The sequence below is a fragment of the Podarcis erhardii genome (assembly GCF_964252035.2).
Source record: "Podarcis erhardii genome assembly, chromosome: 3".
In the NCBI taxonomy this organism is placed as follows: Eukaryota; Metazoa; Chordata; class Lepidosauria; order Squamata; family Lacertidae; genus Podarcis; species Podarcis erhardii.
Window position 1 is genome coordinate 116,420,544 of NC_138507.1, and position 133,770 is coordinate 116,554,313.

Consider the following 133,770-nt stretch of genomic DNA (forward strand, 5'->3'; position numbering starts at 1 on the left):
GGCGCCTGGTCCTAAGTCATATAAGGTGTTAAAGGTAATAACCAGCATCTTCAATAGGGACTGAAAACTTATCAAAAGCCAGTACAGTGGTACCTCAAGTTACATACGCTTCAGGTTACAGACGCCGCTAACCCAGAAATAGTACCTCGGGTTAAGAACTTTGCTTCAGGATGAGAACAGAAATCGCGTGGCAGCAGCTGGAGGCCTCATTAGCTAAAGCGGTGCTTCAGGTTAAGAACAGTTTCAGGATAAGAACAGACCTCCGGAACGAATTAAGTACTTAACCTGAGGTACCACTGTACAGTTGAAATAGTATTGGTGTTATATGTTCTGAACAGTGTTAGAAACTGGGATAGAAAAGCTAGGAGCCAAATGGCTCTTGGGACCTGAGTTGTGAGTGCCAAAACAGAATGTCTAGTCATCATTTGGTGGGTTTGGCAACACTTTTTATTTATTATTTTGATAAGCATGAACTAATATGCAATTCACATAAGTGACACTCTACAGTGGAACCTCGGGTTACTGCGGGGGTCTGTTCCAGAGGCAGCACCACAACCCAAAACCAGCGCAAAAAAGCGTTGTGTTTGCGTGTGCACAGCGTGATTTAGCGCTTCTGCACATGCGCGAAACTGGAAGTAACCTGTTCCGGTACTTCCGTGTTGGCGCTAGTCACAAGCAGAGGGTGACGTAAGCCGGAGGCAACGTTACCCAAGGTTCCACTGTACTCTTTATTGTTAAACGCCTTAACATATTGTCTATTCTTAACATACACTGCAAGGCTTCAAAGCACATACATTTCAGTAATCCTTGAGTGTCAGCCAGGCACAAAAAATGGCACCCAGACTTTTTGAGGTGCTTACAAATGGAGAATCTTTAGGTGCAAAATAAGCATCGCACCCTGCTAATTTCAAACCCCGGTCCTGAAAAACTGGCCTCAGTCAATGAATTGAATTCTGCACCAGGTGAAATTTCATTTCCAATGAGTCTTCAAAGGCAGCTGCATGTAAATAGTTACAGTAATTTGCAAGCCAGCCTAAAACATAATAATTCCATGCTTGATCAACCACAGGTGACATATATGCTTGGAATCTTAATAGGAATTACTCTCAAGTAATTATGCATAGGATTGCAGCTTTCCTTACCACAGAAAACCATATGATAGGTTCTTCACAAATTTGTCCTACTGGGTACTACTATAATTACTTACTAGGTTAAGTCATATTCATGCATTCATGCATATTCATGCATTTGTACTTCAGAATCATTATTAGAAACTCATCAATATATAAGCTAGGTGCCAAATGGCTCTATAAACCAGAGTTAGAGTCGCCAAAATGAATGACTATAAATACAACTAAAGTTATATTTTTCAGTATGACTTGATGACTCTAGAAATTCATTCTGAATGTGCAGATAAAAGATAACGGATAGAATTCTACTGGTAGGGGTATTAGTGTGTAAAAGCAGAGCAGATCCAATGATCCCCAGGCATGCATCTCCAGATAGTGGAGACGTCAGATGCCAATCCTGGCACCCAGGCATCTTTACCTGGTCGCAAGTGGCTGATAGCCAGGTGTGAAATGCACCTGGCGAATTTTGAACGCTGTTCAGCATCAATTCCTAATTATCATTTATTAACAGTATTCAGTCATAGTTGCATGCTAGTGGTGGCTTTGAAAAGAAATGATTCTGCTTATGCAAGACAGGGCATCTGATTCTTGCTAATCCTTCCTACAGAATGCAGATTCCCATGCCCCTCAGGATTAGGGAGCCCGCTGGAATAGGATGTGGTACAGCACAGAGAGATGCACCTTGGAGTGGTGGCAACACTTCTGCTACTGCAAAGCCACTACCTGGGTAGAACCCAATGTGGATACATTGCAAAAAAAAATTCTTAATACATAATTGACACATAGGCACCTTTCATAAATTAAAAGCAAGCCTATTCTAAACTCAGAAATCTGTTCTTCTGTCCAAAAGTACTACATATACAGGCCCTATATATTACTATAGAAAGACTCATAAGAATTGGATTCTTTGGACTCCAGTAAGTTTCTAAGACTCCAATGGCGCCAGCTCCAGGCAGACTATCTCTATAGGGGCATCAGATAGTGTCTGACCTGTGGGAAGGAAGAAGAGAGCAGGGGAGGGAGCGAAGGCAACAACAGGGCCTGCTCAAGTGAAATGCAGTAGGCATTACTAATTTGAAACTGTGGCTCTAAAATCTCCACTCTATGTTATTACATCAGAAATTCAACGCACAAATCTGTTTCAGAGACAAAGCATAAACATCCAATATTAAGAGTTGCAGTCAGTTCATATACCTCCTCTGTGAAACATAAACATGCACATAGTATAGTCCTGATCTCAAATTTTCAGAGATATTTGGATATCGTTGCATCTCAAAAGAGCATTCCCACATGGTTCACAAGGAACAGCTATCCTAGGAACACAAGTTAACCAAGAATTTAATTCTAGATTAGAGTTCTGTATTAGCAGATTACTCATACTGAACCCAATGGAGGAAAGGGGATTAGGATAATATAAAAAAATGAACACTTATCACATGCTTAACTTTCATCAAAGGAGCAGCAGGACTATAGTCCATGTGATCTCTGAAGATAAGCCAATGCTGCATTAAGTTCTAAAGACTACATTATTTTATGTTCCACAAATCATTTCTAAGCATTACTCAAAGTAGCTGCTAATGGTCATGGTGACACACCCCCCCCCACTTCAGTTTTATAAACACACTCTAAACTTTAAATTCCAGCAAGATTTATCCAGAAGAAGGAAAACAAGGATGGAACCCAATAGTCTTTAGATTTAGATTTTAATGTCCTTTTTGCTTGGCACTCTGTAAAAGCAAGGTTGAGGAACCTTTTTTCTGTCAAGAGCAGCATTCTCCAAGGGGCAATCTATCAGGTGCCACATGGCAGCAGTGGGAATCGCCAGAGCCAAAATTTCCCTTTTCTGCCATAACTTTTCTCACCTTTCCACCCTCCTGGCCACTGGCATGAAATGAAGTCACAGTTCTAGGGGCCCAGATTGACCACCACACACACTGATAGCACTATATTAACATGCAGCAGCACTGCTTACAGTGCAGATGTAGAACCAGGGCCAACAGACAGCATGGCCAAATGGAGTAGGATTATGGAAGCTGCAGACCAAGAACAACTGGAGCGCCACAGGTACCCAATCCCTGGTTTAGACAAAGGGAGCCTCACACTTCCTCTTTGTAGAGTGCCTCAGTCCACCACAGAGTATAACTGTAGGAAGAAGAACTGCAGTTCCAGAATATCCCCACACAATTTCCCCGAACACAATATTCTAGTATTATATATTCCTGCCTGGCGTGCTCTGGTCCATGGGGTCACGAAGAGTTGGACACGACTAAACGACTAAACAGCAACAACATATTCCTGTTCAGAAACTTTTAACCCAATATTGTCAACAGTATAGATGGTACACTATACTCCGATAACTTATATCACAGCAGCTGACACCTTTTGCCTCATTCCTGCAGTGGAATAGTATTTTTGAGGCAAATTAGATGCATCAAAAAGTATAATTGTTTTCTATTGCATTATGTGGTCTCTATAACTAGTTGCACACAAAGCAGAAGAAAAGGAAAGGAAAGCTATGGCAGAAAATGCATGTTTCTCGGGGGAAACTTTCATCACAAGAAGGAGATAACTACCCCATCCTGTTTCTGGCCTTTCTATATTCTCTGCTATGGCAAGTGCCTCTCATTCTCTTACTTGGGCTAGAGACTATTTCCCAGCCAGCAGAAAGGAGCAAATTTTAGAATAGAGTGTTGTGGATAAGAGGAAAACTAGTCCCCTTGCTATGCAAATCCTTTTTATGTGATTCCTTCACCTTTGTCCAATGATGTTATTATTTTAACGTTCTCTTGAACGTTGTATTATTTCCTCCTTTTCCCAATTATTGCAACTTGGTATCTAAAACAGTTCATTTTAAATCTCTCACTCTCTCTTTCAAAACGGCATGTATCAAAATACACGTTTGTGTTTTCTGCTTAGTATACACAAATACTCTTTAACAATGTTCAGTGACATAGTGGAAGTTTAATTCAGTTCCCGAATCTCTCTCAAGGCTCAGCTCCAGTAGTTTTAGCAGAATGAAAAGCAATTCCAAATGCTCAGCAGGCAGGGCAGAGAACTGTTGGCAATCCCTGACTCACAAGTTTTAAACATGACCTCATTCATTACCAGTTTTCACTGGCTGCTTTCTTCCCTTTTGAAGTGAATGTAGACTTGGAATTTCCAGTTGTAATAGCTGTAATACTAAAATAAGTAAATAATGAAGAGTTTCTTGAATAAAACCATAAAAAGGGGAGCCTCCACCACACAATCTACAATGCACAACACTCAATGGGTAATATCTTCTCACAAGTGATGCAACTATTTTTAATTTGCTCCACCACATTTTGTAGGTTGCATGTGTTTGTAGGTTGTATGTGTTTGTAGGCTGCATATTAGGGAGTCAGCATCTGCCATTCTCTCTCTATTCCATTACTTGTGTGATTTTGGGGGGTTCTTGAGATACTGCAAATGAAACAAATGGACATCATGACTGTAATCTGGGTCCCTTTCATAGCATAAGTTAGTAAATTCGGTTCTCAGAATTGTCAGTTACAATTAGGCATGCACCAGATGCACGAAAGTGGGCACGAAAGTGAGTACGCATGCATGCATGCACAAGGGGGGAAGGCTGCATATACACTATACATTTAAAACATGACCCACTCCTACTCCAGGAATCCTGTGAACTGCAGTGGTTAAGGATGCTACTAATTGTAGCTTGTGATAAGTAAACCAGTTCCCAGGATTCTTTGGTGGGATGTGCTTTAAATGTATGATGTACACACAGTCAAATATTTATGATAAGATCACTTCATGCAAAGCAGTGCAGATACTGTACTTGAAAAGCCATGATTTTAGATTCATTGCATAATTAGCCTGCAGTCTTAACCCCACTTACCTTGGTGTAAGCCACTTTGGTTTCATGTCTGATTTTGAGTAGACATGGTTAGGCTTCATGAAAATACAAATGCAGTGCCATCATTCTTTTCTGAATTTCAAGTACTGCAATTACTTTTCTTCCCTCCACTTCTTTTCCTTAACCAGTGACGACTGTCTACAGAACATTAAACTACAGCTTTGCCTTAAGTATTGCAATCAGAATTCTTTCTAATTGTCTTAATGTTATTTTAGTGTGCTCAATATGGATACTCAAATCTTATGAAAATAAGTTTCTAAACTCAACAATCGAAAGCAGGCATAGGCAAACTTGGCCCTCTAGATGTTTTGGGACTACAATTCCCATCATCCCTGACCACCAGTCCTGTTAGCTAGGTATCATGGGAGTTGTAGTCCCAAAACATCTGGAGGGCCAAGTTTGCCTATGCCTGATCATTAACACCTGTGCAATAAATCTGAGGAGGACTCACTGACTGATAACTCCATAATCTACAGTCATTCCAGATTGATCTCAACACACCAGGGTTCTTTCTCTCCACCTCAAAGTTAAAGCCATACCAGTCCATACCAACAAACTATATAATAGAAACAAATACATAAACACAAGCGGGTAAAAGCAACCGCTGCCTGAAATCTTAACACAATCAGAGCAAGTCAGAAGTAAGTCACAGGCTTCACTGGGACTATGCAAGCACAGGGTACTAGTTTTGGATCAGAAATGGACATAGCAAATCCTCAGATAATAAGGGCTACAGAATGCACCACTGGCAAAACATTTAACTCTTCAATAACAAGATGCAATAATTACACATAAATAATTACATGTTAATAACCAAACCAGCTGGTAAAGCAGCCTTTAATTAGAAAGTTATTAAGTTCTGGTCAAGTTTATTTCTTTGATCTTTTGCTCTCCCAGGAGCTTATCCTCACAAAAACCCTATATTGCATTTATTAGCAGTCACCAACACCTTCCAAATACTGTACATGATTGAGAAATAAGTGTATATAAACATTTTCTCCATTTTCCTTCAGCCTGCACACACAGAAGATAATGTTCTCTGGACACCTTTTATAGGATCAGGAACTGTACAAGAATTTCCCCTCTTTTACATCAATTTCATTATTTACACATTCTAACATTTTAGGGAGATTTGCCTATCAACATCCACCATCTATCTATGGTACCCATGCTTTCTTTATTAGCAGTTCTTTACTCAGGTCATCCACAGCAATAAAAAGTTCCAAACAGCTTGCATAAACTTGAACAAGGAATCCATTTTAATCCAAACCTTACACATATTCACAAGGAACCAAGTCTCAGTTGCAAGGGATTTAGACAAAAGAATGCATATCAGACACATTCTACTTCAAAGATGACTGTTCAAATCCTTTACTAAGTATACAAAACAGGGATGTTTGTCTGCAACTAACATCCCAGCAAGGGATCAAGAAATTCTGGAAACAGGAGTCCAGGTGAGTTTGAGAGCTGCAACATAAAAAAAATAATAGTGCAGATATGCAGAAGATGGGAGGAGTTAGGTTTTTGAAAGGAAGAAAGAAAGAACTTTGAACACAATAAACTATTGCAGTAGTTTACTGGAGGAAGAGTGTAGTAAAAATTTACAACAGATACAAAAAGGCATTACGTTAAATGTTAATAGTGAACCAGAATATGACAGAACCAGAAGCAACAGTGCAAAACTCACTATATGGATGCAAAATAAAAAGGCACACCACTACTACCTCCTCCTTCATAGTCACCCCAACCCTTGACAGACCAAAAACAAAACACCCCAAGGGGTTACTCCCGGTTCAAGACCCCTTTTGTCGCTCGTCCCCGCTTAGGACCTCAGTACAGCGGGCGAGGCGGCGGGAGGAGAGCGGAGTATTTGCAACTAGAGCTTTACTCCTCCCTCCTCCGGCGCTCAGAGCACATCCGCGCAGCCAACTCGCAGCACAAGCCGGGCTCGCCTGCAGCCTCATCCCGACCACAGGCAAGCAGGAGAACTAGGCCTCTCGGCTGCAGGGCGAGAGGATGCCGGCAGAAAGGCCACGGGAAGAGCTCCAAGAGGGGCTTTTAAGTTGCTGCCGCCCCCCTTGCACCCTCCAACTGGGGCGCGGGGGTTGAGGAAATCCCCTCGCTCCCAATAAAAGCTCCGCATCCGTGTCCCTTCGCCCTCGTCTCGAGGGGAGGCATCGTGGGGTGGGAAGGGTAGAGAAGATAAAACCGTTCCCCATCTTCCTCCGCCCCCCGTCCCCCACCGGCCGCTTTCTCGGGCCGAGTCCCCGGGATTGGCAGCCCTGCGGCGGGCCCAGGAACCGGCCTTCCTCTTCCCACTCTGCACAACATGGCCAAGCCGGCCTCTCCTCCAAAACGAGGCCAAGTGGATTTATATATATATATATATATATAAAGGTGGTGGTGGTGAAATGGGAGGGCGACGCGGTGCCCGGTATCTCCCCCCCCTCCATACAGGGGAGGCTCGTGCAAAAGAAAAGAAAATGGGGGGTTGGGGGGGGGAATCGTCGGAGGATGAGAAGGGGTGGGGGTGGGGATAAATAAAGAAATAGATAGAAAACCGTCTTTTTCGCCCCCTTCCTCCTCCTCCTCCTCCGAAGCTCGGAGGCCTCTCCGACTTACTCTCGTTTAACACCTCCAGCAGCTCGGCGCAGCTCTCACACATTGTTCATTAACCAGCAGCAGCCGCCGCCGCCTCCTCCTCCCGACCATTGATCGATCCGCTCCCGGTCGCCGCTGATTGATTGATGGGCTGGCGGTGTTGGGGTGGGGGAGGTGTGGATTGAGAAGAGAGGGGGAGGGGCGGCTGTGACAGAAAAAGAGAGAGAGAGAGAGGGAAGGGGGGGGAAGAAGGGGGTGGGGAGAGGAGGAGGAGGAGGAACAACCGTGAAGGAGGAGGAGGAGATGTGTGTGTGTAAAGTGGGTGAGAATGGGGGGGGGAGAAACACAACAACTACGAGGTGGAAGGAGGGCGGGGGGGGCGGCGACTGCCCGATGCAAATGAGCCTGGCGGCGACGGAGAGGAGCGTGAGGGAAGGGGTGGGGGGAAAGGAGGAGGAGGAGGAGGAGGTGGAGGAAGAAGAAGAGGAGGTGGAGGAGGGACGGCGAGTCACTCACTGGCTCCCAAGGCCTCCACGCGCCGCCATTTTGCTGAGGGGGAAGGAGGAGGGCTGAGGGAGGGAGGGAGTGAAAGGGGGGGAGAGAAGAGGAGGGAAACCTACGCGCACGCGCGCACACGCACGCACGTTCGGCCCCGGCTCGGGCGTTTCCGGGCCAGGGCGGCGGGAGACGAAGTGTGAGGGGGGTGGTGGCGGCGGCGGCGGCGTCGCCGGCGAAGGAGGAGGCGGAGTTTCGAGTTCCCTCCCTCTCCCTCTGGGCGGGGCGAACAGCGCGCGCGCGGTTAAGGCACGGAAGTGGGTGGGGGGGGAATGGGGGAGTCGGGCAGGTTAAAATGGCGGCGCGGCGCAAGGCGGAAAAAGCGTCGTGACGTCGCCGTCGTCGTCCAGCCCTCCCGTTCCCTCGGAGGGAGTCGGTGCGCCTGCGCGCGCTCCTCGCGAAAACGGGCTCCCGCGCTCTCAGAGGCGGAGAGGCCGGGGCGGGAGGAAGAAGAGGACGACGACTATTATTGGGTGTCAAAGCCCTGCTCTGGAAAGAAATATAAACTCGAGAAATAAAAATGATACAGGGAATGGGGAAAATGGCGTACAAATAAAACAATATATATTGTGAGGGTATAAAATACACGTATATACAAAATATACACACACACACACACACACACACATATATATATATATATATATATATATATATATATATATATATATATATATATACACATACATATAGTGTCATACCACAAATTAGGACTTCTTTGCTATCAGGCTATGACGCCAGAATTCCCCCTTTCACCCCACTCTTAAATAAACAAGGCCACCTTTAGCTCCATGGCTTTGGCCAGTCCTGTCAAAAGCCCCGTTCAGCTCAGCAGCAGGGAGCTTACTCGTCAAAGTCATCCTTTGCATGCTTACTTCCGAGTAAGCATCGGAGGAGCCCTTGACTGGATGCAGTTAAAACTCCCGCCCCACCCTATACCCATGGTTCTCAGGGACGTTCACAGAACAAAATCAAAATAGAAAACCACAAAATGCACAATCAAAATAAAAACAGCAACCCAATAACATCCCCCCATGGTCAGAGATAATGGGAGTTGTAGTCCTCCAAAAGATCAGTAAAGTTCCCCTGGTGTTTATTACATATATATCCCACGTTTCTTCCAAAAGAACTTGAGGTGTCTTCTTTTCTTTTCTATGCCCCTTCCCTGCATGCTCCCCATTTTATCCTCAGAAAAACCCTGTGAGGTAAATTTATCCCTTGGCATTCAGGGCTAAACTTCACTATCAAAACTGGAAAATTCGTGTTGCAAATGGGCTGAGGGGTGCTTATCTCTTTCCCATTCATCAGTTTCTGACTTGCCATCACTTCCCCTCTCCCCCAAATACAAAAGTATTTCAGCTGAGCTGCAGGGATTTCGTTTTAATCTCAAATGCATTGCTTTGTCTTAATCCTTGCAGCAACCCTGTAAGGTTCAGTACAGGTTCAGGACATGGTGGGGAATTGTGAAGGATCGGGGCATGGGCACCGTTTGTTGTTTTAAACTATTTCTATGCCACTTTAATATTTTCAAATATCTCTAAGCAGGGTACAACAATTAATATATATATATATATTACCAAAAACACCTCACTAAAACTATTTATTATAATTTATTAAATATGTATACCGTCCTATAGTTACAGCGAGGTTTACATGTTAAAATCATGATATAAAAACACAGAATGCATAATCAAAAACAAGAACAATCCAGTAATCCCCCCACCCACATTTTAAATGGGTATTGAATGCCCAATAAACCATCAATACAAGTTAATAAAAAATGGCAGAGATGCAATAAGGCATTTTTTTATTATTCTGCTCTCTCCCCCCTGCCCCCAAACTAAAACAAAGCATTCTAACAAACAAAAAGACAAGGCCCAGCTTTAAAAATTAGGAAAAGCCTGAGAAAAAAGGTATGTCCTCAAAATACATTTGAAGCTGGTAACCAGTGGCAGAGGTCAGAGTGTTGCAGAGAACAGGGCCAAGGAAAGAAATTGGCCTTTTATGACACAATTTTCTATAATATGCAGTGCCACTAATAGGAGCTTCGCAGATGATCTGAGCGATTTCCCACAGCATATAGGAGCCCGCAGCCTTTCCGGTAATTAGGCCCCTAAGTTGTTCAGGCCATTGAATGTTACTAACAAGACCTGGAGCATTGCTTGGTGGCTAATAAGCAGCCAATGTAGTTCTCTCTGCACAGGTGTTCATATGTGCGCCTCTAGGTGTCCCATTTAACACCTCATTCACAGCATTTAGCACCAAACTGCAGCTCCAAACTACCCTTAAGGGAAGCCCCACATAAAGTGCATTACAGTACAGTCGTATCTTGGTTCTCGAATGCCTTGGTACTCAAACAACTTGGAACCCAAACACTGCAAAGCCGGAAGTGAGTGTTCTGGTTTGTGAACTTTTTTTGGAAGCCGAACATGCTCCTCTTTGAGTGTTATGCTTCCAGTTTGAGTTCCACACTTCTGTTTTCATGTTACACTGAGGTCTGTTTTTGCTATTTGTTTTGCATTTTCGTTTTTGCAGCTCATTTTGGTTTTGGTTTTGTGACTGTGTGGAACCCAGTTCAGCTACTGATTGATTGTGTGACTGTAGTACTTTTTTGTTTTTGTTTTTTTTGCTTTCATTTTATGGATCAATGGTCTTGTTAGATCAGGGGTCACCAACCTACGGCCCAGAGGCCGGATAAGGCCCAAGGGTCTCGTTTATCTGGGCCATGGCGACCACCACCACCCGCTCTTACTGTTGCGGCATTGCATGGTGACCCACTTCTGGGTCGGAGGAACACCGGAAATAGCTTGTGTGCATGCGCATGGGCCTCCTCCGCCCCGGATGTGCAATGCGTGCACAAACGCTATTTCCTGTGCACATCCTGGTCAGAGGAGGTCCATGCGCATGCACATAAGCTGTTTCCGGTGCTCCTCTGACCCCAAAGTGCGCTGGAAATAGCATGTGTGCGCGCGCTTCACCGCCCCCTGTGCGATCGTCATTCGAGACACCAGCCCAAGACAAGGAAAGCTTGGAGACCCCTGCGTTACATAGTAAAATTCATGTTAAATTGCTGCTTTAGGGGTTGTTTTAAAAAGTATGTAACAGATTAATCCATTTTGCATTACTTTCTATGGGAAAGCGCACCTCAGTTTTGGAATGCTTTGGTTTTGGAATGGACTTCCGGAACGGATTAAGTTTGAGAACCAAGGTACCACTGTAATCCAGTCATGAGATTACCAATGCATTAATCACAGTGTTCAGGTTATTCTAGGACCTCATTCACACGTAACAGGCTCGTTCTGCTCCGCTATAGAAACATAAAACTCTTATGTTGCTTCAGCAAGAACCAAACAGACCATCTTCTATAGTGGAAGCAGCTGCTTTCCAGTTATTTTTAGCCCTACCTGTACTGGGAAGTGCTTCTTTCTTTAAAGGGGCCCAACCTGCTCTTTTAGTCTCCTGTTGCAGCAGAGCTGGCGAGATTCTGAGTCAGATGATGGCAGCAACAGGGGTCCAGGCCCTACAGGCACACCTGGTGGAAGGACTTTTGGGGGCTGGCTCCTCATATTCTCCCTTTTCAGGTTCAAACACCCCACCCCCCAGGAAGAAGAGGAATCTAACTGCAGGGTCATGGCCAGCATAGCCTGCCCAAGTTGCTAAGCACTTATTGACATCACATCCAACAGGATGAAATGGTTTGGAGAAATTGAGAGGCTATGTAATGGGACGCGGGTGGCGCTGTGGTTTAAACCACAGAGCCTAGGACTTGCCGATCAGAAGGTTGGCGGTTCGAATCCCCGCAACGGGATGAGCTCCCGTTGCTCGGTCCCTGCTCCTGCCCACCTAGCAGTTCGAAAGTACGTCCAAGTGCAAGTAGATAAATAGGTACCGCTCCGGTGGGAAGGTAAACGGTGTTTCCGTGCGCTACTCTAGTTCGCCAGAAGTGGCTTAGTCATGCTGGCCACATGACCCGGAAGCTGTACGTCGGCTCCCTCGGCCAATAAAGCAAGATGAGCGCCGCAACCCCAGAGTTGGTCACGACTGGACCTAATGGTCTAGTGGGAACTCCTGCTGCGCTTGGAAGGCTTTGCAGATAGTTGCCTGAAGCCCCCGGAGCGCAGCCTTTGAAGCCTCCGCAGAGCAGGCACCCCGGTACTCTGCGGAGGCTTTGCGCAGCTAACCCCAAGCGAGAACAGCGAGACAGACCTCTGCGCAGCGCTCCATCTCCCTGTTCTGGCTTTGGATTTAGCCGCGAAGCCTGCATTTGCTTTATAGGACACACACACATTTCCCCTTAATTTTTGGAGGGGAAAAAGTGCGTCCTGTAGAGCGAAAAATATGGTAACTCACACTCAGTAAGACTCGCTAAGATCAAGACTTCAGTCTACAGATTTACTCAGAGCATGACTAATGCGCCAAATATTACCATCTTTTTGCTATAATATAGGTCTTTTTGTGACCGTAGTCGCTGGTATGGAAAACTAGCACCTAATTTGCACCAAAAAAGCACTGAATCCTTGTATGCAGATTCTGGTTGTCTTGCGGAGCAGCAACCACCACTCTTCCCATTTAACTCTGGAAGCAGAGCAGGATTGCACGGAATTGACTTGTCTTGACAGCAGTTGGAATGCTGCTAGAAAGGACCTTGATCCGTCATCTATGCTCTGGTAACCTCTAGGTTAGAATACCTAGTGTTAAAATGTCCAACTGCCTTTGAAGATGGTTCAGAAACTTCAGCTGGTATAGTATTCAGCAGCCATGTTGCTGACCAGGGCAAGATGGCTTGGGCATATTACACCAATCCTGGCCCAAATGCATTGGCTGCCAATTAAGTTTCCAGGCCCAATTCAAAGTGTGTGATGGCTTGGGATTCGGACTCGGATGCTGAACCTGAGGGATCCCAGCCTGCACAGGATTCACTGCCTCCAGAACCAGCTGAGCCGGGGCTGGGACTGTCAGCATCGCCCTTGAGCCAGTGCACCAACTGGACTCATGCACTTCAACCCCGACTGGGCTAGGCGAGCTGGGTAGCACTGCCAGCGACCACCTTTCTCACAGGGACAGGTTACCGGGTTACCGTGCTGTGGATTCACAGCTTAGAGCTGAGAGCACCGGGTTCAATTGCACAATAATACAGTCGTTGCGCAGCAGAGTTTTGCAGAGTCTTGCAGAGTATAAACCACTCGGAGAGCAGCTCTGTAGAATATCTTCCTTTTATTCTATAGCTACAACTATGATACAAAACTATATACAGAGCTAAAGGATCTAAGCATAAATCAATGCTACACTGAGAGTCTGCAGCTGCTCTTAGCAGCAACCTTATCTCTAGACACGATCTCTAACACTCTCTCTCTCCCGATGCGCGGACTGATTCACTCACTAAGTAGAAAGCAGAACAATGCTCCTCCTCTCTGTAGAATCAGCAGGCTCCTCAGGAGATTCTTGGATATGGGAGGGGTGAAATCTCCTCAGGGACATGAGCCTGAAGGGTCCTCACCTGTGCTGGATCCTCAGGTGCAGGAATCAGCTGAGTCTGCTCTGGCTGCTGAGGTGCAGCCTGCGGGTGCTCCACTCTCAGCCCCGTCAGAGGAAGCTGAGGTTGCCTCTGGGTCCGGTAACCCTCCAGCTTCTCCTGAGCTGCAGAGGCTCAGGGCAGAGAGGCGGAGGGAACTAAGTTCCCGCAGGAGGAGTGCTCGCCTCCAGGCCAGGAGAGGCGAGTCCCCAAAGGATCGGGGCCGCCCTATGACTCAGGGCAGATAAAAGTTGGCCAGCCCCAGTCCCAAGTTGCGGGAGCAGCATTGTTGGTTGCTAGTTCCTGCCTGAGCTCCTGACCTGCCCTGGCTCCCTACTTGCAAGCCTGTTCCCGACTTCACCCGACTCCCTGCCCTGCACCCAGCTTCAGCTTCTACGGACCGCCTCCACACTGCACCTTTAACCATGGACCGGACTTGGACCTCGCCTCTCGGGTAACCCATGGGACCAGCACAGTGTGCTAGTTTTGACCTCTGAAGCCTTAAATGGTTCAGGACTGCAATGCCTCAAGGACCACCTCTCCATAAACCACCCTGAACTCTGTGATCATCATCTGAGGCTCTTCTTTGTGTGTGTCTTCCATGAGATCTGTAGGGTGGTAGCATGAGAATGGGCCTTTTCTGTAGTGGCTCCCCGTTTGTGGAATGCTCTCCCCAGGGAGCCTCACCTGGTGCCTTTGCTACATATATTTAGGTGCCTGATATTCCTCTATAACCAGGCCTTTGACTTATTAAACTATCTATAGCCTTTTAAATTGTTTTCTTTTTCTGGGCTGGGGGGCAGGAATTGGTTCATATCACTAACCAGCCTGGAAAGGTCGTCAAGGTGGACTTCTGTCAGGAACTGCTGGAATCTGTCACTGCCCCTTGTGGTGAGACCCTGAACTGCTGGTGTCAGCCTTCTAAGACCGAGTGAAGTACAGGCGAACCACACGTTTAAGTGAAAATGCATGTATTTGAAATACCATTGAAAAAGTCTGCAAACACCCTGTGCCGTGGCCCCCCCCTTTTGTGCTATTTGTGGGTCACAAAAATGTGCTGCTACTATATTATTTGCCATAATGTATACAATGCCCAGTGTTTATGCAGATTCTCCACTACTCACACTTCCTACAGCATTCATTATTTGCTTCTCGTATTAATTTATTTGGTCCTCCACTGTGTCCACGCCTGCCATCTTAGGCATATGACGCAGGCTGATTTCAAATAGTATGCTGCGCAAAAAGTTTTTGTTGGAAATGGAAGTCGACTTAGCACTTTGGAACCTCAGTCTAGTTTTGGTATTTTATACCAAGCATTAAAAGCACTTGAATTTGATTTAAGTGTTATTTTGCTTTGATAGGTACTAAAATGAAGAATTTCCAACTAAAATTCTGAATGGATAATAAAGGCACAATACAACTTTATTTTGATATTCAAATTTTATATAAAAAGATTAACACTAATCATCTACCCTCATTTTCTTTAACAACGGCACATGAATGTTGCATTTTAAAAAAAGTAGTGAGACAGTCTCAGGACTGTAGGCAACATGGAAGCCACCCGTCCCAGGAAAACCAAGTCAAAGTTGGCATTTGATATACAGAAGAGAAATTCTGGAGAAATGTTAAGCAAAAGTAACATTGATACTGCCAAATGTTAATTTTTTTGTTTTTGGTCATATTATACACTGCTTGAGAAGAGCCACAAAAACTCGGGTTAAAGGGGAAAAAAGACAATGCTGGGCAGGCCATTTTGGGAGATGTGTTGAAAACCTACGTTTAAAGAACCAATTTGCAGAGCCACTTTCCTGCAGAGGAAGGTCCCACAGCCATTATGGGAGTCCCTGCCAGGTCTTGCAGGGTCCGTAACGGCATTCTTCTGCTACTCTAAATTCTACTTGAATTTTAAGGTGATCAGAGCGTTTAATCCAATAAAAGAATAAAGCCAAGGAAAGGAAAATAAATGTAAACCAAGTTTATTTTGCTTTTTAAGTAGTGTTCTTAAAGCACTACAGCATGGTAAACAATGTAATTAGTAGAAGTCATCTCAAAAGCCAGAATTCTTCTTTAATGAGCTTGTTAAAAAGATGCAGCCTAGTCTAACAGGATAAATATTTTAACCATTTCACTTCGAGTTAATGAAGGCTCACAAATGAGCAACACTCCTCATTGAGGAAAACAAAAAGCTGTTGTCGACAAAGCGACAGCACACACACAAAAACAAAAGAACTGTGTAAAAATAACTAACTGTACTGTGTTCCCATACTCTTTTTTTTTCCAAGTTGCTTTACAATGGGATGATATGCACATGATCTTGCTGCAAACTTGCCATACAACTTGCAAATACCAGTAAGCCTAGCCTTGCCACTCAGCCCAAAAGCTGCTCATGTCTGATGCAGCACTCACCATCCTATACCTAACAATTAATCTGATGGACTATACTCATTTACCCTTTTCTTCTAGACTGCAGGACAGGCTAGTAAGAAAGTGTTCCCTAATTGAAAAAAAAAAAATCTGTGTTCTAACTGGAAAATGTATAATTTTGCAATAGACTTTACAAGTTATATGTTTTGCCTCTTTTACCCTTAGCCACAAAATGGGCATGAAGTGTTTTTTTTATTTTTAAAATGCCTTAATTTCCAACTTCATGCAAATCTAAATAAAGATGACCAAAACAAAAAAGCTTAAACAATGGAAGGATATTTCACAGAAAATTTCTTATACAAAAACACATAAGAAAAAAGGGCCACTAGGTGACATCTTAAATTTACAAATTGGCATCATTTTGGTCAACAAATATCCAAGTCCTGTTTTCTTTTACAACAAAGCAGCTGTACAGAAAGAAAACAGTGCAACTGGTTATTTTTTAATCACACATTTCCTCAGGAATTTCATGTGGATTAAGGATGCCAGGGACAGACATCTGAAGTTTGTGTTTCTCCTCCTGAGCCTGTCGAAGAGCTGTCTCTCTTTCTTCCAGGAATAAGTCAGACGTGTCTTCACCTGCAAATTCCTGTGAGAATAAAGCAGATGAGAAAATCCATTATAATCCAAACATCCGGCAAATATCATTCAAAGCTAGAAAGGCAGAAGGTAGTTACAATGCAAAGTTGCAGAACTTGGATGGATATATATATATATATATATATATATATATATATATATATATATGAATGAATGAGAGATAATTTTATGCAATAATTTGTTTAAAAACCACATTCAAGAGTGCCCTTATTGGCATCTGCATGTTTGAAACAGATAGTGACTTCTCATGTTAGAAAGCAAATGCCCTTATATTTTTGGTCCTCCAACTCAATCACCCTCAAGTCTCCTGTTCCCTTAAGTGATTCCAACTACTCTCCCTTGCTTGTCCTTCATACGTGAAAGCAACATACTTCCATCCAAGTCTATATAGTGCTCCCTCTCTTTTATTACATGCTGTCAAAGCCTACCTCTTCCATGAAACCTTTGACTGAACCCTTTAGTTTTGTTTCAGTAAAGGGCTATGTTTTACATTTATTCTTCCCCCGTTTTTGCCCTTCTACCGTGTCAAAAAAATAAACCGGAAGCTTTTTAAGGCAAGTACTTGTCGTTTTGCTTAAGACTACTCCTTAAAGCTAAATCACGTGTTCTTTTCTTTAACTGAAGAGTAAGTAAAGAAAAGCACATAATAATCACAGGGCAATATCATACTAGGTGTATGGGCATTAGTCTCCCTGCAGGTTGGAATTAGAAACTAAAGTTACCCAGCACTTTAGAAGTTGGCTACCTTTAACAATATGACAAAATTCACAGCATCAATATAGCAAATACAGAGCTTTTGTTTTGTAGCAACTGACTTGGCATACCAATCAATGGAGCACGACAGAAACTAGCAATACATAGGTCTCAACAACAACAAAAAGCCCCATAGTTTAGTCTACTTGAAGTCCCATATGCATTCAGAGTAAGAAAGGAAATTCCAGACATACCTTTATCTGTACCAGGAAGTCCCTAAGGTGTTCCTTGAAAGCAGGAATATCCTGATTTAAACTGAAGAGTCCTGTTACAAACAGTTTAACCTGTGCACTGAAGTAATAAAAAAAGAGACACACAGAGAAGAGCAATTAAGACCACTAGTAGTTGCACTCAAGTTCTATTTAACCTTTTAATTCTAAACACACTTACTCTTGAAGATGAGGAAATGCAGATTTAAGGAGATTAGCAACATACTCCTGAATAAACATTTGGTTGCTCACTGGATTTCCAGGGTTTAGAGGAGTACTTATTTTTCCTTCTTCTACTAAGTTGAACATGTATGCAAGAATTGATGCATGCATCGTCAAACCTGGTGAAAGCACACAAAGGAGAGTAATATTTAGATTAGAATGTATACAGCAACTGAACTCACCGTAGCTCAAGCCATACAGGTCTTCCATCCCACTCCACAATTACTTACCAGCAGTGTGAGACGTGTCTGTTACAACAGAGAAAATGTGCTGAAGAATGTCACAGAAGTAAGTCTGGTAAAAACTCTGGGCAGCAGCTTCTTCTTGTGCAACATTTTGTAAAAGTGTATAAAGGATCTGAAGGCCTAGAAGAAAGTACACGAAGCTATTCAAAATTTTCGTGTCTGTAGAAGTTATGTATTCTAGAAACCAAGTGAAGTACATAAAGTATATGAGCTACACAGAAGCAAATAAGTTATTAGTCTGGGAATTCCACTATTTAAATTAAATAATCAGACTCATTACTACCACATTTAAAATGAATGGACACATTTGGAGTGTCCACTTCACCAAACCTGGACTCAATAGAATTCTCATAAATTCTTGAGGGAAGCTTAAATCAAGTTTCAAATCTGTTTAGGCAGGTATATAGAACAGCCTCTTTTCAGAAATAGGTAAGAACACCCCCCCAAAACTTGGCCCTCCAGATGTTTTGGGACTAAAACTCCCATCATCCCTAGCTAACAGGATCAGGGATGATGGGAATTGTACTCCCAAAAAATATCTGGAGGGCCGAGTTTGGGGGTGCCTGGGTAAGAATCTACATGCCCACATGTTCTAGGCAGAGGATAGTTCAGCACAATTAGCTGACTTACTGAAGCATAAGAGTTCAGAAAATTAGGATAAGTCACCTGTATCTGCAACGTTTCTCATTGTGTGCTTGAAAGCCCAAATGATAGAATCCAGTACTAGTTTGAACTGTGCAGGTGGGATGGCCAGGAATGCTGGGAAGCAATGGGAGTTTACTGCTTGTAGTAGCAAGAAAAAGTTTGTTCTGTGTTCAGGATATTCTTCAAAGTCCTAATGGCAGAGGAAGGAGAAAACAGAAAAAATAATAATAATGTAAGTTACACAATATAGGCTGACCAAAACAAATTTTTAGAACTTCACATTACTTTAAAAAGCACCCCAAAGTAAAATAATCTAGGGCAGCAGCTGCACAACAGCTGCCACAGTTGTTTAAGAGCCCAAACCTAATTTTGAAAGAAGTTTCAAAACAATTCAAATCATGGTTTTATTTCAAGTTTTCAGCACTAGTGCATACCTGAGACAGACCAAAACTTTAAACTATACTCTACAGCCTAGTTTAATATATACTTTTTAACAATGGTTAAAACAATTGTTTCCTTAAAGTTGCTTCCAGTGAATGACTGAATACAGCGAGAATTCAATAAGCCATGAAATGAATGGAGAACTGTCAGAACATTTTTTGCTCAGTTTAAAGTTCTGTTATGCTTATTCGGGCAAGATTTTCAGAGATAGGTACCCTACATAAGTCAGGCTTAAGTATTTTGCCTTTCTTTTTACGGAAAGGCAACCAGTAAGTTTTTTATAAGGTTCCTTCTTAAGATTTTCTTTCCACCTCCAAGAAGAATAGCTCTAACAGCCACTACATGGCAAGCCTCTTCATGAGCAGCAGCCTATAAATGCTTCACACATACATTTACAAGGAACACTACAATTTCAAACAGAGACAACTGAATGTGGTTCACAGCAGTGAAGAAACTCAAAGCATTCCTGTTTGTTGCAGGACTTTGTGAATTACCTTATTGATCATATTTAACGTGCATTCAAAGACAGCATCAAATATCTGAGGTATTTCAGCAGTAATGTGTCCTCCCAGCTTGTTTACTATGATAGCCATTGTACTAAGCACTTCAGGCTCTCTGGCAGCTGGAACATTCCTCTGGTAATCAATAAGAACTGCATCCAGCAAAGGCGGAACAAAGTTTTCAGCTACCTAAAGAGAGAGAGAAACAGTTGTACTGTAACACAAGGCCTACTATACGTTTGAGTGTGCATTTGCCGTTCATTGAGGTTGCTGACACTTGAGAAGTCCACTTACCATCTGAGGATCATTGGATCGGCTCACCCAGCCAGAAATTAGTTTTAAAGTTTCCCTTTTTACTGTTCTCATACTTCTGATCAGAGGTTGCTTCGTAACCATTTCTCCTGGAAGATTTTGAGGTCAGTTACAACCCAGGAATACATACTTTGTAAAGCAATCCAAAAATATTTTTACCCCCCCCATCTAAAACCAATAAAACAACGAAATATGGCAGATAAAATCCAAGGCAAAGCAAGCAGCTGTGAAAACCTTGTAAAAATCAATTTGAACTTTAAACAGCAATTTTCCAACAGAACAATTTCAAAATCCAGTATTAAGATCACAAGAACTTCATATAAGCTCCAAAAACTTTATAGAAACAAATGTCTTAAGCAGAGGCTGGACCATGTATTATTTAGTTGAGATTCTTGCATTGCGTGCGCGCGCGTGGGGGGGGGTTGGACTAGATGACCCTCAGGGTTCCTTCCAACTCTACAATTCTACCTCAGAGTAAAAGTTCTGACCCTTTTATTATAGGGGCTACTGGACAGCATATACCATCCTTGGTACAAATCCCATCTCCCTTCCCACTCCATCCTGTGAAGGCTTTCCTCAACACTGACTTTAACCATGGTTAATTTATTTTCAAACACAGAAACAAGAAAGAAAGAAAGAAAGAAAGAAAGAAAGAAGGAAGGAAGGAAGGAAGGAAGGAAAGAAAGACAGACAGACTAGTAGCAAGTTAAAAGTTTGTCTTAGCAATGGTTAAGGAATTGGTAAAGTTGCATATGCACCAACCCTGCATGGAAGTTTGTATGACCCTTAAAGAAACACCCCATCTTAACAATCAAAGCCAGCAAGCTGAAAAAGGAGCATCACTTTCAAAAAAACGTCCTGCCTTTAACACTTGCTTTTGTATTGCAATGCTTCCTCATGTGAAACCATGTTGATTCTTATATAGGCAATTTGATGTGTTGTAGTAAGTTCTGTGACCACACCATGCAAGGGTTCCCCTATCCCATCCATTCATTAAATTTAATCTTGTACTAACCACCCTTGGCTTTTCAAACAACATACACCATTCCATCACTTCATCCGTGTCTTTTACCCAAGCTACCGTATTTTTCGCTCTATTAGACGCACCTAGTTTTTAGGGGAGGAAAACCAAGAAATAAGAAAGCAACGCAAAGCCTCCTGAGCGAGGAGGGAGCGCTCCTCCCTCTTCGCTCAGGAGGCTTTGCGGGGCTATCCCTGAAGCCAGGAGAGTGCGCACCGATTCCTCTTGCCCTCCTGGCTTCAGCGAATGCAAGCCTCCTGGCTTTCCCCCCACCTCCCGCAAAAGACAGGGATAGCCGCGCGAAGCCTCCGCAGGGGAGCAGGATGACGGCTCCCCGCTGCCCTGCTAAGGCAGAAGCTAGAAGTTCTGGCTTTTTGGGTAGCCCGTGAAGCCTCTGCATACTCCAAATACTTATGTTAAAGCCAGTAATACTCACCGTTTGCCTGAATAGCTGCAGAAATGTTTTCACTGAGGCACTTGTACACATTCAGCATATCCAAGTAGATTCTGCCCAGCTGAATCACAAAGGGATGCCCAACAGCTTTACACGCCCGCACATTTGTTTTCAGAATGCTCCCCAATTGCTTAACAGTTTCAGAGTCCTTTAGGATATCAACGTTCTGTGGAAAAAAAGTAAACCTTGCATATATATATATATTTCCTGCTACTTGATTCGGTATTTTATTCTATCATTTTTTAGCTGTGTTGCATGTCACCTGGAACACTATGTTAAAACGAAATGTAATAATAGTAATAGTAATAAATTAATTCTCTTCCTCCTCCCTGGCCAGCATGAAAATAGTCTGCTGGTTTGGGGGCGGGGGGGAGAGACAGAGAGACAGAATTAATTCCTTCATTCCCAGCGCAGAAATGACAGACTGATGAAGCCATGCCTTTTCTATTAATTCATTAATTACATTTGGATACCACCCTATACCAGTAGATCCCAGGGTGGTTCTTCTATCAGCTGCATTTGTAACCTGCTCAAGTTTTTCTTTACTAGCCTGCATTTTGCTTACTAGGAGGGTGGTAGCAGCTTGTAAGTCTGGGGCGGGGCAGTGCTTAAGGCGGCTGCCTTTAGCCACATTAGCCGATGCCTCTCTCACACACATAGCAAATGTTCTCATATTTCGCACCACATCTCCATAGAATTCCACCAGAGTCTTGGAAGGCAGGTCAATCTCATTTCAGCACTGCCCACCAAAGGATGGGTCCAAATGATATGCATAAAGTTAGTAATGACATGCTTCATCAGCCTTCTGTGAACTGGAAAAAAATATATATACTCCTTTTGTCCACTATGATCTATGAAGGTTGCTACAATTTTGCTATGGCGAAGCAGAAACTGCAAGTTACAGAAGGCCGAACGGTAAAACTGAAAGTAAAATTAATGTGTTTTAGATCCATACATGGAATGAAGTAGTTTGTGTAACTTTACACAACTCGGGGCAATAAAAGCTTTGAAAATTGGGAGTAAATTATTTGAAGCACCACTGATTTGGGTGACCACTGCCATGGCAGCCATTTTGTAGCTGGTCAAACCATCAAGGCAGCCATTTTGTTGTGGCTCACATGACACGCTCACATATGCAAGTGTCTCCGTATGTTCAAAATAAAGGAAACCCAATAGAGAATATACTTACTTTTGTGGCCTGTTGAATTATGCTGTCCCATACTTGATTAGGAAGTAACATGTATTTCTCTATCAAATGCTCTTGTACTGTCTGGTCAGTCTGTGCTCCAATCATGTATCCAACTGCTTCGTAGAAAGTATGCACCTAGTTGAGGTATCAAATGTACCAAAACATATAGCTGAATATGCTAAAATATGGTAGGCCTATACATGCATTTCAGACTGGTATTTAAAACAGGTGCATTTATTTAAATTATCTGTTCAACGGTGAAGCTGCATATTCTTCTAAAACATGTGAATTATTATTGCTCAAAAATAAGTAGGGCCTTTTTAGAACCACATGAACTTAGGCTAACAGTGCACCAAGGACTCAGATTTCCCACTATGGAACAAAGACCACCTACTTTACTATGCAGAAAATTTGGCATTTATATAGCTATCTAGATGTGAATGCTATAGGACTATTTTGGGCAGAGGAGAACTTAACAACAAACCAGCCATTTGCAGCTTGCCACTGCTTTGTACCATGCACATGTATCCCAAAGCTCCAAAACCACTGTTTTAAGTCCAAAAGTGCTCTTCTGTGAGTGCAAGAGCTACTTCATATGCAAAACACTGACACAGAATTCATTCCAAGCTTTCTCCATACATCTTTCATTTTAAGTTAGGGGTGGAGAAACTATCAGCTCAAAGGCTGCACTTCTTTATAGGTCAAAACCTTATAGGGGCTACATTATCAGTGGGCAGAGGCAATATTGACAGACCAACAGCTGTCCACCCTCAGGCCCAAGGTTCTATATTCCTGTTTTTATAAAGTTGAGTGACATACCTGTTGTGGTTGAAGGTCACAAATGATTGTATTAATGTTGTTCAGGATCTCGTCAATGAATGGCATGACCTCTCCCACCTGGACTTGAACAAAGTGTCTGCGGCATTTCTGCGCTATTTTTATAAAAGTATCGCAAGCCATGTCTTGGACACCATCGTGGGTTTCTATAGCAGAGCAAGAGAAAAGTTGTGGATACCAAAAATTACTGGATACAACGTGCTGCTGTTTCTCAGGTTTCATCTTTCCACAGAAATCTTGCAAAAGTTGGCCTATTTCTCTTTTCTAAATTTAAGTAATATTTTCGTGTCTTCTATTGGGGCTTAAGGAAATGAAATTGGAATAGAGGTGCTACTCAGAATCTTGAGTCAAATGAACACATTACTGCTTCTCAAAGTCTTATAATGTTAAGGTAGTCTAGGATCAAAAGCAGTTAACTATTTCAAAATTTAGACTGCAAGAAATATTTGTTACTGTGAAAACAAAGTGAGAATTCCAGATAAATTACCATGCATAAATTCAAAGAGCTTGTTAACAACAGTCTTCAGAAATTTCCAGTGGGCTCTCAGAAACCTTGGATATTGCCCTACTATATACATTATATTGGATGCAATAATAGCTTTATTATCCTTCCCTCGCTTTTGCTCGCAAAGTCCCAGAAGGTCCTACAAAAAGAAAGAAAGAAAGAAAGAAAGAAAGAAAGAAAGAAAGAAGGAGTTGCACTGTTAGAAGTTAAATTTAAAAGCATTTTTTCTATTCACAGTTTGCAGCATCCAGAATATTTTATAGAACCTCTACAAAGTCCTCATTTTTCTTTTCAATAAATGCCTGCATTACCGTAGAGGCTTCTCCTTTTCTCAAATAGAAGGGAAGCACACTCTGGCCCCCACTAAGGGCTACTGGGATGTGTGTGTGTGTGTTTTGATGGGGTTCTTTTGCATTATTACAATCTATTGCAAGTTGCCTTGAGGATCTTCCATCAAAAGGTGTTGTACAAGTCTTAAAATAACTTCAGCATGTCTACATTTAAGTGTGTTGACTCCAAGACAATAATTGAGGCTGCATCAGCAACAGAAGCTGCATGTTACCTTTATGAAATCCCGCCTTCCTTGGAGTTAACTCTGGCCACTGGTAAGATTAGCATTCCCTAGAACCTTTGTTCAGATAAGGTAAAGGTAAAGGAACCCCTGCCTGTACGGGCCAGTCTTGACAGACTCTAGGGTTGTGCGCTCATCTCACTCTATAGGCCGGGAGCCAGCGCTGTCCGCAGACACTTCCGGGTCACGTGGCCAGCGTGACGAAGCTGCATCTGGCGAGCCAGCGCAGCACACGGAACGCTGTTTACCTTCCCGCTGGTAAGCGGTCCCTATTTATCTACTTCCACCCGGGGGTGCTTTCGAACTGCTAGGTTGACAGGCGCTGGGACCAAACAACGGGAGCGCACCCTGCCGCGGGGATTCGAACCGCCGACCATGCGATCGGCAAGTCCTAGGCGCTGAGGTTTTTGTTCAAATACTGCTTTTTAAAACAGACTATGTTGCACCTCTTTCTGGAAAATCTGGTTTGCTTCCCCCCAAGAGCTACTAACATTTCTCTATCCAGCTATATGCTATACATGGTGCTGACTCTGAAGATGGTTTAGAAACTTCAACTGCTGCAGAGTTCAGCGGCCATATTTGAGCACATTACACCAATCCTGGCCCGAATGCACAGGCTGCTAATTAGTTTCTGGTCCCAATTCAAACTGCCGGTTTTGACCTATAAAGCCCAAAATGGCTCAGGACCGAAGTACCTCAAGGACCACCTCTCCACATATGAACCAACCCAGACACCGAGATAATCATTTCAAGCCCTTCTCTGTGTGCCTCCTCCACAAGAGGTCCAGAGGATGGTAATATGAGAACGGGTCTTTTTTGCAGTAGCTACCCATTTGTGGAATACTTTCCCCAGTGAGGCTCACATGGCACATTTGTTACATATAGGTGCCAGGCAAAAACATTCTCTTTCTCCGAGGCCTTTGGATAATTAATTGATGGCCTTTTAAACTGTGTGGGGATGGGGGTGGCTGGGTCGTGATTTTGTTTGTTCTTATATTACATATTTTTGTTTTTTCATATTGTAAACTGCCCTGCGATGCTCAGATGAAGAGCAGTGTAGAAACGTAATAAATACCTTTATTACTGTCACAAGAAACCTCTTCTCATCTTCTTCATGCATTGCCCCACTGATTGAGCCTATGGCCCAACATAGAGTGTTTAGATTTTTCCATGACCATTCGGTACCGTTTACTTGATTGTGAAGTTTCTCTGTCATTATTCGCTCAGTATCTGCGTAATCCAAATGGGTAAGGTAAACTAGAAAAAGAAAAATTGGTCATATATGAAAATGAGCATTACATATTTTCAGGGTTTCAGAGTAACATCTATGCTTAAGAAATATACCATATTTTTCGCTCTATAAGACGCACGAGACCACAAGACGCACCTAGTTTTTGGAGGAGGAAAACAGAAAAAAAAAATAAAAAAAATTCTGAATCTCAGAAGCCAGAACAGCAAGAGGGATCGCTGTGCAGTGAAAGCAGCAATCCCTCTTGCTGTTCTGGCTTCTGGGATAGCTGCGCAGCCTGCATTCACTCCATAAGACGCACACACATTTCCCCTTACTTTTTAGGAGGGAAAAAGTGAGTCTTATAGAGCAAAAAAATACGGTAGTTAATATTTAAAGATAAAAGTGCTGTAGTGCTTGTATATTTACTTAATCACACACAGTTCATCCAAACATCACAATACTATACACTATTCAATACTATAAGTGGGTATAGGTTTAAAGTAAGTGTTCACATAATTATATTTCACTATACAGTGGTACCTCTGGTTAAGAACTTAATTTTTTCCGGAAGTCCGTTCTTAACCTGACGTACCACTTTAGCTAATGGGGCTTTCTGCTGCCGCCGCACCGCCAGAGCATGATTTCTGTTCTCATCCTGAAGCAAAGTTCTTACCCGAGGTACTATTTCTGGGTTAGTGGAGTCTGTAACCTGAAGCGTCTGTAACCCAAGGTACCACTGTACAGCCATGTTATTATACATAGTTAGGGTAACTAAAGGGTGCCCTGCAGTTCCCCTAAGGTTATGGGGCTCTCTGCCAAGTAAGGCATATTAAGCATGCATTAGCTAGATTTTTGTAAAAGCAATATAGGCCCTAGTTGGTCTCCTAGGCTTCTGTAGGCATTTGTGACCTAATTTACCAAGCACATGATGACCACCAAGACAGAGCTAACATCATAAAGACTTTATCTAATAAGGACTTCAGGCAGTACCTGAAATTAAATCATAGTTGACAGAAGCATGCAGAACAAATCTGCATTAAATCGTTTACAAAGAGCTACAAGACACATTTATGCCCCTGGGATGATCATGCAGTTGCAGGCAACTATTTTTTAACTTACCTAGTGTTTCTCTCATGTTTTTGTACAAATTGATAGAATCTGTGTCTTTCATGAATTCTCGGACAACTTCCCCCTGGTCATTTTCTACAACAAGCACTTCCTCTGGTTTTGCCATGCGGCTAACCATCAACAACCGCACCTATATTTGGGGGGACGGACGGACGGACAGGGAAACACACACAAATAAGTTTTTTCGTACCAGAATATTGCTAAATATCTTTACACTTATTTTTTTAACAAGCAGCAGGTGCACTCACCATGAGGCAGGCACACATTCCAATTAATGTCATCTGACTGCAGCAAGAAGGCTTCCTACCTTGTGACTTTATAAAGGATTGATATTGTTTTTATTTTAAGTGCCATGAACCATGAAAACCCGCCTAATATTTTTCACAATACTAGGGAAAACCCAGCTGGATGGATGGGGTATAAATAATAAATTATTATTATTGTTATGATAATTATTATTATAGTTCAGAGAAATAAGCCCAAACTTTACGAGCTGAAGCAGTAAACTCCTATGAAATAATTTTGGAACTACTTCTGAATAAATCAAGCCACCAGACATTCAGAAGAATGATTAGGCTCAACTATGACAGAGACTATAAGCCAGTTGGAAGATTCCTATTACCTTAGACAGAACAGGAAGATAAAGTTGTCTCCGGGGAGGAACATCAAAATGCTGGGTCCCCGAGAGTAATGGCGAAGCAGATGTTGAAAATGGGCTCTCTCTATATAGTTCAGCAGCCAGGTGATTCCAGTACTCCAGACAAATCTTAAAGATTTCTGTTTCTTCAACTTCAGATACCAGCAGCATGTAATGAAGGGCCTAAAGTAAATTTATGGTGATTACTTTATTGACATATGAAAGGGCTAAGCATATATAAAAACTGGCAACTTTAACATCTGATCGGTTTTTGGTGGAGCATCTCAAAAATGCTTTTGACTAAGTTCTCAGCCAAAAAAACACAAGTCCTCATCCTTGGAATGAATACAAAAGGGCAACTGGCATTGTGTCAGAACTAAGTACTGACAGCAGGAGAAGAGCTCTTACTATTGCGAGAAGCAAAGCTACAGGGAACCAGGCAGAGGGCCTTCTCAGTAGTGACGCCCGCCCTGTGGAACACCCTCCCATCAGATGTCAAAGAGATAAACAACTACCTGACATTCAGAAGACACCTTAAGGCAGCCCTGTTCAGGGAAGTTTTTAATGTATGACTTATTAGTGTATCTTTGGTCTTTGTGGAAGCCGCCCAGAGTGGCTGGGGAACCCCAGCCAGATGGGCGGGGTACAAATAAATTATTATTATTATTATTATTATTATTATTATTATTATTATTATTATTTCACAAGGTAAACAATTACTAGACTAGAAATGCTGGAGAACTCCCTTTGAGAACTGCACAGCCCAAACACAAATACTGGGACCAGGCCAACCGTGCAGCTGGCAAAGGAGCTCACATTTGAGTCACAAATTTACCCTGTCTACAAATCCAAGTTAAGTCTGCCATCATGCTTTACTCAGTTCTTGACCCAACTTACTTTTCAGTAAAGACAATGAGGTACAGAGGACACCAAAACAACAACACATACAAGTAAGAAGCAAGCAAACTGGGAAAACTTACTTCCATTAATGTCTCCCTTAGATTTAAACGTTTTTCTATAAGTTGACCATGCTCTTTCAGAAAGGTACAGAGAAACAAACTGAGATTCTGGATGAAATTCTGCTCATCGTCTTTTCCATTGGAGTATGCAAGTCGAATATTGGTGTTCAAAGGAAGCATCTAAGAGCAATAGAAATCAAAATTATAATCTGGTAGTCATGTAAATGCCAATGGTGTCATCAACTACACACACTTTGGACTGCTGCTCTAAATAGCTCCACTGAGATCAATGGGGTTTCACCCCATGTGGACGTTTCTGCACAACTTGGCATACGATCCACCAATAAGATTCATTAACTCCTCAAATGTTGCATACAAGGGGAAAAATACTGGGATTCCACAAGATTTACTTCCAATGAAATCTTGGTATCCAGCTGAAGAATTTGATAGGAACCAACTGCTTCAAAGAACTGCCACCCACTCTAATATAAGTTTGGGAGGAGGAGGAGAAATTACCTGTTTCAGCTGCATCATCGTCAAGGTAAAGAGTGTGACAAACTGTTCCTCATACTGACTTACACTGACACCAGCAATCTCTGTGAGGCACTTCAAGGAGACATTTCGGAACATAGGGACATTTAAAAACTGTAAAAGAAAAAATATGCATAGAAGTTACACCAGTGTGGTGTAGTGGTTAAGAGTGGTAGTCTCGTAATCTGGGGAACCGGGTTCGCGTCTCCGCTCCTCCACATGCAGCTGCTGGGTGACCGTGGGCTAGTCACACTTCTTTGAAGTCTCTCAGTCCCACTCACCTCACAGAGTGTTTGTTGTGGGGGAGGAAGGGAAAGGAGAATGTTAGCCGCTTTGAGACTCCTTAAAGGGAGTGAAAGGCGGGATATCAAATCCAAACTCTTCTTCTTCTTCTTCACTTATTAGCTACAATCAGCAAATTTTCCCTCTTAGTGGTTATTTAGGTAAAAGGTAAAGGTACCCTTGACCATTAGGGTCCAGGCGCGGACGACTCTGGAGTTGTGCGCTCATCTCGCTCTATAGGCCGAGGGAGCCGGAGTTTGTCCACAGACAGCTTCCGGGTCATGTGGCCAGCATGACTAAGCTGCTTCTAGCGAACCAGAGCAGTGCACAGAAACGCTGTTTACCTTCCTGCCAGAGTGGTACCTATTTATCTACTTGCACTTGACGTGCTTTCGAACTGGTGGGCAGGAGTTGGGACCGAACAACGGGAGCTCACCCCGTTGCAGGGATTCGAACCACCGACCTTCTGATCGGCAAGTCCTAGGCTCTGTGGTTTAGACCACAGTACCACCACATGGTTATTTAGTTTAGAGGAAATACTCACTTTGTATATTAGCGTGCTGATCAGCTTGGTCTCAAAAATATAGCCCAGTGGAATCCAGTTGAGGAATCGAAGCAAAGTTTCCAAAGTCGCATGAACAAGGGGAGCATTTTGAGAGTTTTCCTGTTAACAAAGCTACATATAAGCAAATCTGTCTTTATAATAATGTGACCATTTTACAAAGATTGTATTGCAATAAAGCTTACCATCACAAATTGACACAGCTGAAATATCTGTGAGAACTCATTGCACATACTAGAAGAAATAGAGAGAGAAAATCAGCAACTAACAACAACAACAACAATTTTATTATTTGTACTCTGCCAATCTGAATGGGTTGCCCCAGCCACTCTGGGCAGTTTCTAACAAATAAAAAAACATAATAAAACATTAGATTAAAAAGCAACGTTACAAGTTGCAATATAAAATGCCTCTACCATGTTTAATACGTCATACTACTGCAAAGACATTTGTTACTACTTTAGAGGTTTTGCAGGATAGCCCAAGCAAACACCAGCAGATTACAAAGTACCAATTCAAGCAAAGGCAAGAACCTGCAGATATGTGCAGTAAGCCTGCAACTTTCATGCAGTTAACTTGTGCATATTCAGCTTGCACACTTGGCAAATAGATAAATATCCAGGGGAAAACAGACTTTGGCAATCCCACCCACCACTGAACCCAATGCATTTTTGGACTATATACAATTTTGGCTTTAGGCACGATCCCCAGAACGTAACCCCCATGTAAGTTGTGGGCTTACTGTATTGCTTCTGAAGTCTATCTTTTAAGAGCAGAAGTTGCAAAACAGTTTTATTTCTACATCACAAACTTAGAGACATATAAGCTCTGTTTAGAGTTTAGGGAAAGAGACAGTTACAATATATTGCCTCCAAATACCTGCAAGGAAAGCTGGTGGATAAAACAGATGGGCAACAGCCCACTTAGGTACAGTATATGGGGGGGGGGGACACTACTTGCCTGTCCTTTAAGTGTTTGGCTTTTACTTGAGTTATTTGTCCACTGGAAAAGTCAAACACCTCTTCACTGAGCAGTTTTAAGATCACCATGTTGTTCTGACAAAGGCTCTCACTTGTCCTGCTGGCCCCAACTATGTCACTGATGAATGTTGGCCAATGTTTTGGCCATTCTTGTTTTAGTATCTGCAAAGCATGAGAACCCCATGTGGTATAAGATTAGTTTTCTTCTGATAAAACCTTCATAACTAGTATTTTTAGGTTGGAGACGAAACTTACCTGAACAAGAATCATGTTTAACTTCCCTATGTATACTTTCTCTTTCTAGAGGAAGCAAAGAAAAAAGAGTTAGGGCCTGATTTCACTTCATCAGAAAGGAGCCCACTTCCCAGTCCCCTAGAGAAATCTCACTTACTTCAACACATGATGGATCGGATGAAGTCTTGATAATTAAGCCAACAACGTATTTTTTGATACCTACAAAATATTTTTTAAAAGTTTGTAAACTATCAAACAACAAATCACTGATAAAACAGGATGTATCAAGGAATTATTAAAAGCCCCAAGTATACAGTGTCCCTGACTAAAGCTGCCTGAATACATTAAGCCAGGAATAGGCAAACTCGGCCCTGCAGATGTTTTGGGTCTACAACTCCCATCATCCCTAGCTAACAGGACCAGTGGTCAGGGAAGATGGTAGTTGTAGTCCCAAAACACCTGGAGGGCTGAGTTTGCCTATGCCTGCATTAAGCAGTAATGGGATAAGAGAGCAGATTATCCTATGGAGTGATAATTGATTAAATAACAGGAATAGGAATAACTAAACAATCATCCCACTTTAGAGAGCGAAGGAATGAAGCCCCTTCAAAGATCTGCATTAGGACTGATGCCTTTTCTTAAGTTCCTAAATTTTGTGGACTTAAGGGTTAAGCGAAGTAGCCTGGATGGTGGATTGCTTCAATTTTTTTATGATGATGAAACCCAATAGGACTCTTAAAAAGCCATATCCAAACAGAGAATGACAAACGCAGTTCAGTGTAAAGAGATACACATTGGCGCAAATATCCTAAATGTACACATACTGAAGGGGCCCAAACTCACAGCGACTAACGAAGAATGCTCTTGAGGTCATGGCGGATGGCACAATGAAATGTTGACCCAGTGTGTAGCAGCTGTGAAAAAGGTGAATTCTGTGCTAGGGACCATTAGGCAAAGGGAATTGGGGTGGGGAGAAGGTGCCAAAACTATAGACTACCACAGAGGTCAGCAACCTAAGACCCATGGGCTGGAAGCAGCCCATGAGGGTCACTTAACTGGCCCACGAGCCACCCCTGAACTGAGCCAGCCACTCGGCAAGTCCCTGCGTGCTGTGTTAAACGAGTGTAGCGTGGCGTGGGGACTCTCTTCTGTGGCTCCGGAAATCACGTCTGCGCATGCCCGCAGTGCTGGAAATTGCTTCTGCACAGATGCGATTTCTGGCATCATGCTACACCGGCCCGGCCCACGGAGGATCTCCGCGGGAGTGATCCGGCCCATGCCTGGTAAGCCTTGCCGACACCTGCACTAGGAATACTGCCCTGCTTCTCTCGTGCAATCCTAAGCCATGGTTTATTAAATAGTGGTTATTAAACCACCACTTAGCTTTATTTGTGAACCCTGCCCTTTGGCGAACAAGCCACAACTTGAACAGATGTAAAGTTCATTGGGTAAACTATGGTCAAACTGCTCTCATAAAATCAATTTAAGTTCCAGTGAAAGAAAATACTTTGGACTACAGTGGACGCTCGGGTTGCGAACATTATCCGTGTGGGATGCACGTTCGCAACCCACAGAGTTCACAACTCGTGTCTGCGCATGCGCGGGTTGCGATGTAGCGCTTCTGTGCATGCGTGAATGCCGAAACCCGGAAGTAACCTGGAACGCAACCTGAAGCGGCTGAAGGTATGACTAGTAATTTCTTCATCTGTCAACTTAATTTGGGAATGGGTATCTCAAGCATGTCACCATTCCCTTATAGAGAAAATTAACCCATGATCTGAGAGCAAGAAGGAATTTTTTTTTTTGCAATAGACAATTTTCATACTGTCTGGTAAGATTTTATTTCATATATTATGACAAAAGAACATGGCTATTGGCAGCCTGCAATACATGGAAACCTGAGAAGCCGCCCCCTCCCTCGATATACAGGTTGACGTCTTCTGATATACCTTGCATTCAGGGAGTGGGAGAAAGGGGTGATGGGAGGTGGGGAAACTATTCAGTTTATTAGTTTGACACCAATTTAACCATCCGTTTCCCATAAAGAATTCTGGGACTGCAGTTTAGCAAACTGTACCAAAGGATGGCTCCATGGAGTCTTCTGAATGGGCAGCAATGCAAGATACTATACCACGAAAAGCAACAGATCAATACACACAACACTTGACATTTCATGCAGTCAAGACAGCCTTGAGGATTTCCCTTTCAGCAGGTTCCCCTGACCTTTAGAAGAGGTGGGGGATCACCTTCTTCCATAACCCTACTACGTGCTTCTTTTCGCTGAATCTTACACAAGTTATTTAAAATTTGCAAAGAATGAAGAAAAAAAGCCAAGAGTTGTTAAAAAGGGAAAAGCTGTATACAAAGCTTTCTCCAGTCCTTCGCTGTTCCAACTACCACTTCTGATTTTTGGCATTACAAGCAAGTCTAAATAAGCCCATCCTTTCCTCACAGGGTGGGGCTTACTCAAAAGACTGTCACTATGGAGCAAAACCTTCCTCCGTTTGCAGAAATTCATACTTAAAATAACTAATAGTATTTATTTTCAGAGTGACAGCTGTCATGGCTTCTTTCTTCCAGCATACAATCCAAAATATTTTGCTCTTCTCTTTTGCACTCACTTGTATCCACTGCTGCTATTTCACTCATACAATAAATGTCTGTGCAACAAAACTCCCCCCCCCCCACAATTCTCTCCAGGCCTTTATGCACCCTCAAAATATGCTTCAGAGGGCTGCGGGACCATGGATACTACCCATATTCACTGTGAAGACTAGTGCAATGCAGTTAGTTCGTTTATAATGTCCTCTGTAATGGGAACATGTTTCACAGCCCCCACTTTCTTTTTTAATTTCTCGGTTATGCATTTTTCAATTCTGACCTGAAAAGGTTATTTGATGAGGATAGTTTGTTTTGATTTAAAGATAATACATACTGTTGTCGCCCCATTTAAAATTAACAATCTATCTTGGCATTAGGTAAAGGACTACAAGCAAAATACAACAAATACCACACTTGAACTAATCTTACTTCACTATAAACTCTGCGGTATCAAACCAGTAATTCATCTACTGTCTCCTTTTGCTGTTGGGAAGAGGAAAACATGGAGTGGACAAAGACCCGCAATTGGTTTTGATTGGTGGGCAAGCATTCCAATGTAGAAGCAAGTAAGCAGTAAGAGACTTGCATTGATACCATGCACCCAGTGTATGAAATACCCTCAGGCACCAGGTGCATTTTGCAACTTGGCATGGCTGAATTGCAACCAAGAGTTGTATGGTTGTGTAATAGGGCGACCAGTGATGTGAAGTGAGAATATTCTCCGGAGAATATTCTCCACAAACTGTTAATTCTGACGTAATAACCAGTTTTACAACCCACATTTTAAAAATCTAGTAAATAGTAAGACAAGCTGTGATATTGCCAGTGTAACTAATGAATAATGATGTTTTTTTATCCTGTTCCATTGCTGGGCATTATGTCATTCACCATTGGCAGTTCTGAAATGTGAGCTACAGAAAACTTTTTTGTCTTTAAAAAGCTATTCATTTAATTTGATGAACATTTGAATTCATATGTATTTCAACTATATGTAATAGCCTTTTTTCTATTTTGGTGTGACCTTATTCTTAGTAATTCTATACCCATGGCCATACAGTGCATTTTTAAATTTTTTTTTACAGAAAGTAGCTTTAATGCTTTATACACTTAAAGTACCTAGGCATATAGAATTATGTGTATCAGCATAATTCACTTTGCTGCAAACAGCCTTGATCCCAAGTATAATGGCGTTCATTTATCAAGAGATGAACAAATTCAAGATACCGAGTTCAGTGATCTCAAAATACCAGCAAGTGCACCAAATGATGCACAAGATATTTTGGCAGAGCTGGCAGCATATCGTGCTAAGGAAGTTTTTTTTAGCAAGTCATATGTATTGAAGTCGGTTGAAAAAGTGGATGCAGTGGTTTGGTGGAAGGGAACATGATTTGGTTCAAAGCTTAGCAGAGTGGCTGTGGACATTTTAAATATGCCACCAACGACAGCTGCAACAGAATGTAGCTTCAGTACTTATGAACTTATTCATTCAGCAAAAGACAGAGCAGGAAAGCTTACATATGTAGCTCATAACTTAAAACTCCTAGAAGAGAAGAAAGCACAGCTTCTAACAAGCTCATTGAATTTTACACAACCATCAACTTCGTTCTATGATCTCGCAGATGATCAGTGTGGAACTGAAAGCTCTGCTACCAGTGGAGACAAAGATGGTGACCTATCCTCTTAAGATGTTTGAAGAATCAATATAAATTTATAAACATTTGAAACTTGTTACTTAAAACCTATTTTTCACATACATTTCTTTCTTGTGACAATTTATCAGTAATAATTTAAATATGTTGTGTGTTGCCTTACTTATCTAAGCAGATAGTAATTTGCATTTCTGATGTTATGTAACTTGTCATTACTGATTATTTTTCTGGAAATTATAACATTTATTTTAAACTTTATATTGATTTTATTAGTGTTGCACTGAAAATACTGTACCATGTAGAGATGCTTATTAAAAGTTGATGGTAAATATACATTTAGTGGCAGGCTTAGTGATTAACCTGAGTCATTCAGACTGAATTTTCAATTTCAACTTTGGTGCAAAAAAATAATAATAAAAAATCAAAGAATGTGAAATCGCTGCATTGCCCCATTGTACAAAAGTATCTGTACAGTTTTTGGTTGCCATCTGAACAAGTTTACCCATGAAGAAACATGTATATTAACTAATTATATAATTTTCAATGCATTTAAATGAATATTCTATTTTAAAAGAAAATTCTCGAATATTCTCATTAATCAAGAATATTCTCCAAAAGATTATTCTCAAGAATTTAACATCACTAAGGGCAGCTGAGACTCAAGAGTAAAACTGCCACTGTGAGTCAAAACAGCACCCTGCGCAACTCAAGTAAAATTGTTGCCGCTGCTGCGCAAGTGAAAACGACATCCCGCTCAACTCCTAGGTAAAATGGAAAAAATCGTATTTTTTAAAAAGTATCTAGACATTCTGCTATAGGTTTAAGGCGCATTTTGGCAAATAGCTGATATATCTGAATTTCTAATACTGCTTGCACCATATGCAATGCCAACTGTTAACTGCCACAGCATGTCTGCATTTAATCATATATCCATAACCATGAGAACCAGAAACTAGCTATTTAAAGAATAAAAACATGTTTGCAGGATCCTGTGCCATTTTTTTAGATTCTGCCACATTTCACGTAAACATCAGCATGACTGCACACTTGTCAAACTATCATTCATGTTTATAGGGAGGCTGCAGTAATAAGGAACTAGAGATTTCAGGTATGAAAGCTGGACTTCAGCTGCCATTAGAATAGTTATCATAAGAAGCATAGTTGCTGCCTCGCAATTAGGTATGTTGCTCTTTGAGCAATGCAGGGGGACAAGCTCCTTTGCAAGCTATGTAACAAAAGGCCATTAGAATGTATTGTGCTAAGGAAGACCAATGTGCTTATGGCACTGAATTTAAAATAACTGTTGTGCATTCATAAACAGTTATCATAAAACAAGGGTTTGTGTGCTGTGTACTACAAATCTGAATTACAGTCATACCTCGGGTTACAGACACTTCAGGTTGCGCGTTTTAGGTTACGGATACGCCGAAACCCAGAAGTACTGGAATGGGTTACTTCCGGGTTTCAGTGCTCGCGTATGTGCAGAACCGCTAAACTGTGCTTTGCGCATGCGCAGAAGTGCCAAATTGCAACCTGCGCATGTGCAACGGGTTGCGAACGTGCTTCCCGCACAGATCACATTCGCAACCTGAGCGTCCACTGTATATAACCTATGGAGATGTTAACACCCAACCTGCACATTGCTGTTAATTAAAAAGCTCCTGTGAAACCTAAGCACCCACATAGATGGTCCCCCTGCTGTGTCTAAATGATTCACGTTCTAACCATTTCTCCAATCATCCTCCACTGGGGGTGGGTAATTCTGGTCTGCATCTCTAGATCATATATGAATGTGACTGAATGATTCAATCACTCCAGATGAGAACGGCTGAGGCGAAGGAGGGATGGCAGCTCCGGAGAAGTGGCACCGGTGGGGGGAGCTGGAAGAAGGGGCGAGGAGGGCAACTAGTCCTCCTCTCCCACCCACCCCAGCTGCTTTCTTGGTTTGCTGCTTGCCTCATTTGCCGAAGGGCTGGCGGCGGCGTGAAACGGGCATTCTCGCCTAGAGAAAGAGCTGTCGCTGCCATCGCTTATTGTGAAGCGGGCAGGCAGAGCGAGCTTGTCCGCTCCGCTCTCTGGTCCACAGGAGCACCAGGGCAGTGGCAGCAATGGGGGGAAGATTGTTATTATTATTATTACTACTATTTTCCCAATGGCCTGACTTGGAGGAAGAACAAGAGGAGAAAGGCTGGTGGGAAAGGAGAGAAAGAGAGGGAAGAGGATTTTTTTTTCCTTCCACCATCTAACTCCGCACGCTCAGCTTCCGGGGGCACAATACAATACTAATATTATTAATATTATTATTAATGATACTGGGATAAGTAAGCAAGCGAAGGTGGCCCGGCCCTCTACCCGAAACAAGGAGTGGTGGGGCGTGTGAAGGAGGCGAGTGGTGCCGCCCACACCTGCACTTTTTCTTCTTGTTGGAGCTGCCAGTTGTGGCGCAGGGCTGCATGGTGGCAGCAGTGCCATTGTCATCGGAAGCCAGCTTGACTGCCCAGACGGCGCTTCCGCTGAGGTAAACCAGGTGCGGCGTTTGATAGCCAGAGCCACTCGGCCTCTTCCTCCCGTCGCCATCGCCGGGAATCTCGGCTTAGCGGCGGGTTCTTCAATGGCCGGGCAGGTCGAATCTAGGACCCAGGAGGACCCCTGGTCTACATAGCCTACTTCATGATATCCAGTAGGCTCTATCCACAAAAGCTTTTTAGCAGATTTTATGACATTGTGTATTCTTGGACATTGCCAAGGTACAGTGGCGAATTTAGAGCTATGCAAGCACTGGGTGTTGAGCCTTCTCAAAGCAGGGAAGGTAAGTGAGGCATCAGACTTTGGGAAGGAGGTATGAGTCTCTGGTTGGTTGAGTTCACAATTCTGCTTTATTTTTAAAGAAGCTTTTTATTGTTATTAAGTTACATATTTTGTGCTTCCATTTTGTATTTTTATGTTGTAAACCACCCGGTGATCTTCGGATGAAGGGTGGCATATAAGTTTAATAAATAACAGTAATAATAACCGAGTTGGAAACACCTGTCTAGAAGTCAAGAGTGCATAGTAAGACTAAGCATGTGCTTGGTTTCTAGGCCCCATCGTTTGCTTGCAGGCCTAAGACTCAACTCTCATGCTCATCAATTCCTGATCTCTCACAATCCAGCCTTATTTATTTTTACATTTATATCCCATCTCCTCCCCCAAACAACTTTGGGAGGTATACAGGTTCTCCCCCTCTCCACAGTATTTTCAAAACAATCCTGTGAAGCGGGTGGTCCAAGGTCACCCAGTGAGCTTTATGGTCAAATGTGAATTTAGACCCTAAAACTCTTAATGACAGTACACTGAACTCTTAGAAGTACCTCTCCATTAGCATACAATCAGCATGTATGCAAACGCTGACACATGCACTGTTTTCACCACCACAAGGGGATGGGAGCTTACACACATCCTGCAGAAACGTGTGGTGCATCAGAATGTAACCCCTGCATAAATGGGGAGTTGTCTGTACACCCTTCCCCAATGTAAATTACAATTTTCTTTAAAGCATAACATAAAATCAGAAAAACACAAATACCATACATTAATCAAAGATGCAATAAAACAGCACCAAAACCTATCAGTACAAATTCATCAGTTGAATGAGTGGTATAGTAAATACTGCTATACTTGGTTCTGGATTCAGAAACTAGCCTAAAAATGGACTTGCTAGGTAGGTTTTGGCAAGTAATTTTTTTAGACACAATTCTTACTCATGAATTTGGAGTATTAGTGATCTCTTTCATTGAGACTTTTCTATTATGTATAGTGCTTTCTGTATGCAAAAGCTGTGGGCATAATCCAGTTGGTACGTCAGCACTAAAGAAAAGGCTGGGGATCAAGTGAATGTGTTTGCTAATGGAAGAAGCTGCAAGGCAAATATTTGCAAAGTACCCCTTCCTTCTGCAGTGTCAACATCCCCCCAAATATCAGCTCCAGAGCATAGGGGAGTCTTCCATAACAGGCTGGAAGATGGTTTAACCAACCAGGCTCCATCCATCAGCCAAAGCAGCAGCTGCGGGGGGACTACTTAAGATTACACAGTCCATTTAATTCCTATCTCAGCTCAAGAAGAAACTAAAGAGAGACTGTGATGTAATATTCATCCAATACTGAAAGACATTTAAAACAACTTGTCATTTACTGGTTTTAAAACCAGGTTAAAAAGCCACCCCAAAATTTCAAATAATGCACGCCAATTTGCAGCAACCACAATTTGCAGCAACCAGCCCTATTCTACACATTGACTCCACTCTGGTCTGCTTAATGTACAGCTGAAGCTCAGCTATTATGAATCATGACATCACATAAATCGATCATATACCAGCTTTCCAGTGTCAGTATCACATACTTTTATGTTGCCACTTCTGCCAGTCCCAGCTTCAATTAAAACAAGCAACAAGACCAAGTGCCAAAAGTTGACAGTGTGCAAGATTGCTAACTATGCTTAGCACTAGACAAGCAGTTCTTGGAATGGAACTGCAATCAGTTCCATTTAGCGCCACCTCTCATTCCTACAAGCTGCAAATACAGACCCTCTAGAATCATTCCAGCAAATACAAACTCCATCAGCACTCTTACAAGAGTGCACCCTCCCCATCCTTCACAAGGCAATTTAATTCTCCAATAGTTCCATTCTTCCTTGTATCTGAAGGAGGAATTACTGGCCCAACAAAATGTGTTCCATCTGGAAGCAGCTATGCATGGCTCAGAAGTGGCCCTTAGCTTGGATCTCTGTGTTGTCAAAACATGTAACCCCTTTTTATTAAGGTTTTTATACATCAGTACTTTTGTCAAGCATTGGAAATTCCCTTGCTAGTATGAAACAGCTGTCTAAACGTACTCTGCTTTGGTAAAAACAATGCTGTTTGCTCAAAACAGCAGTGCCAGGATTGGGGAGAAATCAACCAGCATTGTAATTCACTGGCCAAACACAGATGTTTTAAGTGTGGATAAGGAGCTTTATTGCCAATGAAATAAGCAGCTAAAAAATGGGGGGGGGGGGAGTGAGAGGAGGGTAGTTATATTGCATCAGGACAGTCATTTGAAGTTTAATCAGTGGCCATGTTTGGAAATCAGAACATGTTAAAATTTGCGTCTCCATTCATCCCAAAGTATTTTTAAAAATCTACATGACTTCATTATCACACACTGACACAAGGTCCAATACCTGATCTATCAGGCACTATCCCAGTGGAATGTCCAAAAACATACCATACGAGCATCAGTCAGTCTAAACTGTACAAAGAAGTCACTCATATCTACCTTCACACTGGGTTCTTGGAAGAATCTTCCATCTTGTTTTTATCACGTTTTCCAAGATCTGCAGGCCATAATACTGAAAATTGGAGAAGTGAAACATGTGAGTATGCTGGATGATTTAACAATAGCTTTCAGGATTCTCATTCAAGCTGACATCATTCACACTTAACATCTAAGATTAAGTCTGTTAAAAACAAGTCTATTCACCCATTTATTGAGCTTTTCCCATGCATTTTCCTTATTTTACCCTCTTATATTCTAAAGTCCTGCTGCTTTTGATCATGGTTACATTAGAAAGGGAAACAAAAAAAAAATGTTTTGCAAAGCCAAATGACTTATGTGTAAGGGGAAAAATGGCAGCCACATAAAAATGAATAGCCTAAATGACTGCTCACAAGTTCAAGCACACAACCAAGTTTAGCAACTTGGATGAGCATGGGCTTCCTGGCACTTGAGCTGTTAAGACCAGGGCTTAACATTACATCTACTAACACTTTCTGAAGGATGTATTTTCTGCACTTCACTGGCGTGTACTTAAGGAACAGCAAGACAGCTCATAGGTTGTTGTTGGTTTTTTTAAAAAAAGATACAGTAGTCTCTCCCCTATAGCAGCTATATCTACTGTTTAACTTTTGTGCTCAGTCAAAAGTTCACCATTTCTAGATACACTTCTAAAGTTGTTTTACCACCCAGATAAGCCTCCCAAAGGCATGGTTCAAATGGATACATTTATAGGAAATGAGAAAAGCTCTTCAACCCATTTTATTCCATTTATCTCAACGTAAATATGTCCAATAGACCTCTATGAAAAGTTGTATCAGACTAAGGTCATCATTAAAAGCAACAACACAGAGAAGAGGAGGAAAAGGGGTCAAAGAGATGCAGCTTTCCCTTTAATCAGAAACCAACACTGAGGAGACAGGAGGCAATACCTGAAAGGCAAATCTATGTTTTAACGTTGATGGCTGGTGAAGATTTGGCTGAGAATAAAAGTTCTTCAAGTCTGTTAGTGTCTATACAAAGTAGGGTAATTAGAATTTCAGCCAAAGGGATCATGTAAGCCTCATTTTAAATAAACAGCACAATGTAGACTGTCCCAAACTACATTGTACTCTCCAGTTGGTTGATGGTTGTTTACATTTTAACTTCCCACTCTCTTCTACGGTATTAGTATTTTATATATTTTAGAACGCCACATCTTCATAAAAGGAGTAAATTTAGTTATGTATCTGTGATATTTCTAGCCTAGTTAATGATATTCCATTTGTAGAAGCCGGTGAAACATTTCAATCTGAAGATGCAATTCAAGGAAGTTATATGCAAAAGGTGGGAAAGAACATCTGCAGCTGAATATTTGCTTGTTGTTTCTTTAGCAGGTCGCATTGCTGAAGTAAAGAGCTAAGTTTGTGAAACTGAATTGCAGGTTGCCTCCTCAGCAGTAGGAACTGGTGCCAGAGAAGCAAGCAAGCAAAGCTCTGGCAATGCTTGAGGTTCTCTTCTCCCCCCCACCCACCGATGCACATAACTTCTTTGTATTGTGGCCTAAATCTCAAGTGAACAAACATTTCTACTGAACAGTGATGGCATTCATGAAGCAGCTCTGAATAGGTTCCCAAGCTGTTCATCAGCAGTCAGTGCAGTGTATGCACCACATCTGCGCAATGGGGTCCCTCCCTATGGGCAAGATTTCACCTGTAATAACTCACTTTAAAGTTGCTCAGTGATACACAATCTGTGCAAATATCCCCCTTGTCTAATGCTCATCCCACTTCTTTCTGGGACTAATCTTGCTCAAAATATCTATCTTTAACATAGTGAGGATGCCCATCAGTGAAGCAAATGATCCTGAAATCCCTAAATCTGCCAACAAATGAGTTTCTAAATGCCACAAGTAGGTATGCCAAATGGAAGGCCAGAAAGGGTGTTACTATAGTTCAGAATTACCACATTCCCACCCTGCAGCAAGCCCTAGAGACGCTGAATGGCAGGTATACATTCCTCCATTCTGCCTAGTTCAGAAGGCTATTTGGTACAAGAGAGGAGATGACATAAGATTATGAGCATGTGAAATTTTGGCTAGTCTGTCAACACATTCACCAACAGTTTCAAGTGTAATTTTCCCTGTCTCATCTTCACGTTGAAGCATCTTCTTATTCTATTCCCACTTTACTAACAAAGCAATAGATTTAAGAATAATCACAATGAATATACAATGTATTTTACCAAATCACACCTAAACCAGCCCAACCCAGTATGGTCTAGTGGTTAGCAATGGCTCTCACAGGACACAAGCAAAGGGTCTTTCCAGGATCCTGTTAGCCGGAGATACCAGAGACTGACCTAGAACCTTATTTATGCAAAGCTCATACAATAATTCCTCCCCTAGCAAACTACTGGTAACCACACTAAGAACTACTTTACAGGCTACATGTAAACAGTGATAGATGCAGTGACTCTTGCATCTTTTTTTCTATGCTTCCATGTAACACGAGACATCTCTCTTCCATGAGTAGCATGCATGCACATGCACCAACACATGTGTGCATATAACATGCAATGCAGACCTAGTATAGAAGGGAGGGAAAATAATCAAGTTGCATTATGACCAGTTTGTTTTCTCTGCTTATTGTTATGCCAGCAGCCAACATTACAGCTATTTTTCTCTCTCCAAAATTAATAGGTGTTACATTCCTGTAGCAATTATCTTGCAAAAAGAAGTTCTCAGGACTACCTACAAAAATATGCGTACAAAACAATCCAAGGTTTTATATAGTTTTTTTCCCCTCCCATTTTTGTTATATTTATATTGTAAGCCTCAAAATTTTATTTATGTAGGCAAAAGATGGGACAGAAATTGTAGATTAAGGAAAATATTTTAATACAATGATCCCTGTGGCAGAAATTTTTAATGGGACACTTATTCTATGTACAAAACCCATACCCACCCCACCACCCAAGAAACCAAAACAAGGAAAAAATGCAATTGATGAACAGAATTCAGTTAAAGGGAATCAAAAGGGTAGACCTTGTGGAGGCCTGCCGTCAAAGCCTAGCTGTGTCAGTTGCACAGGAAGACACCCCTTTTCTTCCTATTACAAGCAATCAACATAATGGAACATTATGATTAATATCAGGTAGTGTTAACAGCTTTAAGAAAAAAAATGACTGCATAAAAGCCAAATGTCATAGTGCATAAATTTAGCACCAAATCATTTGCAATTTATGTAAATTGAAGAATTCTTTACCTGTTGCTTTCTTTCTGTTCCTCTAATCATCTCATTTTTCACAAGACAAATTTGAGTTTTAAAAAATACTGTTGATAAAATCAACTTTAACATTAGTAATGTCTGTGAGTATAAAAAGCAAAGTTTACCAGGCAAGCAAACAGGCAAACATGGTTACTTAAATTTAGTACTTTGAGGAAGTTCTTAACTTTGCCCTAAAATTTACAAAGCCTTTTTCTTCCCAAAAAAGTTAAGACTTTCCTAAGTGCCATCCAAATTCTGAAGGAACTAATCAGCATGGCTGTTTTCTATCTCAACACAAGTTATGGCAAATTTTGTGTGTTCAATGAATGTGGCCATGCACAAGTTTCTCCAACTATATGACAACCACTTTCACATGTTTGGCAACTCATATTTAAACCTTTAAAGTTTCTGAAGCAAAAACATAATTGCAGTAGGCTGAAGAATGTCTACTTTAGCCAGACTATCCTGATGGTATGGTTTTATTAACTGTACTGCAAGCAACTACAGATTGTATTCAACTGAAGTGTCTGGGGTGCCTAGCCTGCTTTAAACTGCGCAGGACAATACCAGTCTTTCAAAAAAATATTGAGGGATGTATTTTGCCCTCAGTTAAGTGCACATGGCTCTCATTAACAGAAATGAAAGCCAAACACATTATCTAAAGACATGATACGGCTATAAGATTTTATAACACTCAAATCTGTTCATAATTCAACAAGAGTTTTTATACAATTCCCAAGTGACTTATAATTTTTCAAGCCTTTTATAAGAAAAAGTAACTGACAACCTCATGGATCAGACTAAAGGATTGAAGAAGCAATAAAAAAGTTAAACAAATGCTAAATCTAAAAATTGAGATACCTTCCTCAAAGCCTGAGTGGAAGAAAGGTCAAGATCAATTGGATATCCTATACTTACTTTGGTGTTCATATTCTGAGAGAATTCCAAAATAGTATCAACTCTTGTCCATGCATCAGGGTGCTCCTTTAAGTGAGTCAAGACCTCCTGTGCCATCCTTTGCTAGAAAAGCGGACACAATGAGTTAACAGCTTTCAAAACAGCTTATGGCACATGGTTTTACAGCATTACTTCCCAAATTTTGGATAGCTGAGGCAAACTTTTTTCGGATTTAAAAATTAGATGCACACTTCTCAGTAGTGGCATCCACCCTGCGAAACACCCTCCCATCAGATGTCAAGGAGATATAAAAACTACAGTGGTACCTCAGGATGCAAACGGGATCCGTTCCGGAGCCCCGTTCGCATCCAGAAGCAAACGCAACTAGCGATGGCACGTCTGCGCGCGTCGCTTTTCACCGCTACTGCGCATGACGTCATTTTGAGCGCCTGCACATGCGGCGAAACTCAGAAGTAACACACTCTGTTACTTCCGGGTTGCCGCAGAGCGCAACTCGAATGTGCTCAACATGAAGCATATTCAACCCGAGGCATGACTGTACACAACTTTTAGAAGACATCTGAAGACACCCCTGTAGAGGAAAGTTTATGTTTAATATCTCGTATTTTTCTATTTTGTTGGAAGCCGCCCAAAGTGGCTGAGGGAACCCAGTGAGATGGGAGGGGTAATAAAATAATAATAATAATAATAATAATAATAATAATAATAATTCATTCCAGTACTAGAAATCACTTCACAACCCACATTTCTCTGCAGGCTAATCATTAACCAGGCTGTGCTTCTTAAATGAAAGGAGATATGCCCAAAGTAGCAACTCAAACAAACATCACCAGCAGCCTTCTCTGAACACAGGTACTGGGTTTTTTGCACCAGAAGTGAATACATAATCCAGTCATATGAGACAGATATTTAAAGCAAATGCCCTGTCCCCAACAGAGACTGACCAGGAGGTGGCAAGGCCAGAGCAGTAGGGCACACAGTAGGCAGCCTGCTCTGCAGATGGTACTTTGAGAGAACAAGAGGCTTCAATGATTACATTTCTTTCACGTGGGGCAATCACTGTGCTCTCACAGTACACTAGCACACCCTGGCACAGTGCTTGGGAATTACTGGTTAAGTAATTAAATGCACTTTTCATGGTGGGGAAATTTTAGGCAATTGTGTGTCTTTATCGAAAATTCTCTAGCTAGGATAGAATATTGATCTACAGTAAAGAATCTGCCAATGCCACTAAATATGCTTTTGAAAGTCCAAGCTATAATCTTTATTTCTACTCATTTCAAAACAGCTTTTCAGATACAAAAAGAAAAAAACATTTCATAGTTGTTTCTCAACCACTGATAGCAAATAAAAACTAACATTGACGGTACATTTTTATTTAACAGAGAACAAGCACACAAAAATTTACTCCAAACTAATGTAGGACTAAGGTCATCTGAATTTCAAGACATAAACTTTATGACACCTATGACAGGTAGATGACACAGTGGCACTTCTTGACAGTTGGAACAATCTCTGCTCTCCTCGCCAACCACACTATTTGCGTGTGTGTGTGTGTGTGTGTCTCCTAACCCCCAGAGCAGATTTGGGAGATATATGGGGCAGACAGGAGAGAAGAGGTTGGGGAAAATCCAGTTCTCCTAATGGGAGTCCTTGAGATGAGTTCCACTAGTACCCTGGATGACCTGAATTGGGACCACACACTTGCACAAACTTTTCCAACTGTATACGAATCACTACACTTTTGTTCAGAGATCCACTAGAAAGTAAGAAACACCCTAAAATTAGACTGGAACACAGACACTCAATTCTAGAAATCTGATCACTACTTTCCAAGGCATGATGCAACTATGCAAGACACCCTACAGCAAGCTGCTGTCAAAGATGCAAGGCATGGAACTTGAGAGAGTGTGTGTATTTGGGGTGGGGTGAAGGGGTATTGCAAACCACCAACTTGAATATCAACTTCAGAATCAGCTGCCAAGAACCATCTTAAGAGAAAAAGGTTCCTGGTGCTCTGAATCCCAATCTATTGTATACCTTTCAGTTGCTTGGTAGAACTACTCAGGGTCTGAAGTTCTAGTGTTTAATTCATACCTTCCCACTCACCATGGTGAATGCCTCAACTAGAGAGGAAAGCAAATACGGATTCAGGGAAATGCTTCTATAATGCACATCTTCCCCAGGCAAAAGATTGTGGAGCCTTCAAGCTTTAAGTGCTTGCCAATTTAAAACAGAACCCCTTTTATGCTCTTCTGCAATTCTGCTTCACTGATGCCACTAAATATGCTGCAACTCTGCCACAAGTCCAGGAGGGGAATTTGTATCTGGCCAAATCATTCTGACCTGCAAGTTTGCCATACTACATAAAAACTAGTCCAGCTGGACTATTCAGCTCAGTCCAACAACTTAGGCTGCAAACATGAGTAGTGGAGAAAAAGCAATGGATTAGACCTGGTACCCCCAAACTCGGCCTTCCAGCTGTTTTTGGGACTACAATTCCCATAATCCCTGACCACTGGTTCTGTTAGCTAGGGATGATGGGAGTTGTTGTCCCAAAACAGCTGGCGGGCCAAGTTTGGGGATGCCTGGATTAGACCATCCTTCAGATATTGTTGGACTACAACTCCCATCAGCCTGGACCGCTGGCTATGCTGACTAGGAATTATGGGAATTGAAGTCCAACATCTGGGAAGGCCACTGTTCAGAGATATGGAGGGATGAGGAACACCATGAGGTACCATAAGGGTACCTCAAACAGAGACCAGTGTGTTTATGGCTGCAGATTGGGGTATATACAGAAGGTCTGACAAGTTTCTGTCTAGGCAGCAGAATGGGATGCTCACTGCCCTATCAGAGGACTTGGACTGACTGCCCGGTCTGATTTCAGTGGCTCTTTTTAAGTTTGATGTCAAAATAGGTTTCTAAGCACTTTAGAAGTATAAAAGCAGATTACACAGAATTTATAATTCTGAACAGAATTTGGAAGAGATCACATAATAAACATTTAAACTACTTCAGAGACACAGACATACTATAGGCAAAGGAGACAGCAATTTGCCTTCCACTTAAAAGTCCTATGAATAAAAGGGACATAAAACTGGACCAGAACACTTCTCTCTAAAAAATTTAAAGAAACAAACAATAGTAAATTCAGTCATATTCCATCTTTCTGTTACTGGCATGAAAAACAAGACAAGAAGCCACCAAGGTATTTTTCAACGTAACTGTAGCATTCCTGCTGGCTTATTCTCTTTAGATGCAGCTTGACTGCTAGTCAAGTTTTACTAGCATATGAGAAGTCTTCAAGAGAACCAGCTATTTTTTCCTCTACAGATATGCTTTAGACATAATAAACTGCAGGTTTCTAGTTCTCAAACATATACTGTACCTGGGCTCCTTCTCCATGATACAGGCAGTTCACCACATTATCCAACAGATTTATATCCAATTTCTGGTTGAAATCCAGCAGCTGCCGTGCTGCATGGTCTGCTAACATTGTCATAATTGCTGGCATAGATTACTGCAAATTTAAAGAAAGAAATCAAGTTACAGAATTTACTTATGTTTAATATCATAGAAATTCAAAGTTCTTCCCAACTGCCTTTAAGACCACTTCAGCTCCCATCTTTTACTACTGGTAACATATTCAAATGTTGAAATTTTTCTTCAGTGTAAGCCTGCCATAACTGTCATACTAAATTTTGTAATACTACACATGAATAAACTTATGCCTGGTTAACTTCAAAATAAAATAATGCTAGTGCTTAAACCAGGAGTTAATGAGTCACAATGTGTTCATTACACCAAATGCTGAAGTATTTTACAAAAATGTGTGCATCTTTAAAATGTGGAAGAGTGGCATCTGATTCTGGTTCTCTTTGAGCCACAAATTAATAATGTAAAGTGTAAAAGAAATGGTCAAAAGAAACAAGAAATGCTAAAGCATTGTCAGATTTTTAAGGGGGGGGGGAGGCAGGGGAGAATGCTAACTTACTGACCCAAGAAGATCATTAACACATGAAATTATTTATGTTGAACAACTAAGTCTACCAGAACATATCACTGAGTGAACAGCAGTTAAAGGCAACAGAATTTGCTATTACCCCATAACAGTCTTCTCAACCTACCATCCAGAGAAGTAGACAGCAGGCATGCATAAAATTTGATCAAAGCTGAAAAAGTGGTGCTAATCCTGCTATACAGTAACATTAATATGGTGTCCCACTCAGAAACCTTAACATCACACTCTGGAAACTTTACCAAAAACACAGTGCACCCCTAAACATATCTACTCAGAAGTCAGCCGCATCAACGTTTACTGCCACATGACTGTAATAAGGACAGCCTAAATGTCCTAAAGGATTAAATTCTTACAGAAATACATATACAAGTTTTGACAGTGGGACTTACAGCACAAGTTCAGCATTAACCCGTTGAGCAGAATAAAATCATAGCTAAATAGTTAATGGACAAGAACTGTTGCTGAAGACAGCCTGGTAAACTGGAATAAATGGCAAACTAAGGCTACTCATCACACACTTAGAAAAAAAGTGCATTGAACTCATTGGGATTACCGTACATTTGCATTGGTCTGGGCTGCATTAACCATCATAACCATAATAGTGACAAGCAAAGAAACAAATTTGTTTTCTGAAGAACACACTATATTTAATTAGATATAAGCTCAGCAGTTATGGTTTACATCCACAATGCTATTGCTACTTACTACATAACAATTTAAGTGTTCAATTTCTCACAATATTACTATTAAGAACAAAAACTAAGGCTACCCCCCATATTTGGTAGTACTTTCCTTAAGTTCCCTAGCTCCAAGTATCAAATTACCACACCTCTTCTATGCTTGGCCACACACCCTTTATTGCTGCATCTACTGTTCCTGACTAGACAGTTACACACAACAGCTCAGAAACAGTTTTCATGCATCTTCCACCTCCAACTAAAACACACAAAACTGCATGTTAGGTCTTATAAGTCTTGCAAATGCAGAAAGACAAGAGCACTTTGCCACTTGTGATCTCTTTAGATCAGATAGGTCATTTTAAAGTACAGTAATGGGTGGGAAAGGCTAGAATGCATCAAGTGCACGTATATGAGAAGTTCAATAAACACATTAACGAATCTAGACTGAAAGTCACTGGAATGCAAAGAAGTTTAAGATATAGAATACTAGAAACGTCACATAATTTCTATCCAAATAAGCTATTATATTACGTGTGAACCCTATCTAACCATCTGCCCAAGGAATACCATTTGGAACACATGCTGTCAATAAAGAAAGGTTTTCAAAGGGCTAGCTTTTGCTGTATACCTATGCGATTTGTTCCATATCATTAACCTTACCTAGATTGTGAAAATTGGTTCCTCCCTTTGCACTCAATTCCTCCAAGTTCGTTAGCAACTTTACTGCCACTTTTTAAATGCACACTTTTGTTGAGTTTTATCAGAAAAACAACTACCACATTGAGAAAACAAATGGTCAGTTACAGAGCTCACAATATATCAATCCTGTTGACGTTCAAAGCAGTATTCATTGAGGTACTTACTGCCACTAACTGATTACAAAACAGCTATCAGACCAGCGTTACCGAAAGTAAGCTCTCCAAAGTTCTAAGTATGCCCACATCAGAAAGCCCGTACATTTTCAGGAAAGTTAAACCAATCTGCACACAACCAGAAACCTACAGGAGGCTCCAGAATACGAAACTTTGGACTGCAGTCTGCCCCTCCCCCTATAAATGCTTCGCTAACGTTTCCTCGAAACAAGGCATTAACTTCCGATTACAGAAAAACGTGAATTAGAGGAGGCTCGCTGAAACCAGTAATAGATACGTAACGTAAACAGATGCAGCACATGGGGTACATCCGAAGACGGCAGTTACACACCCACCCACTGGAAAGGCCTCGGCTGCCGCCCTTCGCCAAACAGCAGACACACTGCAGCACAGGCAACATTCACGCTGCTGCTACTACTACCGACACACAGCTAACGCTTACGATCTGCACTTAAAAGAACAACAACCCCAAACCGCCCGAAATATCTAACAAGGGTCACTAGCCCCGGGCACGCGAAGCTTTAAAGAGATTTTTGTTGCCTTTCCTCCCCGACAGCCGTAAAGAGCAGCTGGGCCACTGCAGCCCCTCCCTCCTCTATCCCTGCTTTCTATACAGGGCCCCCACGTGATCCAGACGGACGTTTCAATAGTGCTGCACAGTGAGAGAGGCACAAATATATTTCTGGAAACTTCCACTCCCAATAATTCAGATTATGCTCCTTAATTTCTCCACCCGCTCTCCACCCCCCCCATATACTTCCCCCACCGAAAGAAGGAGGCCCTACCTCTAATCTCCCGCCAGGCCGCCTCGCCCTCCTCCTACTCGCGTTGCGTTTTGCCCACCCAAGCTCCAGTTTCCCAATCCCACACTTGCTGCTTTGCTCCATCCTCCAGGGATGGCTTTGGCTTGCTGGGACCTTTCGGACTCGCCTTCCCCATCCAATTACTTCAAGGCCTTCGTTTCTCGTCCTTCCAACAGCTCCCACGCTTTATTTAGATCAAGGCAGGATCCAAACGAAGGCCAACCCCAAACAGAGGTTTCTCTTTCCATGGCTCGTGGCCTTGGTTTGCATACACACCCCCTTTCCTCCCCCCCTTTTCCATGAGGCTTCACAGCACACCTCTCCACGCTTAGCCATGCCCACATCTTACACCCCCTACCCCAAGGAAGAGTCCCCGGACTTTGTTTTCTAAAGCACATCCATCCTCCTCCCCATCACTGCTTTCTCCTAGGAAAACAATGAGTTCATCAACATAACGTTTAGGCCTTGAGATTAGCACGCAACATCACTTCCAGGGCTTCACACCGTTGCTATTTCCATGCTTTCCGCTTGTCCAAATGCTGCATCCTAAAATGCATGAAGTTCTCCCCCGCCCCGCCATAAAACTTCACCCCCCTGGGATTGTATCCACTCCCTACTTTCTTCTCCCTCCCCATCTTTCCCAATCCAATCTCCCACTGGTGTACCATCATGCACAAGTTTCACAGATGAACTCTCACTTACCTAATTGAGTATCACAGCTACTTCTCGTAGAGAGGGAGCGGAGAGCAACAATAAAAAAATAAAATAAAAAAAATCCAAGCAAAGCCAAGAAGTAGGAGGAGGAGGAGTGGGGTGAAAAGACCTGTCCAGCCTTTCTTCCTTTTCAACTCCCCCCCCTGCAAACAACACACACACACACACACTGGAGAAACAAAGCGTCTATTTTTACATGCGCCCCCGAAAAGTCTGCTTCTTCCAAGCCCACCCGCCCTCGGCCCCCAACAACCACAACAAAAGAAGCCCCACTGGACTTGCTACCAAAAAGAAGGGGGACGGGGGCAGAATGGGTGAATTACCAGGAAGGGAGGGGGGAGCCTGGGAAAGAAAACACACCCACCCAACGCACACACTCAAAAAGTCACTTTCTGCCTCCCAAATTCAGCAAAGTTGCTAGCACACCCACATGGAGGATCAGGGCTTTGCCACCCATTCAAACACATGCACACACCTCCAACACCCCCCCTTTCTGCTCCCCACCCCACGACAAAAAGAGAGGGGGGGGGAAAGAATAATACAAAAGGGGCAATAAGACAAGAGAGGGTTGCTTCGTCTAAGAAGAGGGGAAGGGGCAACTCCTGGGCCCTCTCTCTCTCTCCTCCCCCTTTTTCCTGCCTCTCCCGCCCTTTCCTCGAGATTCAGTTGTATGGGGACGCTATACTCTCTCACGCTCGCGTATATATACAGAGACACACGGCAAAACTATAAATATATATAGATAGATATATGTATGTATATATATTTCTCTCTCTCTCTCTGTTTTAAAAAAAAAGCGGTTCCAAGAAGCCTCCAGCGCAGGTAAGGCAGCCACGCTGCTTCGAAGGGAGATGGGCCAACCCCTTTGGTTGGGGCCTACAAGACAAACACAACGCCTCGTCCCCCGAAAACGAGGGGAGACGGGAGGCAGACGGTGGACCAAAGGGAGGTGTTTGCCTCAGCAAACCACCCCGTTATGAGGGTAAAAAAAGAGCCCCACACGGAATTATTATTCTTTTTTGGGGGTGGGGTGTCCTCAAGGAAACTCCAGTCAGCGTGGAGCGAGTCAGCCAAGTCCCCTCACGGAGGTCCGCTCATCCCCCCTTGGCTTAGCCCCCTCCCCGACCCCGAAACCCACCCACCCCTTCCTCAGCCGCTCCACTCCTGCGCTTAAGGAACCCCTCGCCCGCCTTTCACACGCACTCGCGGAAACACGCGCGCGCCCCCTTCTCCTCACGCAGCTCGCTCCTCAGCGCCCCCCCTCCTTCTCTCTCTCTCTCTCCACACACGCGGCAAAAGGCGGCAAAAGGGGACCAAGCGCGGCGGCGGCGGCGGCTTCTTCTGCCTCTCTCTTTTTTTTTTTACCCCCGCTCCCCCCTTTTTTTCTCTTTTCTCCCTTCTCCCCCTCTTTCGGCGGCGGCGGCGGCGCTTCTTCTCCTTCCGCTCGTCCCCCTCCTCCGCCTCCTCCTCCTCTAGTGCCACAGACTCGGAACCGGCTCAAACCGGTTCAGACTGGGAGATTCCATCTCGGTTTAGTTTTCAGCCCATGGCGCCTCGGAGCGCGCGGGAGGGGCGGGGCGGGGCGGGGCGTGTGCGCGGAGCCTCCGCCCCAAACCGCCTCGTCGCCCCATTGGCTCCGAGCGGGTGACGGAAGAGGAGTGGGGAGGGCAAGAGAGAGAGAAGAGGGAGAGTGGAAGAAAACCCAACGCCAGAGACACACAGGCACACACACACACACGCACGCAACACATTGCGCGGGACGCGGGCGGAAAAGGCAGCGCGGCGTCTCATTGGCTGGCCGGCACGCCCGTCTTTCTCCTCACTCCTTTCCCCCCCCCACACCCAAACCGCGCCCCGCCCTCCGCTTACTCATGGAGAGCGCGCGGGCTTTTCCGACAGGCCACGCCCCCTTTTTAAAAACTCTCCCGCAGAAGTTGGCTGGGAGGAAACGTGAAGAAAGGCCGTGTGGGTGGCGGTGACAGTGGCGGTGGAGGGGGGGCGTGGAAGGAGGGAAGGGGAGAGGGAGACACGGTGAGTGGGCGCGCGCAGCGTGGGCGGGACAAAGGAGCTCCTTGGGCCGCTTACATGATTGGACGCGGGGGGCTGTCTTTCTTGACACGTCAGCCCTTCCCGCCCACCTCCTCCTGCTCCGTGCCTTCAAATAGCCATTCTCGCGGGCTTAATATGCTTTTAGCCGCAGCAGCAGCAGCCGCCTTTTGATTGGGCGGCCGCTTCAAATGACGTCTCGCGCGCGCGCGCGCTTGAGGTAGGCCCTTGTACGGCTCGGCTCGCGGCGCCGCCGCCGCCGCCGCCGCAATTAGATCAATGAGCGCGAGGCGAGGCGGTTGAGGAGAAGGAGAGAGCGAGCTACAGCGCACGCGCACATCGCCTAACGGGCCGGCGGAAGGAAATGGCTGCCTAAAACAATAGGGATTTATAAAGGGGGGGGGGACGAGGGGCCGTCCGTTCCTGAGGGGGGAACCCTGTGGAGTTGTGAGGGGACAGCGGCTCTTATTTGTTGATTTACTTAGCCCTGGAGGTTCAGGGCTCCTCACGACCTACTCGCCCTCCCGCTCACAGGAAAAGGCGGCGTAATTTTTAGTTTTTATTCCCCGCCCTTCCTTCATGTTTCCCTGACCCCTGTGACAGCGAAAGGTCTTCTTCTTCTCCGTGGGGCGCCTCTACTTTTGCTGAGTTCATGCCGCTCTCTAGCTTCACCCGCTTTATATGAATCGTCACTTGCCCGTTTTCGTAACTATTTTTTTTTACTGGTTTTTACTCCGCTGTCGCTTTTCTTGTGTTGTTTCCAAGGGGCCTTTTGAGTGAAGGGTAAGAACTCGATCGTTTAGCGGGAGAGGGAGGTGATGGGGCCGCTTTTCTTCTTGCTTTTATTATGTATTTTGTGAATTTATTTTATCTTGTATTTTTAGGTTGTGAGCTGCCTTGATGGTTGGGGCGGACGGTATACTGTACAATTTTAATAATAATAATAATAATAATAATAATAATAATAATAGTGTGGCGGCGCCCGCACTTTGGAACTCCCTGCCTGTTGAGATCCAGTAGGCACCTTCACTGCACTTTTTTTTTTTTGCAGCTGCTAAAAACATACTTGTTTAGATAAGCCTACCCGCATGCTTAGAAAGTCGAGGTAATTTTAATCTATTTTATTATTTTAACTTCTGTATGCTTTAAAGTGTGGTTGTAAATTTTCCTTTACCTTTGAAGGTTTTTGTAGCGATCAAGAGGTGTAAAAATTTTATGAAATGATTAAATAAACAGATAAAATGAACTTATGTTCTGATTTAATTTTCACCGTCATCCTTACCATAACTTAGTGGTTAAGAAACTGAGCTAAGAGTTAAGAGTTTCCAAACTTTTCTGAGCCTTGAATTCACCCTCACCCCAACTGCAATATTATTGATTTTACCTTTCTGCATTGGTGTGAACGTTACAGCTAGGTAAGGCATTTGAACTTATTTGAACACTTGGCAATATACCCTTGGCAATATACTGTACTTATGTATGTTAACCAGTGCTTTTCTGGGGGGACGCAGGAGGATGCATACCCCTAAACATTTTTTGAATTAAGTTTGGCCTCATTGATGTGTGTCATTATTTCTTTGTTTCTGTGGTGGTTTATAGATAGTGGCAGAGTGGGGGGGCATTCAGCATCTATTAGGCGGAATGGGAAAATAGAATGTAGCCCTACATAGATCAGACGTTCTTAACCGTTTTTTGGGTCCAGGTCTCATTTGATGAAAGCTATGGACTCTTCCAGAAAAATGCACAGAAACACATACACACAACATTTTGCATACAGTTTATTGGGGAGGGGATTTCTTTTGTGCTCAGTTCACAGACCTCCTGAAGCCTGGTCGTGGACCACAGGTTTAAAAAGCTTGACATTAATGGGTCCTCAGAAAAAATAGAATTCTGGAGTTGGAAGTGACCATGAGGGTCATCTAGTCCAACCCTTTGCAATTCAGGAATATTTTAACCAACAAACTCATGGCTCTGAGCTATCCCTTGGTCTGTTCATCTGTTTTTTTAAACTGGCTAATAGTTACCTCTTAGCACCTTTAAGCCAGCCTCTTCACTTGGCTGGAAATGCTGTTAAATAAGAGGAACTTCTCTCACTTGTTCACCCTGTAATGAGTCTGTTTCTTTTTTCTTTTTCTTTTGCAGTGAATGGCCAGAGACTATGCTGTGTGCCCCCATGGCTTTGCTGCTACAGAGACAGAATGTTGAGAGTGTAAGCTAGGAACATAGGAAGTTGCCGTATAGTGAGTTGGGCCATTGATCGATCTAGCTCAGCATTGTCTGCTACAGTGGTACTTCGGGTTAAGTACTTACAGTGGTGCCTCGCAAGACGAAATTAATCCGTTCCGATCGTCTAGCGGTTTTTTGGTCTTGCGAAGCAAGACCATTGACGGATTAGCGCTATTAGCGGCTTAGCAGATCAGCTGATAAGCGGCTTAGCAGCTTAGAAGAAGGGGGGGGAAACCGCAGGAACTCGGAAGACATTTTCGTCTTGCGAAGCAAGCCCACAGGGAAATTCGTTTTGCGAAGCGCCTCCAAAACGGAAAACCTGGCGTGCTCTGGTTCATGGAGTCACGAAGAGTCGGACACGACTAAACAACAGCAACATTGCATCTCAGGAGTGGCGGCTGTGTATGTGGTGTTCAGGAAAATAGCTGAAAATGGGAAATACAGTGTGGACAGGATCTTAGCACAAAAGGATGGGTAGTTGTGGTGTGAGGGCCTATGTTCATACAGCACTGTATGAAGACCACAAATTACTTTTTCAACTTACATAATGACTAGAAATAAACTTTGCTTTTAATCGCAAGCAAGTATGGCTGGTTGTGTCCTTTTGGTTAATCCAGAATAATTATTTTTCTTTTATTATAGTTGTTCGTTCACAGTTGTAGATATAAGCGGAAATTAACACTACTACAGACAGACATTGCAACAGAAAAAAAGACAGCGTTGGCAATATTTTATTTCTGACTGATGGTGCGGATAGGGTAGGTAGGTGACTGAAAGTGTGTTGAGGAGCAAGAAGTTGTGTTAAGCTGTCTTAAGTACGTGCTGCACAATATCCTTAGTGCTGTCTAATAACTGTATAACTGTAGCAGTTGTCCGGCTTTTAACCAGCTAATACGTTATGTATTGCAAAATTTCTGTTAAGGTGGTTTGAATAGAGGAATGGGTTATCTTAAGTGTGTGAGAATTTGTAAGAAAAAAAATGGACCTAACTTCAAGTCCCGTTAGTATGTGGAGGATTAGGTCTGTGCATGTTAGTGTTAGCTAAGCTTGGTAAAGCTCACCAAGAAAGGCAGCTTTATTTCCTAGCTGTAGTGGAAAGCAAATCCATAAACACATTGGTATAGAATAATAGAATTGTGGAGTTGGAAGGGATCCTGGCAGGTCATTTAGTCCAGCCTCCTGCAATGCAGAAATCTCACTAGAGATCATACATAATAGATAGAGGCATACCCAGGGGCTGGTAAAATTGGCACCTGCTGGAGGCACAGATCCAAGATGGGTGTAAAAATGAGGCATTGGAGTCCTCTCATAAGACCCCACCCCACCCTGGCTCAGCACTCCAGGATCTGTTTGCCCTCAGAAGGAATCTGCCAGGGTCTCCGGCTGGAAAAGCTACAGCTGCTGCGGCAGAAGGTATGGAAAGGGGGCCTCAACAGGTTTCACCTATTAATCACACCTTTCAGGTCTAAGTTAGGTAGAGAGTAGCAATATTGTACTCTTAATGGAGGAATGCGCTTGTTTGAAAAGCTTCTGTGAGTAAGGTCTTGGCTACTGAATGCTTTTACAGAAATACCTAACATGCCTTGCATTATTTACACCTGCAACCTGACACTCGTGTTGTAGTAGCAGAAAAGCAGCGCCTGAGGGGCTAACACACATTTCAGGGAAATGTATGTAGTGTATGTAAAAGAAAAAACGGTCTTGTTTAAAAAAGGAAAGCTGCATTGAAAGGTGTGGGTGCTTATTCTTTTCTTGCTGCATCAGATTTTGGGATAGTATAAACTGATGGTTGCTTTGGGAAGAAGGGCTTGATATAAATTCAATAAATAATAGTTTTATTTATTGTTGCATTTATATCCCACCTCAAGATGGCGTGCTTTGTTCTCTTCCTCCCTATTTTATCCATGCAATAACCTTGTGAGGTAGGTTAGACTGAGAGGCTGACTAATCTAGAAGATGGTGTGTGTTTATTTCCCATGGACAAATTAGCAAAGCTCCAAACATTCTTGCAATAGAGAAAAAAGGGAGTATCGGAATTTGTTCATTAGAAGCAAAGGCCTTCAAACAACAATTAAGTAGTTCAAACTGGACAAAAAAAGCACAAATGTTCTCTCCATTAATGACAGGCTTCTTAAGCCATATGATCCAGCTAAAATGAAATCATTATTTAAGACAAGTTGCTATAAAAAGAAACACTGAAGAATTAAGACTTCTGACATAAAATAATCACAACATTAAAAAGCCTAGAAAACAAATGTTATTACCCTTGGACAAGATTGAAACTTTCCTTGTTAGGCCGAATTGCTGCTGTAAAGATGAATGTATTGCCAAAAATGCTGTTTTTATTTCAAACATTACAGATTGTCGACAAAACAGAGTGTTTTCGGAAGTGGCAGAGAGATATTTCCAAATTTGTCTGGCAGGGCAAAAAGCCCAGAATTAAGTTTAAGATATTAACTGATGCGAAAGAAAGAGGGGGCTTTGCCCTGCCGGACTTAAGGTTGTATTATGAATCAGCAGCCTTCTGCTGGTTAAAAGATTGGCTGCTTCTTGAGAATACTGATGTGTTAGATTTGGAAGGTTTTGACAATGCGTTTGGTTGGCATGCATATTTATGGTATGACAAGGTTAAGATTAACAGGAATTTCAAGAACCATATTGTCAGAAAAGCATTGTTTAATGTCTGGACAAAATATAAAGACTTATTGGAAAATAAAACTCCAAGGTGGCTCTCACCATTAGAAGCTAAGGCCCGAAAAAGACTCAATATGGAGGCCAAATGGCCGAAATATTGGGAAATATTAGAAAAAGATGGAGACAACTGGAAATTGCAGAGTCAGGAGAAAATGAAAGACAAAGTGCGAGATTGGTTACATTATGCTCAGATTAAAGAAGTTTTTAAGTTTGATAAAAAATTAGGATTCCAGGTGGAAAAATCGAAGTTAGAAACGGAACTGTTAGAGCCTAAGACTAAGGTACTCTCAAGAATGTATAACTTGCTGTTAAAATGGAACATACAAGATGAAACGGTTAAATCGGCTATGATAAAGTGGGCACAGGACATTGGGCATAATATTATGTTTGAGGACTGGGAAAAATTGTGGACTACTGGGCTGAATTTCACTGCATGTAATGCTCTGAAAGAAAATATAATGAAAATGATATATAGATGGTACATGACCCCAGTCAAACTTGCAAAAATATACCACTTGTCTGATAATAAGTGTTGGGAATGTAAGGAAAATGAAGGAACGTTTTTTCACCTTTGGTGGACATGCCCTAAAGTGAAGGCTTTCTGGGAAATGATATATAATGAGCTGAAAAAGGTATTTAAGTATACCTTCCTTAAGAAACCAGAGGCCTTCCTTTTGGGTATTGTCGGCCAAGGGGTATTAAAGAAGGATCGAACATTTTTTATGTATGCAACAACAGCAGCAAGGATACTCGTTGCCAAGCATTGGAAAACCCAAGATCTACCCACACTGGAGGAATGGCAGATGCAACTGATGGACTATATGGAATTGGCCGAGATGACGGGCAGAATCCGAGACCTGGGAGAGGAGACGGTGGAAGAAGATTGGAGAAAATTTAAGATATATCTGCAAAAGTATTGTAAATTGTATGAATGTTAAGCAGGATGTTAGATCAGAAACAGCTGGGCACCATGGAAATAGATGAAGTGAATTATGAAGATAAGTTAAATTTATGAAAAAAACCAAATTTTTAGATAACTATTGGGTTAATTTTAATGCGTTAAAGAGGAAATAAATACATCTAAAATTAAAGACATAACATTGTAAAAGTTGATGTTAAGGTGGGGATAATGGTGATAAATTGCTGGTTTAATTTTTATAAACTTGGAATGCAGGAGCGGGAGATGTGAGGAAGTCCAAAGAGGATTAGAAAATATGCTATGACACATGATGTTTTTGTATGTTCTATTCTGTTGTATTCAAAAAATTCTTAATAAAATTTTTATAAAAAAAACAAAACAAATGTTATTACCTGGCAGTAAAAAATAAATGTGAGACTAGGCTTTTAGTCCTTCAGTAAAATATAAAAAATTCTGAGTGTTTGTATAAAGGATTGTATAGTCCTGCTCTTGTTTGTCTTACATTACTTTTTTGCAGTTTTAGTTTGGCTTGTTCCAACGTCCCTTAAATTCTTTACAGTTCTCTCTGCTGCTTTGTTCCCTTGTTTATTTTTATTTTAAATATTTTTATATTGCTTTCCCTCCAGAAAAAAAAATCCATTCAACGCTTTGATGATTAAGAATACAAAGAAAAGTAATTGTTTTTCTTTTTCCATTTTCCTGTTTAAAAAGCGAACTCTAGAAAATATGTTGGGAGCATACTTCCTTGAGTTTATTTTTATTCTCTACAAAATATGGAAATTAGCCAGTTTGGTTCTTAAATTAGTCTTCCCGCATAATAGTACACAGCATCTGATGAAGAAAAAAATTGACAAAGGGTTGCTTGCATGCATTGGAAGAGTTCTGCTGCCTGTTATTAATTTAAGCTCAAAGCACCCAGCAAGAGGTGACATTCCTACAGCCCCATTCCTCACTCAACAATAGCAAGGCATGTGCTGTCTGGAGGGACTATCCCATTTTCCAAGGATTTTTAGTGCTTGGGAAATGTGCTTTGGCTGCAGCAGGAGACAAATGCTGAGAAAAGATGTAATAAGAGAGGAGAATAAATGGACATTCATTGTAGAATGAGCTGGTACTCTGGGATGGTTGTCTGTTACTGAAGTGTCCGCTAAGTAGCAGTGTATATAGAACTGCATAGCAAAGATTTTTAGTTCTATTATTCCTGACATACCCATGTAAGTAGGTGACCCATCTAGCTGGTAAGGTGTTGTTGGAATCTGCTTTCTTGTTGGGTTCTTTATTATATGTTTGACTTTTGTAACCTCTGTCTTTCTCTTATGACTCCTTAGCATTCTACTGTTGGGATAATTCACTCTGCTCATTGTTCAGACCATGTGGTGCCCCTCTCCAGATCCTTCCTGTCTCCTTTCCATCCAACCCAAACTCCTTGCCCTTCCTTTAAAACCTTTCTGTGGCCTCACTCCCTGCTCTCTAACCTTCCTGCCTTCCTTGTTACATCACTGCCCTTCACTAATCCAACTCTTCTTTTTTTTACCATTCCAAAGTTTCTTCCTCTCTCAGATGACTTAATCCATTTTTTAAAAAAAGTTTTTATTGAAAGATTTTCATGGATAAGAAAGGTACATGTAACGTCTCTTGTTTTCAGTTGACAGAGTCCTTTCTACAGATCAGTTACATCCGGTCTGAGACACTGCTGCCATAGGCATTGTGAGGTTGCTGACCCTTATATTTGTAACTCCTGTCCTGAGTAGCCATTTAGTGCCACCCATTCAGTATGAAGTGTGACTGAGTGCCTGCATACTAATAGAACAATAGCTCTGAAGAAAAAAAAACCCCATTATTTCCAGATGATGCATAAGCATGGCACAGCAGGAATATCCTGGAAAGAGACATTCCTTCATGTGCAGGTCTATGATGTCTGTCATGCACAGTTTTTCTTTTTCTTTTTAAAAGACCATAGGTTCTTTAATTAGCTGAAGGCTGGAAGAAGAGGAACATTTTTTTTCTGTTGCCAAAAGATATATAATGAAATTACACCCCCATCTCTGCTGTAAATAGTGATAAGACATGCAGCAACCATTTAAATCAGGCATTCATGAAACCTATTTGTCAGAGAATATCTCTTGAAAGTTATTTTTAAGTTGAATCAAAAAGTTCTAATCTATAAGCAGAAGGGAGTCTTCTGTGAGCAGAAATGTACCGGTATCTTTGGATCCAACACAAGATGTAACATTAAATTATGTAATCTATTTCTTACACAGTATTCTGAAAGCTAAGTATAAGATTCTTGGATCAGATTCACCACTACAGGAAGATGCTAATGGAGCAGGGAATCTATTGTCCATGTAAGACGCTTCATCATATTGTCCGTCATGAGAGACAGTTTTCCGTCTGGCTTCAGTTGAAGCAGCAGCTGGTATACCAAGAGTTGATGAAATTGTGATATTGTCAAAAATGTCACTGGTGCAGCCAGTTACAGAGTTATGCAGAACACTTGGAAACATCTCATCTGCAATACATTTGAAGTCTTCCATTATACTGTCTTCTCATAGCTGCCCCAAAGCAAAAGCGAGTGCTGGAACGACAGCTCTCGGGCTCACCCGGGCACGCACATTGATGCGTGAGGACTATGCACAGTTTCTAAGCTGGGATGGCCCTGCAAGTGCCGGCCGGACTCCAATTCCCCCAAGCCTCAGCTAGTACGGCCAATGGTCAAGTGGGATTTGTAGTCTGGTATTACCTCGAGGGTCAAAAATCAGCCAGCATTTTAAATACAGTTACAGATAGGTAGCCGTGTTGGTCTGCCATAGTCAAAACAAAACAAATTCCTTCCAGTAGCACCTTAAAGACCAACTAAGTCAGTTCTTGGTATGAGCTTTCGTGTGCATGTGTATCTGAAGAAGTGTGCATGCACACGAAAGCTCATACCAAGAACTGACTTAGTTGGTCTTTAAGGTGCTACTGGAAGGAATTTGTTTTGTTTCAGCATTTTAAAATTACCTTTTTAAAACACCTGGTTGATTAAGAGCACTTTTTAAATCATCTAAACACTGAAACCCTTTTCATCCTCTCCTCTTTGCTCCACCCCTAGTTGAGATTCGTAAGAAGCTTTTTGAGGAAGGGACTTATCGTGTCCTCCAATTTATTACACTTTATTATTCACAACATTTGTATATCACTTGATTATAATAAAACTTCAAATAGGTTTTCAAAAGCAAGGTTTTCAGTTAAAAGCAAGTACTGAACCACTTGAAAATAATTAACGTCAACAATACACTAAGTTGGTTTAAAACGCATGACATGTCTGGGTAAAGGTAAAGGGACCCCTGACCGTTAGGTCCAGTTGTGACCGACTCTGAGGTTGCGGCGCTCATCTCGCTTTATTGGCCGAGGGAGCCAGCGTACAGCTTCCGGGTCATGTGGCCAGCATGACTATGCCACTTCTGGCAAACCAGAGCAGCACATGGAAACGCCGTTTACCTTCCCCGCCAGAGCGGTACCTATTGATCTACTTGCACTTTGACATGCTTTCGAACTGCTAGGTTGGCAGGAGCAGGGGCCGAGCAACAGGAGCTCACCCCATGGCGGGGATTCGAATCGCCGACCTGATCGGCAAGTCCTAGGCTCTGTGGTTTAACCCACAGCGCCACCTGCGTCCCGGGTAGGCCTGCCTAAACAAAAATGCTTTCGGCAGACGCAGTCCAATAGTACTCTTAGCAAAATACTGCACAAATAGTGGGATCTTGAGACTTTTAGTTTCATAACAGTTTAAAATGGAATAGCAGGATAGAACCCGCAGAGATGGATATGATATGCCCTACAATGAAGTATATTCCAGTAGTATTGGATGCAACGGCTTGAGCTCATTTTGCCTGGTTCCAGAACGGGACAGTACATTAAAGCCTTTTTCATTTGTCACTTAGAGTTGTTCGACCCTTCACATTTTTCCTGCGCATAGAAAAATGCCTCTCAGCTTCTAACTTGTGTCTGTTTTAGCAGGAAGGGCTAGGAATGCTATAGACATTACTTTCCTACTTGAAGGGTGTGTCATGAAACACAACTCGCAGCGTGAACGAGGGTCATTGCACAGCAAGTGTTGCCACATGTATTCCATTTAATGGGTATTTTTTGGGAGGCGGCGGCAAACATATTTGATGTTCTGCTTCGCTGTGTGGCTGGGAAATGAAGCGGTAGTGCCTGTTGTGAAAATAACATTTATTTTGGATCCCTTAGGGTTGCAGACTCCATGTTTGCCCCATAATGCTAAGGAGTATGAAGGGAGGAAATTGCAGGGGAGTCTTAGTTTCTCCAGCAAGATTGTCATCTACAACTATTCAAAAGGGAGAATCACCAGGTGTGGGGACAGTTAAGCACTTCTTCACACTCAGTGATTCTTATCCCATAAACAAATTCTCATTTGCTCTCACTTTCGTTTTATCTCATCAAACACTTTGGAAACACATCTCATGGTTTCTGTTTTCCCAGCAGCCAACATGGTACCTGATACTTATAACATAAAAAAAAAATGATATGACATTACTTCATCTTGGCCAAGAATTGAGTATATGTTTGCAATTTACCAACAAGGTTTGGTGGGTGAATTTTCATGTTTTCCTCTTCCTGCCTCATCTCTTCCTTTCGTGTCTTGTCTTTTTATTTTCATTCTATGTCTATTTGGCAGAAGAGCAGGGTGGCAATCCTAAAGCATGGGTAGGCAAACTAGGGGCCGGATCTTGCCCAATCACCTTCTAAATCTGGCCTGCGGACATTCCAGGAATCAGTGTGTTTTTACATGAGTAGAATGTACCCTTTTATTTAAAATGCATCTCTGGGTTATTTGTGAGGCCTGCCTGGTGTTTTCACATGAGTAGAATGTGTGCTTTTACAGTGGTACCTCGGGTTATGTACTTAATTCGTTCTGGAGGTCTGTTCTTAACCTGAAACTGTTCTTAACCTGAAGCACCACTTTAGCTAATGGGGCCTCCCGCTGTGCCGCTGCCGCACAATTTCTGTTCTCATCCTGAAGCAAAGTTCTTAACCCGAGGTACTATTTCTGGGTTAGTGGAGCCTGTAACCTGAAGCGTATGTAACCCGAGGTACCACTGTATTTAAAATGCATCTCTGGGTTATTTATGGGGCATAGGAATTTGATCATTTTTTTCCCAAAATATAGTCCAGCCCCCCCACAAGGTCTGAGGGACAGTGGACCGGGCCCCTGCTGAAAAATTTTGCTGACCCCTGCTTTAAAGAACTATTTAGATCCCTCTTTGCTAATAAATACACTTAAGGTGACTTGCAGTATCATTTTAATGTGTTTTATTATGGGACTTAACTATCTCTGATAACTGCATTAAAGCAAGCAGCAGTGAGTTCAAAACGCAAAAAATAGCCACTTGAGCAGATAGTAACATGAGGCTGAGCAGCACCATTTCATATTTTTCAATTGCTGCCTCCATATTTTGTTGAATTTCAATAGCTTGGCACTTTTGCTAATATGAATACTTGTTCAGCTGAAGGGCTATTTGGTCCCCTCTGTCCATTGCAATAAGAGCAGCTTCAGAAGTGAAGAAGGCAACTATTGTTTTCCTGGTGGCCAAGGTGGGTCTTACGGGTTGCTTTTGATAAGTCTCAGCTTAAACCTCCTAATGCTACACGCCAGAGAGCATTGCTAAGACAGAATAACATGACAGGTGCTCATCTTTCATCCTGGGCCTGAACAGTCCTTATTTTATTGACTAATACTTTCCTGTGAAACATCTCAAGGGTGATTTAACAATCAAAACATATAAAAACAGTTTCAGACTCACCTACTTTCAGCAGCCAGAAACACCATAACCAGACACTGGAGAGACCGGTCAGGAGTAAGCATGGACCAATGGTACCAAATAGTATGGGAAACAGCCCTACTAGAAAAATTAACCAATAAACTGAAACTGACACGAGGACCAACAGAAGAAGATGCCTTTACCCCAGTATGGCTCCCCTTTATCACATATACAGCCCAACAAGATAATGACCATAATCCACCAAAAGCATACAAATCAGTATGGCTAATCTGATCCAAAACACCCACCCACCCCACTCACACACGAAAACAAAGATCACCACATCCAACCACAAATGAGCAGCCGCACCCTAGGCCAACCCCAACCTCTCTCACCACCAAAGGAACACAAGCGAACAGCACAAGCAACGCTGACACCAAACCCTACATACATTAAGCATAATAGAAACATTGCCACCTGACCCCACCCCCACCTATCTTCCCCCCTCCCCCCTTTCCCCTCCTCCCCCCTAATGTCTCAACAAATGAAACGGATTTGTAAAAATGTTACATGGAAGAAATACGAGGGACATTACACATACTTCTGTAAATCAAGAAAATCTTTAATAATAATAATAATAATAATAATAATAATAATAATAATAATAATGAACCTGTTAAGCAAATAAATAAATAAATAAATAAATAAAGTTTCAGTTCCAGTACAGATCCAGACTGGAATTGGAAGCCATTTAAAAGGCTTGCTAGAAAAGGAAAGTCTTCCATAGATGCCGCAAGGGTAGTAGAGATGGTGCCTGTCTGCTTGTCATAAAATTGCAGAGTTGGAAGCAGTGTTAGAAACTCAGATGTGTAAGCTAGGTGCCAAATGGCTCCTCAAACCAGGGTTATAGTCGCCAAAATGGAATGCCTGGTTGGCATTTTAGGGTCAGACGGCTCGAAAGTCGTATTTTTCAAGGAGACATTTTGGTTCCTGAAATTCATTCTGGTTTTTCAGATAAAATATATTGGGTAGAATTCTGTCGGATGTGTTGCTAGTGTGTGAAAATAGTCAAGATCCAAGGATCCCCAGGTATGCACCTCCATTTGATGGAGACATCAGGTGCTATCCTGGCACCTGGGCATCTTCACTTGGTTGCAAAATGTGCCTGGTGAATTTCAAACGCTGCTTAGAAGGGGCCGTGAGGGTCATCTGGTCCAACTCCCTGCAATACCAGATTTTTTTGCCCCACCACAACCCCGAGATTGAGTCTCTTGTCTACTGACTGAGCTGTCCCAATGGTCTGGGGCAACTTCTAAAGGGCAGGTTGCATCCCTGCAACTTACAGAATGGGGCTCTTGATAGGGTGGTATCTGCGAAAGGCTCTCTCGCTTATGGAGTATAGATTTTGGATGAGGCTACCTTTTATGATATCCCAGTCCCAGGCTGTATACACCAGGACCAGCACCTCGAACTTCTCCCTCTGGGAATGGGAATTGAAAACAGAGAAGGTTTAGAATTACTAAATCTGGAGAGCTAGTACGTTGTGTCTTGGGAACGTGAGATGGGAAGTCCCAAATTTCTGAGTCATTAATTGGCCTTGAGCAAGCCTCTCAATGTCAGCACTCTGCCTACATTAAACACTTAATTTTTGTTCCATGCACATTAGGTTGCCAGTTCTTTAAACTTGACCTTTCTGATTGTACCTCTATTGCAGGTTGGAGACTAGGGGGCAGTAGGACCATGGAAAAAGTATATACTTTCGTAGTGTTAGTCTGTGGAACTTGGGAAATTGGACCATTGGTTCTTCCTGCTCAGTATTGTCTACACTGATGGTAATAATAATAATAATAATAATAATAATAATAATAATAATAATAATTTATTTTATTAATTGAATCTATATACCGCCCTATACCCGGGAGTCTCAGGGTGGTTCACAGAATAAGTAGTATCTCCTCCATGCCTACCTGGAGATGCTGGGAATTGAACATGGGACCTTCTGCATGCAAGCATGTGCTCTCTGCCATTGAGCTAAAGCTCTTTGGGGAATGGGACTTTTCCTAAGAATGTGTAGGTGGAGCTTGGTTTCCATTCTGCTAGCTAGGTCCTCAAACAATGGGCATTACTCTGCGGACTACAGTAGACCTTGTGATGTTGACTCAGCAGCTCCATAATTTGAAGGTCATAATCTTGGCACAAGCTGGAAATCGGCAGAAACTTCTGATCACCACACCCAAGGAGGGTTTTTGTCTCGGTGAGTCCCAAGGGCTGATTCACACAATCTGTTTGAAATATGTCTCTTACTTGGCTTTTAGCCTTTTGTAGGGTTAGTTCATTTCAAAAAGGCAAGAGCATAGAATCATAGAACTCTAAGGGACAAGAAGGGTCATTTAGTCCAACCCCTTGTAATGCAGGAATCTTGCCCCATGTGAGACTCGAACCCACTACCCTGTGATTAAGAGTCCCATGCTCTACCAACTGAGCTATTCATGATAACAGATCTCACACATAATACCATATTTTTTGCTCTATAGGACCCACCGGACCATAGGAGGGGAGAACAGGGGAAAAAAATTCTCCCCCTCTCTGCTCAGCGCCCCTTCAGCGAAGCAGCAGGAGAAACGGAGCCCCTTTCATTTCTCCTCCCGCTTCGCTGAAGGGGTGCTGCGCAGAGAGGGAAACTGTGCAGCGCCTCTCCAGTGAAGCGAAGCCTGGAGAGCAAGAGGGATCGGTGTGCACCGACCCCTCTCGCTCTCCAGGCTTCAGGCGGCTATCCGCAAGCCTTCGGAACGCGGTGGGAACGCTTGCGCATGTGAACAAACTATTTCCGGTGTTCCTCCAACCTGGAAGTGGAAAGCCATGCAGCACAGCACTGGTAAGAGCGGGTGGCGGCGGGGGTCACCACAGGCCAGATAAACAAGTCCCTCGGGCCTTATCCGGCCCGCGGGGCCTTAGTTTGGAGACCTCTGAATTAGGCTTTGGCAAGGAGGACTCTAGGGTTCTGTCAGATCTCTTACGCCTCCTTCCCAAAGTTCAGCACCTTGCTTACCCTGCTTTGGGAAGGTGGCACAAGGGCTTGGGGTGTGTTTCAAATGTTGCCAAGGGCTGGGACTGGGCGTTGGACCACCCTGGTCTATACTGGCTGACAGGAGCTGTCCAGGTTTTCAGATGGGTCTCTCACAAACTTACTTGGAGTCACTGGGGATTGAACTTTCAACCTTCTGCATTCAGGTAAAGGTAAAGGACTCCTGGATGGTTAAATCCAGTCAAATTTGACTATGGGGTGCAGCACTCTTCTCCGCTTTCAGGCCGAGGGAAAGCCACTTCCGGGCCTGCCCCAGGAGGTGGGGTTGCGGGCTTCACGCCCACCCCACGTGAGCGGGGGCTGGCTCCAGCCCCGCGAGACTAGGGGATTCCCCGTCGGGCATGCCCCCCCTAGCCAGCCAATCAGCTGGATGGCTGGGGGGCGTGGCTTGCCCTATTTAGGGCCAGCACGGAGGGGGCTCGCCCTCTTTTCACTGGCTCGCCCCCACGTTTTCCCACCCTCCCTCCCTTTAAGTAGGATAGGCTTAGGCAGGCCTTTGACATTGCTATGGACTTCGGTCTGTCGCCGCAAGGGGCATGGTAGGAATTTTTCCCAATTGGCAACTTCGGGCCTTTTGGTTTTTCGCCTACCTCGTAGCAACTCGTCACAACTTCTCGGCATTGGCGGTAGGCATTGGTAAGAAGGGGTTAAGACGATGTGTGTGTGGGGAGGAACGCCATCACCTCCCCCCAGCGAGCGAAGGGTGGTCCGTTAAAGGACCCCGGGGGCGTGGCCCTGTCCGAAGCCTATGGAGGTGTGGGCCAAAGGCACGCCCCAGAGCGGTGACCCGGGGGAGCTCCTAGCAGACGTGCCTCGCGGGAGTCTCCCCCGATATAAGGTTAACCCTTCCCCGTGTCTCCAGCAAATGGGCTGGAGCCGGATAGCCGTTAGGACCAATGCCTATGCCAATGCCTCTCATTCCTGAATTCAATAAAGTTGTGGCCTAATTCGCCCAATTAACCTTACATACGTTGTCTTGTGTCTTTATTTATCCTGGTGGGGGCGGGAACTCGCCATGCAACTGGTGTTCATCCCCACAGATGGCTTTTCCAGGTCATGTGGCCAGCATTATGAAACCGCTTCTGGTGCAATGGGACACCATGACGGAAACCAGAGAGCACAGAAATGCAGTTTACCTTCCTACTGCAGCAGTACCTAATTATCTACTCGTGCTGGTATACTTTCAAACTTCTAGACTGACAGAAGCTGGGACAGAGCAACAGGAGCTCACTCCATCAGGCAGATTTGAATCGCCGACCTTCCAATCGGCCAGCCAAGAGGCTCACTGGTTTAGACCACAGCACCACCGCTCCCTCCAAAACCTACTGGATTTGAAGATAATCAAGGTGGCTTCTCGCACATAAAGAGCAGGAAGGAAGGAAGGGCAAGGGTCATTGGAAATGCTAGGAGATGTTTGTATGGTAGGCCTGGAGGTAGCCATGGGCAGAGGCATAACATGAGACGCTTGTAATGTTGCTTTACATGCCCTAAACTTGTTTAGTCTTCCAGCTGTACTCAGTCCCTCTCATATCTGCCCTCTCAAATGACCCTGAGATTCCTGCATTGCAGAGGGGTTGGACCAGATGACCCTCAGGAGCCCCTTCCAACTCTACAACTCGATGAACCTATGACCCCACCCATTCTCTCTCCTCATCCCTGGAGATCCATAGTGAGAGCGTCTGGTTTAAAGTCTGTTGCCTGGAGCTCACAAATCCTGCAGTTGTCCTCAGCCTGACTCCTCTGGAGATCTTGCTAACTACCCAGCCATACAAGTTTCTTATCTTAAACCCTCAGGGCTATTTTAGCAGCTGTTGTAATTTGTCAGCTCATAGGAAAGGTAGTTTCCCTAGCTACCTCCTCCTCCTCTGGCTTCTCATTAAAAGTTGCCAGGCCAGGCGTGAAATCCCTACACCCATGGCACATATTTTGAAAGATTTCCATTTTATGCATGCATGTTCTGATTTTGCATACTGCTGTATCCACAATTAACAGTTTAGGACAGCTGAAGCACGCAACTTAGGCAACCACGCGCTGGGAGTTGGCAGAGCAGAGCAGGTTAGCCCTACTTATCCCAGTTGCTATCTGGGATTTGGGAAGAAACTTTCATCCAGAAATGGGTGACTAAAGTAGTCAAGAGATTGGAACCCAGGGACTACCTGTTTTGGGGATCCAGTATACCTGAAGGAGCGTCTCCACCTCCATCATTCTGCCTGGACACTGAGGTCCAGTGCCGAGGGCCTTCTGGAGGTTCCCTCGCTGCAAGAAGCCAGGTTATAGGGAACCAGGCAGAGGGCCTTCTCGGTGGTGGCACCCGCCCTGTGGAACGCCCTCCCACCAGATGTCAAAGAGAAAAATAACTACCAAACTTTTAGAAGACATCTGAAGGCTGCCCTGTTTAGGGAAGCTTTTAATGTTCAATAGGTTATTGTATTTTAGTGTTTTGTTGGAAGCCACCCAGAGTGGCTGGGGAAACCCAGCCAGATGGGCGGGGTATAAATAAATAATTAATAAATAATAATAATAATAATAATAATAATAATAATAATTATTATTATTATTCCATTGGGGACGTCACAGGGCTGCAACTCCTATCATCATTGCTGTGTTGCAGATGGTTGGACTAGACCCCCAGGGTCCTTTCTACAGTTCTATGATTATCCTTGACCATTGGCAATGTTGTTTGGAGCTTATGGAAATTAAGAGTCCTAAAGCAGAGACATCACCTTGCCAACAAAGGTCCGTATAGTTAGAAGACTCCCTGGAAAAGACCCTGACGTTGGGAAAGATGGAGGGCACAAGGAGAAGGGGACGACAGAAGACGAGATGGTTGGACAGTGTTCTCGAAGCTACCAGCATGAGTTTGACCAAACTGCGGGAGGCAGTGGAAGACAGGAGTGCCTGGTGTGCTCTGGTTCAGGGGGTCACGAAGAGTCGGACACGACTAAACAACAACAACAACACATTTGGAGAGCCACAGGTTCCCCACCCGTTAACTGTTGTGTCTCAGAAACCCTTCAATCTCCATGCCAGGGATTGTCTTTCTCCCAGTATTTAGTGGGTTGAAATTTCGCTGACTTCCGTATAAATGCAAGAAGATAAATGAAATTGGCTGGTTTATCCAATAGGAGCAGGTGAGCAGGAGGCCAACTGTCATTAGCATAAACAGAAGTGATGTGTAGCCACATTTTCTTTTATTTTGAATATAGCACTAATCACAGTGTAGCTGGTAAACTGAGATAAGAGTTTATGCCACTTGCTGGCCCTTCTAGGAACTGCAGTTTCAAATCAAAACAAGTGCAAGCGCTGAGGCCGAAGGGAATGTTTTACAATACTATATCTGGCTTGAACAGGTTTAACCAGCATTCCTTGACCGCAAAGGATTCTGGGAACCGTAGTCTTATGATCAGAACATGTGATGTCTAATAGGGAGTTTGCACCTCATTCGCCAAGCTACAGTTTCCTGATTGTAACTGCACGTGTGTGTATGCAGATAAGACACATTATAAGTTAGACTAATGGGAAGCAAATATTATAAAAACAAGAAAGAGTCTTGTGGAAGTTAAAAGATGAACACAGTTTTTGTGGCATGAGCATTCGTAGGCACGGTCTTGTTTTATTCATCTCAGGTTTATTTACTTGTGACATTCTGTAATGTTTTATTATGTTTTTATATATGTTGGAAGCACCCAGAGTGGCTGGGGCAACCCAGTCAGATGGACGGGGTACAAATAATGGTTATAATAATTATTACTGTTACCTAGGTTATAGTACTGAATATGATAAATGGTTAAAGCTATGGAACATAGGAGTAAAATTTACCGCTTGTGTGACTGTGAAGGAAAATATATTAAAAATTTCCGTATGTATAGGTGGTATCTTACCCCAGCCAGGCTAGCAAAGATGTACAAAGGCCCTCCAGCTGTTTTGGGACTACAACTCCCATCATCCCTGACCACTGGTCCTGTTAGCTAGGGATGATGGGAGTTGTAGTCCCAAAACAGCTGGAGGGCCGTGTTTGCCTATGCCTGGGTTAGGCTGAGAGAACGGCTTTCATGGGGGTGGGGGGTGGGTGCGGTTTGCTGCCATACTTTGCTTACAAGCGTCTTAGAAGCAAATGTCTGGTTGCTGTGGAGAAGCAGGGGTCTGCACCAGAAGGTCCTGTGTTCAGATCCAGCAGGACTCTTAAGTTCCCAATAAATGAAGAACCTTTTCCTTATAGTAGTTAATTAGGGCTGTGCACATAATACATTTAAAGCACATTCCCACACCCCCAGATTCCTGGGAACTGTAGTTTGTTAAGGGTGCTGGGAATTGTAGCTCTGCAAGGAGTAAATTACAGATCCCAGGATTCTTTGCGCGAGAATGTGCTTTAAACATATGGTTTGTATACATCCTAGCTGTGTGTCGGTCCTCCGTCACATTTGCACTTTAATGGCCAGGGTGTAGGATGATGCCAAGCGTGGTGATCTTAGGCAAATCACTCGGCCTTAGCTGGGGATAGTAATATTTAACCCCCACAACCCCCTCTAAAAACTAGGTGCGTCTTGTGGTCTGGTACGTCCTATAGAGCGAAAAATACGGTATCTACAGTATCCCCCTGCTGGCCCAGGGTGAGAACTTCAGTACATAACAGCAACCTTATGCTTGTATAAAACTAGCAAAATAAACCTTTGAGCTCACAGAGCATCAAGCTTGCAGATTTCCTGTGCTTTGGGGGAAAGATATATAAAAATAAATGTATAAAGAAACAAACTCTAGATCTGAGGACCTGTCCTTTTTAAAAGTGCTACGAGTTGTTCGTTCTGTCCTTGAAAGGAATAGATCCTTCATTTGGGCAGCAACTTGGGAACTCCCTGCATATTGATATTTTCCAGGCACCTTCAAGGTACTGTTTTTGGCTCACTAAAACCCTTCTTTGCTTCAGCAAGCCTACTGAGACATTAAAATTTGACATGTATTTCAGCATGTCATCTTACTTTGTAATTATATTTTTTATAACTGCTGGTTTTTATTTTGAAAGGATCTAGGCCAACAGGATTTTATGGCTAATTTGAATGTATACTGTATTCGGTATTTTATAACAAAATAAAAAAATTCCTTCCAGTAGCACCTTAAAGACCAACTAAGTTAGTTCTTGGTATGAGCTTTCGTGTGCATGCACACTTCTTCAGATACCACTTCTGAAGAAGTGTACATGCGCACGAAAGCTCATACCAAGAACTAACTTAGTTGGTCTTTAAGGTGCTACTGGAAGGAATTTTTTTATTTTGTTTTGACTATGGCAGACCAACACGGCTACCTATCTGTAATCGGTATTTTATGTAAACCGCTTTGAGAATTTAATGGTGAAGTATATTAATCCCATTAAATATTTACCATATGACATTGTCATATGAAACATCTCAAAGAGATTTAACAGTAAAAACATCAACAACAAACATACATAAAAAAAATTCATATATCTATACATGGAGTCAGTTATATGGCTCTTTCCCTCTCTGGCCTTTGACACCTGAGATATATATCTACAGGACAAATCCTACTCATTGTTATTGTAAATTGTTTTAACGGATTATAATATTGCATTTTTGCATTGTTGTAACCTGCCCCAGGACACCGAACGGTAGGCAAGAAATGTGAAAAAATATTAAGTAGCAATAATAATAATAATTAATTGCAGTTTTGCTTGCTGATCAGCTTCCAGTTGCCGCTTTCTTTTATGTTTTCTACTTGTTTGTTAAACATGCTCTTTGCCTCATGCCCCCTTTCCTCCCTTTAATCCTTGGCACCTGCTTGCTATTTTGTTCACATTAAAACCTTCAATGCATCCTGCCTCGTGTGCCCACAAAAGGGTTGGTTTTTATTTTACTTTATTCATTCAGCCTCAATTATTTACAAGCCATCTGGTTGCCATAGTAGCAATTATGACTCCAGAGTGCCTTTGTCCGATAAGCCTTTGTTCCTTCCCTAAAACAGCACCTTCCCTCCTCTGGCCCAGTCCTGCTGCTATAATGAGGATAATGAAGGCGGGGAAGGAAAAAAAAAGGATTGCTTTCTAAGCTCAGTGTTGAAGATTACACTTGTTTGCCCATGCATCATCTGGAAATCTCCAGGAAGGATGCAGAAAACACAGGTGGTGCTGTGACCCAGAAGTCTCTTCTGATAGAAGTGGCACAACATGTTTCTGTAGTTTGACGTTCTTTTTCTTGTGCGCTCATGATGATATGTGCTCATGATGGGATCCCAGCAGTTACATGCAATCCCGTTCTAAACACTCTTTGCACCTGCGAAATATTTGGGGCAGACATACAGCTTCATTTCTGATCGGTGTATGCCTCATAGGAGCAGGGACAGAGCAACGGAAGCTCAACCCCTCACGGGGATTTGAACCGTCGACCTTCTGGTCAGAAAGTCCTAGGCTCTGTGGCCACCTGCATCCCTGTACGCACCATAGCCTCCAGCAAAATCCTGTAACTTTTTACAGTGCAAACACTGCTTTGTTTTATATTTCTGGGTATGGTGCAAGAGAATGGTTTCTGATGACAATAATGGTGTCCTTGGTAGTTACAGGTAGGTAGCCATGATGGTCTGCCATAGTCGAAAAAAATTAAAAAATTTCCTTCCAGTAGCATCTAAAAAGGTAAAGGGAACCCCTGACCATTAGGTCCAGTCGTGGCCTACTTGGGTTGCAGCTCTCATCTCGCTTTATTGGCCGAGGGAGCCGGCGTACGACTTCTGGGTCATGTGGCCAGCATGACTAAGCCGCTTCTGGCGAACCAGAGCAGTGCACGGAAACGCCGTTTACCTTCCCACTGGAGCGGTACCTATTTATCTACTTGCACTTTGACGTGCTTTCAAACTGCTAGGTTGACAGGAGCAGGGACCGAGCAACGGGAGCTCACCCCGTTGTGGGGATTCGAACTGCCGACCTTCTGATCGGCAAGTCCTAGGCTCTGTGATTTAACCCACAGCGCCACCTGCGTCCCAACTAAGTTTATTATTGGTATGAGCTTTCGTGTGCATGCACGTCCATCAAGCTCAGTACTGACTGACAGCTTCTCTTCAAGATTTCAAGCAGGAGTCCTCTCCCACCCTGGCCACTGGACCTACCAGGAGATGTTGGGCGCTAAACCTGGGATATTTTGTATGCAGAGCCAGTGCTCTTCCCCTAACTTCTAACCCTCCCTGGTTTCACCCATGCATTGCACACAATTGTAAAGGAAATGAATATAGCACATACGACGTGCAAACTCCTCATCTATGCGTTATGGGAATGTTATAAGAATTTTAAGGTGTTACATATATATAAAATAGATGTTCATAAATGTACCAAGCAAACACATTCAAATATGTAAACCACATGTCTGAAACCCACAGAAAAGTCCTGAAACCATTTTCTCTCTCCCAAAATGACCTCAGGTATTTCTCTGCAAGGTGGAAGGAAATGGGAAATCTCCCCATTGTCTCTGTGCTCGGAAATCCTGCCTTAAGGGCACATTTCAGGTATGAATAGGGTGAGCCTGTGACCTGTGACCTGGATTCAGGAATTAAGTAGTTATAATAACGAAAGACATCACCTTGCCAAAAAAGGTCTGTATAGTTAAAAGCTATGGTTTTCCCAGTAGTGATGTATGGAAGTGAGAACTGGACCATAAAGAAGGCTGATCGCCGAAGAATTGATGCTTTTGAATTATGGTGCTGGAGTAGACTCTTGAGAGTCCCATGGACTGCAAGAAGATCAAACCTCTCCATTCTGAAGGAAATTAGCCCTGAGTGCTCACTGGAAGGACAGATCCTGAAGCTGAGGCTCCAATACTATGGCCACCTCATGAGAAGAGGAAGACTCCCTGGAAAAGACCCTGATGTTGGTAAAGATGGAGGGCACAAGGAGAAGGGGACAAAAGAGATGGTTGGACAGTGTTCTCGAAGCTACCAGCATGAGTTTGACCAAACTGCGGGAGGCAGTGGAAGACAGGAGTGCCTGGCGTGTTCTGGTCCATGGGGTCACGAAGAGTCAGACATGACTAAATAACAAGAACAATAACAAAAGAGTGGCCAAAACTCAGATAATGCAATCAGGTAAATGGCAAGCAGGAGATAAACAACACATTCAGGATTCTGTTTTAGACTGCCCCCTGTGATGTATGTATGATTTATTGGGGGAGGTGGTCCTGGGATCTTCTTCTTCTGTGATGTATGTATGATGTTTCTGGGGGTGGTCTGGAGTTTGAAAGGTGGGCAATTAAAAAAGTCTATATAAGGGTGGGCACACCTTTGTTCTGGGTCCTCCTCTGTCCTCCTGCGTGTGAGGGGAGCACCCTGTTGCAACAGCTTTAATAAAGATCAGGCTTACTAGCTGCTTTGCTTCTCGATATTCTCTGGTTGGTCTCTGTTATTTTCTCCTACCAATAGAGAACCTACAAAAGGACTCTATCTGGGCTCTTGGGTACCCCATAAGGGAAAAGGAGCAGTTTTTTCTCATGACAGGCGCACACACACTCATTTAGGGAAGCTTTTCGATATATACGATATCTTTATTGTCATTGTCCCTTGCGGAACAATGAAACTGAAAAACTACATAAAACTACCACAAAACTACATAAAACTACCACAAAACTACATAAAACTACCACAAAACTACATAAAAAATTCAAAAACCCCTAAAAAACTCTAAAACCCCATTTTAAAATACACTATACTACAGAGACCCCTTATGCTGCGTTTAGAACCAGAATTGCATTAGCATAGAAAATGTTTTTCAGGTGGCGAGTCCTGGCCTTTATAACCCTATACCTTCTTCCAGAAGGCAGAAGCTGAAAGAGATAATTTCCGGGGTGTGCACTATCATGTGCTATCTCTGCCGCTTTCTTATGGCACCTGGCAGCATAGATTTGATCTAAGGTGGGAAGAGTGCACCCAATAATTCTCTCTGCAGTCTTAACAACCCTGGATAGCATTGTTTTCCCCCCTGGCCATGCAGCTCCCAAACCACACACACAGACCATAAGTTAATACACTCTCCACAGTACAATGGTAGAATGCCATCAACAGGTCCTTTGAGAGATTGTTTTTCCGGAGGATTCTCAGAAAATATAACCTCTGCTGTGCTCTCTTCACCAGGTCTTTGCTGTTCTCTCCCCAGGTTAGGTCGTCTCTCAACTCCATTCCCAGAAATCGAAACACTGAGACCTGTTCCACGCACTTCCCCTCAATAATAAGTGGCTGAATATTCAATTTACATTTCCTAAAGTCCACAATGATCTCTTTTGTTTTCTTTAAGTTAAGCAGTAAGTTGTTTTTCCTGCACCACTCCCCCAGCTGCTCAACTTCCTTCCTATAGGCCGTCTCCCCCTCTCCAGCCGTAATTAAACCAACCACTGTAGTATCACCTGCGAACTTAATGATCTTATTACTGGGGTATTTGGGGGCACAGTCAGCTGTATAGAGCGTGTATAAAAGCGGGCTCAACACGCACCCCTGGAGCGTCCCTGTACAGTGGTGCGCCGCAAGACGAACGCCTCGCAAGACGGAAAACCCGCTAGACAAAAGGGTTTTCCGTTTTGGAGGCGCTTCGCAAAACGAATTTCCCTATGGGCTTCCTTCGCAAGACGAAAGCCCATAGGGAAATCTCCGGGACAGCGGGGAAGCGCAGCGCGTCTTCCCCACTGTCCTCGGACCTCCTCCGAAGGCTGGCGGTGGGGCGGAGAGACCTCCTCCCGCCGCCAGCCTTCGGATGGCTGTCCTGAAGACTTGCGGTGGGAGGAGGGTTTTCCTTCCCACCGCCAACTTTCAGAATGCTGTTCTGAATGTTGGCGTGGGGAGGAAAAACCCTCCTCCCACCGCAAGCCCCGGGAACAGAGGAGAAGCGCTGCGCGCCTTCCCCTCTGTTCCCGTACCTGTCCTGAAGGCTTGCGGTGGGGAGAAATGCCCTTCTCCGCACCGCCAGCCTGGCAAGCGGTCTCCATAGGAACGCATTAATTGATTTTCAATGCATTCCTGTGGGAAACCGTGCTTTGCAAGACGAAAAACTCGCAAGAAGAAAAAACTTGCGAAACGAATTAATTTCGTCTTGCGAGGCACCACTGTATTCGTGATGAGATCCGCAGAGACGTGGGAACCCAACCTGACCCTTTGGGAACGGTTTGATAGAAAGTCTAATATCCACCTGCACAAACTTGGTGGAAGTCCCAGGTCTAATAGTTTGGGCACCAATCCATGCGGAAGAATAGTATTAAATGCAGAACTAAAGTCTACAAATAACAATCTCGCGTAGTTCCCTTGCTTCTCCAAATGAGTCAGGACAGCATGTAAAGCCATTGCCACAGCATCCTCCGTGGATCTCTTTGCCTTGTACGCCCACTGGTAAGGGTCAAGTCCCACTGGCAGACAAGATAAGATGCGCTTCCTCACCAGTTTTTCGAAACATTTCATTATAATAGGTGTCAGCACCACAGGGCGAAAATCATTCAGACTGTCTATCTTTGATGTTTTTGGCTTTTAATGTTTGATGCATTACTGTTTTTTAATATTTTGTTGGAAGCTGCCCAGAGTGGCTGGGGAAACCCAGCTAGATGGGTGAGATAATAATAATAATTATTATTATTATTATTATTATTATTATTATTATTATTATTATTGGTGGGAAGGGATGGGGATTTGAAAAGTGCATAAGAGTGACCATGTCTTCCCGTGACACGTTAGAAGTGCACAAGGTAGAAAATATGGCTAGTTTCTGTTCATTTCTCCCCCTTTTCATTGCTGCTGTTCTCTGCTGTGTCTCCCACCCCCATATCCAGTTTAGCTCCCCTGTCCCAGGAATGTGGAGGGCTGGTGTGGAATGCAAATAAACATTAAACGATGACACAACCCCTTGCCCTGCCCATAAAGGTCACAGCAGGTTCTGCCAGCAGACACGTGCTGCAAATGGCAGAGGAGTGGAAATTTACTGGGCTGAAAGAAGTGAGAGCACTTAAAAAAAAAAAGAAAAAAAAAGTGCACAGCAAACACGGATTGAAGCAAACATCATCAATTTGCAGAATTGCCCTTTGCAAAGCAGTGAAATCTTACAACCATCTCCCCCCAAGCTGGTGCCCTGTGGATGTCTTGGGACTACAACTCACACCAGCCGCAGCCAGCAGAAGCTGGGGAGGATGATCTTAAACCCCCTGCATGGCGAAGGTAAAGGAGAACAGCAGTCCTAAGCAAAACATGTGCTCCTCTTCTGTGGCGATCCCTCGTAGTCGAGTAAGATTGTCTTCCATGAACACGGTCTTAACAGCGTGTCCATAAGTGACTGTGGAGGCCAATTCTGGACCCACATGTCCTTCCACAGTGGGGACACTGGTTTCGGGGCAGGAGGGTTTGCCAAGCGTACCTTCCTCTTAGCACATTTCTCCCTTGCGTTCTGAGTTCGAGCGTCTTCAAAGCCCATGACACCTTTGGCTGTTCTCCCATTGGAGCGCTCACAGGCAAAAGTGTTTCCCAGTTGTCAGTGTTTATACTACATTTTTAAAGATTTGCCTTGACAGAGTCTTTGAACCTCTTTTGTTGACCACAAGCATTACGCTTTCATTTTTAAGTTCAGAATAGAGTTGCTTCTTTGGAAGACGATAACCAGGCATTTGAACAACAAGACCAGCCCAACGAAGATGTTGTTGAAGAATCATTGCTTCAACACTGGTGATCTTTGCTTCTTCCAGTACACTGGCATTAGTTTGCCTGTCTTCCCAAGTGCATAGCTGTCAAATTACAGATTTGAAAATAAGGGACCAGCAGCCTTGAAGATAAGGGACCTGCAGCCAAAATAAGGGACCTGCAGCCTCTCCTGTTCCAGGCACTCCAATCTTTTTGTCCTCCTGCAGTCTGGTCAAACTCATGTTGGTAGCTTCGAGAACACTGTCCAACCAACTTTGTAACCAGAGGTTCAACTGAATAGAATCTGAATCACATGCACCACAAGGCCTATGCAGCCTCAACTTAAGATGGCTCCCCGGCCTGGCTTTGCACTGCAAAGTTTGCAGCAGCACGTGCAACAAAATGGCGTCCAGCATTCAAAACCCCCCTCAGCTTGCATTAACTAGCCATACACAAGGCATGCAAGCTCCACCCCCCAGTCGTTCTTAGACTTCTTATTGGGTGAGCAACACAGCCAAGGAACACAGTTGGAGCCTCCCTCCTCCCTGGCCAGCAGGGAGGGAGGGAGAGGAGCTGCTTCCTTTGAAATTTAAGGGGCATCATTTAAGGGACATTTAAGGGACATCCATCAATAAGGGACAGCAGCGGGACATGGCGCTGGAATAAGGGACTGTCCCTTCAAATAAGGGACACTTGACAGCTATGCCCAAGTGATGTGTACAATTTTTCAGAGACACTGTTGATGGAATCTTTTGAGGAGTTGGAGATGGCGTTTATAAGTGGTCCACGTTTCACAAGCACATAGTAAGGTTGGTAGTATAATAGCTTTGTAAACGAGCATTTTGGTTTCCCTGCAAATGTCCCGGTCCTCAAACACTCTGCACTTCAATTGGGAGAAAGCTGCACTTGCGGAGTGCAGGTGATGTTGGACAAGCACAGGCCTAACCAGTGAGTGTCATGAAGCTCACTGGTTAACCTTGGGCCAGCCACTGCCTCTCAACCTCACCTTTCTCCCAGGTTTGTTGTGGCGATTAAATTGGGGTGGGAGCGGAACACCATGTTCGCAAAGTTGAGCTCCTTGGAGAAGGAGGTGGGATTTAAATGCAATAAATAAATAGACCCTCTCTACTCAGCAGTAGAAGGCTGATCGCCGAAGAATTGATGCTTTTGAATTATGATGCTGGAGGAGACTCTTGAGAGTCCCATGGACTGCAAGAAGAACAAACCTATCCATTCTTAAGGAAATTAGCCCTGAGTGCTCACTGGAAGGACAGACCGTGAAGCTGAGGCTCCAGTACTTTGGCCACCTCATGAGAAGAGAAGACTCCCTGGGAAAGACCCTGATGTTGGGAAAGATGGAGGGCACAAGGAGAAGGGGATGTCAGAGGACGAGATGGTTGGATAGTGTTCTCGAAGCTACCAGCATGAGTTTGACAAACTGTGGGAGGCAGTGGAAGACAGGAGTGCCTGGCGTGCTCTGGTCCATGGGGTCATGAAGAGTTGGACATGACTAAACGACTCAACAACAACAACTCAGCAGTAGACCGTACAGAGCTCAAACGGTGTGTGTGTGTGTGTGTGTGTGTTTGAGCCCCTGGTGTGTATTACATTTATACCCCAACTTTTCTCCAAGTAGCTCAAAATGGTGCACACTGTTCTTTTCTACCCCTCCATTTTATCCTCACAACAACAACCCTGCAAAGTCGGTTAGGCTGAGGTTCAGTGACTGGCGCGAGGTCACTCAGAGACCTTCATGGTCGATTGGGGATTAGAACTCTGGTCTCCCAGGTCCTAGTCCGATGTTCTAACCAGTATACCACACTAGGCAAGCTATGTTTTGTATTTGTGTGCATGAAGTTCGAGAGAGAAATACAGCAGCAGTGGTGGTTTTTATGAGTCAAGGGGGCAAGACAGTGGCTCGTTGGCTGTATAAACAACTGCTTCGAGGTTTTATATCTACGCACTTTGGACTTGGGGGCAAGGAAATGGACCCCTTCCAGCTTTGCACCAAGGTTCTTCACTTGACTGAATTTTAAAATATTAACCGCCCTTAATTTTTTCTTATATAAGGGTTGCATTGCAGTAGAGCTGGTGAATTTTCTGTAAAAAATAAAAATCTGTAAAACCAGCCTTTCCCCCCAAATGCCTTTCTGAGGTTCCTCAGGTCTTCCTTGGCAGATGGGGCTCCTCCATTTCAAGTGTGGGGTTCATATGAACCAATAAAGATTTGGTGATTTCCCTGCCTTTCATTAAAATCTTACAAGCAAGCTGCTACGAAATAAGCTCATTTAAATTCAGCTACAAGGCTACAAGTAACCAAGAATTATCCTGTGGGCTGAACAGGTGAGGAGGGTTTTGATAATAATAATAATAATAATAATAATAATAATAATAATAATAACAACTTATAATAATAATTTGCTTACAGTATACCTCGCCCATCTGGCTGGATAGATGCTACTGAGATTGCCAAGGAGCTAGAAATACTACCTGATGCTGTTCTAGACTGTATCAGCAGAAGTATCATGTCCAGCTCAAGGGAAATAATCGTACAGCACTATTCTGCCTTGGTCAGGCCACACCTGGAATACTGTGTCCAGTTCTGGGCACCACAATTTAAGAAGGATGTTGACAAGCTGCAACGTGTGCAGAGGAAGACAACCAAGATGATCAAGGGTCTGGAAACCAAGCCTTATGAGGAATGGTCAAAGGAGCTGGGTATGTTTAGCCTGGAAAAGAGGAAACTGAGAGGAGATGTGATAGCAGCCAATCAGGCTTCTTGAGGAAGTGAATCCACAACCTGATTGGCCTACAGGTGCAGCCCGGAATTAGCCAATCACTGGGAGCCATTGCGTAAATAATGTATATATAGCTAGACGTTTTGGGGAAAGTTTCATTCATTGCTACTACGAGCTGAATAAAGAGCATGAAATTCACACTCGACACCGAGTATCTTTCAGTTTCTGTGATTTGGACAGATCTGAGCCAGTGGGAATCTTGACCCTGGGTGGGTATGCACATGGGTGGTGTAGGAGTGATTTGGCACATTAAATCTGTTAGCCTCTGAGGTCCAGCACCATTCTTTACTGTTTGTTTCTTTGTTTGTTGTTATTGATGGCAGGAGTTACTTTCCTCCGCTAGGCTGGCTTTAGCTTGCAAAATAGTTTGTTATTCAAACAAGGCATTCTGGGAATTGTTAGCAAAAGATCTGGGTGAAGGGGCACACCGGCTCCGCTGTTTTAAGACAGAGCAGCTGTAAACAAATCGCTGTTGGTGACGGATCTCTTTACGTTCATTTTTCATGAACTGTCCTACTCCAGGCGGATATAAGCAAGTCTGGGTAAAGTGGCAGAGCACCAGTCCCTGGCATCTCCATTTTAGAGTTGGGAATGCTCCCCATCAGGGATGATGCCAGTCAGTGTGGGCAATATAGAGCTAGATGGACCAATGGCAGCTTCCTCTGTTAGACCCACTGATAAACTCCCAATTTCTTTTCTTTTTTAAAATAATTTTTTATTAATTTTAACATATAAATTATAGTACATACCACAAAATGTCACATCTTATACAATCTTTTTTGGACTTCCATCAGCACCTCTGATGATCCACCATTCTTATCACTTCTTCTGCATTTCTTAAATTCATATTGCCTTTAATTATCTTAACTAACCATCCTCCCCTTTATCCATTTTTGCAATAGTTCCAATAATTCACCTCACAAAACTTCTTGCAAACCTACAAACGTAGTCTGATCATCACAATTACTTTTCTTTCTTTTTTTAAAAAAAGATATTTATTAAAGTTTCCAATTTAATACAAGAAAAAAATAAGAAATGCACAAAAAAGTACAAAAAACAAAAAATGCACAAAAAATGCACAAAAAATGACAAAAATACAAAAATTCACAATTAAAACAAAACAAAACAAATATAATTCCCTTTACTTATTTCCATTACCTTATATCCCGGACCTCCTCTCACCTCCCCCTTTTGTATTCAAATTCAAATTCTTAATTCAGCAAATCCTTATTATAACTTAATATAACTTATTTTAGCTCATTACTCAACCTTTGCATTACAGCTGGTAACCACTTAATTTCTGTCCAACATCATTTTAACATTCATTAATTTTACAATATTTCTGTAAGTAGTCTTTAAATTTCCTCCAGTCCTCTTCCGCCGACTCTTTTCCCTGGTCTCGGATTCTGCTGGTCATTTCTGCCAGTCCCATATAATCGATCATCTTCATCTGCCATTCCTCCAGAGTGGGTAAATCTTGTGTCTTCCAGTATTTTGCGATGAGAATTCTTGCTGCAGTTGTCGGATACATAAAGAAAGTTCTATCCTTCTTTGACACCAATTGGCCAACCATGCCTAGGAGAAAGGCCTCTGGTTTTTTCAGGAAGGTATACTTAAATACCTTTTTCATTTCATTATAAATCATTTCCCAGAAAGCCTTAATCCTTGGGCACGTCCACCAAAGGTGAAAGAATGTACCTTCAGTCTCCTTACATTTCCAACATTTGTTATCGGGCAAATGATATATTTTTGCTAGCTTGACTGGGGTCATGTACCACAAATCACAATTACTTTTCAAATAGTCTGTAAATTTACACCAGTCTTCTGTGAATTTCTGGTCCCGCAGATTTCGAATCCTTCCTGTTAGTTTGTCTAGTTCTGCATAGTCCATTAATTTCATCCTCCATTCTTCTTTCGCCAGTAATTCTTCTTGCTTCCATTTTTGTGCCAATAATATTCTTGCTGCCGTCGTTGCATATGAAAACAGCTTAAGATCTTTTCTATTTATATTACTTCCTAGATAAACTCCCAATTTCTAATTGGTTTCGACAAACTAATGATGCAAGATCTTATCAGCAACTTTGCAACACTTTCACCTTTCTAATATGTATAAATTCAGCTTTGTGGGACAATTTTGTATTTTCAGTCTATCCAGTGCTTGATAGAGCCTGCTGGATGAGGCCAATGGCCTAACCAGTCCAGCATCCTGTTCTCACAGAGACCATGTGATGGCCTGGGATTCCGACTCAGAGGCTGAACCTGAGGAATCCCAGCCTGCACAGGATTCCCCGCCTCCAGAACCAGCTGGGGCATGAGCCCGAAGGGTCCTCACCTGTGCTGGATCCTCAGGTGCAGGCACCAGCTGAGTCTGCTCTGGCCCCTGAGGTGATGGAGGACCCATTGCCTGCAGGTGCTCCACTCTCAGCCCCGTCAGGGTGGCTGAACCCTTCAGTTCAGTTCAGTTCTGGCCTGTGAATAAACAAGAGCTGTTTGAAGAATCGCTGTGTCGTCTGATGTGTTCACCCACAACTTAACATTGACATCTACTGGGAGCGTTTTCCACAGGGCGGGTTGCCATATGTCAACAAGTTTTGTGTCCGGACTTTCACTTGTTGAAAGATGGCACCATTACTACCAAGAAGTCCTTAACTGCCCCCCTTGGTTCTCACTTTCAGTTCATGATATCCATGGTGCAGGTAACAATGAATGCAGAATATTTTACTGCACAAGTCATCAACAGTGACACGTGAGAAACAGTATAAAGTAGGATAATACCTGTTATTTCTCAAATGGTTTTGGAGTTCCTTTTGACTTTGTGGTTTCTGCGCTGTTTGGGAGAACCCATTTCTTTGTGTTTGTACATTTAGAAAACCTTTGGCTTGCATCCAAAATAGCGCCCATTATTCTATGAGAGGGAGAAAATGTGCTACAAATGTGCTTTAAAAGTACTGCGTTGGTGTGCAGCGTTAGTCGGTAGGTATGTAAAGGAGAAAATTGTAAGGTAGGGGTTGAATGAGCTGCAAAAACGACAGTTTGTGATGATTACAGTTAGGTACCTTTAATAATAGAATTGTAGAGTTGGAAGGGACCACAGTATTTTACAGTAGCAGATTATAGTGATGATTGCTGAGATTATTTTACTGATAATCTGTAATGGGCAGGGAACCATTTGGAAGAAATACTCATAGGTAGCACAAATATCCTGGCACTGCTAGGCACCACAAAGTTTGTTCTTCTTCCCTACACCACATATGTTAAATTAGTTTATAATTTTCAAAACCTTTGGGGTGTAGTGCTGCTGGACTGACAGACATCCCTGATTTACAGTGGTACCTCGGGTTACATACACTTCAGGTTACATACACTTCAGGTTACAGACTCCGCTAACCCAGAAATATTACCTCAGGCAAGAACTTTGCTTCAGGATGAGAACAGAAATCGTGCAGTGGCAGTGCAGCAGCAGCAGTAGGCCCCATTAGCTAAAGTGGTGCTTCAGGTTAAGAACAGTTTCAGGTTAAGAACAGACCTCCAGAACAAATTAAGTTCTTAACCCGAGGTACCACTGTATTTGTTTTTTGCCACTATAACACCCAGTAAACGTTGATACTTATTTTCTTTTTTGTAGGAACCTAGGACACTGAGTTGGGACATGGATGGCGCTGTGGTCTAAACCACTGAGTCTAGGGCTTGCCAATCAGAAGGTTGGCGGTTCGAATCCCCTCTACGGGGTGAGCTCCTGTTGCTCGGTCGCAGCTCCTGCCCACCTAGCAGTTTGAAAGCACGTCAAAGTGCTAGTAGATAAATAGGAACCGCTCCAGCGGGAAGGTAAACGGCGTTTCCGTGCACTGCTCTGGTTAGCCAGAAGCTGCTTAGTAATGCTGGCCACATGACCCGGAAAAACTGTCAGGGATATATTTACCTTTACCTTAGGACACTGAGTTATACCTAGTTAGACCAGTGGTCTATCTAACTCAACTAGGGTTGCCTTATTTCAAAAAGTGAAAATCTGGAAACGAAAGTCTTAGTTTTGCCCAAAGTTGTTGAGCTCTCTCTTTTTTTTTTTTGCAAAAAGTCTGAGCTATTTTGAAGGCAAGTCGCCTTGCAACATGAGTTGCCATATGTCTGGACACAACAGTATGGCAACTCTAACCTACACTGACTGGCAGCAGCTGTCTCAGGGTTCAGGCATTGGACACTCCCAGCCCTAGCTGGAGCTGCCAGAGATTGAACTGGGAACCTTCTGGATGTAAAGAGCCAGTGTGGTGCAGTGGTTAAGAGCCGTCGACTCGTAATCTGGTGAACCCGGTTCGCTTCCCCGCTCCTCCACATGCAGCTGCTGGGTGACCTTGGGCTAGTTACACTTGAATTCTCTCAGCCCCACTCACCTCACAGAGTGTTTGCTGTGGGGGAGGAAGGGAAAGGAGAATGTTAGCCGCTTTGAGACTCCTTCAGGTAGTGATAAAGCGGGATATCAAATCCAAACTCTTCTTCTTCTTCTTCTAAAGTGGAAGTCCTGCTCGTGACCCTTCCTGTTAGGATTCAGCAGCTTCTGAACTTGTTATGTACTAACCTTGGATCCTAGAACAATAGGCTAGTACAGGGGTCTGCAACCCGCGGCTCCGGAGCCGCATGTGGCTCTTTTACACCTTTGCCGTGGCTCCGGGGCGGATACTAGCGAGGGGAGGAGGCGCATTGTGTGCCCCGACACTCCCCACTGTGGCAGGCGCTGTACTGGCTGTGACATCACATGGGGGCGGTGCGTGCGTTAGTCACGCACCATCCCAACGTCACCTTCCCGCCCGCTGTCAGATCGGAGGGCAGCAGCGCGCATGCTTTAAATGTCGCAATGGTTTTGCGGCTCCCAGTTGTTTTTTCTTCGGAAACGGGTCCAAGTGGCTCTTTTTGTCTTAAAGGTTGCAGACCCCTGGGCTAGTAGGATCCTAGAATGCAACAACTGATTGGCTTGCAGGAGAAGACCAATCAGGCTCCAGGAGGGAAGCAGAATCAGCCAGTCAGACGGGAATCATTGTGTAAATAATGTATATAAAAGCCTGAGGTTTGGGGGGCAATTCAATCACTGTTTTACAAGCTGCAATAAAGAGCATGAAATCACTACAGGACTCCGAGTATATTTCAGAACTCCATGAAAACAGCTTGCGATGCGGGCCGGATTAAATGTCACCCACCCATGCCGCAGCGCATGCCTGGAGGAAACAGAATTTCAAGTGCAACTGTTCCTCGATTTCTAAGGAAATGCACATGCCCCGTGCATTCGCACTCAGGTTATGGAGCTGTGCCATGTGCCACTGTGAGATTTAATGTGAAACCCGAAGCCTCTGCTATGAAGCATATACAGCTTAGCTGGCCGCCTTTGCCCATTGAAGCCTCAGATCGGATTTCACCACTCTCTGGCGTGACCTTGGCCTTGCTCAGCTAAAGGCTTAAAATGCAAACCCTGGGCTTTGCTTTCGGGGCAATTGCTAAAAGGCAATTAACACCTTCAATTTCCCAGACCAAAACGGGTGTGCAAGTGGAATGCTGCCTTTTGAACTTCAAGCTAGTAGGTGATATTTGAGCAATCGGAGGAGACTTTCTGCAGTTGTCTAAGGCAGCCTGTGGCCGGAAAGGACCGCTTAGAGTTGTGAGCAAAACTGACCCTCAATTGGGGCTTACTTGGCTGAGGAGGCTCACATAAGAACATAAAAACAAGCTGGTGGATAAGGCCAAATGGTCATCAAGCTGTGATAAGAATTTTAAGGTCTTAGAGATATATTAAATGTTCATAAACATACCAACCAAGCACGTACATAGATCAGCACAGGAAGACTGACCTGAAACCATTTTTGGCTCCCAAACTGACCAAATGTTTTCTCTGCAAGGTCAAAGGAAAATGGAAAAGCTTCCCCATTGTCTTTTCCTTCACAAATCCTGTCTTAAGGGTATGTCTGTGTATGAATAGGGTGAGCCAGTGACTGTGGGAATGTTCTGGGGTGCAGGAGAGGATATATTGACTAATTATATCCTTATCCAACTTGTGCTAACAAGTTCCCAAAATATCAGCAGAGTTTATAGACATTCCCCTTTAAGTTCGCAACGGTAACGTCTGCACAGGTTTGCTAGAACCTCTATAATAATTACTCTGGTAATTTCCCCTTTTGTTCCCTCTTAAAATACAAGACACGACACAGTCTTTATAAAAGTATAAAAGAGTTTACTCACGTTCTGTTCACAATATGATCCCAGAAGGTAGGCAGGCTTAAAAAGGTTACATACACTTAGAAACTATCTTGTAGCAAGATAGTCCTTATCTCCTCTCTTGGCTGGGAGCCAAGAGAGCATCCTTAGATGTTTCCTCATCGAAGGAAAATGGCAGAGAGAGAGGCAAGAGGCAAGAGAGCAAGAGAGCAAGAGAGAGAATGGCTGCCTGCCCTATGCTTTTATCATTACCTGCACAGGTGAGGCCACACCCACCTCTGGTCACATGCGGAGGAAGTCCGTCCCCAGGAAGTTTACCTGCTTGCTGGACAGACATCCCTCCCCATGTTCTAACATGTACACTCTAGGAATGTTGTCATTGACTGCTCCTGTGTTTTACATCCCACAGTGACCTGGCTCAGAACTAAGTACAGTGGTACCTCGGGTTACATACGCTTCAGCTTACAGACTCTGCTAACCCAGAAATAGTACCTCGGGTTAAGAACTTTGCTTCAGGATGAGAACAGAAATCGTGTGGCGTTGGCGCGGCAGCAGCAGGAGGCCCCATTAGCTAAGGTGGTGCTTCACGTTAAGAACAGTTTCAGGTTAAGAAGGGACCTCTGGAACGAATTAAGAATGTAACCAGAGGTACCACTGATGTTATCATTACAAAAGACTGGCCAGGCTCCCCAGGGTATTCAATCAAGTAAGCAATAACAGGTAACCTGCCAGACAGGAGATAAACAACGACAGGAGATAAACAACGCACTCAGATTTCTGCTGTAGACCGCCCTTTCTGTGATGTAGGTATGATGTGTCTGAGGGGTGGTCTTGAGCTACACCCCTTCTGAGATGTATGTATGATGTTTCTGGGGGGGGGGTCTTGGACTCCAGGGTGGGCAATTTAAAATGTCTATATAAGGACGGGCACACCTTGGTTCTGGGTTCCTCCTTTCTTGCGTGTGAGGGGAGCACCCTGTTGCAACAGATCAATAAAGATCAGGCTTACTAGCTGCTTTGCTTCTCAATACAGTGGTACCTCGTGTTAAGATATTATTATTATTATTATTTACTTAATTTGTTCTGGAGGTCCGTTCTTAACTTGAAACTGTTCTTAACCTGAAGCACCACCTTAGCTAATGGGGCCTCCCGCTGCCGCCGCACCGCCACTGCACAATTTCTGTTCTCATCCTGAAGCAAAGCTCTTAACCCGAGGTAATATTTCTGGGTTAGCGGAGTCTGTAACCTGAAGCGTATGTAACCTGAGGTACCACTGTATTCTCTGGTTGGCCTCTGTTATTTTCTCCTACCAATAGGGAACCTACATAAGGACTCTATATGGGCTCTTGGATACCCCATAAGGGAAAAGGGCAGATTTTGTTTACAAGAAAGCCCAGCTTCCTGTTCTCACTGTGGCCAACCAGATGCTTGGGGGAAACCAGAAATCAGAACAGGAGCACAAGAGCCCCTCCCAGCAATTGGTTTTCAAAAGCACTGCTGCAAAGCCATCACAGCTAGGAGCCACTGATAGCCCTCTCCTCCAGGAATTTGTCTCATCCTCATTTAAAGCCGTCTATCACTGCCTCCTGCAGAAAGGAGTTCGGTAGTTTAACTATGGGCTGTGCGATGAAGTCCTGAAATCTTCCAGGAAGACGGTTCTTCTTTTGAAATCAGACTGGCACTTACAATCTTGATGTCTTGTCAGCCTGCTGTTTTTGTGTCCAGTCCCCCAACATTTTAGAGAACAACTGTGATTCACTGTCGGTAGTTTCTCCTGTATTTTATGATATTTTAAGGGTTTCATTGTGAGGTACCATGCTGTATTTTTTTTTTTAATGAGTCGGTGATTTATAAATACTATTATTAATAAAACAAAGACGTGAGGAGATATGAAATGTGTTTGTAGAATTTGTATTGCTAAAACAGAAAGGGGTCAAACCATCACAAGAGGTGTTGAAATTTTGGGAGGTTGGATAGTTGCAATGGAATGGTCTCTGTAGTGGGGTCCCCATTTTTATTCTTTGACAAAATAAATAAATAAATAAATAAATAAATAAATAACAAAGGCGATGGAGATAATATACCGCTTTCCCTTTCCCTTGATGTTAATCTAGATGATCACGTTCAAGGTGTTAATTTTAACTTTTAAACCCCTTAACAGCTTGGGACCAGTTTTCTTGTTGGATTGCCTAACCACAAGGACCACCTCTTTCCATACCTGGACATTGAGATCATCCTCTGAGGTCCTCCTTCGTGTGCCTACTCCTTGAGAGGTCCAGAGGGTGGCAACCTGAGAACAGGCCTTCTCTTCAGTGACTCCTTGTCTATTTCTGGGTTTTTGGCATTCGGGAGCCGAAACGTTCAGGACCCAAGGTTTGACTGTACACTCGAACTTAATGTCGAAGCTGAACATAACAGCATTAGGTCTTCATGCAGTGACTTGCTTTTCAAATATTTGCAGAATTCAGTAGGGTGTGTGTGTGTCTAAGTGGTTCCTTTCGAATTACATGTTATGACAGCTGATATGAAAGTAAGGATCCCGCCCAGGAGCTTCTCCTTGGAGATCTCGAAAGTAAATTTAGTTACAGAGAAGTAACAGTTGGTGCTAACAGATTATTAGAAGACCGAGGATGTAAAAGATATCGCCAGTTGGCGGAGGACCTGCAATTACTTCAGCTGGGTGTTCATGACTATGGGAGAAAAAGACTTTGAGAGCAATGCAATTAATGTGGCTTGTTTGGGGGCAACGGATGTTATTTGAAGCTGCCTGGGGTGGGGGAGAAGGCACGCATGGCAATTTGTTTATTTTATTGAACAAAGAAAGATTTGCTTGTTTTACATGGAATATTGAAATTATCAGTGAAAACAGTCTAAAATAATTAAGAGCATTTAAAATTAACAGCCAAAAAGGTTGAAATGCAAGTCGGTGGCTGGGTGGGCTTGCCTAAAGAAAAATGTTTTAGGCAAACACCAAGCAGAGTACAGGTGTCAATAGGCAGGGAGTTCCAAAGGGGCTGCCCCACAAAAACATCAATTTATTATAAGGGAGGAATGAGTATTATGTGGCACCTACAACATGGCCAGTTCCTCATATCAAAGACGTTGAGTGGCCATATATAGGTTGGTTAGTTAGTTAGTTAAAGGTAAAGGGACCCCTGAGCATTAGGTTCAGTCATGACCAACTCTGGGGCTGCAGTGCTCATCTCGCTTTACTGGCCGAGGGAGCTGGCGTACAGCTTCTGGGTCATGTGCCCAGCATGACTAAGCCACTTCTGGTGAACCAGAGCAGTGCACGGAAACACCATTTACCTTCCTGCCGGAACTGTACCTATTTATCTACTTGCACTTTGATGTGCTTTTGAACTGCCAGGTTGGCAGGAGCAGGGACCGACCAACTGGAGCTGACCCCATTGTGGGGATTTGAACCGGCAAGTCTGATCGGCAAGTCCTAGGCTTTGATCAGGGAGTTATGTTTCCTAAATCCAGATGTGTGGGAGTGGATTACACCCTAGTTTAAATGCTTCTGTGCTACTCTCGTAACAGTCCAGCAGATGGCAGCAGCCTGCCATAAAACTGTACTCAGATAAAGTGTTCTGACATCAGGGAAAGAACCTCGACTGTGCAACGTTTTGGGAGCTGTGAAGAAATCCCTTTGAGGTTTGTACAGGTGGAACGGCAAGCACTGCGTCCCCTTGCATCAGAGCATGCCAAGGACGGTGGATGCAGAAATGTTGTAACGCATAAGGCTGTGCAATCCACGAAATGACGCCTCTTGTCTATAACCGCCTCTCTATCGGGCGGAGGAAGGGGGGGGGTGCAGTGGGGGTGGGCTGCCCCAGGTGTCACCACTGAGGGGGGGTGACAAAATGCCAGGTGGCACTCACTGCAGGGCCTGAAGCGCGCCCAAGCCATGCGTCTCTCCTGGGAGTGACACGGTGACTAATAATAATAATAATAATAATAATAATAATTTATTATTTATACCCCGCCCATCTGGCTGGGCTTCCCCAGCCACTCTGGGCGGCTTCCAACAAAATATTAAAATACAGTGGTACCTTGGGTTACAGACGCTTCAGGTTATAGACTCCGCTAACCCAGTAATAGTGCTTCAGGTTAAGAACTTTGCTTCAGGATGAGAACAGAAATCGTGCTCCGGCGGTGCGGCAGCAGCGGGAGGCCCCTTTAGCTAAAGTGGTGCTTCAGGATAAGAACAGTTTCAGGTTAAGTACGGAACTCCGGAATGAATTAAGTATTTAACCCGAGGTACCACTGTACAGTAATGCATCAAACATTAAAAGCTTCCCTAAACAGGGCTGCCTTCAGATGTCTTGTAAAAGTCTGGTAGTTGTCGTTCTCTTTGACATCTGGTGGGAGGGCGTTCCACAGGGCGGATGCCACTACCAAGAAGGCCCTCTGCCTAGTTCCCTGTAACTTGGCTTCTCACAGTGAGGGAACCGCCAGATGGCCCTTGGCGCTGGACCTCAGTGTCCGGGAAGAAGACTTGGGCATGCGCAGCCTCTGTGCTTCCGCAAATGGTCCGCCCGCCGCCTCTCCCCCAGCTGTAGGGCGGCTGAGTGCGAGGAGGCTGGCAGACTCCTCGGAGGCCCCACGGAGCGTCCTGCCCTGGCTCGCCCCATCCCACGGGTGGCGCCACCCGTGGGCACAGGGCATGTGCGCCGCCCCAGGTGCCCAATCGTTTTGATCTGCCGCTGCTCTCTATAAGTAAAGCCAGATAAAACACGGCAGTTTTCAGCAGCTCTCCTACAGCTAGGGGGAAATGAGGCCAGAAATGTGGAACCAAGGAAGCAGTTCCACAACCAGCCTGCTTCTTAAAGAAACATCTGGGTACCTACAAACATAGAGAGATGCCTTCTACTCCCTCTGACCCTAGGACCCCTCATAAGGGAGCTATGCCTGGAGGAAGAACTGTGAGGGGAGAGACTCCATCAGGCAAGGCCTCCTTCCACTTGCCTTGCCCCCCCCCCCCCCCGCTGGCCCTGGGTCTCCTCATGAGGAAGCTGTGCCTGGAGGAAGAACTGTGAGGGGAGAGGCTCCATCTGGCAAGGCCTCCTTCCACCTGCCTTGCCTCACCCTCTAGTCTCTGCTTCTCAATTTGTATTGTATTATTTTATGTACTGTGGTTTGCCGTTGCTTTATTGATTATAGTTTAGAAATAATTTCTTGTAATGGTTGAGTGGGTTTCTGTTTAACTTTTATATGTTATTATTATTTAATACTATTCTAATGATTGTTGAATGTTACTTTTTTGATGTAAAAAGGTAAAGGGGCCCCTGACCATTAGGTCCAGGCGTGGCCGACTCTGGGGTTGCAGCGCTCATCTCGCTTTATTGGCCGAGGGAGCCGGCGTGCAGCTTCCGGGTCATGTGGCCAGCATGACTAAGCCGCTTTTGGAGAACCAGAGCAGGGCACAGAAACGCCATTTACCTTCCCACCAGAGCGGTACCTATTTATCTACTTGCACTTTGACGTACTTTCGAACTGCTAGTTTGGCAGGAGCAGGGACCGAGCAATGGGAGCTCACCCTGTTGTGGGGATTCGAACCGCCGACCTGATCGGCAAGCTCTAGGCTCTGTGGTTTGGTTGCCTCTTTTAAAGTTTTATTATCACATTTTTGTATTGCATGAGATTGTTATAAGATGTACATTTTTCTAGCGGGAAGGTAAACAGCGTTTCTGTGTGCTGTGCTGGTGCTGGCTCGCCAGAGCAGCTTCGTCACGCTGGCCACGTGACCCGGAAGTGTCTTCGGACAGCGCTGACTCCCGGCCTCTTAAGTGAGATGAGCGCACAACCCTAGAGTCGGACACGACTGGCCCGTACGGGCAGGGGTACCTTTACCTTTACCTTTATCTCTGGGTTATTTGTGGGGCATAGGAATTCGTTCATTTATTTTTTTTTCAAAATATAGTCCAGCCCACCACATGGTCTGAGGGACGGTGGATTGGCCCACAGCTGAAAAAGGTTGCTGACCCCTGATGTAAAGGTAAAGGGACCCTTGACCATTAGGTCCAGTCGTGGCCGACTCTGGGGTTGCAGCGCTCATCTCGCTTTATTGGCCGAGGGAGCCGGCGTACAGCTTCCAGGTCATGTGGCCAGCATGACTAAGCCACTTCTGGCGAACCAGAGCAGCGCACGGAAACACCGTTTACCTTCCCACCAGAGCAATACCTATTTATCTACTTGCCTTTTGATGTGCTTTCGAACTGCTAGCTTGGCAGGAGCAGGGACCGAGCAATGGGAGCTCACCCTGTTGCGGGGATTCGAACCGCCGACCTTCTGATCGGCAAGCCCTAGGCTCTGTGGTTTGGTTGCCTCTTTTAAAGTTTTATTATCACATTTTTGTATTGCATGAGATTGTTATAAGATGCACATTTTTTGTTTCTGCGGCTTGTAAAGCACCTTGAGTATTGTAAGATAGAAAGATGGTATACAAATTAAAAAATGATGATGATGATGGTTAGCACCAGTTCTCCAGGGTTTAAGACGGACGTAGCTGTCAACTTTTGGATTTGAAAATAAGGGATCAGCAGCCTCACCTGTCCTGGGGACAGTCTACGGGATATCTAACAATCCGGGATAGCAGCAGGAAGCAGCGGGAAATGGCTCTGGAATAAGAGAATTTCCTGCAAAAAAAGGGAAGGTTGACAGCTATGCAGATGGGGGACATTCCCAGACCTACCAGGAGAGGCATGTTGGTGCAAAAAAGTCAGACAGCTTTTGGAGGTTTTTTTTTGTGTTGCTTCAAAAACACTGAAGTGGTGAGCCATTGATGTATAGTGGTTAGAGCATTGGTTGCCAACCAGCGTGCCGTGGCACCCTGGGGAAACTTGAGGAACGTCAGAGGAACCCTGGATGGAGTGGTGAAGGCATCCTTCATTAACTTGCAGCCCGTATCTTCTTGCATTAGGTTTCTCTCTTTCTCTTTCTGAGGAACATTCAAGGGAGCTGGCAGCTTCGAACCCATCATCTTCCTTCCTTGAGTTCTCCTTCTCCTCTTCCTCCTCGCTACGTCCTAGTCAGGTCCCAGATTCCTAGCCTCACCCCTTGCCCTGCTCTCCATTTTTGGGACGCTTACATCACGGATCAGCGGGTGGCGCTGTGGGTTAAACCACAGAGCCTAGGGCTTGCCGATCAGAAGGTCGGCAGTTCGAATCCCCGCGACGGGGGTGAGCTCCCGTTGCTCGGTCCCTGCTCCTGCCAACCTAGCAGTTCGAAAGCACGTCAAAGTGCAAGTAGATAAATAGTATCTCCAGTGGGAAGGTAAACGGCGTTTCCGTGTGCTGCTCTGGTTCCCCAGAAGCAGTTTAGTCATGCTGGCCACATGACCCGGAAGCTGTATGCCAGCTCCCTCGGCCAGTAAAGCGAGATGTGCGCTGCAACCCCAGAGTCGGCCACGACTGGACCTAATGGTCAGGGGTCCCTTTACCTTTACATCAGGGGTCAGCAACCTTTTTCAGCTGTGGGCCGATCTACCGTCCCTCAGACCATGTGGTGGGCTGGACTATATTTTGAAAAATAAATAAATGAATGAATTCCTATGCCCCACAAATAACCCAGAGATAAAGGTAAAGGTAAAGGTAAAGGTACCCCTGCCCGTACGGGCCATTCATGTCCGACTCTAGGGTTGTGCGCTCATCTCACTTAAGAGGCCGGGAGCCAGCGCTGTCCGAAGACACTTCCGGGTCACGTGGCCAGCGTGATGAAGCTGCTCTGGTGAGCCAGCACCAGGGCAGCACACGGAAACGCCATTTACCTTCCCGCTATAAAGCGGTACCTATTTATCTACTTGCACTTAGGGGTGCTTTTGAACTGCTAGGTGGGCAGGAGCTGGGACCGAAAGATGGGAACTCACCCCGCCGCGGGAATTTGAACCGCCGACCATACTATCGGCAAGTCCTAGGCACTGAGGTTTAACCCACAGCGCCACCCGCGTCCCATTTTAAATGCATTTTAAATAAAAGGACACATTCTACTCATGTAAAAACACGCTGATTCCCAGACCATCCGTGGGCCGGATTGAGAAGGTGATTGGGCCGGATCCGGCCCATGGGCCTTAGGTTGCCTACTCCTGGCTTACATTCTGAACCCTGGAATTAGTGACTCCCACAGGGGAGATGCAGAAAGGATGTGGTTGGTCAAAGGAGCCATGGACTCAAAATTTGAAAACCACAGAGTTAAGAGTGTCAGACTAGGAGCTGGGAGACCAGGTTTGCAAATCCCCACTTGGTTATGAAGTGCACTTAGTGCCCCTGGGGACCAGTCACCACCTCTCAACCTAGCCTACCTCACAGGGTTGTTGTGGAGATTAAATGAAGAGGCAGAGAACTCTGTATACCACCTTGAGCTCCTTGGAGAGGAAATCAAATTAATTTGCTAAGCCTGTTTGATCAGATATGGATCAAAAATATGTTTTTTCTCTCTCTGTGTGTGTATGGTCACACTGTGATATTAAAGACCTTCTTAGATAACTTACAACTCTCTTAAAAGCTGCTGTCGTTCTCCAGGTTAGATTAGCATGCACTAAGAAAGTGCAAGGAAATTGTATTTTAAAAACTGCTGTTGTAAAGGATGTCAGATCGATTGGCAGCTTATATTTTGGCCTCAAGGTGGCAGCAAAGCCACAGGATTCTGGGAAAGACCAGGATTCAACCCCCCCCCCCCCGGAAAACGAATACAGTGGTACCTTGGTTTAAGAACAGTCTTGTTTAAGAATGATTCGGTTTACAATCTCTACAAAACCGGAAATAGTGTCCCGGTTTGAGAACTTTACCACTTTCTAAGAACGGAATCCGAACAGTGGAAGGGCACCAGCAGTGCGAGGTCTCATTAGGGAAAGTGCGCCTCAGTTTAAGAGCAGTTTCGGTTTAAGAACAAACTTCTGGAACGGATTAAGTTCATAAACCGAGGTACCACTGTAGTAGAATTACATAAGTGTTTAATTAGAAATATAGGAAGAAACTCCACTACACAACTCATCCTATTAAAATAAAACAGACAAAAAGAGTTGCGGATTGAAAAGATACCTTTGTTGGAATAAATGATAATTAAATGGGCTGGGAGATAACACGATAAGATTTCTGATAATTCAGACAGCAGATATTTCCATACAAAGATACACAAAGTTATTCCTATAACGTATCGATGAAACCTGGTCTTACTGGAAGTGAAAAAGCTGTTTCTTTTTGTATCTTCGAAGCAAGGTGTCTCTTCTGTTTGTGTGACAGGATGATGCTTACTTTGATATCGGTGCTGTCCCAGAATCCAATGGTTCCAGAGGATCACATGATGATACGTCTTCCGGGTAATTATTTATTTCTGCGTTCTTTCCTGAGAATGCAAATGCCTCTTTCTGGTAAACAAAAGAATAACGTTGGAATGTTACTGAAGGCACTCTGGCTTCAACACTCAGCGTGGATGCTAAAATTCGCACACATTTCTTTTGGGTTTGCCACTTTTGCAACCCGAAGTATACATTACTCGAGAGTAACGTAACCTGAGGGTCTACTGCATCTGTGGGAAGGGGTGTGTGTGCTATTGTCTTGTTGTTTTTGTTTAATTATTTACTGTGCTTTACCTTGTCTGTGCGGGTGGCGCTGTGGGTTAAACCACAGAGCCTAGGGCTTGCCGATCAGAAGGTTGGCGGTTCGAATCCCCGTAACGGGGTGAGCTCCCGTTGCTCGGTCCCTGCTCCTGCCAACCTAGCAGTTTGAAAGCACATAAAAGTGCAAGTAGATAAATAGGTACCACTCCGGTGGGAAGGTAAACGACGTTTCTGTGCACTGCTCTGGTTCGCCAGAAGTGGCTTAGTCATGCTGGCCACATGACCCGGAAGCTGTATGCCGGCTCCCTCGGCCAGTAAAGCGAGATGAGCGCCGCAACCCCAGAGTCGGACACGTCTGGACCTAATGGTCAGGGGTCCCTTTACCTTTACTTACCTTGTCTGTGAACCACCCTGAGGTCTTTGGATGAAAGGGCGGTATATAAATTTAAGAAAGAAAGAAATAAAATAAATAAAATCTGCACTGGAAGGAGAAAAAACAACACCCTATTTATCTCGGCATATACACACATTAACATGTTGTATATGTTCAGGTATTGACCACTGAGAGACTTGCAGAAGGTTGGGCTTGATGACCCTTTTCAACCTATGAATCTTTTGGAAACGTCATTGAACATATGAAGGAAAGACGTATGCAGGCTTCTCTGTTTACATCCTCCCGAATTTCCCTCTCACCTCTTGCAACAATGGTGTAATACCACATTGCACGTCCCTATGGATCTCCACGGGCGGCTACAACGGCCAGGAAAACACAGGCCTTTTTGCTGCTGACATTCAAGATCAGAGCTTGGAGCGGTGGCGGATCCTGTTTGAAAGGAAAGAGAGTCACAGGTTATTCCATTCACAGCAAGCTTGCCCCCCAAGTTGCAGTAAGTACGTGACTGTGCTTGGCCCATTATGTATGTGAGCTTGATGACAGCAGTCACGAAATTAAAAGACACCTGCTTCTTGGGAGAAAAGCAATGACAAACCTAGACAGCATCTTAAAAAGTAGAGACATCACCTTGCCAACAAAGGTCTGTATAGTTAAAGCTATGGTTTCCCCAGTAGTGATGTATGGAAGTGAGAGCTGGACCATAAAGAAGGCTGATTGCCGAAGAATGAATGCTTTTGAATTATGGTGCTGGAGGAGACCCTTGAGAGTCCCACGGACTGCAAGAAGATCAAACCTGTCCATTCTGAAGGAATTTAGCTCTGAGTGCTCCCTGGAAGGACAGATCGTGAAGCTGAGGCTCCAGTACTTTGGCCACCTCAAGAGAAGAGAAGACTCCCTGGAAAAGACCCTGATGCTGGGAAAGATGGAGGGCACAAGGAGAAGGGGACGACAGAGGATGAGATGGTGGGACAGTGTTCTCGAAGCTACAAACATGAGCCTGACCAAATTGCAGGAGGCAGTGGAAGACAGGAGTGCCTGGCATGCTGTGGTCTGTTGGGTCACGAAGAGTCGGACATGACTAAACGACTAAACAACAACCACATAGCACCGTAACATTCCTAGTTTTCTCCAAACAATCCAGGCCAACACAAACACACACACAGCTGCTGACCCCGCTTCCCTCAATAAACCTGAGAGATAAATAGGTACCGCTCCGGCGGGAAGGTAAACGGCATTTCCGTGCGCAGCTCCGGTTCGCCAGAAGCGACTTAATCATGCTGGCCACGTGACCCGGAAGCTGTACACCGGCTCCCTCGGCCAATAAAGCGAGATGAGCGCAGCAGCACCAGAGTCGGTCACGACTGGACCTAATGGTCAGGGATCCCTTTACCTTGAGGTTTATTGACCAGCTCAGTTTATCCCTTACCTGGAGAAGGCAGCACCATAATCAAGAGGGCAGCAAGAAGGAAATGAAGGAGCTTCATGATCTTAAAGTAGGTTGGTTGTGGAAAACACCCCCAGCAGGGTTGAAACAGAGCAAGACAAAAACAACAACAGTGGTACTGCTCCTGTTGGTAGTGTTACGCTGAATCCTTTTTCTAAAATGACACCTTTTCTGTACTCAGTCCAGAGGTGCAAGGGATAGCCAGTCCTTGGGGATTGTGACACGCTTGTCTGTTGAAAGCATGTGGGATGCAAACTGAAACTATGGCAGTGTGGTCAGCTCAACGTATTATTGCATTTGTTACATAGGGAACTGGAGGATTTCAAAGGCAGGTTGTTCCCCCTCTGAGCTCAGAAGAGGCAAGAGGAAAACCGCATAGGTCCGTGGCAACATGCCTGAGGGAGAGCGGTTGGCAAGCTCCAGGAGAGTAACAAAAATAAAATAAAATGAAGGACGTCTCTTGCACGGACTGTTAAAATGAAGCACGTCTCTTGCATGGACTGGAGCTTCCATTTCCAGTCACTTGGCACCAACTACTCCCTTCTAGGAATGGCTGAATCTGTCAATTCGTTGTTGTTGTTGTTGTTGTTGTTGTTGTTGTTGTTGTTATACTGCCAATCAAAAGATCTCAGGGCAGTTCACAGATTAAAATACAAGATAAAACACAGTAAACAGTTAAACCAAAACAACAAAACAATATCTCTCCCCCACTTTGCCAGTCTAAAGTTTGGCTTTCCACATCAATTCAGGGAGATGTCACTTTTGCTGGTAGCTGCTCCTTTAGAAATTGCCAGTGCTTTTTTTCTGGGAGGGGGGGTGCAGGGGTATGCATACTCCTAAACATTTTGTGAATCTAAGTTTGGCCTCATTGAGGGGCAGAAGTTCAATATGAGTAGTAGTAGAAGAAGAAGAAGAGTTTGGATTTGATATCCCGCCTTCCACTCCCTTTAAGGAGTCTCAAAGCAGCTAACATTCTCCTTTCCCTTCGTCCCCCACAACAAACACTCTGTGAGGTGAGTGAGGCTGAGAGACTTCAGAAAAGTGTGACTGGCCCAAGGTCACCCAGCAGCTGCATATGGAGGAGCGGAGACGCGAACCCGGTTCCCCAGATTACGAGTCCACCGCTCTTAACCACTATACCACACTGGCTCTGGAGTAGGGAAATGAGAGTACCTCTAAACATTTTTTTAAGAAATAAACACTGGGAATTGCTAAATATTAGTGTTCTGCAACAGGCTTGTCAATAGGCTCATGGTGGTCTGTTACTCTGGCTGAGAAAATAACCTGCCAGGTCAGGGTGGCCAGAGTCAAGATGAGTCTTTTATCCTTCTACAACACCTGACATATGTGGGGTGTGGAACACAGAGCAGTCAAATACAACATTCCTAGAGTGGACATGTTTAGACATGAAGAGGGATGTTTGTCCAGCCACTAGATAAACTTCCTGTTTCCTTCCTGTGCTGGGACAAACTTTCTTTACATGTGACCAGAGGCGGGCGTGACCTTACCTGTGCAGAGACATCACGTTGCGGAGAAAGGTCCATATAGTTAAAGCTATGGTTTTCCCAGTAGTGATGTATGGAAGTGAGAGCTGGACCATAAAGAAGGCCGATTGCCGAAGAATGAATGCTTTTGAATTATGGTGCTGGAGGAGACCCTTGAGAGTCCCATGGACTGCAAGAAGATCAAACCTGTCCATTCTGAAGGAAATCAGCCCTGAGTGCTCACTGGAAGGACAGATCCTGAAGCTGAGGCTCCAATACTCTGGCCACCTCATGAGAAGAGAAGACTCCCTGGAAAAGACCCTGATGTTGGGAAAGATGGAGGGCACAAGGAGAAGGGGACGAGAGAGGACGAGATAGTTGGACAGTGTTCTCGAAGCTCCCAGCATGAGTTTGACCAAACTGCGGGAGGCAGTGGAAGACAGGAGTGCCTGGCGTGCTCTGGTCCATGGGGTTACGAAGAGTCGGACACGACTAAATGACTGAACAACAACATGCTTTTTTCCAAGAAGGGACAGCCTGGCTGTTATTTTTGTTTATTGTACTTTAAATTCTGTTCATTACATGTGAAAAAGCAATAAAATGCTGTAAATAAAATCCTGCCAAGTTCTTCCTAAACGTGCTGTCCTTTTTGCAGTTATCCTAATATCCACCAGATGGCAATGTCCTGCTTTTCAAGGGAAGCACATTCCTCATGTGAGACCTGGTCAGTGAACTGGCTGGTTTATGCCTGTGAAATTAACCTGGATGCATTCCCTTTTAGATCTGCGTTGGTATGTAGACATGCTGCATTGAGAGATGAAGTTACGACCGCCAGGGTCTTCCTTTCAAGGTCTTAGGTAAAGGTAAAGGGACCCCTGACCATTAGGTCCAGTCGTGACCGACTCTGGAGTTGTGGCGCTCATCTCGCTTTATTGGCCGAGGGAGCTGGTGTACAGCTTCCGGGTCATGTGGCCAGCATGACTAAGCCACTTCTGGTGAACCAGAGCAGCGCACGGAAACACCGTTTACCTTCCCACCAGAGCGGTACCTATTTATCTACTTGCACTTTGACGTGCTTTCAAACTGCTAGGTTGGCAGGAGCAGGGACCGAACAACGGGAGCTCACCCCGTTACGGGGATTCGAACCGCTGACCTTCCGATCGAGAAGTCCTAGGCTCTGTGGTTTAACCCACAGCGCCAGATCTAACAACACTCTTCTCCTGGGGTTCTCTGGCATTGAAATTTTAGGGGAAAGCTGCAGCAAGTTAAGAGATAAATGAATTTCCTGCTGTTTCACAGCTTCATTTCACAGATATGGCATTTTTTTTGTTGCATCTCTATCTGTTCCCTTCCCTGGCTTACAATCCTTAGCTCTCTCTCACCAGCCGAACTCCCTTCCTACAAACCTGGCTTCGCAGTTCCCTGAGCTCAGTGCTACTACTTCAAATCTTGTAATAAATATTTTTTTATTTATACCCCGCCCTTCCCGGTTCAGAAAACCAGACTCAGGGTGGCTAACAACAAATTTAAAACACTTAATTGTAATACAACATAGAAACAGCATAAAATATAGTATAAAGGAATGAATAACAATAAAATTCAAAGTTCAAAAATCAATTTGGGGGAAATCCATCCAATAAGCATTAGATAGTCACCAGGGCTAGCTGGCTGAATTAGTCCTACTTGGGCTAGTGAGGAGGATAGGGGAAAATTAGCTGTGGGGTATAAGAGCGGATGATCTTCATAAAAGGGGAGGGGGAGGGAAGAGAAGGGAAATAAAAGATCAGGCTGGATTCAAATTAAAGGCCAGGCGGAATAGCTCTGTCTTACAGGCCTGGTGGAAGGAGGTTAAATCCTGAAGGGCCCTAGTCTCATGGGACAGAGCATTCCACCAGGTTGGAGCCATCACTGAGAAGGCCCTGGCCCTGGTGGAGGAGAGTCTGACTTCCTTAGGGCCCGGGACCTCTAAACTATTGTTATTCATGGACCTTAAGGTCCTCTGCGGGGCATACCAGGAGAGGTGGTCCCATAAATACGAGGGCAGAAGTGCAGTACAATTTAGACAGGTGGGCTATATTATACCAATCAGCTTCATTGGACTGGTCATGTTGTTCAGATGCCTGATTATCGTCTTCCAAAGCAACTACTCTCTTCCCAACTTAAAAATGGAAAGCGTAATGCTGGTGGTCAACAAAAGAGGTTCAAAGACTCTCTCAAGGCAAATTTTTAAAAATGTAGTATAAACACCGACAACTGGGAAACACTGCCTGAGAGCGCTCCAATTGGGGAACAGCCTTTACCAAAGGTGTTGTGGGCTTTGAAGACGCTCAAACTCAGGACGCAAGGGAGAAATGAGCTAAGAGGAAGGCACGCTTGGCAAATCCACACCATGATCAACTCCCACCCGGAAACCAATTCCCCACTGTGAAAGGATGCGTAGATCCAGAATTGGCCTCCACAGACACATACAGATTCACTGTTATTGTGGCTATTGGATGGAGCCCGGCACACTTCCCTTGCGCCCCACTGGGCTCCCTTGGATAGCTCTCCGTCAGCTTCCTGTAGCAGAGTCGTTGCAGCGGTAGAAAACTGTTGCAGTGTGTGTAATAAATCAGACTGCACGCAAGCGTTCTTGCTTATCTCTTAACAGTCTTTAATCGTGTAGAAAAACATTATAAATCAACCCGGCGAGAGAGCGCACATCTTGCTGCCTCGCCGCAAAAGCGAAAGAAAAAAAGAAGAACACAGAGAAAACACTCCTCTCTGCAAACATGCCACGCCTCAGAATGTGAGACGTCACTCAGAACTGTTTAACCCTGTAAGTTCTGATTCTCCTCACAGTTATTACCATGTTTATGGAAGACAATCTTACTTGACTGCGAGTGATCGCCAAGGAAGAAAGAAGAATTACACCAATCATGGCTGGATTGCACTGGCTGACAGTTAGATTTTGGACCCAATTCAAAGTGCTGGTTTTGACCTATAAAGCCTTGGATGGCTCAGCACTGCAATACCTCAAGGATCACCTCTCTCCATATGAACCCACCTGAACCCTGAGATCATTATCTGAGGCTCTTCTTTGTGTGCCTCTTCCACAAGAGGTCTGGAAGTTGGCAACATGAGAATGGGCCTTTTTTGTGGTGGCTCCCTCTTTGTGGAATGCTCTCCCCAAGGAGGCTCGCTTGGCACCATCATGACCTATCTCTAGGCGACAGGTGGAAACGTTCCCCTATAACCAGGCCTTTGGCCTTTAACTACCTGTGCCCTTTTAGAAGTGGGTGGGATGTTTTTAATGTATTTCTTTTTCCTCTTGGTTTCAATGTGGGCTCTTTGTTTGTAAGTTGCTTTGGGTTGCTCTGGGCAAGATAATGTAACTAGCAAATTTAATAAACCAGCCAGCCAGCCAGCCAGCCAGCCAGCCAGCCAACCAACCATAGTAACATAAATCACAAAAAATATGTTGCAGTGTGGAGGGCTGTGTTGGAAGTGCACCATCAGGGATCATTCAGTTTGTAAGTTAAGAGTTAATTCTGCTAGTATTAAAGTCAACTAGCCAAAAGGAAGAAAGGAGGTGTTGCTTAGCCGTCAGGCAGAGTGGCATGATCTTCCCCAAAGATTGGGGGAGTTTTTCCTCATTATAATTGGCTGTATGTCTCCCTGCTATGTACAAGGCCTGAAATAATAAAGATGAAACCTTTCTGTCCCTTTCTCCTCAAATTAAGTAATGCTTTTGTTCAGTTTCTTTAGTAAAGTGTTATCAGGGCTCTTGACTCCACCTCTGTTATTTAAATGACTTTGTTAACAGCCTTCTGTTCAGGATTCCAGGAACTCCATTCCATTCCCCCTACCTTGGTTTTCCATCCTCCACAACCCCATGTTGGGAGAAAGGCAGGATGCAAAACCATTTAAAGGAAAGAAGAAGCAAACCAAACCAAATGTGATTTCTATGCAACCTTATTTTATTGAAAGTGAGAAGCAATCTCCTTTTGGATCTGCAAAATGCTGCAGAGGAGGAATGTCAGAGCTTGATGAAGGCCCATGAAGACTGATGTTGAAGAAGGAGCATCTGGTGTCAATGGCGAGTTATGGCGATGCAGCTTCTCAGTTTCCAAACCCTCAGCTGGGCATTCAGCCCAAAAACCTGTGTTTAGATAGGATAACAAGAACAGCGACAACAATACGACCATTTGAACATCTTCCCAGAAAAAGAACGAAGTCAGATTAAGAAAGCCGAAGGGGGAATTGCTCCATCACTGAAAGCTGAGCTCAGTTGGTTACAGCATGCTGCTGACAAGACCAAGGTCACAGGCTCAACATAGGACAGCTGTATATTCCTGCACTGCAGAGGGTCAGACTAGATGAGTCCCTTCAAACTCTGCAGTTCTATGATTGACCATGTAAAAGGCAGCACCCATGGCATTGTGGGAGAAATGTCCCTTGCAGGTGCAATATGGAGGAGGCTCACACAAAGTCCCCAATTGCTCAGACTTCATTCAGCAATGCATTACCAGACAGAGTCCCAATGAGTCTGAGAGAGCATTTTTATTATGCGCACTATGAAGGACAAAAATGTCAGCTTAGCGTTTCCATCGTTTCCCCAACCACCTTCTGGCACCCTATTGAGATGAGACGATCTGTCGGGACAACCTCCTCAGACCCATGGAAACATCTAGAGAGATTTATTGGAATAGAGCCTTTAATATGCACGATCAACTTGTTCTAAGTAATGGCTGTAATGCAGGGGTGTCCAAATTTTTTTCAAAGAGGGCCTGATTTGAGGAAGTGAACTTGCCTGAGGGCCGACCGAAGTGATTGACCTTTTTAGGATTGAAGTTGTTGAACTTTTGGGGGGATTTCCAGGAAATAAACTGCCACAGGAGCTGGATTTGTGGCAAGACCACCTGGAAGAATTTTACCCTTATGATTTCTATATAATCATATATCCATATATAACCATATATCCTAATGATGATTTTTATATATCCATGTATCCAAATGATTTTTGAATCGCTAAAGCTTCAGCAGAGCTAAATGCTTAGATCTTTAAAAAATCCAAAGTTGCCCTCTGATTTAGTTCTCCCTCACTGCCTTGATATTGTACTTGAAGGAAATAATAAATCTGATGTGTTGGCATTTTCCTCCCCCAGACAGCTCCTCAGCGGCTGAGTTAGGGAACAGGAAAAAATAGCCAGCCACAATGTTCTAAGTCGGTAGCAGATGGTAAAGGAGGGTTATTCAAGTGTCAACGGTTAAATAGGTTTCTTTTCCTTTTTATTGCTGTAAATTAGGATAAAGGACAAGTTGACGTACCATCTGAGGAGAAGCAGAAGCATTATTTACATGGTCAGGGGAAAAGCTTGTGCACGCTCATTGGTTTGATTTTTTGCTGCAATATACGATTATGTCATATTTAGGCTGTTTGTACTCAGGTATAAAACCCCACCGCACAAGGGTTTTGGTGCCCAGGCTCTGGAAACGATTCCACTGGGTCGTTATTGCTCAGCAATAAACATAGCCTTCTTTTTCTCCACTGCTGCGTCTGTCAATTCTTGGACACAATTTGAGTGGGCCACAGGTATCCCCTATATTTTTGCAACAGATTAAACCAACCAGCAGGACAAATTAGGCCCCTGGGTAGGACTTTGGCCATGCTTGCTCTAATGCTAAATTGCTGTTATACTTTCGTCCCAAGGAATGACAGACCAGCTGCTATTGTTATTTTAAATTATGTTAATTATGTGTGGAAATGCAATAAAATATATTCTTAGAAAAAGAAAGGAAAGAATTTGCCTGGATGAGGAGCTGGTACTATGCCACCATTTTGCTTTCAAACTCTTCCTATTATGGAACCAGGACAACTGCAGTGGGCACCTAAACCTCTCTTTTAAAAGCCTCGCATGGAATCTGTCCTGGTTGAGCTTAAATGCCAAGCTCTAAGGACGCCACCCTGGCAGAATTTTCTTTCTTACCATTTACAGCATCTGCTGCCATTCTTGCATATTCCGATTTGTCTCATTGGACGGCGGCAATAGCTATAATTGCAGTGGCCTCCATTAAGTGTGCATCTAAGGTTTTCATCAGGCACATTGGCGAGACCTACAGAAATGGAAAGAGGCGACATGGTAGAAATTCACCAAGAGAGAGAAAAGTTTTTCTCCGTCTCTCATAACATAAGAACTCACAAACTTCCTTTCTTCTTCTTCTTTTCTTTCTTTATTTAAACATAGTCCATAACAACTCAACAACAAACAAACAAACCCACCACCATTGACAATTTAATTATCAAAATTAAACTCCTATCCCCTTACACAAAGAAAACATAACATGAAAATAAAAGACTTCCTTTATCCTGTAAATGGCCTCCTTATTTACTTCTTGTATACTGTTTCTTTTATATGTGATTATTACAATTTCTCCTAATTATGACTTAAAAAACCTCAAAGTTTCCTGTGGAAATTAATCGAAACAAGTCCAGGTGTATACTTGGGGGCACTGTTTGATAAAGTATTCTCTGCCTTTCCCCCATTATTTTTGAAATTCTTGTCTAGGCCTTCCAATGATGCTGAAGGTTGGAATGTCCTGCTGTATAGTCACAGGGCTGTGACGAGTAGAAATTTCCCCATTCGCTTTTATTGAAAGAAAGTTCATACCCTCCAACATTTCTCCGACGAAAATAGGGACGTCCTATTCCATAATGAAAGTAATAATAATTTTATTATTCATACCCTGTCCATCTGACTGGCTTGCCCTAGCCACTCTGGGCGGCTTCCAACATATATGTAAACAGAATAAAACATTAAACATCGAAAAACTTCCCTATACAGGGCTGCCTCCAGATGTCTTCTAAAGGTTGTATAATTACATATCTCCTTGGCTCAGGGGTTGCATAACTCCATACCCTCCAACACTTCTCCAATGGAAATAGGGACATCCTAAGGAAAAGCGGGACATTTTGGGATCAAATCAGAAACCATGAAGGTTTCTGTAAATCCAGAACTGTTTCTGGAAAACAGAGACACTTGGAGGGTCTGAAAATTTTGGTGCATTAGCCTTTCAAGGCTACCCTGGACAACCTGAAACTTGCTAGTTGAGGTTGTGTTGCCATGGCCTTGCTACACCTAGATAAATATCTCCTATGACTGACAGTTGGAGTCCGGGTTTTATGGGCTGTCCGGGCAGAACCCACAGAGTGTTGGTGTATTGAACCCAATATTTCCCCAATGATTTAGCATGACTGCTTTTAGCCTCTCAATCATCTAGGGGGCTCATCCGGCATTTCACACTACTAGACTCCAACTGTCAGTCAAAGAAGAAATTCATTTAAGCACTGCAAGGCCAGAGTGATACAACCTCAATACCTCGCAGCTAGACTGGTGACTGGGAGCGACTGCCGAAAACACAAAACACCGGTCTTGAAAGACCTACATTAGCTCCCAGTACGTTTCCAAGCACAATTCAAAGTGTTGGTGCCGACCTTTAAAGCCCTAAACGGCCTCAGCCCAGTATACCTGAAGGAGCGTCTCCACCCCCATCATTCTGCCCCGACACTGAGGTCCAGCTCCGAGGGTCTTCTGGCAGTTCCCTCACTGTGAGAAGCCAAGTTACAGGGAACCAGGCAGAGGGCCTTTTTGGTAGTGGCGCCTGCCCTGTGGAACGCCCTCCCATCAGATGTCAAAGAAATTACGGTAACAACTATTTGACGTTTAGAAGTCATCTGAAGGCAGCCCTGTTTAGGGAAGTTTTTAATGACTGATGTTTTAATGTATTTTCAATCTTTGTTGGAAACTGCCCAGAGTGGTTGGGGAAACCCGGCCAGATGGGTGGGGTGGGAATGAATGAATGAATGAATGAATGAATAAATCAATCAATCATATCTTCTACTAGCTTAATCAAAAATATGTGCATTAGGAGAAAATGGCATTAAAGCGCTGTGGAATTTTCATGAGGACATTAAAAAAAAAAATCAATTTGCAAAGCTGATACGAAAAATTGAACTAAAGATTGGTGGGGAAAATGAGAAACTGAAATTGACCAATTTGTCCGTCCCTAATGGTCAGGGATGATGAGCACTGGAGTCTAGCAGGAGTTGGATATCCACATGTTCCCCATGATCTCTGCTTTAGAGTTTGCATTTAAGTTTTCTAGCTGTTGCACAGGTCCACTTATTCCTTACCTGGAGAAGCCAGAGCTAAGGTCAAGAGGGCAGAGAAGATGAGATGGAGGAGTTTCATGACGCCCCAGAAGGTTGACTCCTTCTGTGTGAGAAACCAGCACGGCTGCAGTGGAGGAGAGTGACAACAATGGTGGGGACACTCAGAGTCCTTCCAAAGGTCTGCATTTATAAGCCTCCGGGGAAATTGTGAAAGCCTGGGCAATCAGTTAACAGAAGATGGCAGGAAGGGTTTTGAAAGCCTAACCATGCTCTCTCTTAGCTTAGAAGGGGCTTGCAGGAAACCTTGAACGATCTTGGAGACTCAAAGGAAGAGGTGTTGCCAAATTTACCAGGCAAGGAAACCAGAGGCACCTCAAGGCTGTCAGTATTCTTGCAGGATGCGTTCAAACCCTGCTGCCCAGAATTCGACACAGTATTCCAGGTGCATAGCAACTCATCTCTGGTAGGTCTCGCCTCCATGAAGCAGTTGCTGAGACTGAAGGTCCTCAACTCCCCACAGCTGCCTAAGTCCTCTACTCTCCAGGGTTTTTTCCAAGCAACCAGAGACTGTGCCTGTACATCGCCAACCTCTCCTTCACCCTTTTCATGCCTCTTCTGGTTCTGGGAGACAATTGGGGAGGAGAGAGAGTTACCCTGGCTCTTCACCAGCTTCTTGGTCTCCCTCCTCTCCTACTTTAGCTTCTGCCTCTGATTCTCTCACACAGACGTTTCAGCTTCTGTCACTTCCCACTCTGCTCCCTCTTCTCCCTCTGACCACTCTGACCATCGTTGCCCCATCACCAATTCCCTGGGCTCTGAGCCTTCTTCCCTTGGGGGTCCCCCAGTTAGTTCCTCCCACCATGCCTCTGCTTCCAACTAGGCCATGACATCTGCATTATAAAAAAGCCATCATGATAATTGTGCTTTGCCTTTGCTTCAGCATTTAAGCATTGCAACTCAAACTCACTCCACTAGGTGCTCCCCTTTCCTTGTAAAATGCCCATCTCCTTCCAGAATGAAGGGAATTTAAATAGGGGAGGGAAAACATTTGTTTTAAGTCTTCACAGTGGGTGACAAGCTGAAAAGAATCCCAAATCAATGGAGACTGAGTCCTATCGGTACCCATGAAGCCCACATGGAGTCTTAGATCTGTTGCAGATTTATTTTTTTGTTCCTGGAAAGCACTTCTTGAGAAACTGGTTTCATTCTGAACATAATGGCTCTGCATTACCTCATGGTGTGGCCATTGGAAAACAGAGGGAAAGAGTTTTGGAAATGGGTGTGTATATTCAAACCTGCCCAAGGGTGTTGTTGTTGTTTAGTCGTTTAGTTGTGTCCGACTCTTCATGAACCTCAAGGTAAAGGGACCCCTGACCATTAGGTCCAGTCGTGACCAACTCTGGCGCTGCTGCGCTCATCTCGCTTTATTGGCCGAGGGAGCCGGTGTACAGCATGATTAAGTCGCTTCTGGCGAACTGGAGCTGCGCACGGAAATGCCGCTTACCTTCCCGCCGGAGCGGTACCTATTTATCTCTCAGGTTTATTGAGGGAAGCGGGGTCAGCAGCTGTGTGTGTGTTTGTGTTGGCCTGGATTGTTTGGAGAAAACTAGGAATGTTACGGTGCTATGTTGTTGTTGTTTAGTCGTTTAGTCGTGTCCGACTCTTCGTGACCCCACAGACCACAGCATGCCAGGCACTCCTGTCTTCCACTGCCTCCCGCAGTTTGGTCAAACTCATGCTGGTAGCTTCGAGAACACTGTCCAACCATCTCGTCCTCTGTCCTCCCCTTCTCCTTGTGCCCTCCATCTTTCCCAACATCAGGGTCTTTCCCAGGGAGCCTTCTCTTCTCTTGAGGTGGCCAAAGTACTGGAGCCTCAGCTTCACGATCTGTCCTTCCAGTGAGCACTCAGAGCTGATTTCCTTAAGAATGGAGAGGTTTGATCTTCTTGCAGTCCATGGGACTCTCAAGAGTCTCCTCCAGCACCATAATTCAAAAGCATCAATTCTTCGATGATCAGCCTTCTTTATGGTCCAGCTCTCACTTCCATACATCAGTACTGGGAAAACCATGGCTTTAACTATACGGACCTTTGTTGGCAAGGTGATGTCTCTGCTTTTTAAGACGCTGTCTATGTTTGCCATCGCCTTTCTCCCAAGGAGCAGGCGTCTTTTAATTTCGTGACTGCTGTCACGATATGCAGTAATCATGGAGCCCAAGAAAGTAAAATCTCTCACTGCCGCCATTTCTTCCCCTTCTATTTGCCAGGAGGTGATGGGCCCAGTGGCCATGATCTTCGTTTTTTTGATGTTGAGCTTCAGACCATATTTTGCGCTCTCCTCTTTCACCCTCATTAAAAGGCCCAAGGGTGTTAGGGTTAGGCAAATGCCAATTTCACATTCTTTGGTGGATGAATTTGCAGGAGGGCCCTGGGACCTCCCCTGTGAACTGGCAACCAATCAGAGACTGGATCGTCTGCTTGCCGCGAGATTGGCCAATGGCCGCAGGGCTTTCAGGGCGGTCCCCTGGGCACGGGACCAACTGCCCAATGGAGTTCCGGGCTTGCTTGGACATTCGGCCTCTTTGAGGTAAGCTTAGATCATGGTTGGAGGGGAGGTTGTAGCCTCTGCCTGCCACTCTTTGGGTAATGGTATCCTGCTCAAAGGATCCGGAAGGAGTGACTCCTGTCTGACGCCCAGATGGGGGCTAGGGCCAGACCACTCCTCCAACGGGAACCCCTTAGGGGACACCCTGATTTTATGTAGGTCATAGGGCATACCTTCCGGTTGGCTTTACCCTTAGTGTCACTGCCAGCAGATGGGCTGGAATGACATAGTAAAGGCAAAGGGATCCCTGACCATGAGGTCCAGTTGTGGCCGACTCTGGGGTTGCGGCGCTCATCTCGCTTTATTGGCTGAGGGAGCTGGCGTACAGCTTCTGGGTCATGCGGCCAGCATGACTAAGCCGCTTCTGGTGAACCAGAGCAGTGCACGGAAACACTGTTTACCTTCCCACCAGAGTGGTACCTATTTATCTACTTGTACTTTGACATGCTTTCGAACTGCTAGGTTGGCAGGAGCAGGGACCGAGCAACGGGAGCTCACTCCATCGCAGGGATTCGAACCACTGACCTTCTGATCGGCAAGTCCTAGGCACTGTGGTTTAACCCACAGCGCCACCTGCGTCCCTGGAATGACATACACGGCTGCTTATCCCAATCCCTGTGGCCAAACCTTCACATATGTAACAATAAAGTCGTTATTTGATCCCATAAAACCAATATTCTGTGTCCTGTATAGTTATTGAAGCCTTAGGGAATGGGGGTGGTCACGGGGCCTTGACACAAAATCACCACTTGCTGCACAGAGGAAAAGGTGTGGGGCAGTCTAATCAAGGGAAGGGTTTTCAAATGCGCATCAAGTAACCACACTTGAGGTTGTTGTGACCGGGAATTAAGGTAAAAAGATAAGGGCAAGGGACCCCTGGATGGTTATGTCCAGTCAAAGGCGACTATGGGGTGTGGCTATCATCTTGCTTTTAGGCCGAGGGAGCCGGTGTTTGTCCACAGACAGATTTCCGGGTCATGTGGCCAGCAGGACTAAACTGCTTCTGGCTCTACGGGACACTGTGACGGAAGCCACAGCACATGGAAATGCCGTTTACCGTCCCGCTGCAGCAGTACCTATTTATCTACTTGAACTGGTGTGCTTTCAAACTGCTACGTTGGCAGGAGCTGGGACAGAGCAACGGGAGCTCACCCCATCGTGGGGATTCGAACCACCCACTTTCTGATCAGCAAGCCCATGAGCTATGATTCTAGACTGAGAAAAATGGCACCTTTGTGCTCCAAAGGGGTTAATGAATATGCCACCTGCTTGTTTGTGGGGCCATGAAAGAAAGTGATCCCATCAAATGATAACTTCACATGTGCCAGAACGTTGCATTTTTATGGTTTTAACTGTTGGGAAGAATTACGGCTAAAACTGGATGGTTGGGTGGAGTGGAAGAGAGGGCAGGGGAAATACCTCCACTCTGATCAGAGTTGAACTGAGTTGGCATCTATCTGTCTTGGAAGACAATGGAGGAGTGTGCCTTTGTGAGTGAGGTCAGGCTGTTGGACAGTTGCAGCACCTGTTGTGGCTGTGGAGACTGATGCAGGAGAGACATGTTTTGTTGCAGCTGGGGCAGATGAAGGCATCCAGTTGTGCAGCTGCAGGTGCACCACGGCATTTCTCCTCTCTGCGCTGGAACCCCCTGGGATCTTGGTACCGCTTGGCAGAGGTTGGGGTTGGTTGGCCACTTTTGTAACAGTATTACTGATGAGCATTCCCAATGTGTCAGTTTAGGTGGGGTGGGAAGAGAGAGCATTCTGTACCTTAAGCAAGAGCTTTGCTACATGCATCCGTTGGAAGGTGTTGAAACCTTGGAGTGACACAACCATACCATTGTGTTTCAGTACCCTGAGGTAGAAAACTCCAATCCATGCTTGGAAAACAAAGAACGGGTTTTGAAACTGCAGAGACCAGAGTTGAGTAAATGCAAAGAGGCAAACCACGGAGAGACCTGGTCTGAATAAAGACATTGGATTCTTATCTCATACATGATAAAGCTTATCATCTTATACATGATAAAGCTAATTTTGGCCATCTCACCCCTTGCTTTTTCCTGTAAGACCAATTGCAGTCAATAACAGTTGTCAGCTGGTTTACCACACCTATCAGTCAATCACTCATTCCCACCACCCTTCTGAGTAATACCCCTCCCCACCTTCCCACTATTTAGAAGGGTCTGGTGACTTCTGTTTCAGTGTATCTGAAGAAGTGTGCATGCACACGAAAGCTCATACCAAGAACAAACTTAGCTGGCCTCTAAGATGTTACTGGAACGATTTTTTTTTTAATTGTTTGGTCTGAAGAGGTTAAGGGAATAATAATAATAATAATAATAATAATAATAATAATAATAATAATAATAATTTCATTATTTGTAGCCTGTCCATCTGACTGCAAAAGTGCAGGTACATTTAAATGTATGCAACTCTGTTCTCTGCAGCGTCAAAGCCTCTTCTTTGTTTTCTTAAGCATGGACTTTCCCATTTTGGGCCTTACTGAAAAGTAAGGTTTGCTCTGTCGTTCTGAGCTTAAGTACAGAAAGTACAGTACACACACACACTGCTTCATTTTAGGGAACTTTTGACACTTGTCATGGCAGAAGGGGCAAGCTCAAAACAGATGGAAATCCAGACAATAAGGGCTGTGAGAGAAGGGCTATAGCTTAGTAGTGGAGCACCGGCACTATAGGCAGAATCTACCAGGTTCAGTCCCCAGCATCTCCAGTTAGGGCTGGGAGAGTACCCTGTTTGAAACCCTGGAGAGCTGTTGCCAGTCAGTGCAGGCAATATTGAACTAGATGGACCAATGGTCCGATGGAAAATGGTCTCACTTGCTATAACACACCTTCCAGTGTCCCTGTGTGAGAAATGTGCTAAGCAGGGTTTGCTTTCTTTAGTTCAGAGGTCAAGGTTTGGAAGAAAGAGCTTGTTCCACCCAGCAACTCCTGCAAGCGACCCACCTTTGACTTATGGGAGAGAAGAGTTGCGATGGGCAGGAAATATTATAAATAATAAATTATTCTCATTCTTATTATATAATAATAATTTATTATTTATATCCCGCCCATCTGGCTGAGTTTCCCAGCCACTCTGGGCGGCTCCCAATCAAGTATTAAAAACAATACAGCGTTAAATATTAAAAACTTCCCTGAACAGGGCTGCCTTCAGATGTCTTTTAAAGATAGGATAGCTACTTATTTACTTCACATCTGAAGGGAGGGTGTTCCACAGGGTGGGCACCACTACCAAGAAGGCCCTCTGTCTGGTTCCCTGTAACCTCACTTCTCACAATGAGGGAACCGCCAGAAGGCCCTCGGCGCTGGATCGCAGTGTCCAGAATGAACGATGGGGGTGGAGACGCTCCTTCAGGTATACAGGGCCGAGGCCGTTTAGGGCTTTGAAGGTCAGCACCAACACTTTGAATTGTGATTGGAAACGTGCTGGGAGTTTGGCAAGGCTGTGTTTTCCTGGTACTATTTGGCTTTGTCCCCAAAGTGCCATGGAAAAGATGAAAGCTCCATAGCTGGAAAGTAATTGAGATCATATAATAATGAGTTCTGCTTCTTCTATGTTTTGGAAAAATATATGCTCTAAAACAGTACATATCTGCACATCAGGCAGAACAACATAAAAAGTAACTGCCAAGCTCCTCCATCTAACCCTTTAGAGAATATGGACACACATAGCACACATAGCCACTAGAGGTCCTGCCTTCTCTGTCAAAAATCTCTCTGCAGAGTTTGTTGCTAATTTTGCAATACATGCAGCACTCTGTTTTCGGAATGCGGAAGCACCCGTAAGGAAGGCTATGTGCACTTTGTGCTTAAAGACATCAGATTGATTTCTGCATTGAGACAATTTAGGCTCTCTCCTCTACATTGAAGCTGTCCCAGAAACTCCAGAGGGTGCAGAATGCTGCAGCGAGGCTCCTCACGGGGTCTCTGCCATGGGAGCATTTTCACCCCGTGCTTTTCAAGCTGCACTGGCTCCCGGTGGAGTACAGGGTCAGATTTAAGGTGCTGCTTTTGACCTTTAAAGCCCTTCACGGCCTAGGACCCTCGTACCTACGGGACCGCCTCTCCTGCTATGCCCCACGGAGAGCCTCAAGGTCCATAAATAACAACACCCTAGTGGTCCTGGGCCCTAAGGAAGTTAGATTGGCTTCAACCAGAGCCAGGGCCTTTTCAACACTGGCTCCGGCCTGGTGGAACGCTCTGCCTCATGAGACCAGGGCCCTGCAGGATCTGATTTCTTTCCGCAGGGCCTGTAAGACAGAGTTGTTCCGCCTGGCCTTTGGCTTGGAGCCAGTTTGATTCCCTCCCTCCCTCTCTCCCCCCCTTTTTTCCTTTTTCTTTTCCTTCTCCTCCTGCGATGAGGCTACATTTTAATATTTTAATGTTCCATTATTTTAATGTTGTATTTTATTTTTGTTTTTAAGTTTGTAATCATTCATCTTGTTTTTATTATTGCTTGTAAGCCGCTCTGAGCCCGGCCTCAGCTGGGGAGGGCGGGGTATAAATAAAAAAATATTATTTTATTATTATTATTACATAAATCATGCCTATTATGGGCAAACATTCAGTGCAACTATTGCATAGTTATGGCTGGCTTTTGTTAGAGGAGTCAATTAGACGTGGCACTGAAGCCTTGCTCTTGGGCAACTTTCAGTGGGTGTTGCCCACACACTTTCAACTATAACTTTGGGATAGCTTAGCATTAGGGTACACATCCTGGGCTGATGAAAATTATATTTACAATTAAAATACAATTCAGATACTGAGAAATATTCTGACAGAATAAAACAACCTCTCGAGGGAGTATCTCACCAGTACTTTCACTACCCGCAGCATAAAGTAGTCTTTAAAAGAAAAAATCAAATCACCCCAAATGCTAAAATAAGTTTTTATTGGAGGAAAGAAAGCAGGATGCGAGGAATCCATCGATGTGTGCCCGGGTAATGCCTAGGAGTTTTCAGCAGATGTCTTCTTCTTTTCTGGATTCAGTTCAGAAACCCATTGCGTAACAGCAATCTTATTATTTATACCTCGCCCATCTGGCTGGGTTGCCCCAGCACAAATAAAAACATAATAAAACATCAAACGTTAAAAACTTCCCAATAGAGGCTGCTTTTGTTTTTGAAGCGAGAGAGAATATATCCATTTTAAAATTTAATTCATATCCTGTGTCTTCCTCTCTGGGTGGATGGAGGGCGCAGTGAAGAGGATAATAGGGACCCCAGACACACCAAGAATTTAAAGCACTGTGATGCCACTTCAAACAGTCATGGCTTTCTCCAGAGCATTCTGGAAGCTGTAGTTTCTTCAGGGTGGTGGGAATAGCTAGATGTCTCCTATTCTTCCCCACGGAGCTATGGTTCCCGGAATGGCTTAACAACCAATCCCTGTCCCCAGGGAGCTCTGGGAATTGCAACTCAGTGAGGGGAAGAGGGGTCCCCGAACACCTCTCGGCTCCCTCAACAAACTACAGCTCCCAGAATTATTTGGGGGAAGCCATGACTGTTTCAAATGGTATCCTAGTTCTTTGGATGGATGGCATGAATGTGGCCTTGGGGGGAAAAGGGACATGATTAAATTACAATCTCTTCTGAAATTATCCTTTGGGGAAGGAGGAACTCGAGGATCTGCTTGCATAAAGAGGCTTCCAGGTTGAATCTCCACCATCTCCAGGTAGAGGGCTGGGAATTTCCCCAGCCTGATACTTTGGGGAGCTGCTGCCAGCCAGTGTGGACAATATTGAGCTAATGGCTCAGTGGCCTGGCTTGTTATAAGGCAGCTTCCTAGCTACCTGTGTAAGGAATGTGCTAAGCAGGATTTGCTTTTGCTGGTTTAGGGATAGAGGGTTTGGATGAAACAGGCATGAGTCGGAGGTAGCATAGTTTGGCAAGCCTGTGTTTTCTGGTGCAGTGGTACCACGGGTTACAGACCCTTCAGGTTACAGAAACTTCAGGTTACAGACTCTGCCAACCCAGAAATAGTACCTCAGGTTATGAACTTTGCTTCAGGATGAGAACAGAAATCGTGCTCCAGCGGTGTGGCAACAGTGGGAGGCCCCATTAGCTAAAGTGGTACCTCAGGTTAAGAACAGTTTCAGGTTAAGAGCAGACCTCCAGAACGAATTAAGTTCTTAACCCGAGGTACCACTGTACTGTCTAGCCTTGCCCTCAAAGTGCTGTGGAAAGATGAATGCTTGTTCTCGGCTGAAACAACTTTCAGTGGGTGTTGCCCACTTGCTTTAAGGCATATATTCAGGCTAGGATTTCAAAAAGGGGCAGAAAAGGCTGGATTTCTCGGAAAGCTGAATTTTGCTCTCAACGCTGCATTTTAAATAGTGGCAGTCGCACTGTGAATTTTCCCATATCAAAGCCCATCTGGATTCTCATGTCGTGTATACAGAGAAATATAAAGGAAAAAGAACACAGTTTAGTCAAACGGATAGAATTTTCTTACAGTTCTCTTACTCAGTGCTTGCAGCAAAGATTACTGCTGTCGCTACATGTTCCAATCTTCTTTGCATTACTAGGGCATTCTGCGTAGAAGCACATTCCACCATTGGTGTGGCAGATTTTCTTTGTAGTAATTTGCTCGAGAGGTTCTGTCCAGAACAGTAAATGCTTGAAAAAATGGCCTAAGCTTAACAAGAGGCAGGATAGCCTAGTGTGTGATCTGATTCTTGCTTGTTTAAGAAGTTTGTTTACCAATTACAGAATTCTTAGTTAATCATCTTCCTTTTATAGATAAATTTGTCAACTGAGTTTAAATAAATTTGCACGTTCCCCAAACCCCAGTACATAAATGTCCTTTACTAATTGGACAGCGTCTGAAGGACTTAGAGCAACAGAACAATCTGGCCATTATAAAGAAATTCTGTCCTTGGTATGCCTCCCTCCCCCCCTTCTCAGTTTGATTCCTTGGCACCATATCTGTATAAATTAACTATCCCAAAATACAGACGTGCCTTCTTCACACTGGCCAGATTGGATGTGATGCCCTCTGCCGTACTTGAGGGCAGATACCAAAAGATTCCAACTGAGAAACGACTCTGGCCCCGTGGAGATGGCAATCTGGAAACAGTGGCTCATGTTCTCCTGTCCTGTCCCCTTTTATAAAGATCTGAGGAATGAGATCATCACCCCACCCTTACTTACCATTCCAGGCCGCCCTTCTGAGGCCACATTGTTCTTTCTTTTATCAGATCAAAATGATCAGACAACAGAAAAGGTTGCTAGGTTTATCGAGGGTGCAATGAGATTAAGGGCCACTATCTGAACGATAATCTTGGCCATTTGATTGCCATTTTTACCAATTGCTGTCCTTTTTATTTGTATATATTTTATTTGTATATGTTGCTTGTTTTATGTTGCTATGGCCATTGGCTAATGCAAATAAAGTTTATGTATCTATCTATTTCACCGATAAATGCATTTTTATGGACACTAGATTCCAGTATATCCATTTTTTGTATGTGTTTCTCAGCTGGAAAACTGCAATGCAAAATTCAGAGCAGTGTGAATTTCAAAGGATGGCTGTGTTTTGTTCCACACATTGTTCTGATGAGTGCATATTAGGCAGTTTCACCCCTAAATGAGAACAGAATCCCCCCTACTCCCCCTTGCAACTGAGGAGATGCCAAATAAGCCACTTCATGAGATATGTGCAGATTAGCTTCCTTTCTGTAGGCTGCAAGTCTGAGCTGTCCTTGGCAAAGAAGAGAAGCGTCTTTGCTAGAACAGCCTGTACATATCCCTCCCCCCCCCGTTCATGCGGCCAAAAAGTTATTTATGTTCTGGAGTTCATAGGGACTAGGTGGGCGAAGCAGTCATTTTTACAAAAGGTAACACCTGTTTGTTTTTCAGAGATAGGAAACTTCATTCTCCCTTTATAGAAATCAGCACACACCACTGGTTCACTGCATTGCTTTTATTAGAAGAGGAAAATGCAAGATTTCTGTTAGACAAGAAGGTGTTGTTCCCTTTTGGGAAGGTTGACTAGCTGACAAGCTCAAATGCAGAAGGCCTCTGGGAGTGGCCATGAAGAAAGAGCCCGTGTCACAGGAAAATTGCTTCAGGATTCAGAAACGTCCGAATCTTCTCCTGGGTGGATAATTGATGCCTACCCTAAGGGAACAGGTAAACAGGGTGAAGATATTCTGAGAGGTTAGGATTCCCCCGCTCCCCGCAATATGATAGGATGCTGCTGGTAAAAGGGAGGGAGCCAGCTTACCAAAAGCAGCAGTAGATCTGGGATGGATCTTGAGGGCATGGTCCCCACAACTTTTCCTCCCTGTAACACTCCTTCAGATTTCTGCATACTCCATCTGCACATTTTTGACTCCTGGCCTGGTTTAACCCTGGGGGTGTTTGAAGAAACAAGAGGAACATTGTGATTAAGGGCAGACCTTCCCAGTCTGAAACACTATTCCAATATTTTGTCATGGAATCATAGAGCAGTAGAGTTGAAAGGGGAGACCCAAGGCTCATCTGGTCCATCTAGTTCAGCCTGGAAACCAGGCCTAATAATAATAATAATAATAATAATAATAATAATAATAATAAATTATTATTTGTACCTTGCCCATCTGGCTGGGTTTCCCCAGCCACTCTGGGTGGCTTCCAACAAAGATTAAAAATACATTAGAATGTCACACATTAAAAACTTCCCTGAGCAGGGCTGCCTTCAGATGTCTTCTAAATGTTAGATAGTTGTTTATCTCTTTGACATCTGATGGGGGTGGGCATTCCACAGGGTGGGTACCACTACTAAGAAGGCCCTCTGCCTGGTTCCCTGTAGCTTTGCTTCTTGCAATGAGGGAACTTCCAGAAGGTCCTCGGTGCTGGACCTCAGTGCCTGGGCAGAACGATGGGGGTGGAGATGCTCCTTCAGGTATACTGCGCCGAGGCCGTTATATGAGGAAGAGTTGAGGGAGTTGGGTATGTTTAGCCTGGAGAAGATAAGTCTGAGAAGCAATATGCTGTCCAAATCTCTAAAGGGCTGTCCCATGGGAAATGGAGCAAGCTTGCGTTCTCCTGCCCTGGGTGGTAGGACTCCAACCAACGGCTTCAAGTTACAAGAAAGGAAATTCTGGCTGAGCATTAGGAAGAACTTTCTGATGGTAAGAGCTGTTCCGCAGTGGAACAGACTCCCTCAAAATGTGGTGGACTCCCCTTCAGTGAAGGTTTCTAAACTGAGGTTGGGTGGCCATCTATCAGAGATTCTTTAGCTGTGGCTTCAGCATTGCTGTGGGCTGGACTTAGATGACTCTTGCGGCTCCTTTCCAACTCTATGAATATATTCATCGAACTATGCAATTTAAATAGCAAAGAATTCCCCCCACCCCACAGGGCTGATATTTCTTCCTCTCCCACCTGTAGGCTGAAGGTGGGTGGTCCCCAAATATCTTACCTGGCAATAGAAGGATGATAACAAAAGACAGAAGGAAGGTGGTCTTCATGGCTGAATCTCAGAGCTTCCGGAGCCTCAGTGTTTCCAGAAAATGGGGAAGAGAGGGAATGACGAAGGAGGAGTATTGTGGGAGAACGTCAGGTGGCTTTTGCGTATTCTCTGCTGGGAACAGAGCATCAAAATCTGAGCATGTGTGTGTGTGTGGGGGGGGGGGCTGCAACAAAATGTTCCCACTCCTTAAGAAGAGTATTGTTCAGGGCTTCATCCAGGCTAGAACAAGAGAGTTACAGTGTTGCTCAGGCCTTGCTCTTTATGGCGTTTCAGCAATTGGTGTGGGTTGTGTGTGTGTGCAGTGCTGGATTTACGTATAAACTTAACAAGCAATAGCTTAGGGCCCCACTCTCTTGGGGGACCCCAAAAAATTTAAAGGGAAAAAACCTGGATGTACATTTCCAAAATATAAAATAAAAAACAAATAAAATAAATCCTACATAAGCAAAAGTGCTTTGTGTTGTGTAGGCTCCTATGATGTAAATAATGGGACCTGCCTATTCACCTGCTCTCTAAAATATCACTGATTTGCTCATTTCTATATATAAGGGGCCTACATTCTGCATGGACTGGTAGCATGGCCACATGTACAAATGGCTTTAGATACCTATTAGGTCCATAAATGACCATATAGCATATATTTGACAGAAAAAACAGCAACAATTTGTTGTTGACAAAGGACAGCTGGACATATATAGGGCCCCATTACCTTCAGTAGCTTTGGGCCTCATCCAACCTAAATCTGGCGGTGGGTGGGTGGGTGGGTGGAGAAAGAAAGAGGTCAGTTACAATGGACTCTTCCCTCCCCAATCCACTGAGTTTTTATTTTGTTGCAATAGAGGGCTCAGGTTTGGGACTGGCTTCTAGGAGGGTGGTGGTTGTGGCTCTGGAGAATGGGAAATTTGGGGAGAGTGGAGAGGGGAAGCTGTGTACTGTCTAGTGTTTTAAGCCTTAGGGAACGGGGGCAGTCACGGAGCCTTGACACACAATCACTACTTGCTGCACGGAGGAAAAGGCGTGGGGCAGTCTAATCCAGGGGAGGGTTTTCAAATGTGCATCGAGTAACGACACTTGTGGATTTCGTGATCTGGAATTAAGGTAAAAAGATAAAGGTAAGGGACCCCTGGATGGTTAAGTCCAGTCAAAGGTGACTATGGGGTGTGGCTCTCATCTTGCTTTTAGGCTGAAGTAGGCGGTGTTTGCCCACAGACAGATTTCCGGGTCATGTGGTCAGCAGGACTAAACTGCTTCTGGTGCAATGGAACACCGTGACAGAAGCCAGAGCGCATGAAAATGCCATTTACTGTCCCGCTGCAGCAGTACCTATTTATCTACTTGAACTGGTGTCATTTCGAACTGCTAGGATGGCAGGAGCTGGGACAGAGCAACCTGAGCTCACCCAGTCACGGGGATTCGAACCACCCACGAGTCTAAGTGGTTTAGACCACAGCATGTTGAGAACAAGTATGAAGATTCTGGACTGAGAAAAATGGCACCTAATGAATATGCCACCTGCTTGTTTGTGGGGCCCTGAAAGAAAGTGATCTCACTGAATGATAACTTCACATGTGCCAGAACGTTGCATTTTTATGGTTTTAACTGTTGGAAGAATTACGGCTAAAACTGGATGGTTGGGTGGAGTGGAAGAGAGGGCAGGGGAAATACCTCCACTCAGTTGAACTGAGTTGGCATCTATCTGTCTCGGAAGACAATGGAGGAGTGTGCCTTTGTGAGTGAGGTCAGGCTGATGGATAGTTGCAGCACCTGCTGTGGTTGTGGAGACTGATGCAGAAGAGACATGTTTTGTTGCAGCTGGGGCAGATGAAGGTGTCTAGTTGTGCAGCACCACGGCTTTTCTCCTCTTTGCACTGGAACCCCCTGGGATCTTCTACCGCTTAGCAGAGGTTTGGGGGCTGGTGGGTGTGGTGTTCGTACAGAGCCCCTGGTTGTTTCACAGACTATTGACCCACACACCACTACAGTGGTACCTCGGGTTAAGTACTTAATTCATTCCGGAGGTCCGCTCTTAACCTGAAACTATTCTTAACCTGAAGCACTGCTTTAGCTAATGGGGCCTCCCACTGCTGCTTCACCGCCAGCACGTGATTTCTCTTCTCACCCTGAAGCAAAGTTCTTAACCCGAGGTACTATTCCTGGGTTACCGGAGTGTGTAACCTGAAGCATATGTAACCTGAAGCGTCTGTAACCCAAGGTACCACTGTAATCCGCTGCCACCAGCCAGGTTCTCCCCGGTAAAACACTTAGTCTCAGTCGGGTTCTCAAGTTAACAATGAAGATTGTAGTTTATTGCAAGCACAAATAAACTTTAAATGCATTTGAAATGTTGTTACCCTTTCTCCTCTTAGTGTTATTTTATCCTCTCTCTAACTCACTCTTAACTCCTCTATCTCCCCTCACACAAGAACCAACTGCACTAACTGTCTCTCTATTCCCAACTGTCTTCCAACTGCTTTCCCAACTGTCTAAACCTCCGACTAAGCCTTTTTAAAAACAGGTAGGCTCCGCCTCTGGCCTTTTCTATTGGTCTACCTATTAACCCTCTCTCTCCCCCTTTGTAACCGTACAATGGTACCTCGGGTTAAGAACTTAATTCGTTCTGGAGGTCCGTTCTTAATCTGAAACTGTTCTTAACCTGAGGTACCACTTTAGCTAATGGGGCCTCCCGCTGCTGCTGCACTGCCACCGCGCAATTTCTGTTCTCATCCTGAAGCAAAGTTCTTAACCCGAGGTACTATTTCTAGGTTAGTGGAGTCTGTAACCTGAAGCGTATGTAACCCGAGGTACCACTGTATTGCTGATGAGCTGAGCCTTCCCAATGTGTCAGTCTAGGTGGGGTGGGAAGAGAGAGCATTCTGTACCTTAAGCAAGAGCTTTGCTACATGCATCCGTTGGAAGGTGTTGAAACCTTGGAGTGACAACTATACCATTGTGTTTCAGTACCCTGAGGTAGAAAACTCCAGTCCATGCTTGGAAAACAAAGAACGGGTTTTGAAACTGCAGAGACCAGAGTTGAGTACATGCAGGCCTGTCCTTTAGCAGAAATCTGTCTAACGAATTTTAGAAAGTCGGTTTTTTCAGTGAAATAAGAAACAATCATGAACCCCTGAAATAGTATTTTGTAAGGCAAAAGCATATGCAATCATTCGGGCTGCCATAGCTGGGTTTTGTCCTTTGAAAACGGTGTCCGGGTGGAAGCAAGGGGTGAGAAGGTGAGAAGGTGACCCCTTGCTTTTTCCTGTTAGACCTATTGCAGTCGTTAAGAGTCGTCAACAGGCTCATCGCAGCTATCTGCCAATCACCCATTCCCACCACCCTTCTGAGTAATACCCCTCCCCACCTTCTCACTATATAGAAAGGTCCGGTGACTTCTGTTTCAGTGTATCTGAAGAAGTGTGCATGCACACGAAAGCTCATACCTAGAACTAACTCAGTTGGTCTTTAAGGTGCTACTGGAAGGAATTTTTTTATTTTATTTTGTTTAGAGAATATGGACACACATAGCACACATAGCCACTAGAGGTCCTGCCTTCTCTGTCAAAAATCTCTCTGCAGAGTTTGTTGCTAATTTTGCAATACATGCAGTTACTCAGCACTCTGTTTTTGGAATGCGGAAGCACCCGTAAGGAAGGCTCTGTGAACTTTGCGCTTGAAGATATCGGATGGGACTGCATTGAGACTATCTAGGTTTTCTCCCCTACATAAATCATGCCTACTATGGGCAAACGTTCAGTGGAATTATTGCATAGTTCTGGCTAGCTTTTGTTAGATAGAGGAGTCTGTTAGACGTGGGTATGAAGCCTTGCTCTTGGGCAAAGATACTCTGGTTTCTCTTCAGATCGTATAAATCTTTCGCCTTTTACTGCAACTTTCAGTGGGTGTTGCCCACATGTTCTCAACTATATCTTCGGGATTGCTTAGGGTTAGTGTACACATCCTGGGCTGACAAAAATTATATTTACAATTAGAGTACAATTCAGATAATGAGAAATATTGTAACAGAATAAAACAATCTGCGAGGGAGTATCTCACCAGTACTTTGACTATTGTTTAATTGGCCCGCAGCATAAAGTCGTATATATATATTTTTTAAAATCAAATCACCCCAAATGGTAAAATAAGATTTTACTGAAGGAAAGGAAGCAGGATGCGAGGAATCCATTGATGTGCGCCCGGGTAATGCCTAGGAATTTTCAGCAGATGTCTTCTTCTTTTCTGGACGCAGTTCAGAAATCCATTGTAACCTTCAGAAATAACAGCAATCTTATTATTTACACCCCACCCATCTGGCTGGGTTGCTCCAGCACAAATAAAAACATAATAAAACATCAAACATTAAAAACTTCCCAGTAGAGGCTGCCTTCACAAAGAGAACCAAGAGATGCTCTCAACTTCTTTGTTTTCGAAGCGAGAGAGAATATATCCATTTTTAAATTTAATTTATGTTACGAGAATTACAAAGTCTAAGATATAAAATAAATGTTCATAAATGTACCAGGCAAACACATACATAAATATATAAACCACATGCCTGTGAAACAGTGCAAGAAAACAGTCCTAAAGGCATTTTGACTCTTTCAGTGACCTCAAATATTCCTCTGCAGTTTGGATGGAAATGGGAAAAGCATCTTCATTGCATCTGTGCTTATAAATCCTTCCTTAAAGGGACATTTGGGTATGAATAGGGTGAGCCCGTGACCTGGACTCGGGAACTACCGTATTTTTCGCTCTATAAGACACACCAGACCACAAGACACACCTAGTTTTTGGAGGAGGAAAACAAGAAAAAAAATTATTCTGAATCTCAGAAGCCAGAACAGCAAGAGGGATCGCTGCGCAGTGAAAGCAGCAATCCCTCTTGCTGTTCTGGCTTCTGGGATAGCTGCACAGTCCGCATTCGCTCCATAAGATGCACACACATTTCCCCTTAATTTTTAGGAGGGAAAAAGTGAGTCTTATAGTGCAAAAAATACGATAAGTATTTATCACCACAAAAGGATGGCCAGGCTGCCCAGGTAAACCCATTAACAAGTTTCCTGCCAGACAGCATTCTGCTATAGACTGCCCCTTCTGTGATGTGTGTATGATGTATTGCGGGTGGTGGTGGTCTAGAGCTACAGGGTGAGCAATTTCAAAAGTCTATATAAGAGCTTGCACACCATGGTTCTGGGTTCTTCCTCGTTCCTGCGTGGGGTGTCTGTGAGAGCACCCTGTTGCAACAGTTTAATAAAGATCAGGTCCACTAGCTGTCTTGCTTCTCAATAGTCTCAGGTTGGCCTCTGTTATTTTCTCCTACCAATAGAGAACTTACATAAGGACTCTATATGAGCTCTTGGGTACCCCATAAGGGAAAAGGAACAGCTTTTGCTTGTAACAATTTATATCCTGTGTCTTCCTCTATGGGTGGATGGAGGGCGCAGTGAAGAGGATAACAGGGACCCCAGACACACCAAGAATTTAAAGCACTATGATGCTATTTCAAACAGTCATGGCTTTCCCCAGAGCATTCTGGGAGCTGTAGTTTCTTCAGGGTGCTGGGAATAGCTAGATGTCTCCTATTCTTCCCCACGGAGCTATGGTTCCTGGAATGGCTTAACAACCAATCCCTGTCCCCAGGGAGCTCTGGGAATTGCAACTCAGTGAGGGGAAGAGGGCTCCCCGAACACCTCTCGGCTCCCTCAACAAACTACAGCTCCCAGAATTATTTGGGGGAAGCCATGACTGTTTCAAATGGTATCCTAGTTCTTTGAATGGATGGCATAAATGTGGCCTTGGGGGGGGGGGAAAGGGGCATGTATTAAATTACAATCTCTTCTGAAATTATCCTTTGGGGAAGGAGGAACTAGAGGATCTGCTTGCATAAAGAGGCTTCCAGGTTGAATCTCCACCATCTCCAGGTAGAAGTCTGGGAATTTCCCTAGCCTGATGCCTTGGGGAGCTGCTGCCAGCCAGTGTGGACAATATTGAGCTAATGGCTCAGTGGCCTGGCTTGTTATAAGGCAGCTTCCTAGCTAGCTGTGTAAGGATTGTGCTAAGTAGGGTTTGCTTTCGCTGGTTTAGGGATAAAGGGTTTGGATGAAACAGGCGTGAGTCAGAGGAAGCATAGTTTGGCAGGCCTGTGTTTTCTGGTACTGTCTAGCCTTGCCCCCAAAGTGCTATGGAAAGATGAATGCTCATAGTTACAAGGTAACTGAGATAATATAATAGTGAGTTCTGCTTGCTTTTTCTTTTTTAAAAATAAAATGCTCTAAATTTTACATAACTGCACATCAGGCAGAACAACAGAAAAAGCAACTGCCAAACCCCTCCATCTAACCCTTTAGAGAATATGGGCACACATAGCACACATAGCCACTAGAGGACCTGCCTTCTCTGTCAAAAATCTCTCTGCAGAGTTTGTGCTAATTTTGCAATACATGCAGTGACTCATTGTTTTCGGAATGCAGAATTACCCATAAGAAAGGCTTTGTTCAGTTTGTGCTTAAAGACATTGGATAGATTTCTGCATCGAGACAATCTAGGTTCTCTTCCCTACATAAATCATGCGTACTATGGGCAAACATCCATTGCAATTATTGCATCGTTTGCCTGGCTTTTGTTAGAAGAGTAAATTAGACGTGACACTGAAGCCTTGTTCTTGGGCATAGCAACTTTCAGTGGCTGTTGCCCACATGCTCTCAACTATATCTTCATGGGAGGAAAAGGCTGAATTTCTCAGAAAACTGGATTTTGCTCCCAACGCTCAGAAAAACACACAGCAGACAGCTACTAGAGGTCCTGCCTTCTCTGTCAAAAATCTCTCTGCAGAGTTTCTGCTAATTTTGCAACATGTACAGTTACTTGGCACTCATTTTTTTGCCACGTGGAAGAACCCGTAAGGAAGGCTCTGTGCACTTTGTGCTTGAAGACATCTGATGGATTTTTGAATGGATTATCTCCCCTGAATAAATAGTGCTGACTGAGGAAACGTTCAATGCAATTATTGCATAGTTCTGCCTGGCTTTTTTTTTAGAGGATTCCATTAGACGTGGCACTGAAGCCTTGTTCTCGGCCGAAACAACTTTCGGTGGGTGTTGCCCACTTGCTTTCAAGCATATCTTTAGGTTAGGACTTCAAAAAGGGGCAGAAAAGGCCGAATTTCTCAGAAAGCTGCATTTTGCTCCCAACACTGCATTCTAAATAGTGGCAGACACGCTGTGAATTTTCCCGTATCAAAGCCCACCTGGATTCTTGGTTAGATGAGTGTTACTCTCATGTCATATATACATAGAAAAATAAAGGAAAAAGAACACAGTTTAGCCAAATGGGTAGAATTTTCTTACAGTTCTCTTACTCAATGTTTGCAGCAAAGATAGAGAGGGTCGATGCATGTTCCAATGACCGTTGCATTATTACGGCATTCCATGTAACCGCACCGTCCACCATTTTTTTGGCAGATTTCCTTTGTAGTAATTTTCTCGAGAAGGGCTGTCAAAAACAATAGATGTTTGAAAAACAGCATAAGCTTAATGAGAGGCAGGATAACCTAGTGGTTGAGCTGATTCTTCCTTTCTTTAAAAAAAGATTGTTCACTAATTACAGAATTCTTAGTTAATCTTCTTCCTTTTACAGATAAATTTGTCAACTGAGTTTCAATAAATTTGCACATTCCCCAAACCCCAGTACATAGATATCCTTTTTGAAGATATTGAAGAATACATAAAATACCTTTGAGTCCTATAAGAAATGCTCCCACTCATTGCTTAGAAGAACAAAACATGGGCAGCTTTGATCCCACAGCACAGACTAAAAATAACCTCAAGAGAAAAATGAGTCGGGCAGGAAGGGCTTATAAGAACATCCAGTTTCACTGATTAAATCTGACTTCATTCATTAAAGCTGGCTTCCTTCCACATATTCACCATCTTAAGACTGTGATCCTAAACACTTTTGCAAAGGAATCAGTTCCTCTGAACACTATAGAATGTTCTTAAAGAAACATGATTTATTATATTATTTTAACTTCACAATGTTTCTTTAGCTCTTGTTTGTAACAAATCTAGCCCCCCAGATTGGCTGGGAGAACTCTTCCAAGGAGAGCTTGGAAGCTGACCAGAGCCTCTTCGGTGAGAAGGTCCATGATGCTTTTACAAAAGGAGCTTGCATTTCTGTAGCAACTACTTACAGAGAAAGCAGTCAAAAATGGACTGTGCAGCAGCAGCAGCTGACAGCAGATCACCGCCTCTCTGCCTAGCCTACCTTTAAACTTTAGCATCACATGGTTCCATATTGATTAAAAAGGCACAGTTCTATAATGCAACAGGCAATCATGTGTTAACAGAGCATTAATATCCAGGATAGAAACACTAGCATTATAATCAGGAAAACTAACATAATATTACAAACGTCTGAATGAACCCCTGGCATAAACATTTGAATATGCAATGCTGCAGAATGCAGCTATTTCTACAAAGTGATTTTCCACAGTACAGTGGTACCTCAGGTTACATGCGCTTCAGGTTACAGACTCTGCTAACTCAGAAATAGTGCTTCAGCTTAAGTATTTTGCTTCAGGATGAGAACAGAAATCATGCTCGACGGTGCGGCAGCAGCAGGAGGCCCCATTAGCTAAAGCGGTGCTTCAGGTTAAGAACAGTTTCAGGTTAAGAACGGACCTCCCGAACGAATTAAGTACTAAACCACTGTACAATGAATTTTCGTATGTTATGTCCACCAATACATGTACAATTTAGCCCAGTATATTCATTCTTGTACACATGACTTGCATTGCTGGAGAATTGCATTTCAAAATTCAGAGGAGTTTGCATTTTGAAGGACGGCTGTGTTTTGATTAGTGTATTGTTTTAGAAAGAGAGAAGTATGTAGATTCACCTTCCAATGCAAAGGGGAATGAGTTCCTCCCACCTCCGTATTGAAAGAGAATGCTTACATTTTGGGACTGCCCTCCCCACACCTGACCCCTCCATAGATTTTGGGACATAGGAAGGTGTCTTATTCCAAATCACACTGTTTGTCCACATTCTCTCTGATACGGGCTAAGGTTTGAGTCTTTCTACATCATTTACGGGTGGCGCTGTGGTTTAGGGCATGCTGATCTCAAGGTCAGCAGTTCAAATCCCTGCAACAGGGTGATCTCCCGTTGCTCGGTCCCTGCTCCTGCCAACCTAGCAGTTCAAAAGCACGTCAAGTGCAAGTAGATAGATAGGTACCACTCCTGTGGGAAGGTGAAATGGCGTTTCTGTGTCTGCTCTGGTTCGCCAGAAGTGGCTTAGTCATGCTGGCCCCATGACCCGTAAAACTGTCTATGGACAAACGCCGGCTCCCTCGGCCAGTAAAGTGAGGTGAGCGCCACAACCCCAGAGGAATCCGTGACTGGACTTAACTGTCAGGGGTCCCTTTACCTTTACCTTTTGCATCATTTACTATCCTATTCTTTTAGCACAGAAGCAAGAGGCTTCTATGATCGTATGTGTGAGGAGAAAATTAGTTGCCCTTTCACCCTTCCCATCTCCTGAAACTCCTAAGGAAGAAGACTACAAGGCTCCCATTCAAAGGGGGCTGCAACCCAGGATAGAAACATGACTCCCAGGGATTGAGAATGAACCACAAACATTTCTTGCAGGACCTGCTTGCATGATCCTAAATCTTACCTGCTTCCTCCAAAAGGGAGAAGACGAGCAAAGCATAAATCAGAAAGAAGATCTTCATGGCTACTTGGATTTGTCTAAGACTCTTTCCACTCAATGGTAATGCAGAGATGGAATGGGAAAGTGCTTCTTCCTTATTTATAAGAGGTGATGCTCAGTGCTTGAGGGACCTAGATGGAATATGAGCTTGTGAGGCAATTGTGTGTGAAATGGGTACTCCTAGGAATAAGATGTGCATCATGGAAAAAAGCCACTAAACATGGATTATAGCATTGAGGGGGGGGAAAGTTCTCTGGGACAAGATGTCCTCGTAGATATCTAGCAGTCAAAAATATATTTGGTGACGGAATAGATCTTCCTGTTCCTTCCGCGGAGCGCCAAGCCTCCTTAAATCCATTAGTTTGGATTCAGGCTGAATTTGACAATCTGTATCTGAAGGTCTACATTCAGAGCATAACCTGGTCAATTCTCCTAGGACTAGGATATGCAATGTGATACCCTCTAAATGCTGTAGGATCTCAACTCCAATTAGACCCCTGAAATCCTGGCCAATTGGCAGGGTTGATGGGAGTTAGAATCATAGAATCATAGAATCATAGAGTTGGAAGAGACCACAAGGGCCATCGAGTCCAACCCCCTGCCAAGCAGGAAACACCATCAGAGCACTCCTGACATATGGTTGTCAAGCCTCTGCTTAAAGACCTCCAAAGAAGGAGACTCCACCACACTCCTTGGCAGCAAATTCCACTGTCGAACAGCTCTTACTGTCAGGAAGTTCTTCCTAATGTTTAGGTGGAATCTTTTTTCTTGTAGTTTGGAACCATTGCTCCGTGTCCGCTTCTCTGGAGCAGCAGAAAACAACCTTTCTCCCTCCTCTATGTGACATCCTTTTATATATTTGAACATGGCTATCATATCACCCCTTAACCTCCTCTTCTCCAGGCTAAACATGCCCAGCTCCCTTAGCCATTCCTCATAAGGCATCGTTTCCAGGCCTTTGACCATTTTGGTTGCCCTCCTCTGGACACATTCCAGTTTGTCAGTGCCCTTCTTGAACTGTGGTGCCCAGAACTGGACACAGTACTCCAGGTGAGGTCTGACCAGAGCAGAATACAGTGGCAGAGTTGTAGTCCAACAGTTTCTACCACATTTTCTACTCCTGCTCAAGGTGTTTGTGAACGAGTTTATGAAGCAGAGCAGCAGAACTACCATGAAAACTGAAATCTTGAAGAAGAAATGTAGTTCTCAGCATTTTAGTGTGAAATTCTCCTAATACACTCTTTTTGCCTGATGCATAGATTTTTGCAAAGCAATTTCCTCTAATATAATACATATTGGCACGTGATTTTCACTGGTAAATGCATTTTTATGCACACTAGATTGCAGTACAAGTGGTACCTCAGGTTGCATACGCTTCAGGTTACATACGCTTCAGGTTACAGACTCCGCTAACCCAGAAATAGTACCTCAGGTTAAGAACTTTGCTTCAGGATGAGAACAGAAATCGTGCTCCGGCGGCGCGGCAGCAGCAGGAGGCCCCATTAGCTAAAGTGGTGCTTCAGGTTAAGAACAGTTTCAGGTTAAGAACAGACCTCTGGAACAAATTAAGTACTTAACCTGAGGTACAACTGTACATGCATTTTGGGTATGTGTTTCCCAGCTGGAAGA

The 133,770-nt window shown here is 44.0% G+C and overlaps 2 protein-coding genes and 3 long non-coding RNA genes across 9 annotated transcripts in view; 1 reads left to right on the plus strand and 4 right to left on the minus strand.

Moving 5' to 3' along the window:
• USP34 (ubiquitin specific peptidase 34) overlaps positions 1–7,859 on the minus strand; it is a 105,488-nt gene extending 97,629 nt beyond the window's left edge. The window contains exon 1 of one of the 2 annotated variants that reach the window (XM_081854417.1): positions 7,648–7,859. In XM_081854417.1, coding sequence (XP_081710543.1) covers positions 7,648–7,690 — 43 coding nt within the window. In that variant the 5' untranslated portion in view covers positions 7,691–7,859. The remainder of the gene's footprint in view (positions 1–7,647) is intronic. The other variant, XM_081854418.1, reaches the window with a different exon arrangement.
• Positions 7,860–15,653: 7,794 nt separating this feature from the next.
• Positions 15,654–53,071, minus strand: XPO1 (exportin 1). Of its 4 annotated transcripts, none has more exons than XM_081854559.1 (25): positions 51,952–53,071; positions 48,262–48,393; positions 44,871–44,972; positions 40,708–40,780; positions 31,323–31,384; positions 31,187–31,231; positions 30,912–31,093; positions 30,137–30,185; positions 29,934–30,053; positions 29,093–29,221; positions 28,598–28,756; positions 27,603–27,800; positions 26,972–27,110; positions 25,697–25,878; positions 24,033–24,189; positions 23,528–23,691; positions 22,709–22,843; positions 21,502–21,685; positions 20,027–20,133; positions 19,727–19,921; positions 18,813–18,981; positions 18,132–18,266; positions 17,861–18,020; positions 17,665–17,761; positions 15,654–16,706 (listed from the first exon to the last, which is right to left on the minus strand). In XM_081854559.1, the coding sequence occupies exons 2-25, from the start codon at positions 48,385–48,387 to the stop codon at positions 16,560–16,562; spliced, it is 3,216 nt and encodes a 1,071-aa protein (XP_081710685.1). In that variant the 5' UTR covers positions 48,388–48,393; positions 51,952–53,071; the 3' UTR covers positions 15,654–16,559. The 4 variants fall into 4 exon arrangements, with proteins under 4 accessions (XP_081710685.1, XP_081710686.1, XP_081710687.1 ...); XM_081854560.1 differs by lacking the exon at positions 51,952–53,071 and adding an exon at positions 50,235–50,994; XM_081854561.1 differs by lacking the exon at positions 51,952–53,071 and adding an exon at positions 49,001–49,020.
• LOC309338142 lies at positions 26,107–88,062 on the plus strand. The gene is made up of 2 exons (XR_014154755.1): positions 26,107–26,231; positions 87,721–88,062. It is a non-coding gene; the product is annotated as an uncharacterized lncRNA (long non-coding RNA).
• Positions 88,063–106,142: 18,080 nt separating this feature from the next.
• Positions 106,143–110,718, minus strand: LOC309337544. The gene is made up of 3 exons (XR_014154404.1): positions 110,380–110,718; positions 108,176–108,302; positions 106,143–106,347 (listed from the first exon to the last, which is right to left on the minus strand). It is a non-coding gene; the product is annotated as an uncharacterized lncRNA (long non-coding RNA).
• Positions 110,719–120,882: 10,164 nt separating this feature from the next.
• On the minus strand, positions 120,883–122,565 carry LOC309338023. The gene is made up of 3 exons (XR_014154581.1): positions 122,387–122,565; positions 121,208–121,334; positions 120,883–121,101 (listed from the first exon to the last, which is right to left on the minus strand). It is a non-coding gene; the product is annotated as an uncharacterized lncRNA (long non-coding RNA).
• Positions 122,566–133,770: the final 11,205 nt, after the last annotated feature.

What these genes read in the sequence shown, in the direction of transcription:
- XPO1 (XM_081854559.1), bottom strand. Translation starts at nt 48,387, where the DNA reads ATGCCAGCAATTATGACAATGTTAGCAGACCATGCAGCACGGCAGCTG. An exon ending in CCGATCCATCATGTGTTGAA is followed by an intron (nt 31,232 to 31,322) that starts GTAAGTGAGATT and finishes TGCTTCCTCTAG; the next exon opens with AAAGAGAAAGTATACATAGG. An exon ending in GCCAAACACTTAAAGGACAG is followed by an intron (nt 30,186 to 30,911) that starts GCAAGTAGTGTC and finishes TATTTCTTCTAG; the next exon opens with TATGTGCAATGAGTTCTCAC.